Source organism: Meriones unguiculatus, chromosome 3 (genome assembly GCF_030254825.1).
Source record: "Meriones unguiculatus strain TT.TT164.6M chromosome 3, Bangor_MerUng_6.1, whole genome shotgun sequence".
NCBI lineage: Eukaryota > Metazoa > Chordata > Mammalia > Rodentia > Muridae > Meriones > Meriones unguiculatus.
This window is the reverse complement of record NC_083351.1, coordinates 18,217,853-18,338,048: the sequence shown is the minus strand read 5'-3', so window position 1 is coordinate 18,338,048 and position 120,196 is coordinate 18,217,853. Positions and strand designations below refer to the sequence as shown.

The following is a 120,196-nucleotide window of genomic DNA, read 5'->3' as shown; positions in this document are numbered from 1 at the left end:
AGCACTGAACTGGGGCCTTGGTTACCGTTTCAGAGGGTCCGTCTATAATCATCATGGCGCAGGCAGGCAGGCACGGGGCCGGGGCAGTAGCGGAGAGAGTCCATCTTACGGACACGCACACAGCAAACAGAGAGCTGGTGTAGGCCTTTGAACCCTCAGAGACCGTGCACCCCCAGCGGCACACCTCCTGCAACAAAGCCCCTCCTCCCAATCCTTCCCAGACGGTTCAGCCGGGAGCCAGACACTCGACCATCTGAGCCCATCGGTGCCATTTGCATCTGAGCCGCCACAGGGCTCAAAGGTGTGCACACACGGCCTAGGTTCCTTTGCTGTTGCTGTGATGAAACATTCAGACAGGAGCAGCTTGAGGAAGGGAGGGTTTTGCGCTCACCGCTGGGAAATCAAGGCAGATGGTCATAATGTGTTCATAAGAAGCAGAAAGTCACTGTCTTAGGGTTCCACCACTGTGAAGAGACACCACAACCGAGGCAACTCTTAGAAAGAAAATCCAATGGGGTCTGGCTTACAGTTTCAGAGGGTTAGGGTAGGCAGAGGGGTTTTGTTTTTGTTCCTATTTGCCACCCTTCTCCACCCCAATCCCTTCCAACCTCCCAACACTAGGGTGGAGAAAGGAGGTTAGAGAAGAAAGGGGCGTAGATCTCTTTACTTCCTGCTGAATAGGGGTGCCGGGTTCCCGACGGCAAGCTTGACCTTCACCGCCTGGATGCTCAGTCTCTTCTTCTCATCTCTTTGTGTGAAACTACTTGACAAACTGCAACCAGCCAACAGCAGCCACAGCCACAGGAACCACAGAGGGAGCAGCAGTCTCTCCTCTGAGCACCCTGGGCGCCTCTCGGGGCCCTGGCATTTATCCCCTCTGAAAAGTTCCCAGAATTCCAAACATCACACCCTGGAAGAAACTATCTTCCGCTGGCAAAACCACGCCCCTGCCCAAGAGCACCAGGCAGATCACAGCCAGCTGCTGTGAAGCGACCCCACAACCCACACCTGGGATTCAAACAAAAACATGTCCACACAACCCAAAATCCTCACCCCAGTTTAGTCCATCACCATCACGGTGCCCGCTGGGAGGCACGGGGCTGGAGGAGGCGTCCTACATCTTGATCCACAGGCCGCAGAAGGAAACTGTGTGCCACAGTGGGCGTAGCTTGAGAGTAGGAGACCTCCACCCTTCCTCCAACAAGGCCACACACCTCCTAATAGTGCCACTCCTCATGGGCTAAGCATTCAAACGCCTGAGTCTATGGGGGCCCTTCCTAGTCAAACCACCACGGTAATGAATGCATAGACTCAATCCGCTTTCTCTTTTTCCTCCTTTCGTGTGTGTGTCTGGAGAACCAAGGCTGATGTCAACTATCTTCCACCCCATTCATTTTGAGACATTGTGGCTTCTCAATGGTCACCAGCATTGCTAATCTCAGCACCCCCTTCTCATTCAAAGGCTGAAATTACAAGTGAGCCGCCACGTCCTCCTGTCATTTACGTGGGTGCAGGGGATTGAACTCGGCTCCTCTTGCTTTTGTAGCTTTAACCACTGAGCCATCTCCCCAGCCTCTTGCTACCTCCTTTTTATTCAGTCCAGGACCCTAGCACGCAGGAATGGCGCCGCTCACTTTTAGGCTGGTCTCATCTTGTTTAACCTACTCTAGTACCCCCTCACGGGTGTGCCCGGAGGCCTTTCTTCCCGGGGAAGCCTGTGAACCTGGCAATGGAATCCAGCACACCAGCCTAGGAGTTGTTTGCTGACTGGTGGCGGTAAATTTCCGTGTCCGGGACCACAGCAGCAGCTGGAAAATCACCGGACCTCCATCCCACCCGGGGACGGCGGTGGAGTTCTGAGTCACTAGGGATTGTTACCAGGTTGGAGCCAGGAGTTTTCTCTGCGTCAAGGAGACCGTGAGCCCTTCGGGAGGGGCTGGGGGCGGGGCATGAAGGCCTTCCTCCGGGGACTCATCTCCTGAGCTGAGACCCTGGAATTTCTTTAAACCTCCGAACTGTCCCCTCACCCAGGTCAAGCTACACTGAGTTCCAAATCCACACAAGCCCAGGCCCCCAGCAACTAATCTGGCCCTGTTTAACCTCCAGGTTTGTCTTCCTCAGCCCAACACCCCCAGACTCCCGCTCGGGGCTTGGCGGCTTCCACAGGCGGTGGCCACGCCTTGAATGTGCGGGTCCTCTGAGAGCAAGCCTCGCTCCCCTTCCTGGCCTTGCTCCCAGAGCCCCGGGAGACAAAGGCAGGTGAGGTGCCTGCCTCCCGGGAAAACTCAGTGCTCCTGCGGATGCGATTTCGCCACAGAGTCACTGCATGATTTTTAAGCAAGGAAAAGACTCATTTTCTAGAACTCAGGCTGGAACCGCCGCCCTCAGCGGGAAGCTGCGAGGGAATATGCAAAGTCCTAGCCAAACGGCCCCATCTCGTGTCTCTTCCATTCTTCTTTGTTTACTTGGTGTGAGTGTGTGTGTGTGTGTGTGTGTGTGTGCACTTTTGCACATGTGTTCGAGTACCCTAGGGACTAGAAAAGGCCATTGAATTCCTGGAGCTGGGGTTATACAGGGAGCTGTGAGTCTTCCATATGGGTGAGGGGACTTGAACTCTGGGCTCCTGCAAGAACAGTAAGTGCTCTTAACTGCTAAGCCGTCTTTCCAAGTACTCGCAAGTCTGGTGTGGTGGTGCACACCTTGAACCCCAGCACTCGGGAGGCAGAGGCAGGCAGATCTCTGAGTTCGAGGCCAGCCTGGTCCACAGAGTGAGTTCCAGAACAGCCATGGCCACACAGAGAAGCCCTGTCTCAAAACAAAAGTATTTGTCTCCTGTTTGTGTGTGTGTGCGCGCGCACGCATCTGTGTCTACATGTCTGTACGTCTGTGTGTGTTGGTATCTGTATGCCATGTGCAGAGGACAGAAGAGGATATTGGATCCTGGGAGCTGGAGTTATGAGCCACCTGAGGTGGGTGTGGGGAACCAAGGACCATCCCAGATAGCAGCCAGCATTCCTAACCACTGAGCCATTTCTTCAGCCCTCTTCCCCATCACCACTCCTTCTTAGCACTCATCTTTCTCTTAGTGTAAAAAGTTTGGGAGAGGGGAGCTGGAGAGATAACTCATTGGTTAAGAGCACTGCCTGCTCTTCCAGAGGTCCTGAGTTCAATTCCCAGTACCGAGACAGTGGCTCCCAACCATCTAGAATATGATCTGGTGCCCTCTTCTGGCGTGCAGGTGTGCATGCAGATAGAGCACTCATATCCATAAAATAAGTAAATCTTTGAAAAAAAGAAAAAACGAAAGCTTAGCAGAGCTGTGATTCTCACCACCCACTGACACCAGCCCACGGGCACCACCTGCCCTGTGGCCCTACGGCTGACAGCGAAGAATCTCTGAAGCAGGAGCAGCCACGCCCAGTCTTGGGCACTATTCTTATCAGTGTTGTCACCATGGTTACTAAATGCTGCAGCCACTTGATCTGCTGTCATCTTAACCAGTCATCTCATGCCACCTCCAGTCAAACAGTGAGTAATGGCGACGACACAGCATGCCACAGACTGCCACTCTCCATCAGCCCCCTGACAAGGATGTCACCGGAGCACTAGTCAAATTGTTTGAGGAAGAGGTCCCTCCAGACGGAAGAGACAAAGAAAGTGCTAGAACACAGAAGAGCTGTAGGTTTGGGAAAGATCAGCTTCAGGGACTCAGCCCGGCGTGTGAGCCCATTTTACGGACAAGGAAAGTAAAACCGATGCCCCACGGTTTCTGGCCAACAGGCCCAGAGCACCTGCTGTGTGTACAGGTCCATGCCCACGTGTGTGTGTGTGTGTGTGTGTGTGTGTGTGTGTGTGTGTGCATGCATTGGCACTGGAGGTAAGGTCTCTCCTGGAAGATCCAGCAGGCAGCCTCGTTTCCATGCCTACATGCATCCTCACTTGCAACACGGCCAGATGGAAGGATTACACTGGAGCCTGCAGAGATGTCAGCAGAGGCTTCTTCATCAGAGGCCTTGCTGTCCTCCTCACCACTGGGACAGGATCAACGGACAGGACGCTAGAGTCTGCTCTGGAGGTAGCAGGCCTTTCTTGCTCTGCATTGTTAACATAGGACAACAGGGGCTACGACAGTGGCTCAAGGTAGCAGCTCTTGTTGCTCTTGCAGACGACCTAGGTCAGGTTCCCAGCCAAGGTGGTGGCTCAGAGCCATCTGAAACTCCAGTTCCAGGAGATCTGACACCCTCTTCTGGTTCCTGAGGGTATTATAGACACGGTGGATATAAATACACAGACAAATACTCATACATATTTAAAAAATTAAAAAAAAAAAGCACTGCTTTCAGCAGTGAATGGTGGCACAGGCCTGTAATTCCAGCACACAGGAGGCAGAGGCAGACGGATCTCTCAGCCTGATGCTGACCTGGTCTACACAGTTGTAGAGGGTAAGGGGTCCTTGTGCACACAGATAAGCACAGGGAAGCCAGGAAAGTTAAACGCACAGGCTTGTCTCTTCCAGGGAAGGGATGTTACTGTCTTCCGCCTAGATTGCTGGGACAGTAGTTTACAACCCAATGACCTTTTGCTATCTGGAGGACCAGGTTTTATCCAAACCACCAAGAATTATTACATTTATTTAGCCTAGACTCCCTCTCCCCTTAGACCTGAGCATCGCTTCTCTGTCCATAAAACCATTCTTATGAGTAATTTTTTTTCAAGACAGGGTTTTTTTTTGTTTTTGTTTTATTTTTCTGAGACAGGGTTTCTCTGTGTAGCCTTGGCTGTCCTGGAACTCACTTTGTAGACCAGGCTGGCCTCAAACTCACAGCAATCCACCTGCCTCTGCCTCCCCCAGCGTTGGGATTGCAGGCGTGTGTCACCATGCCTGGCTAGTCCTTATGGGTGATGTTACTTGTGCTCTACAACACCCTAAGTGACTCTGTGTCATCATAGAGCCAGGTTGATACTGGCTCCCACAGGCCTCGTGTTTACATCGGGCATTCTCCCTAGACCCTTATCTTGAGCATTGTTTCCAAGTTGACAGAACCATTCTTCGTGAAGAAGCCATATGTAGTTTGTAAAGAGTTTCCCGTAAACATGTATTAAGCTTTGTTGTACACATGGGGCTGAGTTAATTGGCATCAGAAAACTCCTCTCCAGAATCGCGCCATGCTCAAATATGGCCAAAATAAACTGCCTGGCATCAGACTCCATAAACCTGAACCGGTGCTGGATAACTAAGGCGGAGCTGAACTGAAGCTGAGCTGCATTCTTGTCTCTCCTCCGATCATTTTGCTGCCAGCTGTGGTACTGGCCGGAACCCTAGGAACCCTCACACACAGTGAGTTCAAGGCCAGCCAGGGGATACAAAGATACGTATTTTGTATCTCAAAAATACAAAACCAAATTAAAACGAAAAAAATCAAAACACAGGACAACAGGACAGACAAGGTCCCAGCGTTGTCTGCACCTCTTCATTTAGAGTCTGAATCTTCCTGCAGCCAGAAGGGAACCTCCCTGAGGCTGAGCCATCGTTTTCAATTACAACGAGGAAATGATGACAGCGGTACCACAGAGATCTGATTTTTTATAATTTTTTACTTATTTATTTGAGACAAAGTCTTACCACATAGCTTTGGCTGGCGTAGAACTGATATGTAGACCAGGCTGGCCTTGGATTCACAGAGATCCTCTTGCCTCTGCCTCTGCCCTGGCTCTGCCCTCTGCCCCCTCGCTCTGCCTCTGCCCTTGGAGCCCTGAGACTGAAGGTGTGGGCTACCACACCCAGTTTTATTTATTTTTTTGAGCCAGGTTCTCACATAACTTAGGCTTGCTTTTAACTCCCTGCACAGGAGAGAAGGACCTTGGATTTCTGATCCTCCCGCCTCCATCTCCCCAGTACTGGGATTCCTGGAACCCATCACCACACTCAGCTTTACGAAATCCTAAGGATCAAATCCAGTGCTTCCAGACCCCACTAGGCTGGCACTCCACAAGCTGAACAATAGCCCCAGTCCACCCCTAGCTCCCTGGGAACCTCTCGTCCAAGGCTGTGCTTCAGTAAGCAGTCAAGGGAAGCAAGCAAGCCCTCTTTCCTACACAGGAAGCTCTCTTTCCACCCATCTAGAAAAGTGACAGTACCAGCATGGCATTCTCCTCTTTCACTTCCTGCCAGGCACTGCCCTGGGCAAGAGCAGAATGCTGCGGGGCTGCCTGGAGCCCGGCCCAGGCCCCTCTCCCACATGAAACAGCCCCCCACTGCCCTGGCTGTGTCCCTGGAGGCCTCCTTCTCCTCGCTCACACTCGGAGAGACAGGCTGCAGGAGCATAGCAATTGCAGGGCTGCCTGCTTGCGGGGGCCCATCTGTTCACAGGCTGTGGGGAGGCGCAGAGCTGTCTGAGAAACGACCTCGAAGGCTCATCCTGGGTTGCCTGGCAACGAGCAAGCAGAGACAAGCGGTTTCCTGTCCCTCAAGGGGGGCAGCGCCTGAACTCGGCTCTCCTCGGGATGAGGGGGTAAGGGCAGGGGGGATGAAAAGCCCGAGGCCGCCTGTACAGCCGACACTTCAGTGGCTCGGCATCGCACGCGCCTCGCTCCCGTACTCCAGCACGCCGGGTCATTCACCCAAGAGCGCGGGGACACTTTTCCATAGAAGACCTGGCCTCACGCAGAGATCTGAGACCAGTTAGAGCTCCTGCCTCTGAGTTCCGCAAGGCCCGGGGAGGTGGTGCTGGTGCCTGCTGAGCTGTGCGTGTGCGCCTGCGCCAGTTCTCCAGCCTGGGTAAACCGGGCCTGGAGGGCAGGGTCTGCGGTGCCAGGTGGAGGAGGGGCAGCTGGGGCCGCGGGAGGGTCTCCAGCCAGTCCGTCAGCGGCTCCCCTGAGCCTCCCCCCTCATCCCTGCACCTTCTTGCCGCAGAGGCTGCCAAGCACACGTGACTTTGTTCCAGGTCGAACAGCACCCTGTTGTGACACAGTTCCTCCCGGGCCCACAGAGGCTGATGGGTGTGGCGGCACACGCACATCTTTAAGAACTTGGCACACGCACATCTTTAAGAACTTGGGAGGTCAAAGACAGCCAAGTGTAAGGCCAGCCTGAGCTTTATGAGACCCTGTCCCAACCTGTGTCTTTTTTTGAGAAATACTAGTCGAACGTATCAGAGATGAGCAAACCTGGGTCCGAATCCAGGTTCAGCTAGGAATGAGGGCAGCCTGAAGTGACAGAGACCTAAAGGAGATAAAAAAGCACATCTCCACGTAAAGATCTAGGAACGGAGGCTGGGCTTGGTGGCACAAGCCTTTAACTCCAGCATTGGTGAGGCAGAGACGTGATGTGTGTGTGATGCGCGTGGTGTGTTTATGTGGTGTGTGTGCGGTTCCTGGTGTGTTTATGTGGTCTGTGTGTGGTGTGTGTGTGTGACGTGTGTGGTGTGTGTACGGTGTATGCACGGTCGTGTGTGTGTGATGTGCGTGTTACAATTTGCAGATGATGATTTCCAGCACAGAAAGCGTTCAAAGTACTGAAACAGAGAAAGGGAAAAGGTGGGAACCAAAGAAATCTTCTTCCGCATCAGACGCAGAGAGAGGGTGGGGCCCTGAGTTCTGTTCTTCCACGGACCGACTCCACAGGGTGGGACAGGACAGCCGCAAGTTCAAGGCCAGCCTTGGCTACATTGAGAAACCCTGACTCAAAAGAACAGAAGGAGGTAGGGAGATGGCTTAGTCAATAGTATTTACTTGTACAAGCTTGAAGACCTGAGTTAGGATCCCCAGAACCCCCCCCCCCAAATAAAAAGCAGGGCATGCCATAATCCCAATGTAGAGGAGGCAGAGACAGGAGGATGGGGGGGGGTGCTTGGCAGTTAGCTTCTCCAAATCAGTGAGAGGTGAGCTTCCAGCTTGCCTCCTCACCACGTGTCCCCAGTCCAGTGGGTGGGGCTGAAGGAGCAATGAAGGCATGGAAGGATTCCCTCACTCATGTCAGCTATGAGAACTGCAGCTCCCACTGGCTCAGCTCACAGAGTAGACACTGGATGCCAGTGGCCCAGGAAGACTGAACTCCGCTCCTCGTACCGTCAGTCAATGACAAAGGCCGTCATTAAACAGCAAATGCGACAAGGTGACTACAGAAAATGAAAAATTCAGAATAAAAAGGAAAAAAAAATAAGCCAGGCAGTGGTGGCCCACACCTTTAGTTGCAGCCCTCAGGAGGCAGAGACAGGAGGATCTTTCTGAGTTCAAGACCAGCCTGGTCTACAGAGCAAGTTCCGGGTCAGCCAGGGCTACACAGTGAAACCCTGTCTCCAAAACAAAACAAAAGAAAGAGAAAGTGCCCTGCAGGCCAGGCCCAAAGCAGGAACCTCGCCTGGGCAGTCAGGGTTTTCCCATCACCACCAAAACAGCCGTCTTTCCAGTCTCGGTCGGATCCTTGCAGTGACTTGGTGCCGTTTGTTTTTCCCCAGAAGGGACTGGGCTTCGTGGCCGTCCCACTCTGTCAGCATCTGCCCCCGACTCACCTTGGTCCCTGCTGAAGTGAGCGATGCTGAGCGGGCAGGAACAGAGGCAGCAGAGCAGGCCTTCCCAGTGCTCCTGGCCGGCCACTGGGGAGCTGTATACACCAAGCCTGTCAGCACTAACGAAAGCTAAGCCGCCAGCCCTCACCTAAAACCTTTCCTCCCACAGTGCTTAGGAAAAATCCGAGGTCTCCCGGGCGTCCTGCCGTGCTGTCCCCCCCCCCACCTGGGTCCAGGCCTGGCCTCTGTATAGCAGCCGTTTGCTGTCTCTCGGCAAGGAGCTTCAAGTGGACTCCAAGGGAAAGAGCTCTCTCTCTCTCTCTCTCTCTCTCTCTCTCTCTCTCTCTCTCCTGCTTGCTCTCTTTCCTTCTCACTCCTCATGTCTTCATGTCTCCTTTCTTCTCTGTTTTCTCTGTCATTCTGTTCATCACTGAAGTTTTGCTTGTTTGTTTGCTTTGTTTTGTTTTCTTTGAGAGACCCTGTCCACACTTGGGTATGTCTTGTTCCTTTAATCAGTCCTTTGCTTAACATCTATCTGTGCTGGACATGGGTGTCTCATGCCTTTAGGCCCAGCACATGAGAGGCCAAGGCGGGCCAATCTCTGTGAGTCTGAAGCCAGCCTGGTCTATGTAGTGAATTCCAAGACAGCCAGGGCTACACAGTGAGACTCTGTCTCAAAACAAAACAAACACACCAATCTTTGAACAAACGACATCCTGCTTCATCTGGACTTGTCCTGAAATTCTTTTCTTTTGCAAAGCCAAGAGGAACCCAGCTTTATGTGACTGAGGCTCTTAAAAGAGACGGGAATGTCTCTGGCAGCCGTGGAAGGCAGCTCTGTCCATGCGGTGAGCTGTGGTGAAAGCTGAGTGGGGAACTGCAGAGCAGTTTCTAATGAGGTTACCTTTGACCTCCTCGGGTTCTGGGAAAGTAGCTATTCTGTGATACTACCTAGGGGCCGGGCTGAACCTCCCTGGACTTGCTTTGTAGACCAGGCTGGCCTCAAACTCTCAGAGATCCACCTGCCTCTGCCTCCCTGAGTGCTGGGATTAAAGGTATGCATGCACCCCAGTATTTGCAGAGCACTGCAGAGGGGACCTTTGTTAACTAGGACCACAGTTTCCTCCTGAGGGGAGTCCTGCTTCTCAAAGGCCCTTCTGTCCTGAGGCCTTGTTGGTCTTGACAGCCTATCCAGGAAGTATCAGAGGAGAGGGAAGCTGGGTGAGGCTCAGGGCTGGTGTCTCCTGTGAGAGCTGGGCAGGCCTGGGGCTATGGTGGCAGGCAGGACCGCGAAGATGCGAGGCAGGCCTGATGGTCCCTCGGGCTCTGCGTGGATGGAGTGGGATGGCCCGGGCATCCAGGGATGGCCCCTGTGGAACTGTGGGCTGAGCAGCTGTTCCGATTCCTGGGAACCAGGTCCAGTGAGAGTCTGCTCTTCATGGCTTCCTGGAAGAAGAAATGCTACATGGTATAAATGAGTCCATTCCAAGGCCGAGAACCATGGCAACAGCCAAAGAAGCCGGAGTCGGCATCGCAAAGCCTGAGGGACTTCAAAGACTAATGCCAGGCTGTAACTTCAGTGTGCCGTCAGGCAGGCTGCAGCTAACCCTTGGTTCCCCTGGCATCATAAGGGCAGGCGCTTGTCCCTGATGCCTGCCTAAAACAGGGCTGTTTTCTTCAAGTGAGGGGACTACAAGGCACCTACCCCGGGGTCAGACGACCAGTCAAAGGTTATTACTCTTGGTCCGGGGTTACTGTCTAGCAAATGAGACAGAAGCAAGTGGGGGCTCTTGGGAAGGATTCTCGGCCCTAGTGAAAAGAGACTTTTGTTTGTTTGTCATGTTTTTCAAGACAGGGTTTCTCTGTGTAGCCCTGGCTGTCCTGGAACTTGCACTGTAGACAGGCTGGCCTCAAACTCAGAGAGCTGTTGAAAAAAAAAAACATTTTAAGGCGGGAGCCTGGCCCCAGCCTTCCCTTTCTGGGAGACTGCGTGGGAACACAGCTGAGCAGTTCACATTGGAGGCTCCCCAGGCAGACTCGGGGTTAAAGGGCGCCTCTGCCTTTTCTGGCAGTCTTCCTCCTCTGGTTGCTGTGCAGATCCAGTGGGCGAATGCAGATGAAACGGCTGCACAGCTCCGGTGTGGCTTCCTCAGGGTCGCTGTTAGAGTTTGGTCGTTTGGAGAGGTGATGTCAGGAATATAGCTCAGAGGTACAACACTTTTGTCCAAAGACCCCAAGTTCTAGAAGAAAAAAAGAAAAGGACAGGTGGGAGACGGGGACAAGCAAGGGAAGGAGGAGAGAGCATCTGAAGATGGCCTCCTCAAGACCTCTGAAGAGCGTGAAATCCCCTCACTATGCAACCTACAGCCTAAAGGGTCCTAGCTAACTTGTATGTATTTGATTTCCATTATTGTTCTATACTAAGAAATAATGTGACTGAATTCATTTGTCTTAGGGTTTCTTTTTTTTTTTTTATGCATTGGTTTTTTGCCTCATGTGTGTCTGTGTGAGGGTGTCAGATCCTCTGAAACTGGAGATACAGACAGCTGTGAGCTGCCATGTGGGTGCTGGGAACTGAACCTGGGTCCTCTGGAAGAGCAGCCAGTGCTCTTAACCACTAAGCCATCTCTCCAGCCTTAGTTAGGGTTTCTTTCTTTCTTTTTTCTCTTTTGAGACAGGATTTACTCTGCATAACAGCTCTGTAGACCAGGCTGGCCTTGAACTCACAAAGATCGGCCTGCCTCTGTCTCCCGAGTGCTGGGATTAAAGGTGCGAGCTGGCTCTAGTTAGGGTTTCTATTGATGCAGTAAACAGGAGGAAAGGGTTAATTTCACGTACCCTTCCGTATCACAGTCCATCAACGGCACCATCAAAAGATGTCTCAGGCTTTCTACTGCTGAAACAGCACGTCCAAAAGCAAGCTGGGGAAGAAGAAAGGGCTTATTTCATCTCACAAACTTTAAGCGCATCCCTGAGAGGAGCCCAGGCAGGCACTCCAGGCAGGAGGCTGGAGGCAGGAACTGAGGCAGAGGCCGTGGCGGGACACTGTTTCTTGGCTTGCTCCCTGTGGCTTGCTCATCCCCCTACTGTGAGTCACTGTGCTTGGGGGCCACTTTCAATCAAGAAAATGCATGTCAAGTGGGGCCATTTCCCTCTTCCCTCTTCCCACACGACTCCAGCCTGTGTCAGGCAGACACAGCAACTAGCCAGCACTCCATAGGACACTCGTGTTTATTATTGAGAAGCCATACCCCAGAGGTGGCCACCGCCACGGCACTGACGGCTAGTTGTTCTTACATAGTCACCCCTGCCTTCTGGTTCTGTCTGTGTTTCTAAGGCTCTGTGTGTGCCCATGTGAGGGCAACTGTCTTGCTTCTGTGTTCTTTAAGCACATGTGTCAAGCTAGCTGGCCTGGGCACTTCCGGTAATTCTCCTACCTGTGCCTCTCACCTCACCTTAGGGGTACACACGAGACCCTGACTCCAGAAATCCAGATAAAGAAATAAAAATGAAAGTAGAGAATAAATAAAGCAGCAATGAAAAAGAGTCCATCGGTAAATACACTTGCTAAGCAGTAGCTTGGCCCCTGGTACCATTAGCAAGTGTAATGAATGATACAAGCATAATGAATGATACGTGATGGAATGCGCTGTGCTTTCCCATGATGTAGCTCAGTCTTGTTTATGTCCCCGACATGTGAGTCATGCCTTGTGCCACAACATTATAATGGGGATGGCATGACCAGGCAATGGGAACGCTCCGGCTCTGTCATCCAATGATGGGACCACCATTCAAGAGATGGACGCTGGAGGATCAGAAGTTTGAGTTCATCTGAAGCTACGTTAAGAGTTCAAGGCCAGCCTGAATACAAGAGATGCCCCCCCATGCTCTCTCTCTCTCACTCTCTCTCACACACACACAAAACAGGAATGGCAAGGCCTTCCTGGGTCAGGCTCAGGAATGGCAAAACCTTCCTGGGGTCCAAGTCCTGGATTTCTACAGCACAGGCAGAAAGTATCAACGGCAGCTTCCGCCTCCAGGAGGACACTAGGGGCGGCTGCTCCCCACTGAGATTAGCATGTAATGAAGTGGTCAAGCACCGCCTCCCAACACACACACACACACACACACACACACACACACTGCTGATACACCTCCACAGAGCACCTGCCCCACCCATACTGGCATTTCTCCTATGCATGCCTGTAGCTTCCTCATTCCCTGCGGCCCAAATCCAAAGCCAAACAGGTGGCAACAAATTACTTTCCATTTCCTTTGTATTAGTCAGGGTTCTCTAGTGCAACAATGGCTGTCTACCAACAGAAGGTCCAAGAATCCAGTAGTTGTTCCGTCCATGAGGCTGGATGTCTTCAGTATACGCCAGAATCCTGGAGAAACAAGCCCTAATGCCAGTGGACAAACAGGCTTGCCAGGGAGAAAGAGAGCAAGCTTCCTTCTTCCCTGTGCTTTAGACACAGGCTGCCAGCAAAAAGTGTGGCCCGGATCAAAGGTGGATCTTCCCATCTCAAAAGACCCGGCTTACAAGTGGATCTTTCCAGTTCAAATGATTTAATTAAGGAAAAATAATGCTTTAAAATTGTCTACAACAGCATGCCTTTAATCCCAGCACTCAGGCAGAGGCAAGGGGATCTCTGAGTTCCAGGACAGCCTGCTCCACAGAGGGAGTTCCAGGACAGCCAGGGCTATACAGTAAGAAGACCCTGTCTCAAAACAAACAAAAAAAAACAAAGCAAAACAAAATAAAAATTAAAAAAAAGAAAAGAAAGAAACTCCTCACAGGTGTACGCATTGCTTGGGTTTCATTTAAATCCGGATGTAGTCAGATTGAGAGCCACGAACAGCCATCACACCCTTATTTGGTTATTTACTATCTAGCTCCAAAGCACCATTTTCAGGTTGTTTGCAAAAACCCTAGAATGTTAAGTAAAGATAATTTTAAAAAAGAAAATCAAGATGGGAGCATGATTAGGAAAGATGGATGACAGTAGGGTCAGAACAAAAGGTTGGGTGCTGGGAGCATGTTCTTGCCAGGAGAGGAGCACAGAGGTAGATTGGGAGTTCCAAATGAAGCTTGGTGGCGCATGCCTGTGATCCCAGCGCTCAGACAGGCAGAAGCTAGAGGATCTCTGTGAGTTCGAGTCCAGTCTGATCTACAAAGAGAATCCAGGACAGCCGAGGCCTAAGCCAGACTCGTGTATTTTGAGAACATTTATTTATTTATTTATCTATCTATCTATTTATTTATTTATTTCATGCATATTTCAGTCACGTTTTTATCATTGTGGTAATGACTGACCAAAAGCAGCGCGGGGGGGGGGGGGGAGGTCTGTCTTAACTCTCAGGTGACTCTCCGTCACTGAGGCAGGTCCCACAGGCTTACCTACACTCTTACCCACCAGCACATCTGGTTGGGAAGTTTTCTTAGCTGAGGTTCTCTCTATCCAAACGACCGTAGCTTGTATCAGGCCGAAGCTACTCCAGACAATGCACATGGCTGTTTTGTCTGCATATATGTCTGTGCATATATGAGTGTGCCCGGTGACCTCAGAGTCCAGAAGAGGGCATCAGTCATCTATAACTGGAGTTTCAAGCTGTTCTGAGCTGCCATGTGGGTGCCGGGAACTGAACCCAGATCTATCTGGAAGAACAGCCAGTGGCCTTAACCACTGAGCCATCTCTGCAGTCCCAGATCCTTGTACTTTTTAACACAGTTTCAAGGTAACTCTGCAGAGGTTATTCTTTGAACCATTTTTTTTTTGGGGGGGGCAGGTGTTTTGAGACAGGGTTCCTCTGTATGTCCCTGGATGTTCTGGAACTCACTCAGTTTGACCAGGCTGGCCTTGAACTCAGAGAGCCACCTGTCTCTGCTGGGATTAAAGGCCTGTACTGCCACCTCCGCCACCACCTCCAGCTTTTAAGAAACTTTCAGATGCCTAGAAAAATGCCATAACTTTCAGGAAGGCAGAGGTGGGCAGATCTCTGTGAGTTCGAGGCCAGCCTGGTCCACAAAGCGAGTCTATGATAGACAGGGCTACACAGAGAAATCCTGTCTCGGTTGGGGAGGGAGCAGGAAAGAATGCTAGAACTTGAGAAGGATATACACAGGGAGAGACTCGAGAATGACTTGAGTGATTCTCGGGAGCCAGGAAGATAGGAGAAAGGGCGAGTGAGAATCGATGAACGTGTTCTAGGTGCATGCTGATGGCTCGGATGGTTGGTGGCTGCGGAGAGGACGCCCCGCTCTCCACACAGCTGCCTCGGCAGCGGTACCTGTTCCCAGACCTGCCCACCTGTTCGCTAGCTATCAAGGTCATTACGGATTGGTGGACCAATCAGATTCTCTCCACCAGTAAACTGGAGCAGTTGGGGGGGCTGAGTGTGCTCCTGTAGTTCCTGTGTGTGTGTTCACGCGTGTGCAGCTGCACATGTGGGGGCAATGCCTGGACGGGTCTAAGGACATTTTTGAAGAAATTAAATATCTCTGCAAAACACGCACAGACGCTCCTCGTGGGCGTTTGGGGTTGGGCTCAGTGGCAGAACACCTGTTAGTGTGGTTAGCTCCTGGGCTCGATCCCCAGCGCTGGAAACGGAAGCAAACCACCGAGGAGCCAGGTTCTGGGCCAGAGCTGGCCTCCCGCCTCCATCAGGGAGGAAAGCAAGCTCAGGCTGCCCTTTCCTCATGTGCACAGCTGTGGGCCAGCGCCATTCCCTCAGGGAAATGTAGGCGCAGAGAGTCTCACGATCCCTTGTCTCCAGACGGCCTCCTAATCCTCCTCCATAAATCTTTCTGGTTCTGGGATGTGTGTCTGAGATGTGATTGTATGTGTGTGTGTGTGTGTGTGTGTGTGTGTGTGTGTTTAGACAAGGTCTCCATCTATTGCCTGGCCTGGGACTCATTATGTAGGTCAGGTTGACCACAAACTGAGAGCAATTCTCCTGCGCCAGCGCCCTGAGGGCTAGGACTACCAGCACCTGAATGCTCTTCACCCCCTTGGCTGCTGTTTCTCCCAGGTCTTACTTCCTAAGGCCTCTTAGCAACGTCACCTCCCTCCAGCCCAGAGGTTCACTTCCCAGATAACCTCCCTCCTGTTTTCCTCAGGCATTTGTCTTTTGGGAAATTCCTGAGGCCTGGCCACAGGGCTTCGGGGACCACGGCCACGCTGCTGTCACAGTCACGGGCGTGGGACTCACCCTAACTCACTCTGTTCCCATGGTGGGGGGAAGGTTTTCTCTCCCTGTGTCCCAAAGTCCAGTATTTAGGGAAGGGCTAGGAAGCTGAGGGAAACCCTGGCCATAGCTCTCATACTATGATTGTGTGTGTCTGTGTGTGTGTGTGTGTGTGTGTGTGTGTGTGTGGTGTCTCAGAGTCCCTAAGAGCACAGGGAGACACCAAGTTCTCAACACAAAGGAGATTTATCACCCCAAGGGACGAGCAAGGGGGCGCTGCCTCTGGACAGGACAAAGGCCGGGGGCAGGTATGTGTGTGGTTTTTAAGGGGACAAGGGGAAGGTCTGCCAGGAGGAGTCCGCAAGTCCTGATTGGACAGGCTGGCCACTCTAGGCAAATGATGGAGTTTGACAGCTGGACCTTGGCGTTCAGTCTCAAGGATGAGTCGGGGGCCAGATCAGGGAACGGACTCTGAGGGCTGGCTTCAGGGATGTAATCTAACGGTTGAGCGAGGGCGGGGGAAGGGGAAAGCCTACCAGCCAGCGCCATGGGCCTGCTAGAGAGCCCTTCAGCAATGGCTGCCCCCTACCTCTGCAGGTGCCACCGTCCCTGGGTAGGCTGAGACGAAGCTCAGGGACAGGCCAGGGCAGGCAGACGGTGAGACGCAAGGGACGTTGCAGCCATCCTCTGACCACAGATGGTGGTGGCTCCTGCCTGTAATCCCAGCATTCGGGGAGCGAGGCAGGAGGATTGCTGTGAGCTCTGGACCACGTCTGTGAGTTGGAGACCCATACCTGCGGTGGCATCTCTCGCAGTCTGGATGGCCGCGGGGGAACGGAGGAGGAGGCCTCGCGACCCCTGTGGGGTGGGAATCCTAAGGGCTTGAGGGAAGTTCCAGAGGTCAAGTCTGCTGGCCTGGAGAGTGAGGAGAACTGTCCAGAGACACGAGGAGGCAAGCAGGGGAGGAGCGGGTGGCGCCGCTAGATGGCGGGATGTCTTGGAGCGAGCGGGAGGGGCGGCAGGTGGCTCCCTCCGGCTCGGCGGCGCCTTCCCACAGCGCCACCTGCTGGCCGCGCTGACCGTGCCAGAACTTCCCCATCCTCCTTAGTCCGACAACACAAACAGCAAACGAGAGAACTGGGCGCAGCGGGGCATGCCTATAATCACAGCACTTGGGCCAGGAAGTCAGGAAGGGTTTGAGTTCCAGGCCAGTCTGGGCTACACGGTGAGGCTGACCCTAGAGCAAAAATAAAGCAAATATACGTAGCTTTAGGGCAGGCAGAGAGGTTTCTGGGTGCCTGTCCCACTGGAAAGGGCTGGCTACCAGCCTGGTTACCTTCAGTACTTTGATTCTATAGGACAGAGGATGTGTTTTGGGTTGACTGAGTCCACAGCTGGGTAGGGATAGAACATACAGAAAACAAGTCCTGGCATGGAGAAGAGAGACGGCTTAGCTGTTAAGAGCTGCTCTTGCAGAGGGCTAGAATTTGGTTCCCAGCACTCATGCTGGGCGGCTCACAGCACCTGTAGCTCCAGTTTCAGGGGGTCTGCTGCCCTCTCCTGGACTCCACTGACATGTCATACATTCCTGAACACACACACACACACACACACACACACACCAGGTATGGTGGTGCACACCTTTAATCTTAGCACTCAGGAGGCAAAGGCAGGTGGATCTCTGAGTTTGAGGCCAGCCTCATCTAGATAGGGAGTTTCAGGACAGCCAGGGCTACACAGGGAAACCTTATTTCAAAAATTAATTAATTAATTAATTAATTAAAATCCTAATGCAAATGACTCCTTCCCAGGAGAGAGCACACACATATCAGAAAGGTCAAGTTCTCATTTAAAATTAAAATCGTTTTATTATCTTGCTGGCACCTTATTAACTGGGAAGCTCACAGCCGTCTTTGGCGTGAGTTCCCTGTTTTATTTGTATAAGGGCTGTCGCGATTTGACCTCTGCGGAGATCATATTTCTTTTTGAGACAGGTGTGGCGACACACTCTTGTAAGCCCAGCACTTGGAAGGTGAAGGCAGGGGAATCGGGAGCTCAGGATCGTCCTCAGCTACCTGGGGAAGTAGAGGCTAGCCTGGGGTACGCTGTCTCACCAGCTGAAGGGGAAAGAAAAAGGAGGGTGGGGAGACAGCTCAGCAGTTAGGAACACCAGCTGCTCTCGCAGCGTTTGGTTCCCATGCCCACGTGGCGGCTCCCAACCATCTGCAACCCCCGCTCCGGGAACTCCCGCGCCGCCTTCTGACCTCCACGGGCGCCAGGCACACACGTGGTACCCAGGCGTACATGCAGGTGAAACACGCAGACACGCGAGACGGTCTCTAAAAAGATGGAAAGGACGGAGGTTAGGTTCTGCTTACGTTACGTGCTGAGACCCTCGGTCCTGAAGGACTCCGCAGCGTGGCTCTGCGAAACGCCACGTGCTGAACATCCCTCCGGAGGGATGTAACTTCGGCATGCTTGCTAGAGAGGGTCTGCTCAGGAGAAAATGGGCCTCCACACTGGAGGACTGAGGAGAGAGCTGGGGGACTGGATGCCAGGGGACAGACTGGCAGGGGGAGAGAGGCTGCAGTGGCCCCAGAACGACACACCCTAGCAGGAGCACGCTATCTGCTTATTTGGTCCCTTCTTGGGCACTAAAAACTTCCTCCAAGGACATACTGAATCCCACACCAACTGGGATCTTGGTGCCACCTTGTGGCTATTTCTGGAACTGCGCATCCAGATTGTCCCAGGTCAATCCAAGGGCAAGAAAACGCCAGGACAATCCTCCAAGGGTCAGGATACGTACTCTCCTCGCACCCGTTTTCTCTTTTCCTGTTTTCCTTTTCATTTTACTCGCATCCCCGGGCCCAGGCCTCTTCGCTTTCCAGACAAGTGCTCTGCCACTGGGCTACCCTCCCACCCAGCCTTCTTTTCTATTTATTGTGCACGGACTACAGGCTAGGTTCTGTGCACACTTGTTTCCTTCAGAACAGCGATAACGGAAACACAGCCCAGTTTCCTTATAGTCCAGTGATGCTCCCACTTTACAGATATGGAAAATAAGGCACAGAAAGTCGGGGTTTTCCCAAGCACATGCAAAAGAGGGGCAGTGGTCCTGCAGGTCTGAGCTTGGACAGTTTGGCCCAGATCCGAGGGAAAAGGGTGCCATATAAGACCCTGATCTGGACACCAGATCATCCGCCATCTGGCCTCACACCCTGGCAATCACCCCATGATATCTCACTATGCATCTTACTCCCACTCAGGGCCCTGGGCCTCCTGAGAGCTGGAGGTTTATCTGTTTCCTTCCTGTGTCCCCCAAACCCAAACTTTCAGGCTCCATGGTATGTTCTCAATAAACGTTGCGAATAAACAAAATAGCCAGGTGTTTGGGAAGCGGCAACAGTGAACGCCTTTAATCCCAGTACTTGGGAGGCAGGTGGATCTCCGAGGGCCTGGTCTGCAGAGTGAGCTCCAGGACAGCTAAGGCTATACAGAGAAACCTTGCCTCAAAAACCAAAATCCAAAACCCACAAACAAACAAACACCAAAACACACAAGCTAAACAGCGACAGGAAGAAGAGGAGACTGGGCCTTGCCCAGAGGCCTCCAGAGTCTAGAAAAGGACAGACTGCCGAAGGGCACCAAACACCCACATAGCCCAGAGTGCTTTGCAAGAGGGAGGGTCAGGAGTTCTGGGAGCCTGAAGAGACATGATGAGGAGCAGGACCTTTGGAGCAGGCTTGCTGGAGGCCAGCAGAGTGGAGCAGAGGCCTATAAAGAAAGGTAAAGCTTTGGGGAGGCAGCTCCGGTGGTAATGTGTGTGCCTCAAAAGCATGCGCCCGCCCGTAATCCAGTGCTGGGGAGGTTGAGGCAGGAGGAGCCAACCAAAGCTAAGGGTTCAGTGAGAGACTCCGCCTTAAAAAAACAAGGTGGCGCACATTTGGGAAAGGCAAGCCCTGTCGCCCTCCGGCCTGCACACGCATGCACACTGCTCTAGTTACTTTTCCAGTGCTCTGTTTAAACGCCGTGGCCGAAGCAACGGTAGAAGACGGGGTTTATTTAGGCTTAGAGTTCCAGAGGAAACGTGGGAGCCGGTGGCAGACGTGGATACAGGAACGTGAAAGCTCACGGCTGAACCGTAAGCAGGAAGCAGAACACACAGACCCGGGCTGGGTGAGTCTTGAACCTCTCAAAGCTGGCCTCTAGGGTCTCGGCTTCCATCAAGGCCACGCCCCTACGCCTCCCTAGACAGCCGCACCAACTGGGAACCTAGTGTTCAAAAGCCTGAGGCTGTGGGGAACAGCTCTTTCAAACCAACGCGCAAGGGTGTGTGTGTGTGTGTGTGTGTGTGTGTGTGTGTGTGTGTCGTGACACACATCTGCAATCACAGCGCTCCTGCGGCAAAACGGGAGGCCGGGGCAGGAGACTCAGCCAGCAGCTCCTGGTCCAGCAGCACGCTGCACAGCAGCGGAAACAGCAAGGGCCCCTGCCTCAAACACAAGGGGGAGATGGGAACCACCTCCCACAGGCTGGCCTTGAACGCAGAGGAATTCCAGGGAAAGGGAAGACAAAAAGAGACGGTGTGGGACGGATCTAGAGAGCCGAGAAAATCAAATTCTTCCCTTGACAGTGCTGTGACTCCTGTCCTGGGGATGAGCTCCAACAGCATAAAAAAACCTGAGACTTTGGGCACAAAAATTAGATGCACTTCCACAGTATGACCACCAGGGGCCAGTAGAGGGCCCCCAGGAAAGGGATTGAGACCTTTGCTACATTAGTGTGGCTCATTTCTTCCTGCACGCATGGCTTAAGCACCTACTATGCGCCCACAGTCAGAAGCACAGGAGACTCAGCAGATGATAATCCAGCCATGCGTGCGTGGGCACGCACACTCATTGTGTGTGTGTCTGTAACGTGTAAATTCCGGACAGTTCTTTTTTAAAAAATACAACCTGATGGAGGGGTTTTGTGTTTGTTTATTTATTTGTTTGCTTTTCTGAGGCAGAGTTTCTCTCTGTAACAGAGCCACGGCTATCCTGGACTCACTTGGTAGACCAGGCTGGCCTTGAACTCACAGAGATCTGTCTGCCTCTGCCTCCCAAGCGCTGAAACTAAAGGCGTGCCCGAAGTATTTTATTTATTTTTAATTACACTCTTTTGGCTTATTCTGTGCATGCCAAAGAGAGGGTCTCATCGGCAACTGCACTGGCGTGGAGGTCACAGAACAATGTTATGGAGTTGGTTCTCCCCTTCCACTGTGTGGGGAAGGAGCCGAGGAGGGCAGGGGTGACTCCATTTTGTTTCTCAGACTCTATCGAAAGTTGACTGTCCTTGGAGTGGCTCGGCCCCCACCTTCAGGTTCAAGAAGGGCCACCTGGCCCTCCACCTCCAGGGTTGTCCTGGATACCACAGAATGTGTCAATAGATAACTATAACCAGGCCTCCGCTCCACAGGCTGTCATAAATACCACAGAACGTGTTAATGGGTCCTCCACCCAGCAGGCTGTTGTGCAGATATCTTAGATATCTGTCGGCTTGGCCAGGTGGCTTGGAACAATTAGCCTAAAGGTCACCTCGCTTGCTGAACCCACCCGCCCACCTCATCTTATCCTTCCCTGCAAGGCTTGGAATTCCCTGAGGTTTTTCCCTTTAAAATCTCTGCCCCCCTGAGACTCGAGGACTCACTGTCTAACCCGCTAAGTCAGGGAAGATTGGCGGCCCGAGCTTAAGCTCGATTTGCCACTGACTCGACTCCTGGTGGTCTCTTTGGGGTCTCTCAAATTGGGCACAACAGTGAGTGGTGGGACCTGAACTCAGGTTGGCAGGCTCGGAGGCAAGCAGCTTTTATCCAACGAGCCAGCCAGCCTGTCTGTATTTCTGACAGATTCTCACAGACAGGGAGGACCAGCTAGACACGTAAATGCTCGTAGCAGGAAAATTATGAGCTTGAGGCCCTGGGCTTCAACTCAGGAACCTGTGGGAGGGGAGAGAGGAAAGTATAGAAAACAATCTCAGGAAGAAAGCAAGAAGAAGGGAAGGGACGTGGTTTGCAGTTTCCAATAAAGTAGCATGGAGGACACATCGCAAAGATATCTTTGTCCAAGTAGGTGATGCATGCCTTTAATCCCAGCACTTGGGAGGCAGAGGTAGGTGGATCTCTGTGCGCTTTAGGCCAGCCTGGTCTACGTAACAAGTTCCAGGCCAGCCAGGGCTACATGGTGAGACCCTGTCTCCAAAAGAGAAAGAGAGGGGGCCTTAGACTAGATAGCAAAGGGGAGGGGGGCTGGCCACCTTATCTTTGAGAGACGGGTGCCTCAGGTAGGGGGTAGCAAGAACAAAGGCCCTGGGGTAACTCGGTAACGAGTGGGTGGAGGCAGGAGGAGGGTGGGAAGGCCTCTCTGGCCAGCGGGTGCCCAGGAGGAAACTGTGCCCTGTGTGATAAAGTCCCACACTGGAGAGGAGGCGCAGGACCGAGTCTGGCTTTGCCTCCAGGTCCCGTTACCCGACCACACCTCCTGGGGCACAGGGGAACTGATATTTCCTATAAAATCCTGTAATTATCCCGTGAATAGCACAATTACGCTGCCTTACGGTGGATGTCTGTTCCAAGCATTCACCTGTTCCATGCAAACATTTAAAACATGGTGTGTGCGCGTTCATTTAAATAAAATGATGGAAACCTAAAATGAGACCCTAGCGGGGGGGGGGGGGGGGAGGAGGCTGGCGCTCACGCCCACCCCCAACACACAGCTTCTCACCCTAGAGCTCAGCCAGAGCTGAGGGCGGAGACCCAGCCCCCGGCCAGCTCAGGGTGACCTTGGACAAGACACCATCGCCTCTTCCTCTCTTTAACACCACTCACTTTGGCATTCAAGGTCCTTAACTGCAAAACGGGCAGAGATCGGTGTGTCCGTTCCTCAGACAGGTAGACTGAGGTATGTGAGCGATATCTGCTGGGAGCTTAGGTGCTGAGCCGGACCGACAGGATGGGCGTCAGGGAGCAACCGGTCAGATGACTCCAGCGCTTCCATCCTCAGCAGGCCTCAGCAGGGCAAGGAGATGAGATAGAGAAGGGGCAGAAGAGAGTGGACGCCAGCTCTCCTGTGCGCAGGACCTCAGGCCAGCCTGGGTTTGAGTCCTTGTCCCACATTTATTTATCTTGGCCCGGTGACCAAGCCTCCCGGAGCCTGGGCCCAGCAGTCGCAGTGGGAGTGATTGTGCCCTTCGGAGAGGTTGGGGTGAAACCGCTGCTCCTAATACTATTTATTCTTATTCAGGCTTGAGGAGTCTTGTGATCCTGGAGGGGGGAGGCAGGATGGGAGGAGGCCCCTCGGGTCAGATGAACTTGAATTCCTGGTCCGGTTGCCTCCGCCTCCCGGTGTTCCCCCATGCCCAGTCTAGGAGGTGCTGGGCATCGAACCAGGGCTTTGCCAGCACGCTAGGCAGGTGCCCTAGCGACTGAGCCACTGCCACAGCCGCTGTCGCCTCACGTGTTGCTTTTCACTCATCCTCCAGTCCTTTCCTAGAGCCTCCTGAGTGAAGCCCGCAATGGGGGGGGGTGAGGGGTCCCCGCCATCTCCTCTCCAGGAGAGCACAGGCAGGCACCGTCCCCGCTGCCAGAGGGCTGGTAGGCACACAAGCCGCTGGAGAAAATCAGTGGCGGCCGGAGAGAGAGGGTCTCAGAGAGGCCCGTCAGCAGCCCCGCCCCCCCAAGTGAACCTGCTTGGAGTTCTGTGTCCCCTCCATGCTGCCTTTGTGGCTCCTGGCGGGGAGGCTGGGGCGGGGGGATAGGGACAGGGAGGGTGGAAGCTGTCTGTACCCCTCCCACGGGCACATGAGCAACCCCTGCCTACCTTTTGCCCTCTGCCCGTCGCTGCTCTAAACTTAGGCTCGCTCTGGGCTCCAGGCTATGCAGTTTCCGGTGATTGCAAACCTCGCCCAGAGGAGGGCCCCTGCCTCCCGTGTGTTAACGGGCCAGGGCTTGAGAACACAGGAGGTGCCCCGTCTTATACTGTCCTTGGGGAAGAGGGTGTGCCCTTGTCCCTGAGCAAGGGACGCTGAGCTGAAATCTAAAGGATAAGAAAGACCCTTGCAGGTAGAGGGGACATGTGGGGGAGTGAGGGCTGGCGACGACAGGGACAGGCAGGTGGCAGAAACGCGCTAAGAAAGGCAACAGGACTCAGGACCCCTGTTTACCCTCAAATCAATGGGCTTCCTTTGGGGGGAGGGGCATCAGCTTGGCATCCCCATCGAAGAAGGGCTGGCTGCAGAGAGGTACGAAGGATCCAGCACTTTAGTGTGTATACCTGAGGCCTCGAGTTCAGGTCCCCGGACTCCACAGACAGACAGATGCCGAGGCACACATCTGTAATCTCCTTGATCACGTGGTCACATGGGAAAGAGAGGCAGGAGAATTCCTGGAGGGGCCAGGCCCAGGTAGGTCCATGCATTAAATGTGAAAAGCTGTGAGTACATATGCATGAGAGTGACACACTTTTTTTTTTTATTTCATTCCATTTTATTTTTGAGACAGGGTCTTACTGGGTAGTCCCGGCTGGCCTGGGCCTCGCTCTGTAGACCAAGCTGGCCTTGAACGCACAGAGATCTGCCTGCCTCTGTCTTCCATGTGCTGGGATTAAAGACGGGCACCTCTCCCCCTGACCTGTATGCACAGTTTTATTTTCAAGCGGGAGAGACTGGGCTGAGGGGAAAGAGAGCACTGGGAAGCTGGGAAGTTCAGGAGCAGGAGGAAGGGTGTGAGCTGAGGAGGAAGGGGAAGAAGGGGGGAGCTGGAGCCTTGAGGAATCTTCCACCAGGGCCAAGACAGAGCTTCCACCGGCTGCAAAGCAGTGGGAGACCCACGGGGCGTCGGACAGTCCTACAGCGCCCAGGGTCCCTGTGGGGAGGCCTTCAGCCACCGCAGCAGAAGCAGTAAGGCTGGAGTGGCCCTCAGTAGTGACTCCGATAGGGAGGAAGCCAGGCCCGAAAACCTTGAGGAAGACCACCAGAGGTGTCTAATCGTTTACAATCTGACAAGCTGTTGTCTTCTACACATGTGTTAGGACATGGTCATAGCTATCCGGGGACATATGTGGCCTCAGGGCCACCTGCTGGACGCACCTTGCAGTCTTACTGCAAAGTTCTCTCGGCCCCCATGTTTGTGGGGATGTTCGTGGACCTCACCCGCGTCAGGAACTGCCCTGGCCAGCCTTAGCAGGAACGCCACGCAGCCTGGTCCGAGGTGGGCACCCTCTCACTGTCAGAAGTCTGGGACAGAGGGTAAACAGGAAAGAGAGCAGTCTCAGGAGACTCCTGGCTTCCCCTGGCCAAGATGGAGGCCAAGTTAGAGGGAGAAGATGAGGTAGGCTTGGGGCACGCCTGAGCCAGGATGGTCTAGTCGGAGCTCCAGGGGCTCTCCAGGGGCAGGGCAGAGAGGTACCAGAGCAAAGAGAGGGAGGGGTTAGAGAAGACACTTTAGAGAGCCGCCTGTGAGGACAGGGACGTGAGGACAGGAAGGAGAACAGCAGTCCTGTGCTTCATGGGTGGGGCTTGCTGGACGGAGAGAAGGTTCCCTGAGGCCTGAGACTCTGCTGGGTCATCAGGTAGCGGTGAGAAACAAGGCCCTCCGGGAACAGCCAACCACGCGCCATTCCCCCAGCGTCCTCCCCTGTGCCAATGTCCAGAACCCCTTTCTGCTCTTCCTGACAGCCACAGATCCCTGACAGCCTACAACCCAGCCTCCTGAGGCTCCTGAGGAGCTGCCTCCCCGGAAACTGCTGCTTCAGCCGATATTGAAGTCAGACGACAGGAAGGCCTTCCTGACTGGGAGCAATGGGAGGCCTAGGCGAGGTGAGCTGTCCCAAGAAAAGGAACCGGATTAAGGACTGCTGGAGGCTCTCTTCCATACACAGGCCAGGTGGGAAGAGCCACGCTCCGCCTGCGCAGGGCAGGAAGGGCAGACTCACAGGCCTGAGGGGAGGTAGGCACCGGCTGCTAACCATGAAGAGACAGAGCCTCTAACTAGACTCCCCAAGTTAAAATCCCAGTTCTAGCACGAGGCAGCTGTGTCTCCTGGGCCGAGACACTTGCCCTCACTAAGCGTCTCTTCATCTGTTACATGTAATGGAGATGCAGAATTGTTCGGTTCTACACGTTCTCAAGTAACCCAGGCTCACCTTGGGTGAACGCTCTGTGTCGTCAGGATGACACAGAATTGCTGATCCTCCTGTATCCACCTCTAGAGTGCCAGGGGAGTGCTCCCATCCTTAGCTTCCTATGAACTATCAACAGGAGCCAATATCAATCCTGTTTCAAGGGCCCTTACGCCGTTCAGACGTCTGAGGCGAACCGGCAAAGTGCTCAGGACAGTGGCTGCCACAACCTGAACACCATTCATTAAACATTTGACACACAGGGGCTGGCAAGATGGTTCAGTGGGTAAGGCCATGTGCCATGCAAGTCTGACAACATGAGTTCAGTTCCTGGAACCCACAGAAAGGTGGAGGGAGAGAACTGATGTCACAGAGCTGACCTCTGACCTCTATGTGTACACTGTGGCACCTCTCTCTCACACACACAAACACATACACACACATAGTAATTATAGCAAATTTAAAAAAAAAAACAATTTAAAGCCAGGCAGTGGTGATGCATGCCTTTAATTCTAACACTTGGGAGGCAGAGGCAGGCCAGATCTCTGAGTTCAAGACCAGTCTGGTCTGCAAAGCAAGTTCCAGGACAGCCAGGGCTACACAGAGAAACTTTGTCTCAAAAAAAACTCAAATAAATAAGGAAATTTAATTTGTGTGGTGGCATGCTCCTTTAGTCCCAGCATGGGAAGCAGAGACAGGTGGATCTCTGGGTTCCGGGATAGCCTGATCTACGGAGGAGGTTCCAGGCCATCCAGGGCTACATTGTAAGACTTTGCCTCAAAAACAAAACAAGCCCAGGGCTCACGCTTGTAATCCCAGCACTTGGGAGGCAGAGGCAAATGGATCTCTGTGAGTTTGAGGCCAGCCTGGTCTACAAAGTGAGTCCAGGACAGCCAGGGCTACACAGAGAAATCCAGTATCAAACAACAATGCAAAACAACAACAACAAATAAACCATACCAAAAATTTACATTTTTGACAAAAGACGGAAAAGTTATGGGAGCAGAGTCTACCTGAGGGCTTCTTGGTGACAGGCGAGGTTCTTCACTTTTGTCCCCAAGTGGTACCTGCATACGGCTCTTTGAGTCCGATTCTTATGGATGAGCTAATGGAGGCTGCGTTCCTGGTTTCAAGATGGGGTCACCTGCTGGTCTAGAGCAACTCATCCAGTAATCTTTGTTTGTCATTTTGGTTTGGGGTTTTGAAACAGGTCTTACACTATGGGTCAAGCTAGCCTGGAACTCACAGTAATCCTCCTGTCTCAGCCTCACAAGTGCTAGAATTACAGACATGAGTCACCAGAGCTGACGGCTGCTAGCACTCTTTTTGTTTGTTTGTTTGTTTTTTGCTTTTTGGAGACAGGTTTCTCTGTGTAGCCCTGGCTGTCCTGGAACTCACTTTGTAGAGCAGGCTGGCCTTGAACCCATGGAGACCCACCTGCCTCTGCCTCCCTGAGTGCTGGGATTGTAAGTGTGCACCACTGAGCCCAGCATGCTGCTAGCACTCTTAACTGTCCCAGGATGTTGCTTTTCTCTACTTCAAAACCAAAGTGATAGTGAGGCAGGAGGATGAACAGAATGACCTTCCTGGGGGCTCTTGGGATCCTTGAAGTCACAGCCCACTGAGCCAAGAGCCTGTGAGGATTCCCACATTGCTCAGGTAAGTAACATGCTGGGGCACGACCATCTCATTAAGCAATTACCGTGTGTGTGCCAAGGCCAGGAAGTGGCCTCGCTGCCAGCTGGATAGCACCACAGCTGTGAAGGGACATAATGAGGAGCAGTCATGGCAGCAGCAGTAGTGACATCAATGGTGACGCAGGCCAGTGGTGGAAAAGGTGACGGGCTGTTAGAGCTCGGTGTCGGTAGGAGAAGGGACGACCCGGGTAATGAGTTCCGCTGATGGTAAGTGCCGCTGGCACACCCTAGCCTGGATGGACAGGTGACAGTGTGGCAGTGCAGCTCAGGGCTTGATTCTCCTATGATGCCCTTCAGACTGGAGAGTTGGACAGTTGACAATTCCATGTCCTCCGCTGCAAGAGGCAGAGAGGGCTGAATTGGGGCTCTAGCCTTCTGCTATGCTCTCCATTGTAAAACAGGGATAGCTGGGTAGGGGTCCAGACGGCTTGCCTGGGCATGCGTGAAGCCTTGGATTCTATCCCAGGCACCACAGAAAACACGCGTGAAAACCCTACCACTCAGGAGGTGGAGGCAGAAGGGTCCTGAATTCAAGGTCGTCTTCAACTACATAGAATGAGTGAGACAGTGAGAATGGTCCCCAAACATGACCGGCTCCTACAAAGCCACCGCTCCTTGGCTGCTGCCGTCACTGGGATTTTATCTTCCCTCATTTCCTGCCACCCTCTAGCTGTTTTACCAGCCAGCAAGTGCAGTAACGCGAGGAGGCCTTTCTGCAGAGCCACCCAGCGGCTATGAGTGACGTCAGTGGACATTCAGGCGTCCAGCTTCCTGCCTGCTGCCCAGCTCCAGGTGTGGGGGGAAGAGTGGTGGGTGTTTTGGAGAGCCAGTTTTCGGGGCTCTGGAGTGACATTCCGGGGTGCTCATCAGCTTGGAGCTCTGGTATCGCTTGTAATGATCTCTTGGTGGGTCCGTGCTGGGTGGGCTCGTGTTCACTGCCAAGGGATCTGGTTTATTCAGCCTCCCTGGTTAGTGTGTGAGTCCCTACTTCCCTGGCTTAAATACTTGTTGTCTACCAACAGGACCCGGAATCACAGCTCTTCAGAAAGCTGAGGCAGGAGGATCAGAAGCTAGAGGTTAGCCTGAGCTAAAGAGGTAGATCTTGTCTCCAAAACAGCAATAAAGAAACTGGACCAGACCCAGTGACTAAGGATAGCACATGATGTTGAGCCAGCAGTAATGGGGTTACTGAAGATGGTGGGGCGTCCTGTGGAGAGGGCAGGGTTGGACAAGCCTTTCTGAGCTAAGGTTGAAAGAATGAGGAACTAGACAGGTAGGGAACTGGGGGGGAGGGGCAGGTATGTCTCCAAGTCCCCAAAGCAGGAGCAAGCTTGCTGCGTTTGTAGAGCAGAAACTTGGCAGCACAGTGCAGAGCATAAAGAGCTACGAGCAGGGAAGAGAGGAAGAGAAAGCCAACACTAGAATTCTATTCTTGTCCACTGGGAGCCTTTGGGTGTCCTTTGATGAAACGAAGGGCATGTCCTCATGTAAAAGTGGGCAAGAACAAGATAGGAATGGGGAACGTGGATTCTAAGGGGGCGGAGTGAGGTGGGCTCCTGCCACACAGGTCTCCCAAGTGTGGAGTGAGGCCAGGGCATCGTCCTACACAGAGCAGAAAGGGAAGAGGAAATGTCACTAGGTCATATCAGGCCAAGTGTCTTAGCTGGAGACACAATATGGTCCTTAGTGACTTGGCTCCCAGTTGGCCTTTATGCTCCTGGACTTTGTCAGTTGAGTGACAGGGACATTCTCTGTCACTGGGACCAGAAAGGAGAGCCTCAAGAATCAAAACCACAATAGCAACTAAAACCCTAGTGAAGTGGAGATGACTACCTTCCCACCAAAAAGCATGGGATGACCGCACCCTGGCCAGGCAGGTCACCGGGCCCCAACCTCAAAAAATGAATGGCTAGAGCAAGGATGGTCAGCAAACATGATCGGCTCCTAGGATGCACCATTGCTCTTTGGCTGCTGCTGTCAGCCAAAGCAGGGTGCGATGGCAGACATCAGCTATGGTGGCAATTCTCAGTTACCCACCAGCGGTGTTTCAGGATGCATACTCTGTCTCAGCAGAGTACTGCAGACCAAGGCAGAGCTGGGCTTCTGCAGCTGTCCCTAGGCGGAGCTGGAGCGGTGCCTCTGTAGGCAGCCTAACCTTGAGTGGGAAAGTGAATGAAGATGCCAACCACACGCCTAAGTCCTAGCAGGTGTGTTCTGGGGTGGGAGAGGTTCCTAACCCTCCCCTGATGTTGAGCCATCCCTCCCTGACTGCCTGCCAGCCCAGGAGCCTAAGGCTATAGGCTCCAAGCCACTTCCTGACTCAGTCTCCCGGAGCAGGAATCCTGGGCTGGGAAGGACCAAGCAAGGTTGAGCCTCCCTGTTCTGGGAACCTAGGATGAACCCTGGCCCTGGTCACTGAACTGAGTCTAAGTATGTGGACAGGGATCATGTGAGACCCAGACCTAGCTCCTTCTGTTTCAGGCTGGGGCCTGATGAGTCATTCCTCCATCTGAACCTAAAGCAGGCTCCCAACTCTCAATCATGACAACACCAGGCCCATGAGCCCAAACAGGCTCCAGGGGTGGCTGGCTCAGCATCTGTCACCTTCACAGATCAGGCCTGAGTCCCGTGCCTGGGAAACCAAAAATGGGGAAGATAGATAGATAGATAGATAGATAGATAGATAGATAGATCCACATTAAAACCATGCATGGTGGCATAACCTGTACTCCCAGCCCTTTGGAGATGGAGGCAGGGGGATTGGTAGTAGCCTGGGCTACATCGTAAGCCTATGTCTGAAAAAGATCTAGAGGTGGGGCTGGAGCTTAGAGCCTGGGTAAGGCCCTGGGGTTGAACCCCAGCACCACAAAATAAACAGACAAATAAGCGCCAACTAACCCCTCACATTCCTTCTTACTTTGTGATCTTAGAAAATAAAGCCTAAAGCCCAAGTACATCTTCTGAGGCATTAGGCCCCCTTCCCTCCTGGCCTGACTCCTTTTTTGATCTGGAGAACTCTTACCTGTAACCCTCACCACCTGGATCCAACTGCCCCATGGGGTGGGCAGCAGAGAGTCCTGTGACTGTTCTGGGGACTGTCTGAGAGGGAGGGGGGAGGACGGTGTCATCCAGAGCCTTACCTGACCTGAGAGTGAGATTCTCTTTCCCCTCTCCAGCTCTGACAGCCAAACCTAAAGATCTCGTTGGGCCACGATGGTCCCAACTGCAAGGGTAAGGGTTTGACTTCCTAGATAAGGCAGGCCCTGGGGACCCAGGAGACCCAGGAAACTTTTCTTGGCACAGTCCAGCATATAAGGTTCAAATCCTGGACCCATTTCCTCGCTCACATACTTTGTGTTAGTGGCTGGGCCTCTCTGGACCTCAGTCTTGTCATCTGTTGTTGGAAAAGGTTGCAGTTCTCCCAGTCCGGAGAGCCCTTCGGAGCTCAGCATTAAGAGCAGGACTCCCTCTCCCCGGCAGGCCTCCCTCTCTCGGCCTGACTTCATCTGGAGAGCGTCTTTAGACACAGACTCCCCTAAGCACATTTGATATGTGGCCATTGACACAGCTCCCTGCTAGCTCTCCCTTCCCCTCGCCTATATAATAATTAGGAATTGTGTGCCTGGTCACGTGATAGGAGCGTGCTGTTTAAAGCAAAGCAAGCATCCTTGAAGTGCCTGGTTTTAACCAATTATGTATACCTCTCCTTGGAGCCCCCACCCACTCCCCAAGGGGGACACAGCCTTCGTTCTCTGGAGTTAAAGATGAACTAGCTCCCTGAAGCGGTTCTGGGGCTGGAGGTGTGATCCCTGAACAGCGATTGCCAGCCATCCCAGGGAGGCTTCTCATCCTTCCTGACTTTGTGGGCTGGTGGGAGGCAGACTCCAAGCCTGACGAGACCCACCGTCTGTCAAATGGCAATAACAGCAAATCTGTGAATGTGATGGGGGCAAGAGAGCACTTCGGGGCCCGGAAAATGGCTCAGTGGGTAGCGCGTGACACAAGCCTGAGGACCTGAGGTCCACGGCTGAAAGCCAGGTGAAAGGCAGAGATGGAGCGGGACTGTATTTTGGGCATACGGGTGTTCTGCCTGCAAGTATGCATGGGTAGCGCTCATATGCCTGGTGCAGGCAGAGGCCAGCAGAGGGTGCCAGATCGCCTAGAACTGGAGTTACCCGGGTAACTTGTCATAGGGGTGGAACCCAGGTCCTCTGCAAGAGCAGCAAGTGCTCTTAACCGCTGAGCCATCTTTCCAGCCACTTTAAAAACAAAAACAACAACAAAAAAATATTTTAAATTAAAAAAAATTTTAAGAGTTATTTTATTTTCCAAATTGTATGTATTTGTGTGGGTGTTTGCAAGTGTGTACCAGTCCCGTCGAAGGCTTTTTATAATCAAAACAAGCACTTTATAGACTGTAGAGTGCAGTCCTCCCGGCAGGGAAGGACAGCGGCCGGCGTTGTTAGTGTGAGCGAAAGCTTCACCCGCCAGCAGGGCAGGGCGCAGGGCGGGGATCCTCTTCTCCGGGCTCACTCTGGAGAGCTCAGGGCCTCCCCAGACGCATCCGACCCTCACCTAGAACCAACCACCACTAGCCCTCTGCGGTCGCCTCCCGGCAGGGAGATCAGGAGGAGGACAAATAGGTCTCCTCGGACTTCCGAATGCAGGGACCTGGACCCGAGAGGGCAGAGGATGCGCGAGAGAAGGGTGCCAGGGGAATTCACGCCAGCGCGGGGACCAGACTGAAGGTGGGGCGGGTGGGTGGGGCACGGAGACCCCGCCCCTCTGACGTCAATGCCCGGGTCTCCCGCCCTCGCCCGGGGTGCGTTTCCAGGACCCACGAGTCCCGTGGGAACTGCTGCGTCTGCAGCTGGTGCCCAGCCATGTGGGTGCGGGGAGTGAGGCCGAGCGGCAGGGCGGGCCCAGCGCGGCGCTGCCCCTCACTCGGGCCTGGGAGGGGCCGTCTGTGACCCGAGGGCCTTACACAGGGGCCCGAGCGCCGTGGCCGCCCACGGCTCGGGGACTGGGGGGCGGGGGGCTGGTGGGGCAGCGGCTCGGCAGCAGCGGCGAGTGGAAATGTACTCTCCGCTCCCACCGCAGGCTGGTAACTTCAGAAGCTGCAGTAGCCGGTCCCCACGTGACTCTTAGGCACGCACGCGGCAAAAAATCAGCCTGAGTCCATACAGGTCGGGGACAGAGGGGCACTGTGATTACTTTACAGTGTTTGTTTGTTTTACATTTCTCCTCCTCCTTCCCCCCTCTTCTCTCCTCCTCTCCCTCTTTATGGAGCCTGGTGTGGTGATACAAGCCTGAGATCCTAGAAGTTGGGAATTGGAGGCAGAAAATACCACAGTTGTAGGACCACCTGAGACCCTGCCAACTCCCAGCCCACACCCCAAATTGGGGGCGTATCCATAGGCTGTCATGTATGAATTGAGTTCTATTGCAGTTTATTCCGTCAGAGGGGCAGGGGAGCCGGGTGTGGCGGCAAAGGCCTTTAATCCCAGCACTGGGGAAGCAGAGGCAGCCTGGTCTACAAAGCAAGTTCCGGGACACGCGGGGGAGGGGGGAGTAGGGGGACGGCGGGGTCATTGCGCCCTGGCTTCTGCTTTCAGTTAGCTACCCAGGCCCCGCGGTTGGGGGGGGGGGGGCAGAAGTGAGTGCACCCAACCCTTGAGCCTAAAGAGCGTCCATGCTGGGGGTGAGGGGAGGCTGGAGGAGACGGGTGCAAAGTGTCACCCTCAGGAGCCTCAGTTTCCTCACCTTGCTCAACCAGGCTCTCCACCTGCCTCCTCTGATTGGTTGGCCTGAGTAGCGCTCATGGGGAGGCGTGCCTTCACAAGGAGGGAAGTGAGGTCAGGTGACTTCCCGTCCTCCACTGTCTGGTCTTCAGTCCTCCTGTGCGCCCTCAGAGCCCTCGTGCCTCTCCTTCTCCCTACTTTCTCCACCGAAATGAACAGGAACACCACACCTGTCTGAAACTTGCCCCAGATTAGCAAGTTTGCCTTCTCTGGAGAGCGTGGGCCGAACGAGGAAGACACCCCAGTCTGGAAGTTGCCAGCAGTTCGGTGAAGGTGAGAAAACGCAGGCCCAGCGAAGGCAGGCGATCTGCACCCAGCCCGCCGACCCTTGGGAGGTCAAAGTGAGAGATAAGGACTGAAGAATGGGACTCCCACTGCCCCAGGCTCCCTGGGAAAACACCGGTCAGCTAAGGAGAGCCTAGTGCAAAGCCCCACCCAGCTGTCCTTCACCACACCCGGCAAGATCAGGGGCCGGGGATGGTAGAGCGCTTTTGAGGTGCTGGGTTCCAGCCTTGACCCTCAAACCTGTAATCCCAGCACAGAAGGATCAGAAATTCAAGGTTATCTGCAAAGTCGAAGTCAGCCAAAGCTACAGAAGATTGTCCAAAAGGAGGAGAAAAGACAAAAAAAAAAAAAAAAAGAAGAAGTTTCTCAAAAATATTTAGTTGGAGAGATGGCTCAGTAGTTAAGGGCCCTGGCTGCGCTTAAAAGGACACAGGGTCGATTCCAAAAACCCACGAGGCAACTGACCACAGTCTCATTCCAGGGGATCTGGCACCCTCTTCTGGCCTCCACGGGCACCAGATATGAAAGTGCTGCACACACGTACAGGCAGACAAGCACCTATCCACATCAAATAAAAATGAATTTAAAAAATTAAATAGGCTGGTGAGTTGGCTCCGCAGGTCAAGGCTCGTGCTAGCAAGCCTGACAACCTGGGCTCAGTCCACAGCCTCAGGACAAGACCCACGTGGCAGGAGAAAACCAGCTCCCCAAAATTGCCCTCTGACCTCTACAGGAGTATGGCAGTGGTGCCCACATAAATACCTACTGCGGCCACGCACACACACACATAAAAACCACATGTAAATGTAAAAAAAAAAAAAAATCCATAAACGGAACTGCAGTGTGATCCAGCAATCCCAGTACTAGCCGGGTTGGAATTGAAATCAGCACAAGAGACACCTGTAGCCCATGCTTTACTGCAGCACTGTTCAAAGAGCCGTTCAGAGAACGGATAAGGAAAAGCCGGTTAGATGCCCACAGTAAAATATTATAGAAAGGTGAAACCCTGTCTTTGTCACTGTAGGGATAGAAGGACACAATCTCATCATCTCATTCCTAACATGGACCCTAAAGAGCTGTCCTTGGCCTGGAGAGATGCCTGGCAGTTCACAGCCCTGCCTGAGCTTCCGGAAGACCTGAATTCACACAGGGCAGCTCACAACTTCCTGTAACTCCAGCTCCAGGGCATCCAGGGCCCTCTTCTGGCCTCCGTGGGTACCACATGCCTGTGTGCAAACACACACACACACACACCACAATTTTAAAAGTTAAGTAAACCTTATCCAGGTGGTGGCGGCAGTGGTGTTTTAATCCCAGCAGTTGGGATGCAGAGGCAGGCAGATCTCTGTAAGTTCAGAACCAACTTGGTCTAACAGAGTGAGCTCCAGGACAGCCAGGTCTATGCAGAAAACCCAGCCTCAAAAATAAATAAATAAATAAATAAATAAATATTAAATAAACTTTTTTTTTTGAAAGACCAGATCAGTAGTTACTAAAGATTAGAGGAAGTGGAAGGAAGAAGAGATAGGAGGCTAACAGTTACAGGAGTTACAGGAGAATTAAGCTCTGGTATTCTGTTAATGCAGATGTGCACCACAGCTGGCAGAATATGAGATAATTATGTATTAGATTATGGTTTTGTTGTTTTTTTTTTTCCCTGGCTTTTGTTTTTTTAGACAGGGTTTCTCTGTAGCCTTAGCTGTGCTGGAACTCACTCTGTAGACCAGGCTGGCCTCAAATTTAGACATCCTCCTGCCTCTGCCTCTCAGGTACTGGGATCAAAGGTGTGTGCCACCACCACCCACTAGATTAAATTTTCAAATAGGTAAGAGGAGGATTTCAAATGATTTCAGCAAAAAGAAATGAGGAATTTTGCGTGTGACGTATAAACTGATGTTATCATTGTACAGTACATACACATATTAAAGTACAGCCTGTACCCTTTAAATAACGTGCAATTATATGCTGATAAAAATGTTAAAAAAGAGAGCAGGCCTGGAGACACACACCTCCAGTTCCAGCACTCTGGAAGTAGAAACAGGAGGGTCAGAAGCTGAGGGCCAGCATTGGTTACTTAGTGAGTTCAAAGCCAGCCTGGAACATACATCTCAAGAAATGGGGAGGGGGAAAGAGAGGAGGGAGATGACTCATCAGGTTAAGGGTCTGAAGACATTCCTTAAAAAACCGCAGATGACCAATGGGCACTTGAAAAGGCATTACCAGCTACAGGGAAAAAAAAAATTGCAAATCGAAACAATCTCAAAAGGCCAGTGAGATGGCTCAGAGGGGAGAGACATCAAGTCTGAGCACACAAGTCTGATCTGTAGGTTCCGTATAATAGAAGAAGCAAACGGACTCATACAAGTCGTCCTGCGGCCCCCACACACGAAGCCCTCCCCTCGATAAATACATTTACTGAAAAAAAAATTAAAACAATGAGATGCCATCTCACATGGACTAAGATGGCTGTGGTAAAAGAGATCCATGATAACAAGGGCTGGCAAGAGTCGTTCGAGCCTCGGAGACAGGGCTAACGGAAAGGCTAAAGGGCGCAATTGCTTTTGGACAACGGTCTGGCACTTCTCCTGAGGCCTAACAAGAATCGCCGTGGCAGTTCCACCTCTGAGAACACGCCCAAAAGAAATAAGAACATGTAACACAAAAGCACACGGATGCCATCAGGGCGCTCTTCACAATAGGCCGGAAGTGAAATCGACCCAACTGTCCATCAACTGCTGAACGGGCAACTAAAACACAGACTATCCCGTATCTGTCAAATCTATTCCCCAGGAAAGGAAAACCCCGAACTGGGGTGTGGGGGAGGGAAGATGGGGGAGGGGTTCGATCCTCAGCCCTGGGAAACAAGACAAGGACCTGTATGCTATATACTACAGGTGGGTTTTTAAAAATAACATGTTTCTGCTTTATTCTGCAGTTCATGTTTGAATCCAATGTTTGGTTTTGGTCTTACGGCCTTTTCAGAGACTGCTATACCAGCCACAAGGGCAGGTTGACTCTCACGTGTGCCTCACACATGCAGCATCCATGTCTGTTTGTGCCGGGTCCCTGCCCTGCTCCTGTCACTCATAAGGTGTCTGCGGGCCAGGAATGCCAGGATGCACCACACAATGGACCACCTCTGCATACATAGTTTCAAGGTGCTGGGTTGAGGGTTTGTGAAGCTCTCCTGTGCTGGGGTTCCATTTATAAGACCTGTGATCATCTGGGTAGCGGTGGCGCGCGCCTTTAGTCCCAGCTCTCTGGGAGGCAGAGGCAGGCGGATCTCTGTGAGTTCGAGGCCAGCCTGGTCTACAAAGTGAGTCCAGGACAGCCAAGTCTACACAGAGGAAATCTGTCTCAAAAAAAAATAAAAAAAAATTTTAAAGTTCTGACAACAACAACAACAACAACAAAAAACAAAACAAAACAAAAAACAACCAATCAAAACAAAACCAAAAGGAAGAACTGTGCTGATGGAAAGGCTTTGTCAGCCACAGGCTGGGAAAGGGACGGGACCTGTGTATGCTCCATCCTTGCCTTGGGCAGCTGTGTCGCTATCTCATTGCCTGGAGTCTGCCATGTTATCCAGATGATGACAGCTTGCCTGGCCTTGACATATGAGATGCGACTCTAGACTCCACGCACACAGAAATGTCTCTGAGATCCAGAACTTTGCAGTCCAAACTGAAAAGCTTTATGTTCTAGTGCTACCCAGAGCCAAGACTGAGTAAAAGGACAATTTTATTTTGTAGTATTTTCTTTTCTTTCTTCCTTTTGGTTTTTTGAGACAGGGTTTCTCTGTGTAGCGCTTTCTGTTCTGGTACTCAATTTGTAGAGCACACTGGCTTCAAACTCACAGAGCTCTGACTGCCTCTGCTTGCCGAGTTCTGGGATTAAAGGCAGGCACCAAGATGCCTGGAGCAATTTAAAAGAGCACACTCTTAGCAAAAAACACAGGAGCGTGTGTAGAGGAATGTTGCTAGAAAATGCCAAAGGAGCCAAAAGGAGACCCTGACTTTGCCTCCTTCCCTTGCCCCACCAGCTGGAGGTAGGAGGAGCAGTGAAAGCTGATAATCAGGTCTCAAAGATTTAGGATGCAGCATTACTCCTTGAGGGGTCCAGGTGTCTGTTGAAAGTCCCCCAGCCTGCTTGTGGTTTCTGTATTTAGTCAGTGTCCAAGCCCTGCATCCGGAAGGTTGGTTGCCCAGGCTTGTGACGGCGGGTCCAGGAAGCACTTTCTTTTCCTCCTTCATCTTTTTGTTCTTTACCTTACTTTGGGGATGTTGGCTGTAAAAACAAACAAACAAACAAACAAAAACAAAAACAAAAAACAGAAAGTTTAGGTGAAAAGGCAGAATCTCCCTGCTGTGTGTAGGGATCACAGGCATGTGCCACCACACCCGGCTTTTGGGAAGTTATATCTTAATGCAGATTGGAAAGTCGACGGAGGAAAGTCCTGCTGCAGGTGAGAGGAAGGGGCCTGGGAAGCTCAAGGGAGGAGCAAACAGGTGCGTGCTTAGAGCAGGAAGGGAGGCTGAACCCAAGGACAGAGGCTGGAATGGACGCAGGTCTGTTTCCTTCCTTCCTTCCTTCCTTCCTTCCTTCCTTCCTTCCTTCCTTCCCTTTTCTTTTTAAAGATTTATTTATTATCTATACAAAATTCTGCCTGCACACGAAATCTTACTATAAATGGTTATGTGGTTGCTGGGAATTGAAGTCAGGACCTTTGGAAGAACAGAGAGCGTTTTTAACCTCTGAGCCATCTCTCCAGCCCCTGGCCTGGATCTGTTTTCTTATGGCAGCGGTTCTCAACTTGTGGGTCATGAACCCTTTTGAGGGGTCGCCTAAGACCATTGGAAAACACAAATGTTTACATTACGGCTCATAACAGTAGGGAGATTACAGTAATGAAGTAGCAACAAAAATAATTTTATGGTTGGGGATCACGCCCGGCATGAGGAACTGTATTAAAGGGTCGCAGCATTAGGAAGGCTGAGAAGCACTGTTTTAGGGAGAAGCAAGGTCATTCCCCAGGAAAAGGACACAGGAGGATGCTGGAGCTTCGGCGAGAGAAATAAGATGGCTGAGTCACACACAGGTGGTGGGCCCGTGGACAAGTGAGGTCAGCAGGTCTGTGGCCCTCCTGAGCCTCAGTCAGCTGCGGAGGATTAGCCAGGGCGTGGTTTTGCCAGGTGGAGACAATTTAACCAGCAGGGAACACCGGGTTTGAGGGTGTGTGTGAGAAAGAAATTGCAGCGACCATCCTGGACTCTGAGTGGGTTAAGGGGGAAATCAAGGCCATGAGGGGGGTCCAGGAACAGGGAGAGGAAGGAAGGTGGGTGAGTTAAAGGAGCTGTGGGGTGAAGACGCTGACGGCTTGGGGTTGTGAGTGTAAGGAGAACAGAGGAGAGGTGATGCTGATATGAACACGATGCCAGCAGGGGGGTACAATTACCACTAATGACAATGTCCATTACCTTGGCCATGAGCACATGAAGTAGGCTGGCAGCCAAGAGCATCAGAAAGAGGGATTGGACGAACCTCAGTAGGGAAGGGTCACCTCTGTATAATTTGGCTTCCCAAAGTCACCCTCCCAGGTGTGGTCCTCACGAGGACTAGGCCTAGGGGTTCAGCCGGACCTAGTCTCTCTTTTCAACTCCAAGGCCCTACACAAATGACCTCGTTTCCCCAGCCTCCATTTCCTCTCCAGCAAAGCGAGCCATCGCTCCTGTGATGTGACACTGAGTTCTGAAATCTGATGCGTTGTGGCAAGCATACGGCAGAGGGGATGTGGGTTCCTTCAGTAGCCATGCATCATTTCCCAGAATGCTTTCTTCTGGGGTCCCAGAGCTGAGGCGCCAATGCAACAATTAGCCTCTGGCTTCTAGTCCTCAGATCAGATGGTATGAATGGGAGAAATCCCCCCTCCAGTTCTCTCCCGTTTTACAGAAGAAGCTGGGGACCAGACAAGCAAAGAGACTGCCCTCTATGGCCAAGACTCTACCATAGAGAACAAGTTCCCTTTTCAGATCAGCCGGAGTCATGATTAAGGTGGGGAATGGGTTTAGGCTCCTGGTAAAGGCTCATCTTTACCAGGAATCCGAAGCCACCTGGACCCAAGGGGCACCCATGGTGCATTCCCTCTGTTCATTGGATCCTTCAAAGCTGGATTTAACGGAAACAAAATTGCTTCCCGGGCACATCTGTGTTCTCTCTCTTGGCTTCCTACATCCCCACACCAACCTTGTCCCACGGGGCAAACATGGAAGGCATGAGCTTTGCAATGGAAGCGTTGACAGAAGGGTAATTCATAGTAAATATGCTGGCTAATTGCTCTCCCTAGTCCAGAGAGAAGGAAGGAGAGGGAAAACTTGAGATTTGAGTTTCCTTAGAAAAGTTGATCAAGTATGTTAGGGGGGAACTACACTGGCCTGTCTCTGAATGGTTTTCAGCCGAGCTGATCCACCCGTGGCAAATCCCTCCTGCTTTCTATACCGCACTTTCTCTACTTGGGAATTAAGAAGATGAAGATAATAGCCCTCTCGGCTGGAGCTAAAGGGTTTTTGTTTGTTTTTTTTGAGACAAAGCTTCTCTATGTCTCCCTGGCTGTCCTGGACTTGCTTTGTAGACCAGGCTGGCCTCGAACTCACAGAGATCCTCCAGCCTCTGCCTCCCAGAATGCTGGGATTACAGGCGTGCACCACCGAGCCCTGCTGCTGGAGCCTTTAGGCTTCTAGGAGTATGCAGCCTGCTATCTCTCTAGCTGCTTTGGCTATGCAGGGACAAACAGATTCACCAGGCCAAGAAGCTGCCCAGGTCAACATCTAAGGCCTCTCCTTTCCCTTCCGGTTGTTCCTTCCTGTGGTCCCATGTTATTTTCCTCTTAGCATACACCCAAAATGTCTTGTTTACTTCACTATTGTCTGTGTACGGTTGGGAGTTCTGGAAGAACAAGGGCCTTGCCTGTTGGAGCTCAGGTTTCAGCCCCTGGTAACCAGTACATATGTTGACTAAAGAATGATTAAACAGATGGATGGGTATTGTGGGTGGTGGCAGGGCTGTGCCAAGCATGACCCTGTGACCTGTGCCAACTTCTAAGAGGAGAGGTTGAACAGAGAGTCAGGAGACCTGAATTTTCAAGTCCTATACTGCCAATTAGTGGTTGTATGACCCTTGGGCACATCACTTGACCTCTGAAGCCTTGGTTTCTTTATCTGCATATCTAGAAAACTGATCTCACCTGCTGAAGCGTGTTTTCAGGAGTGAATGCTTACATATGTAACATGATTTGGTGCCTACTGGAGGTTTAAGAAATGTTCAGTTTTCTCTCCCCCTTCTGCTGGGGGACGAGAAGAGAGTAGCAGTGCAATGTTGTAGCTTTGGGGTGGTTTGTTTTGGGTTGGGTTTTTGTTTTGTTTTTTGTTTTGTTTTGTTTTGTTTTTGGTACCTGGGAATCAGAGCCAGGCTCTTGCACACACTAGGCAAGCATTCTGTGCTACTGAGCTAAATGAGTACGCAGGAGAGTGTTATGGCTGGACTCAGTAGCTTCAGGGATCTTGGTAGGTCTAGGGTTCAGAGACAACTCATCCAAAGGAGACCTCTTCTTTATCTCTCCCCTTTGTGGCACCAGAGGTTGAAGCACACTGAGCAGGCAATTGGTCACTCACTACATCTCTATTTATTATTATTATTATTATTTAAAGACAGGGTCTCACTTTGTAGCCCTGGTTGACCCTGAAGAACTCAACACGTAGACAAGGACAACCTTGACTTTCTTATCCTCCTTCCCCCACCACTGGGATGCTGAGATTACAGGACTGGTTTATGTAGTTCAGGGATCAAACTCAGGGCTTTATACACGCTAGGCAAGACCTCTACCAGCCACATTCCCATCCCTTCATCTGGTCTATGTCTTTCATAGACATAGACATAGCCAGCCATTATGGTGCACACCTTTAATCTCCCCTCGGGAGGCAGAGGCAGGCAGATCCCTGGGAATTCCAGGTCAGCCTGGTCTACAGGGTGAGTCCAGGACAGCCAGGGCTACACAGAGAAACCTTGTCTCAAAACAAAAAGAAAGAAAAAAGAAAAGAAAACGTGTACATAACAAAATGGCTGTCAAAATTGCTGGGGGAGTAAAGAAACTCATCACCAAGAATGAGAAGCTAAATTTAATCCCTGAACACCCCTGCCCCCCCCACAGTCAATAAATGTAAGGAACAGCCTTTAATTCCAGAACTTGAAAATCAGAGTTGTACAGATCTTCGTGAGTTCAAGGCCAGCCTGATCTGCATAGTGAGTAGGGGTCGGAGATTTAGCTCAGTGGCAGAGCGCTTGCCTAGCAAGCTCAAGGACCTGGGTTCGGTCCTCAGCTCTGGAAACAAAATATATATGTAAACAAATTAATTAATCAGTAAATAAAAAAACAAAGTTAAAACAACAAGCGTGGGGAGATTGCAAACCCACCTGGCTGAGCACATGGCACCTTCTCTTGGGGTTTCCAGCAGAGGAAAACAAGGACTTTCGGCGGCCAAAGCGGTGTCCTGTCAGACACTGGGGTGTGTAGCAGCTGCTCCTAAGTCATGCTTCCTCCTTCATTACCTTTTTACTTTTTAGCCAGGTAATGACAAGAAAAATCACTGCCGTGCTAAACAGGGTGGTTGGATTTTAATTCCCGCTGAGAGAGAGAGAGAGAGAGAGAGAGAGAGAGAGAGAGAGAGAGAGAGAGAGAGAGAGAGAGAGAGAGAGAGAGAGAGAGAGAGAGAGAGAGAGAAAATAGAAATCTCCATCCCAGAAAAAATCCTGGGTCTGCCCAGATGGAGCAGAGAGAGGGCGCCGCATCGATTCTTACACCTCCATCGGGCCCATAACGGGCACCCACACGCTATGCGATGATGGGTGATAACGCCCTCTCTCTCTCTGAGCAGATTTCACCTCACCTAAAATGGAACGTGCGCGCCAGGCGTGCTGCGGTTCGAAGCGCCAAGCCAGGGAACAAACGAGCGAGCAGCCGCCTTCCTCAGACGCTGCAACGCTACGCTAGAGAGCGCCCTCCCTTCTGCCGCTGGAGGGCGCTGTCCCCCTGAGTCCCGGCAGGCTCGGCCAATCACAAGCGGCAGAAGTTCTTTAAAGACCAAAGGAGGGAATCCAGCCCGAGCGAGGGGGCGGGGAAGAGGCGTGCCTTCCAGCCAATTAGAAACCCCCGGGAGCCAGCAAGCCTGTTTGCCAACGGTAGGGGGAGGGATGGGAGGCGGGGCAGCTCCTGTGTGACAGCTGGGCCGGCCAATGGGCGTGCGGCCCGCGGCCTATAAGTGTCAGCTGGTCCCATCCACCTGGCTCGAAGGTTTGCTAGTCCTCGCCACCGCTGCCGCCGTCGGAGGTGTTCCCTGGGTTTGCCTCGCCGCCGCCGCCGCCGGGTCCCCGCAGCCCGCCTTGGCCCGTGCGCAACCACTCTCCCTGCCCTCCTCGCCTCCACCACTCCCGGGTTTTTGCCATCGGGGCGCCGGGGTCGGGCGAATGATGCCGTCGGAGAGTGGCGCTGAGAGCCCGGAGCGGCCAGCGGCGCAGGTGGGGACGCATGAGGACCCGGCAGGGGCCGCAGCCGGGGCGGCCGGCGGCGGCCCGGACCCGGAGGCCTCCTCGGCTTCCCTGGGGCGGCATCAGAGCCGGCTGAGCTGGCCACAGGTGAAGCGGCTGGACGCGCTGCTGAAAGAGCCGATCCCCATTCACGGGCGGGGCAACTTCCCCACGCTGAGCGTGCAGCCCCTACAGATCGTGCAGGTGAGGGGGGCGCCGGGAGGGTCGCGGGGTGGCGCTCTGCCCAGACTGGCCCGGTGGCTGGGGAAACTGAGGGACGGGAACCGGGGCCGTCAGCTCCGCTCTTACTACAGCCTGCTGAGCTTGCCTGTCCAGCGTTCTGGAGAACCCTTAGTCCCTGGGAACCACTCACAGAGACGCTGGCTGGGTGAGGGGGTGGAGACAAGGGAGGCACCAGAGGGGGGATTGCCCTGGCAGCCTCCAATGAGGAAGTGTGTGTGCTGGGTTCCAAAATAGCTTTCTTCCTCTACTCCGCATCCTTGGACCTCCTGCTCCCTGAGGGTTCTAGGCTCACTCCGCCCTTTTGTGTTCCCACAGCCCTTGGCTCAGGAAACCTTGGCTAGGTGAAACAGCCAAATCCTTGGGAAGACTCCCCCGCCTCCCACGTGTTGTGGCCAGACCGGAGACCCCACCCTGATAGCATCAAATTTCCATTTTAGGTGTTCCTCCTCCCTTAAGACTGGAAATGAAGGCCAGGCCAAGGTTTAGACCCCAAAGCACCATCTCCCTCCGAGGATCAGATTCTGGAGTTGCTCCATCCAAACCCCAGTTCTTCCTTTTACCTAACCCTGTACGACCCCACACTTAACTCTTTCCGGTTATAGTCTCAGCACTACGGTGTTCTGAAATACCAGAAGATGCGCCTTCTCGGCCCTCTTCTAGCCGAGGCCCTCATCATCGAGGGGTGATGGAGAGCTACCTAAGGCTACCTGTGGGGGGGGGGGATATCGAGCTCAGGGAACCCTTGAGCGCCCCAGGAGCAGGTGGTACAGGTTCACGAGTTTCCCACCCTTCCCCTGGCTCCCGAGCTCAACATGTAGCTCCTAGGGGAGTCCCCGGATCATGAAAACCAGAAGAGTCTAGTGATGGTTCCTGCTGGGCTTTACACGAATTCCAGGTAGAGTTACCCGTACCACCTGCTACTATAGCCTCCAGCAGGGGGAGGGTGGCTGCTGGGGCCTGGTCATGCCCTCCCTTCCTAGGAACAAGCAGTGAGATGGAGGGGGAGGGGTCAGATTCTCCGGGGCTGACTCACTGGCTGTCCCAGTGGTGCTGGCTGAGGCATCCCTTCCTTTCCCGCCGTACTCTGGATTATTAGTCCAGCTTCAGCTTGTTTTGTTTTTGAGATAGGGTCTTCCTGTGTTTTGTCTGGGCTCCTCTCAAACCCGTAGTCTCAAATGATCCTCCTGCCCCAGCTGCCCAAGGAGCCGGGATTATAGGAGTTTGCTACCACCATGCTGGCTCTTCTCTTGAGGAAATGCCATCACCCCAGGCATGGAGGGAAGGAGAGCGGTGCCCAGCACATACACCTCTCTGCAGGGACAAGTATCTAAACAGACGCCAAGCACAAATGTGGCTGGGTACTAGCCCCTGTCTCCCAGTCAAGTGAGGGAGAGTGAGTCAGTTTCATGGCATGGTCTTTCTAAAGTAGGGGCACAGTCATCCCAGAACAGGAAGCTGTTGGCTGTGGAGTGGAGAGGTGGCAGAGGCCTTGAGGCCGCACTGAAAAGCCGGGCTTCTGGGTTCGTTGTTTATCCCTTTTCTCCCTGCTGGTCTGGTCTTAGTGGCCCCATCTGTTCAATGGGGGTGGCTTTGGCTACTCAGCAATATCCTTTTTGGTTCCAGACTCCCAAGGGAACACTAGCCTTCACCTGCCTAGGCAGCCAGTCTGTCTGTGGGAGGCCGCAGCTAGCAGCTTTAAAAGCTGTTGGGATATGAGGGGTGGTGGAAAGGGAGGAGCCTGTCACAATGTCTCACCAGTGCTAAACTGTCTCACGGTTCAAGAATGGAAGCCCTCTACGTCTACACCCAACAAGGTCTTCCCCACAGCAACAGTCTGAGCAGCTAAACAAACGCATCCTTGCTTGTCGTGCCTGGCTGAAGGGACCCACTTGAGACCCCCCAGCTCTAGCTCTGGAGAGTGGGTTCTAGTTCAACTCAGTTACTGACTTTGTGATCTTGAGCAAGTCATTTGACTTCTCTGAGTCCAGAGAATTGAACTGAATGAGCTGATCTCTCCAGCTGCAGCCAGAGGGCTTACTCTTGCAAGCTTTGCAAGTCTTCAGTCTTTGCAAGGTCTTGGACAGAGCAGTTTGGGGAATTGGGCACCTCAGCACAGGAGAAAGCAAGCTACAGTCACCCCCCCCAACCCCCGTGGCTGGAAAGTCTGATGGGAGGCTGCAAGCTGCCTTGCAGTCCTCGGGTGTGGCAGTATCTGGTGACCGCCTGTCAAACTGGCTGTAGTCAGACCTGGGAAAGAGACAGCAGCCAACGGTTGGCTGACAACACTGGCCCCACAGCCCTGACGCAGGGGATTTAATGAGGGGATTGCTACCTACTTACCAGGCCAGATGCCATGCCCTGGGGTGGGCACCAGCTGGAGGGCAGGAGTTGGCACTAAGGCCCAGTCAGCTCACCTGGAACTCGGGGAAGGGATGGTCTTCTCTCATTGGCCACTTGGGGACAGTGCCAAGGTGTGCAATGAAAGATCCATAGGATGGCTCCAGCTACTTCCCAGCTGCCACCTTCCCACCATCAACTAACTGCTCAGGGCTTCAGTGCTTTGACGTTTATTCTCATCTTGAAAAATAAAAAGTGGTGTTGCACCTGCAATCCCATCACTCAGGAGATGGAGGTAGGGAGATTGGAAGTTCAAAATCCACCTTAATTACTCTGAGGCTAACCTGGGCTACTGAGACTCTGTCTTTTAAAAAAAAATTTTTTTTTAATTAGATAGATCTGTAGACATGCAGAAATTGGTTCAGTTTTGACACGCAGTCTTGCCAGCCCTTGCTGTAATATCCCAGGTTGGTAACCAACTCTCAGTGATCCTCCTGCCTCAGCCTCCCAAGTGCCAGGGTGACAGGCATTCTCCACCAGGCCCTGCTAAAGTTTGGAAAGGGCAGCCAGGGGGACCAGATGATCTGCTGCTTCTGAAGCCTCAGTCTGAGTGGTAGAGAGAGGGTAGGCAGGCAGCAGCTGGAGGGAGGGAGTTTAGCATCCATGACTGGAACCTCTAGGCTCCTCACCCAGCAGTAAAACCGAAGGACAGGTCTGAAATCAGCCATACCTGGGTTTGAGGCGTCTTTACACCTGTGAACCTAAGTTTCCCAGCAGCTGAGCCACACCCCAGTCCCCTCCCCCACTGTAGATTCTGCTGAGGTCCTGCATCTGGTGCTTACTAAATACCTGCCTGTGGGACTCCTCCCTCCCCCACCCTTGCACTGAATGCTCAGATGGCCGGTCCTTTCCTTCCCACCCCCCCCCCCGTTACTATGGCAATTCCTTCCTGGAGGAGCCGCCCGCCCCGGATTGCCCCACCGCAGCTTGCCTCCTCAGCATTTAGATGCATTCTTCGCAGTAATTCCCTGGGAGGCTGAGAACAGCCTGCCCTAGAGCCGGCGCTGACTTGGCAGTGAGGTGGGGTTGCAGAGTCACTGAGGGCAGGAATGCTGCCTGGTCACTTTCAGGACCATGTGTGAAGAAGGGCTTGGGGTTGCCAAGAAACCTAAAGTCTGTATTCACCCCTGGCTTCAATCCTCTCCCACGGTGCCACTGCTCAGGGCTCTAGCTAAGAACCGAGTTCCAGAAGGCTTAGGTGTCCCTGCCATGTTCCCACGCCATCAGTCCTGGGCTCTCCTGGATATGAGGCTCCATATCCTCCTGCCTCAGCCTTCTAAGTGGCTGGGGATTACTGCTCGGAGCCTTAGTCTCCTCATCTGGAAAGCTCGTGTGGTATTTTGCTTCCCTGGTTTCTGGTGAGGGTGGGGGCAGGGGAAGGAGTGTGTGTCAGTCCACGAAAAGAATGGGCTGGGAGAAGGCTCAGCAGGTAAGGGCTCTGGCTGCCCCTCCAGAGGACTGGCTTCTAGTCCCAGCACTCACGTGGTGGCCCGCAACCACCTGTAACTCCTTCCGAGAGATCCGAAGACCTCTTCCGGCCTCCGTGGGTGGTGCATATGTGTGTGTACAGGCCACACACACACACACAATGACATAGAATAAAAACAAATCTTTTAAAAATTGAAAACTTAAAAAAGTTAATGTGGTGGCACTTGCCCTTAATCCCAGCACTCCGCAGGCAGATTTCTTGAGCTCAAGGCCAGCCTGGTCTATGGAGCAAGTTCCGGGACAGCCAGAGCTACTTGTAGAAACCCTGTCTCAAAATTTTTTTTTCCTAATTAAATATTAAAAACAACCAACCAAGATTCTGGGCTTAGCCTGGGTAATCTGTAATCTACGGCCTTGGGCGTGTTTCTTTTACACCTCTGTACCTCTGGCCTTCCATCTGTCAGGGAACTGTAGTGCTCAAAAGGATTCTCACGGAAGTTAATGTGTGAAGCCATGTGGGGTCCTTAGCAGTCCACCTGAGCTAGTTAATCACAGTTTGGCTTGCAGCGTTAGGAAGCTTGGGTAGCACAGTGAGAAGAACCTGGGCTCCGAACTGAAGGCCCAGCTCTGTATTTACCAGCTGTGTAACTCTGGTAGCTCTCAGGCTGCTCTGGGCCTCTATTTCCCAACCTGCGAAGCAGGAATAAACCTTGCCTCATCAGGTTAATTACAAAGATTAAGTGAGGTTGTATTTTAATGCAAAGTGCTCAGTAAGTTCTCTGCTGACCTTTGTTATTTTTATTGCTCTTCTGAGTCATTCCTTTCAACTGGGCCCTTCTCCCGGCTGGGGTTGGCAAATCAATGGAGGCTCTGCCAGTTAAAAGGTCTCACAAAGACAAGCTGGGGTCCAGGCACCTGACACCCTCTCCCCCAACTCCAATCCCCTGCAGGTGGTCCGCAGAAGCCTGGAAGAACAGGGATTGCGTGTGCACAGCGTTCGTCTGCACGGCTCAGCCGCCAGCCACGTGCTGCACCCTGAGAGCGGCCTCGGCTACAAGGACCTGGACCTAGTGTTCCAGATGGACCTGCAGAGCGAGGCCTCCTTCCAGCTCACCAAGGCCGTGGTCCTGGCTTGCCTGCTGGACTTCCTGCCAGCCGGAGTGAGCCGGGCCAAGATCACACCGCTGACGCTCAAGGAAGCCTATGTGCAGAAGCTGGTGAAAGTGTGCACGGACCTGGACCGCTGGAGCCTCATCTCGCTATCCAACAAGAGCGGTAAGAACGTGGAACTCAAGTTCGTGGACTCCGTGAGGCGCCAGTTCGAATTCAGCGTGGACTCCTTCCAGATCGTCCTGGACTCCCTGCTGCTCTTCGGCCAGTGCTCATCCACGCCAATGTCAGAGGCCTTCCACCCCACCGTGACAGGCGAGAGCCTGTACGGCGACTTCGCCGAGGCCTTGGAGCACCTGCAGCACCGCGTCATCGCCACGCGCAGCCCCGAGGAGATCCGCGGCGGCGGCCTGCTCAAGTACTGCCACCTCCTGGTGCGGGGCTTCCGGCCGCGGCCCAGCACGGACGCCCGCGCCCTGCAGCGCTACATGTGCTCGCGCTTCTTCATCGACTTCCCCGACCTGGTGGAGCAGAGGCGCGTCCTGGAGCGCTACCTGGAGGCTCACTTCGGCGGAGCGGAGGTGGCGCGCCGCTACGCTTGCCTCGTGACGCTGCACCAGGTGGTCAACGAGAGCACCGTGTGCCTCATGAGCCACGAGCGCCGCCAGACGCTGGACCTCATCGCCATGCTAGCCCTGCAGGCGCTGGCTGAGCAGGGCCCCGCTGCCACGGCTGCCCTGGCCTGGCGGCGGCTCGGCTCGGAAGGGGTTGTGCCCGCAGCCCCCGTTAATTACTATGTGACCCCCATGCAGCCTCTGCTGCCCCGGGCTCACTCCTACCCCACCTGGCTGCCTTGCAACTGACTCTGAGCCGGGCCAGGAGGGAATGAGCTTCATGGGGGGTGGGGTGGGTCATCAGGTATGTGTGGAGGATGTTACCAGACACAGGCCGCCTGTGCCAGCTGGCCCGGCACTGTAGGGCTGGGCCTTTGAACAGACCTGACTTTCCTGCGCCAGGCATCTATGGGCTTAAAACCAAGTCTGGGTTCTTGACGGAAGGCCCTTTTGGCCTGGTACCACCCTCTTGGACCTGCATGACTGTGGGGACACAGGCTACTTGTCCTGAAAAGACAGACAGCTTTGGCGGTAGCCTCAGAAGCAACACAGTGGGTTGATTCCCATGGCCTAGAAGGGGTCAGCCCATAGAGGCAGAAGTTCCTACACAGGCTAAAATATGATACCATGTAACAGGACTACTCTCTTGGGGTCCAGCTGAGTCCATCAGAGAGCCTGGTGGTCCCACCTCGCTGATCATTAGGAAGAGCAAAACTAAGTCGTGAGGCAGCTTTCTGGGTTTTCTGCAGGGATGGGAATTCGGTCTCCTGAAACCTGTGTCCTTGCCCGAGGCTGTAAGGACTTCCTGTGGGCTGAGGTGATAGTGGACAGATTCCAAACAGCCAGAATAGGCACAACCCATAACCCCCCTCCCCCAGGGTGTCCCCCCCTCTCCCTTCCCTTGTGCCTCCCAGGAGCCCTGCTGTCTGGGCGCTTCTGTTGGAGGCTCCTAAGTTCAAAGCTGCCACAACACAGTCTACTACTCTGACCCCACTTGCTTGGTTATAGGCCTTTCACACCGTGGAGGGAGGCACGGCCCACCTCTTTTCCCATTCCTCTGGATTTGTTGCTATTTTGCACTCTTCCCACCAATAAAGATTGCCTACACTGAGCATAACTATCTTTCTCCCAGGGAAAGGCGCTCTATGGATTAGGGCTGGCACTGCCTCCTCAGGCCGAGTTTGGCTCCTATTGTGGGAGGGGCCAAGGGGTGACTGCAATGCACTGCCCACAGCTTGGCAGCTACGAGCTGGAGTGTTGCCTCCACAAGTCTAGACCTTGTTAGAGAGAATATCCATTGCTCATCTGTCCCTGGAGTCCTAAAGTCCTGGAGTTCAGTCCCCGGAAGCAAGCAGGGTGACTCTGGAATGAAAGAAAGCTGCTGGGGGGGGGGGGGTTGGAGGGTTCCCCAGAGCCCTGGGACGTTCTCCCTGACAAGTGAGCATAGGCTTGCTCTGGCTTATTGTAAACAGGTCCCTTGGAGAGGGCCAAGGTCTCTGAAGCCAGATAGTTGCCAGCCAAGTGGTCAAGGAGAGCAGCTTTTGGGGAGCTGTTCCCTCAGGGCATTGGCCACTCACCTCTGGACGCTGCCCACTGTTTACCCTGCCTCTTTGATCTGGGGATTGCAAAGCCTTCAGCCTCATTAGGCTCCTCTGAAGTGGTGACTGATGGTTTCAGGCAGGGTGGAAAAAATAATGCAGCAAAGGAGACCTCAGGTCGTCAGATGGAGTCCTCACCTGCCCTGTGGGTTTGGCTAGAGGCCTCACCTGAGTCCCTTCATGGCCAGGGAGGCAACTGAAAGGGCTCTCCTATCCCACCCAGCTGCGGCCACCTAACCGAGGTCTTAGCCTACCTCCTGATTGAGCCGCGCGAGCCTGAGCAGGAGCGGGAAACACTGGAAACAGCAGGCTCAATGAGCTGGGCAGAGGGCTCACAGACATGCTCCGAGGTCTGTGCCCACCACGTCATGGTTCTGGGTGGTAGGGTCCCGGGTCCCTCCCCTTGGTTTACCTGATGGGGCAGGCAAACAATGTGGTCTTAGAAGGTCAGCAATGCATAAAAATATACATAACAAGGGCCTAACACATTAAGGTGCCCCTCACTGAAAGATGGTATTCGACTGACCAAAGACTTGAAGGTTCTGGGAAGCGAGCCATTTGGCTGTCTGGAGAAAGTGCTCTGGGCCAAGGGAACTCTTCCCAATGTACCCGTGGCCTGGCAGGCATGTGTGAAGGAGAGCGCCTGTGCCTGAGGATGTCAGGCAGTCCTGTGGGGGTGGGTGCTCTCTGGAGCCGGTACATACATGTGCATGGAAGTGAGGAGCCGGGGGGAGTGAGTGGCAGGAGTTCACAGCAACAGCTGTCAAGCCCGAGTCATCCCAGGCTAGACGCACGCTTAGGTATGCCCCAACATTTCGAGTTTCACCCCCATCACAACTCCAGAGAACAGTATTCAATTCCCATTTTACAGACAAAAACAAGAGGCCAGAGTGGTCCGAGAGGTTGGTCAGACTCAGGACGTGGCGTTCCACCCCTGCAGTGTAATTCCACGTGAGTGGCGCTGACAGCTGTGTCCTGCACCTATGTGGCAAGGCTCGGGCTATTTTCTGAATGACTGGCAGGGTGTAGTGATGTGCCAAGACATACATTTTCTGATGTATCTATGCCAACAGTCATGGCTTGGGGTGACTGTCTGGGACCTGTGGTAACACCCCTGAGAGCCTGTGGGTGTGGTGCGTTGTTTCCTGGTGTGAGAGAAACACTCTGTGCAGGACACTGTTCTCCTGGACCATCATCCCTGGCGCCACCCCCGAATGTGTTTCGAGGCCGTGTAGGCAGTCAGGAATTTGGAATCGGCCAGAGTGCAGCTGAGGGGAGAGCTGTGGTGGTTTTCACCTTCCAACTGTTGTGCCGGTGACAACCCACCTACCCTTCCTACCTACCAGCCTGCAAGTCAGAGTGCCAAGCAAGGCCAGTAGCTGTGAGGAAGAGTAAGCCCAGGCAGGTGCATGGGGGCGGGGAAGCCCCTCCCAGACACGCTGTCCACCTGTACTCAGGGCCCTGGGAGACTGCTGGATGTCATCAATGGCCCCCTTGTTCGCCGGTTTCCTGCTGTTCTCCAGCAGGAGCCTGAAAGAACCCGGTGTTCATTGTCCTTGCCCCCTCCCTCCCAGGTTGCCACGGTCCACACCCCTCCGGCCATGGCAGCAGCCCTTTAACACTTGCCTCCCTGCAACCCAACAGTGGGGAAATTATTCTCCTGAGCTCTGTCTCTAGAACCCAGGGCTTTGCGCATTCTATGCAGACAACCTTATTACTGAAGAAGTTGTTTCTCCAGTTCTGTTTTTTTGGAGACAGGGTGTCCCTGTGTAGCCCAAGCTAGCCTTGAATTCCCCCCTCCCTTCTCACCTCAGTCTCCTGAAGGCCATGTGATTAGCCTGGCTCCCTTTTAGTAGTTTCTTAGGCACACCCCACACCTTTAGAAAGAGTCCTTTAAGAAAAAAACAAAACGAAACAACAACAACAACAACAAAGAAAACCTCATCCCAGTTTCAACACACCAGGCTCCTGAGACCTCCGTGGGCAGATACCCACAACCCCGCACTACAGGCTGCTGCCATCCATCACCACAGCACCCCAGCCTCGCCAGGTGTCACTCTGGGCTTCATCACACCCTTGGTGACAGAGAGACTTCCTGAGGGTCAGCTCTGAGCCAAGTCGAGGGAAAAATCAGTCTGTAAGCCAGTCCCCAGGCGGACTGCCAGCCCAACAGAAGCCCCTCCAGGAGCTGTCAACTGAAAAAGACAGACCCATCCACCCAGAGGCAAGGTGGCAAGGACACTGGCACCGTGAACCTCAAAAACCACACGCGTCATCCTCACGTTACTGAGCTTTATTCTTCCTGCGTTGTATACAATTGGGGACCAAGTCGCTATACAGCCACTGTACAGAAGCCTATGGGTTCTGGGCGGTGTGTGCGTAAATGTGCCTCCTTCCCTCTATCAGGATACATGAAGAAGTGATTTCCTTTGTGCGGTTAGGTTGGCTTTGGATGTTTGATGTTGCCACCACCTCATCCTGAGAAAGAGGTGTCCCCCTAGGAGGCAGCAGCTGATTGTCTGCAAGGAGACCCAGGTATGTCCTCAATCACACGGGGAGGACAAGGGCACTGGGTGGGGGGAAACGGGGGTTTCCTACAGCAGTGATTTGCCTCAAATAGGCTTCCTGGAGCTATTGGACAAAGAAGTGGTGAGGACGGGGACTCCGGCCTCACTGGGACTTAAGAATGAGGAGTCTGTCTTCAATAAGAATTCTCCTCATTGGTCACACCGGCAATGTGTGCTGTGGTCTCGGCTAACTGGATAGCATCTTGGGTCTCTGTATAAGCAAAGTATGGAAAATGCAGTGTACGGAAAGCAATTCAGAGTACAGAAAGTTCCCAGGACCCAGCCCCTTGCCACCGTGAGGGCTCCTGAGAGGAAGGCGCCGAGACGGGTACAGTCAGTCCTGGAAGTCTTCCTGAAGGCGGTATCCAGAGAAGGAGCAGAATGCAGAAGTCCTGACCCATGGAGTGGCGGCTCTGAGGAGCTGGAAGAACAATGCCAGAGCCTTAATTACCCTTTCCAGAAGCTGCTCCACCCCACCCAGAGCCTACCACATCTGTCTCCCCGAGAAGGACCATGGTGGGCAGGCAGGGCAGGAGGGTTTGCTCTGGAAGGGGGCTAGGAGAAGCAGAGGTCCCCTTGGGTCTTTGTCCTTGGCTGGGATCCCCACCAGTCTGAGCAGCTGGAATGGAATGTTCCTGTAATGAAGAGGCCGCCCCTCCTCCACTTCTCCCCTTATGGAGCTCCCCAGGGCTGTTTCAGGGATCCCTGATATGGTCATGCCCCAGAGCTGTGGTTCTCACTCGCCCTAACACTTCGACCCTTTACTTCAGCTCCTCGTGTTATGGTGACCCCCAACCATAAAATGATTTTGCTACGATTTCAAAACTAACTGTGCTACTATTATACATTATAATGTAAATATCTGATAGGCGACCCCAAAGGGCCGGGACCCACAGGTTGAGAACTGCTCCTCTAGAGACACAGAGGCCTACCCTGTTCTCCCGTCCTTTGAAGAGCGGTCCCATCGTGAGGCATTCAGTAGGACTACTTTTCTTTCCGTTTGGTTTTTGAGACATGGTTTTTCTGGTTCAGTAGGACTTCTTATACACACAAGTCAGCTCTTCCCTAGTGTCCCAGCCTCCCTCAAAATTCGAGGGCTCGGGAGATGGCTCAGAGGTCAACAGCTTGCGCTGCTGCTTTTGTTAGGGAGCCACGTTGGGTTCCCAGGACCCATATCAAACAGCTTACAAAAGCCTGTAACTTCACCTGGGGCGGGGGAGGGGTAGGGGAAATCCAACACTGCTACCCTCCAAAGGTACCTGCACACACATACGCATTATTTAAGTAAAAATATATATTTTTTCCCCCAAAGAAGGCCTGGTGCTGGTGGCTCACAGCTTTAGTCCCAGTGCCTTTCCTGCCATCCAGGCTTTTTGCTCCCTTGGTACCAGACATCCCTGCCTGCCCGGGCCTTCAGGGAGGGTAGACAGCCTTGCACATCTCTGGCCCACCCTCGCCATAAGCCAGGTATGTTGAGTCAGCTTGACTCACCCCCAGAACACAGACAACCCGGCAAGGGTGTGTTGTCCAGTCCTGGGGGATGGGCACAAGACATACTCTGCTGCCCCTCCAGCATCTTCTCCCTCCCTCCCCAGAACCGGACCCCTTAAAAGCGAGGACCCGGAAGTGCCCCCCAAATGATGCTGCCATCAGCCCACTGAGCTTGTGTAGCGTGCTTAGCACAGTGCCCAGTGCGAGGAACGAGGTTAACTCAGAGCCCAGAACCAAGGGTTCTCGTCCCTCATCACTTCTGGCCAGGGTGTAGTCAAGGAGTAACAGGGGAAGAAATCGGCTGGGGATTTCCCAGCTTTCCTAAAGGCTTCCTCCCCGCCTGGCGCCTCGCCTGCTGGGACGCCAGGGCACCTGAGTGGCTCTCAACAGCTCGAGCTGTCAGCACAGGACCCTGCCCACTGCACGTCTGCAACACCCTAGCCAGGACTTGTCGCTTCAGCCTAACCTCTGGGAGGCCACCTTGGTCGTTGGGTGGTGGCAGGACCCGGTGCTGTCATTAGCGGAACCAATCTATGAATACCTCCGGTGGAAGCCTCATTCTTTCCTGCTAGGATCTCTCCTGCGCCTCTCCTAGTGGGCTCCGGGAACCGCCACCACCGCTCCCGAGTGCTGGGGATTAAAAACGTTCGCCACCACCGCCCAGTTATTCTGTAGACCCTTACAGCCCAAAGCCAGAAATCCCCCGGGACCACAGAGAAGGGTGACTGAGGTCTGGGGCCACCCGGAACCCAGCATGTCCCCGGCCACGCCCCCAACTCTCGCGAAGCAGCTCTACGCTGCCCTCTGGTGGCACTGCTAAGCCAAGAGAGAAGGGGCTTGTTCCTCTCTCGCTGAGCTCCCAGATTCACGGGGTCACATAGTGTCCTCCGTGCACAGATTCCAAGGGTCCCTGAATGTGCCCCATCTGCAGGCTAGAGGCCACCAAGAAAGTTTTCACCCGCAGCAACACAGTGAGACCTTGTCACACACACAAAAAAAGTGTTCAGGAAGTTGCGTGGGAAGTAGCTCACGGGTGGAGTAATAACAGCCAAAGTCTAAAACATAATTCTCAGGGCTAGGGATACAGCTCAGTCGGTAGGGCAGGGTGCAGCCCAGCATGCACCAGGCCCTGGGTCCAACACCAACACCACATAAACACAGAATGGTGGGGTGTACGCCCGGAACCCCATCACTTGAGAGGTGAAGGCAAGAGATCAGAAGTTCACTGTTGGGACCATACAGGTAGTTCATCAGCTAAAGGTGCCTGCCCCCAGGCTGACCACTTGAACTCAATCTCTGGGACCCCCTTGGTGGAGGAAAGGACAGATTCCTGCAAGTTTTCTTCTGACCTCAACATATCACTGGTGCATGCCTGATCCACAACCCCCCCTCCTCCACACACAAATAAATAATGAATGTTAAAAGCTTTCAAGGTCAGCCTCAGCTAATATATGGCAGTTAAGGCAAGCCTGTCTCAAAAAAAAAATTTAAATTAAAATAAAATAATCTCCTGAGACAGTGCTGTCCAGGGACAGCTGCCTGGAAGAGGTCTGGAAGGCCAGCCCTTAAAAGCAGAGGCTCTCTGGCATGTTTCCTCCTGAAACCCATGGAGGGGAGGGTGAGGCAGACCTGAGAGCTCCACACAGGGTACTAGGAGGGCCAGGCAGGCTGAGAAGGCGGCTTTTGGTTGATTGAGAAGTGCACAACCCACAGCCTGAGGTTCAGGTCGCTGAGCTCTGCAGGGAGAGCAGCCTGGCATCTGGAAGGGGAAGGAGGGGCCAGATCTGCCTGTCCCCTCACCTTCCCACCCACCCTTCTTCCATCGAGTGTCATCTCTGACTCTTCATGTACCCACCCACTCCACCTCTGAGTCACGTCAAAGCTGATTACAATAAATCCCAGAGAAAGTCCTAACTGTGATGACAGAAAGCACTCTATGCCATTAGCTAAAAGCTTCTTCAGATGAAAGGCCCCATTCCTGCAAACCAGAAACTTAGCAGTCCTGGCGGCAGCCCAGCGCTGCAGCAGCCTGAACTCCGGCCATGTCACCTCCAGGAAGTCCTGTGTTCTCTGGCCCTGAGGACTCAAAATGACCTGTCTCTGGGAGATCAGAAAATGCCATAGTCCCCCACGACCCCTGGGCTGTGGCTTTCTCAGAAGCTCTGAGTCTCCAACTAAGAAGGCTTCAGGAAGGCCTTCTGAGAACCCAGCAGTAAGTTGGTTACCTGCGGAGGGGAAGGCCTGATGGGGACAGGGGCAGCTGAGGACTCCTGCCTATCACAGCCATACACCTGACTCTCAGGATTACAGTATACTTGTGGCTCTGACATCTTCCTTCCTCTTCTTTCCCTTCTCAGCCTGACAGGAGGGACAATAGTCAGAGATGTGAGGAGATGGCCCAGAGAGGGGACAATATTGTTCTAGGTCACTGTAGACAGGGTTCAGGGGTCAGCTCTCCCTAACTGGAATAACAATGAAAAGGGGACACACAGAGGCCTAGGACCAGGCTCTTCTCTCCTCTCCCTCTGGCATGTGACCTTGAGAAATCCCTTTTCCAGTCTGTAAAATGAGAACTTTAATTAGCTCCTAGCCCCTGAGCAGAGGTTGCGCCTGTCTCTAGGTGTGATTTAAACATCCTACCAAGACTTACAGTGGGGAAAATGAGTCCTGTGCCCTGACTCAGCCTCCCCACAGCCCTTCTGAGAGGTAGGTATGCCCACTGTCCACTGATGAGTGAGGCTGCAGCCAGGCCCCTCATAGCTGAGTGGGGACAGAGGGTTGAAGGCCTGAAGGGCATCTGGGCAGGAAGAAGCAGGTGGCATTTCTCGTCTGGCCCTTTAAGGGAAGTTGATGCCATGCTTGCCCCCTTGGAGATGGCTCCATCCCCGGCAGAGCCATCTTAGGGCTGCATTGGGGAGGGGCTGATGGTTGAGCAGGTGACAGACACCCCAATTCTGGTTATCTCCATCATGCTCCAAACACAGGTAACAAAAAAATTATTACAAGTATGAGAAAAGCTGTCTCCTAGCAGCAGAGAGGCCTAAGTACGATGGGGACAAACCTTCAACCTCTATGGGATTCTGCCTCCCCCAGTGGGAGACAGGGAGGGGCTCAGAAGAGGAGAACTCAGTTATACAGCCCTGAGCCAGCGTCCTCCCACCCTTCATTCCGGGACCTTATTGTTTTTCCCTCTGAAAGAGATGGAGCTGGGCTGTGTGGAAACCAGCAACTTCAAGGGCAGGGATTTACAGTGCAGGGGACCCAGGAGAGACCACAGCAGCCCAGGGAGGGTGGCGGATGTTGCAATGTTGCAGCAGGCTCCAGCTGGTTAAAGTTCGCCACAAATGCCCCCCGGAAACAAACACTCTCTACTATGTCAGCTCTATAAGGGAACTTGGCGCCGCCATCTAATCCGTTACGAAGAAGCCACAAACAGAGAGCTCCATTAGGGTCCCACAGATGGCAGACGCCCTGACACGGGAGAGCCCGGACACTGCACCCTCGACACACACACCCACTGTACCCCAGAAATCACCAGACAACACCACCGCACCTCAGTCTCACTTTCAGGGGCCCCGGCACCCCGGCGGCCTCCTCCGCGTAGTTGACGCCGTCCATCTACCCAGCACCTGGATCCGTCCGTCCGTCCTTCCTTGCGCACCCGGGGGACCGCCTGTCTCGGGAGGCAAGGGGTCCCGGGGGCTGAGGTCAGCGCTGGGGGGAGGCGGGGCCGCGAGGCGGGCTGCGGCGGAAGGGCGAGTCCGGCTCGGGGCCGTGGCCGCGCCGCAGCCGCCCCGCGCCCCAGGGCACGCAGCTCCCCAGGCCGAGCGCGGACGCCAGCAGCGCGGGGGGACGACCCCGGCGGCCGCGGCGCGCGCCCTTCTTGAGACGCGACCCGTGCGCCGCCAGGTAGAGCTCGGCCTGGGCCACGCCGCCGCTCAGGCGGCTCAGGCTCTCGGCGCGGTGCGCCAGGCGCAGCTCGGCGGCCAGGAAGACTCGGTGCAGCTGCAGCACCCGGCTCTCCAGCTCCGACACCAGGCGCCGGCGGCCCTCCACTTCCAGCAGGCGCCGCCGCGCTTCGGCCAGCTCCAGCGCGCGGCCCCCGGCCCCCGCCGCCGCGCCCGCGCCCCCGATCCCCGCCGGGCCCGCGCCCCCCGCTCCCCCACTAGCACCCTGGCGCCAGCGCTGCAGCTCCTGCCCCTCCGCGGGGGTCTCGGCCGCCTTCGGAGACGGCGGTGACTGAGCGGGGGTCGGGGTCGAGGTCGGAGATGGGGGCGGGGGCTGGAGAGAGGCCAGGGGCTCCCGGGGTGGCGGCGGGGGCGACCCCGGCTCTGCCGTCCCTTCCTGGGCCCCTGGGCCGCAAGCGCTGATGCGGCAGCCCGGCATCCCCCCCAGCCCCGCGGCGGCCCCGGGCTGTCGGTGCGCGGGGAGGAGAGACGCTGGGGACGGGACCGGGGGAGGGGGCCGCAGAGCACACACCCAGGCCGCACGCGCATCCCAGCCTCTTATAGCACATGGGGCGGGGCGATGGGCGGCACAGCCAATCCCAGACCTGTATGTCCTGAATCTGCCCTGCCTCCCACCGTAGAGCGTGTCCCCCAAGAACTTCGGGTTCCCTGTCCTTCTCCCAGAGTAGCCCTGTTTGAGTATCACCCCAAATTCTGGGTGGATAAGCGGCGGCCGCTTTTCTCGCCTGGACTCTTCTCCGTAAACTCCGACGGTAATGCCTAACGGTCGTACATTTCAGTCTCCACCCAGAGGAAGGTTTTGGCTGGGCGTCACCCCCACTCCCCACGCCGGCCGCGTGACTGCCTAGAACTTAGCGCTCCGGATCTCGTAGGTCACAAGGTTGGCTAGGACGCCCTCCTCCCCCATCTCTCTGCATCTGTGGGGTGGGTAAGGCAGGGGGACCACCGGCGTCCACCGGAGGGTGGGCCTGTGACTGGATTACTCGCTCACCAAGAAGGACTTGGCTTGCCAAACAAACGCCGCAGGCGCCGCCGCTGGGTCCACCCACCTTCGTGGGGCCCTCAGAGAAACCCCAAGGTGTGCAAAATTACTTTCCAGCTCCAACCCTGCCTGTGTGTGTGCACCTGCGAGCACGCAAGTCACCTCCCCGATGCCTTCCACTTGGAGGGGGAAAGAAACTCTGAAGACGCGATGGCCCTGATCAAGGTCAGGCTGCCGGCTGGTGGCTGAGTCTGGACGGAAACAACAGGCTCAACCATCCATCAGAAAGCCCTTTGAAAAGCTTGGAACACGCCCATCTCCATATCTAGGATTTTAATCATCCTGGCTCTGCCCACTTTCTCTCCCCACGGCAGAAATAGCCCTGCTGTTTTTCTTCCCGACGTTGGCCAACGCCAACGGCTCTGCCTCCGATTCTATCTATTTGAAAGTACCATCGGAGATGGGAGGGGTCCGTGGTGGGAGGGGGCAAGGTCGTGGAGAGGGGGGTGGGAAAGCAGCTCTGAACCCCATTGAGAAGGACTGCAAGCGGAGCCCCGGGTTTCAGAGGATCTGCCAAAGGTGTGGCCAGCGCCCAAAAGAAGCGTCTAGCTGGGGGTGGGGGAGCCTCAGTCTCTCCCTCCCTCCCCCTCTCCTTCTCTAAGTACCTACAGGTGCCTTTTGATTAAGTGACCCAGACTCTGCTCTCAACAGCGAGTCTCCAGAGAGGCAGCTTCTGGAGAGAGAGAGGAAGGGAGGGAGGGTGAGGGGAGTTAGATTTAGAGAAGGGGGACAACTCACGGGTAGAAAAGAGATGCTCACTGAGCTGGGGTAGCTCCCAGAGAAGGAGAGACACGCTTGGGGAGAGGAAGAGGAAGGGCGGCTCAGCTCAGTGCGTTCAGGGCTGCTGGTTAATCGATGCGGACCTAAGGACATGGCGGTCGCGGGGTGGTATGTGGGGAGGACAGCGCAGAAAGGGAAGCCCAGGCTTGGGAACTCAGAGTCAGAGGGGTTCACTGAGAACTAGGGAGGCTCAGGAACTGTCAGGTTGTCTCCAGCAGGTTGGGACGCCCTCCCTCCCTCATGGTGGCATCCTAAGTGTGGGTCTGTCTTGAGACCAACTCTGGGTCTCTCAGTCAAAAGCGCCCCACCCAGAGAAGCTGGACTGCTGTTTCATGAATCAGAGAAAAACCTGCCCCCAACTCCCCAGTTAATGGAGGTGGGGGACGCCCTCTGTCCCAACCCCTCATTTCTTTAGTGGCACCAGCCAGTAATTCCAGCATTTCTAAGGTGGGGGCAGGAGGATCAGGAGTTCAAGAACAGCCTGAGCTACATAAAACCCAGCTGACGAGAGAAAGACCAGGAATGCTGGCCCATGTCCATCCTTCCAGCACCAGGCAGGCAGAGGCAGGAGAACATCTGTGAGTTCTAAGGCCAGCCTGGTCTACATGGTGAACTCCAGGACAGTCAGGACAAAAATAGAAAAACCCTGTCTTTTGTTTGTTTGTTTGTTTGTTTTCAAGACAGGGTTTCTCTGTGTAGCCTTGGCTGGCCTGGACTCACTTTGTAGACCAGGCTGTCCTGGAACTCACAGAGATCTGCCTGCCTCTGCCTCCCTGAGTGCTGGGATTACTGTGCCACTGTGCCCAACTACACATACATAGTTTAAATGAACATTTCCCAACTTAGTCTGACAATGCTACCCCAAAGGCCCTAGAGTAGCAAAAATCCCAATACCGAGCTTGAGAAGCCACCATTGGTCTGGTAATCAAAGAAACTCCCGAAACATTTTAGCCTGTGGCCATTGCCTTGGTGGTTTCCCAAGGGGCTGAAGGTAAGTCTCTATTGCTGAAGACAGTTTGCACTCTGAACACAGGACCCCAAGTATCCCAAGCTAGATCTGACCTGAAATTCTCTTCTCTAAGGACTAGCTTTTTAAGAAAAAGAATGAGAGTGGGCCAGGCAGTGGTGGCATACATCTTTAATCCCAGCACTAGGGAGGCAAAGGCAGGTGGATCTCTGAGTTCTAGGCCACTCTGGTCTACAGAGTGAGTTCCAGGACAGCCAGAGTTACACAGAGAAACCTTATCTTGGAAAAAAAAAAAGGTGGGGGGAGGGGAGGAGGGAACAGAACAGAACCCCACACATTGGTCAGATCCAGAGAACCTGTCATATCTGGTGTAAAAACCTCCACACACTTCCTTTCAGAGACCTTGGCCATTGGTTTCTCTAAGAGGGGAAGATGATCAGAGCATATTTACTAGGGGCTGCAAGTGTGACTCAAGCTGGGTTCAGTCCCCAGCCTCACATAAACATAATAACAACAGGCCAGCAGTGACTGCTCGCTCCTGTGGTCCATCACGTGACAGGATGAGAGAGCAAGGCCATCCTCAGACACACAGCAAGCGCCAGGCCAGACCGCGCAAGACTCTATCTCAGAATGCAAACAGCGAGCTAGCTAAGTTAATAAGCGTTTGCTGGACGCATCGGTGTCCTCTGGTCTCCTGGAGGCAGCAGGCTTTTCTTCCTAATAGGGAAACTAAAGCCCTCAAAGCCATCTAATTGAGTTGGACACAGTGGCTCACAGCTGAAATCGCAATGTTCAGGAGGTTTAGGTACTAGGAATGCCAGGGGTCAGAGGCCAGTCTAATCGGTCCTGTCTCACAGAGATGAAGAGCTGGGCCAGCCAGATGGCTGGTCAGATGTAAGCACATGCAGCACTCCTGGAAACTGCCTGTGGGCCTCACTCGTACTCACACACACAGACATACACAGACATGCAACAATAATAAATAACAACTTTTTAAAAGTTCAAAACATTTTTTTTTTAAAAGACAGGATCTTACTTTATAACCTTGGCCAGCCTGGAACTGACTATGTAGACCAGGCTGGCCTTGAACTTACAGAGATCTGGCTGCCTCTGCCTCCCAAATGCTTGGGATTAAAGGTGTTTACCATCACATCAGGAATTCAATATTTTATTCCTATCCTATAAGGTATTTTATACATCTGTAATATATATATATATATATATGTATGTATGTATATATATATATATGTACTTTTTTTCATTATTGATGGAGTCTCCCTTCTATACTAGTTTTTCTTATCGCTGGGATCCTTTAACATTTAGTAGAATGTTTGGGTCTTAAAGCACTCACGTGTGTGTGTGTGTGTGTGTGTGTGTGTGTGTGTGTACACTCGTGTGTGTGTGTGTGTGTGTGTGTGCACATGCTGCTGTCCTCATTTGCAGGTCAGAGGTCAACTTGTGGGAGCTGGTACTCTCCTTCCACCTTGTGGATCTCAGAGATTTGGCTCTGGTCCTCAGGCTTGAGTAGCAAGTGCTTTCAACTCTGTGCCACTTTGCTGGACTGTTATTGTCTTACTGATGCGGGGCCTCATGTAGCCCAGGCTGCTTTTAAATATACTGGGCACCTGAGGCTGGCCTTGAACTTCTGACCTGCATGCTTCTACTTTCCTAGTGGTGAAGTGACCATATTTGCCACCATGCCCAGCTGGGAAATGCATTTCGGGGGGCTATTATGATCATTACATTTTCTCTGATCTTTATAAAAATTATACATTTTTCTTATAGAAAAAATATGAACATAGAGAAAATAATAAAATTAAAAAACAAACAAAAAAAAGATTGGCGATATCAGTTGGTGGAATGCTTGCTTGGTATGCCTAAGGCCCTGGTTTCAACCCCCTAGCACCACAAAAACTGGTCATGGGGGCAGGTGGCCCATGCTTGTAATCTAGCACTCAGGAGGCAGGAGGGTCACAAGTTCAAGGTCATCTCGGGCCGCTGAGAGTTGACTCTGACTCAAAACAATATTATCTCACAACAACAACAAAAAATTATTAGAAAGAGAGAGAAAGGGGACATGGGAGCAGGGAGCTTGGGTTTGGATAGAGTCCAGCCCTTCCCTGGGTCCGAGAAGCCGAGAATGGAGCCTATCTGAGGAGAGGAAGTACCTGTGGCACAAACAAAGACGTGAAGATTTGTGCAAGATCTTATAGCTGTCCCCGTCTACCTGCCTCGAAGCCTGCGGTCTGAGTCCAAGACACTGGAAGCAAAGAGGCCACCAGACCAGGCTCCAGAATCCTACCCAGCGTGGACCAGCCCCTCTCAGAAGGACAAAGCTGAGCACGGGGCAGGACAAAGGTCAAGGCCTGAGGAATTGGTTTCTCTCCAGAAGCACCAGCCCTCCCCTCCCCTCTTCGCATCTTCCTGGCAAGCTGGCCTGACACCCTCCAGGATGCGAAGGCACTTTAATAATTTAGCAGATGCAGACAAAGATAGCAGTTCTGAAAATAAGGCAGCCGGGGCCCCAGCCTCCTGCTCCCCTTTCCTGCAGGCTTCAGCGAGGTAGCTCAGGTTGCCCTGCACAACTGTCAGCACCCCCCAGCCTACCCGTGAACACCTCATCCTTCTTCCCCTCTTTCTTCCCAGTCTCATAGGAAGAGCCTTGAAGGCTCAAAGCAGTCCTGCCTTCAGTTTCATTCACAGTGGCTCTAGCATGGCCCTACTCTCTGGGCCTCTGCACTGGTAATATGAGGCCTCAGGTTCCTGAATGTCGGAGGGTGGGGGGTGGTGCTTGGACAGGAGACTGGATGTCTTCTCCAGCAAGCCACAAGTTCACTGCCAATGTCCCCTAGTCCACAGCCTGCAATCCGCCTGCTGAGGCATCCAGAGCGCTCGCTCAGGCTTTCTTTGTTTTTAATGTCTTCTGTGATGAAAATTTTGCCCTACTTATTTTTCCTCAGAATAAAACGCTGTGCCTGTTCAGGATAGAGACAGGGGTGCCACATGCTTTAGATAGCCTGTCACATTGCCACCAGACCAGGTGGAAACCGTGCTCCTTCACAGGCACTTCTCAACCCTGAGATTAGGATCCCAGGGTTCTTCGGGTTTTTGTTTTGTTTTTTCCTTTCTTTCTTTCCAGGGAAGGCATTGTTTTTTGTTTTTGTTTTTCAGTTGCCTTTTTGTTTTGCAGTACTGGGCATCAAACTCAGACCTTCCACCAGCTAGGCAGGCACTCTACCACTGAGCCACGCTCCCTAGGCAGAGCTCCAGTTTTCACATCACTAGAACAGCCTGGTGTGGAAAGATAAACAGGACAAAAGGGGCGGCAAAATGCCTCCTCTCATGTATTCAACAACCCAATTAAGCACACCCCTATGTAAGCAGCCACTGTGTGATGCTAGGAGATCCCTGTCTCAGAAGTAAACAAAAAACAAATCCTAGGAAATGTACCTTAAAAGGAAAATGCAATATCTGGTGCTCTCCTGCTCTGCCAGGATGGCTCCCAGAGACGCTGTTGCTCGTGGCTTTTGATAGGTGAAAAAACAGAAAGCTAGAGGGGGGCTGTCAGTGTTGCACAGTGTTGAAACCAGCCCAGGGTCATCTAGTTCTACTTCTAAGGTGCCTCCCAGGAAATCATGGGCACACTAGTGACTTGATAGAAAAGGGAGTCAGCGAGGGCTTCCTGAGACCTGGGAAGTGATGATGGGCAAATAGACTTGAGGAACTGGGGAGAGAAATTTCTCACCAAAATTAATAGCGAGTGCAAAGACCCTGGGGCAGAAAGGTCAGTGTGCTCCTTTGTCTGTGAGCCTGCAGGAACACAGGGAGCTGAGGGAGAATGGGTCACAGTGGGGGTTGGGGGGAATGGGACTGAGCTCAGAGATGGAGCCTAAGCTTTGGCCTGGAGGAAGATTTTAGGTGTTTCTCTGTTCAGGCAGAGCCTACAGGTTGGGGATCCGTGTGATCTAATTCATTTCCGAAAGATGAGGCTTTTGCTAGGTAGAGTGGAGAGACTGGCCTGGAAGGGGGTGAGGGAGGGCTGTGAGGGCTGAGTTGGGAGATTAAGTTAGTAATCCACGGCAAAGAGGACAGTGCCAGGCCTAATGGCTAGGGGAGGAAGGGGATGTATGAGGGTTCAATTTGAAAAGGAGAGGACTTGAAAATGGATTAGTGGGGGGTGGGGGTGTCCACAAAACAGCAGATGGATTATGGTGTTCCTGGCAGAGAGGAGAACAGGGGGAGAAGCAGGTTTGGTAGAGAAACCAAGGTCAAGGATTTATGTTAGGGCTGAGGAGATGGTTCTACAGGTAAAACGCTTGCTATGAAAGCTTTATGCTCTGAGTTCAGTCCCCGGAACCCATGGGAAGGAAAGAACCAAAGCTGCTGTGCAAATTGACCTCTGACCTCCACACGTAGATTGCAGCACAGAGCTTGCGGGAGGCGTGAGGACGTTGGGGCTCACACTGTCCTTGTTATGGGGAGCCCACCAGAGCCCACCAGAGCCCACCAGAGCCCACCAGAGCCAATCGCTCCGACACAGTGTATAGTCGACTGAAAGCCTTCATTCCAGCTGGCCGGGACTACACCCAAGTGTTCGGGGAACTTCTGGCCCAGAGTGACCGAAGACAGGGCTTTAAAAGGCAGAAACCACATCCCTGGCATCTTGCTGGACAGCGGCAGGGGTGCCTCGCAGAGCAAGCGGTTTGAAGCAAGCAATTTCAGCAGAAGCCGAGATAAGCGGTTAGCTGGACAAGGTCCTCCAAACAGGCAGTGTAACAGCAGCTACGATAGGTTACCACAACCCTTGAGTCCTAGGATAGAGTTGGGTAATTTTTCCATGGGATTCTCCACCAAGGATACCAAATTCTGGTTAAACCTAAAATGGCTTCAGCAAGAATACAAGATGAAAAAACAAAAACAAAAAAAACAAATGTCTACACCGTCTTGCCCATCACTGAGATAGAGGAAGGCAGGAAGATTTCACATCCAGAGAGCCTAGGTTACAGGTCGAGCTCAGGTCAGGCAAAATTGCTTGAGTCACTGGACACCAGAAAATAAGTATCTGACTTCCAAAACTGTTCTCATTATGAATCTTTTTGTTTGTTTGGTTGGTTTGGTTTGGGTTTAGTTTTTCGAGACAGGGTTTTTCTGTGTAGCCTTGGCTGTCCTGGACTCGCTTTGTAGCCCAGGTTGGCCTCGAACTCACAGAGCTTTGCCTGCCTCTGCCTCCCTGAGTGCTGGGGTTACAGGTGTGTGCTACCCAGGCCAGCTTCATTATGGATCATTCTAACCTGGAAAGACAAAACCCAACAAAAGAAATGAGGCAGTGGACTGGAGAGATGGCTCAGTGGTTAAGAGTGCCATCTGTTCTTCCAAAGGACCCAGGTTCAATTCCCAGCACCTACAGGGCAGCTCACAACTGTCTGAAACGGATCTGACACCTTTACCCTAATGCACATAAAATAAAAATTAATTATTCTTTAAAAAAGAACACCAAGAGAGGACTAATAAAGCTGTGCAAAGCTTTAAAAAAAAAAAAAAAAAAAGAAATGAGGCAGTGTGGGCTGGTGAGTGGGCTTCTCCAACACTTGACACAAAAGCCCGACGACTAGAGTTTGACATGCCCCACACATACAAGAAAAAAAAAATGGAAAAAGAGAACTGACTCCACAAATTTGTCCCTTGACCTCTACATAAGTGCCATGGTACTCACTCCAAACACACAATAATAAACATATTTTAACTTGGGTTTTTGAGACAAGGCCTGGCTAACCCTGGCCGTCCTGGAACTTGCTCTGTAGTTCAAGATGGCCTTGAACTGCCTTCCTCTGTGCTGGGATTAAATATGTTTATCTGCCTGGCGAATAGATGGGCAGCCACAGTAGCTCACATCTATAATTCAGACATTTGGGAAGATGAGGCAGAAGTATTGCCATGAGTTTGAAGATTTCCAGCCTACCCTGAGCTGCAGTGTGGGAGTCTGTCTCAAAATAATAATAATAATAATATTAAAGAAAGGAAGGAAGAGAGAGAGAGGGAGTTGGAGAGAGAGTGCAAAGAAGGAAAGTACATTTCCAGCTAGGCTCTGCCCACAGGATAGAGACACCTGTAGGAAGACCCTGGAGCACCCTTGTTAAAATTCTAGATAAGCAGGTGAGCAGGCAGGTGTACGGATTGGGCGAGGCCACTGAGATGGCTCAGTGGACAAAGGCCATTGCCTCCCACCAAGCCTGACTTCCTGAGTTTAATCTCCGGAGCCCACAAAGCAGAAGAAAAGAAGTGAGTCCACACTATGTGCACCATTGTATCTGCGCATCCCCAAGAATAGATAGACAGATAGACAGACAGACAGACAGACAGATAGATGTAACTTAAAGTTTAAAAATATTGTCTGGGATGGAGATCTAAGTTCCATGTGGCATCAGTGTATACATGGTACTTAAAGCCACTGGATGGAATGAATGGCCTCAGGAGAAAGTGAAATGAGATAAAAGGGACTGTGTGTGTGTGTGTGGGGGGGATCCTGAGACAGTATCACAGAGAGGTCAGGTTGCTGTGCAGAAAGCAGCTCAGAGCCTAGGCGGTAGGGGCCAGGGCATGGGGACACACATCTACAATCCCAGCACTGAGAAATGAGGCAGGATGGTTTCAAGTTTGTGGTTAGCCTATACTATATCATGAATTCAAAGCCAGCCTGGGCTACCTGGTGAGATCAATGTCAGCCTGGCTACCAAGTGAGACCGTGTTTCAGAAACCAAAAACACAAACCAAACTTGTATGTAGTGGCAATATTGGAATTTTGGTGTGTTTTTTAAAACACAAAATATTGTAAGAATGTATTTTATTTATTATAAGAATTATTTACATATAAGAATTTATTTATTTAAATAATTTATTTATGGACTGGAGAGATGGCTCAGTAGGTAAGAGCACTGGCTACTTTTCCGAAGGATCCAGGTTCAAGTCCCAGCACCCACATGGAAGTTTACAACTGTCTGTAATTCCAGCTCCAAAGGATCTGACACCCTCACACAGACATGCATGGAAGCAAAACACAAAATGTAAGTGAAATAAAACAATTTTTAAAAAGAATTTATTCATAAAAATGAATACTATAAGAATTATTATTTATTATAAGAATCAGCAGGAAATAGTCTAACAGTTACTTTGCCCCCTTTCCGACCCCAACTTTATTCAGGGATCTCTTTCCTTTCCTCTCTATCCTTTTTTCTCTCTCTTATCTAGTGTTAGGGGGTTAAAAAGGGGTGAAGAAAGGTGGAAGAAAGAAAAACACACAAAGTAGCAAAGATGAGCAGCAAGTGGCTAAGCAGAACAGGAAAGATTTATTTATTTATTATGTGTACAATGCTCTGTCTGCATTACAGCTGCACACCAAAAGAGGGCACCAGATCTCATTATAGATGGTTGTGAGCCACCATGTGGTTGCTGGGAATCAAACTCAGGACCTCTGGAAGAGCAGGCAGTGCTCTTAACCTGTGAACCATCTCTCCAGCCCCAGAATGGGGAATTTTATTTCAAATGCAATAGAGAAAACAACAGGAGATGAAGGGATATTCTTGTTTTTGTTTTTTTCCAAGACTCCAGTAAAAAATTTATTGTGGCTGCTACTGCTGGGATATTCCCCACCTTGCTCCCAGAGGGGATTTTTCTGGTCTTTGTTTGTTTGGTTTTGGTTTTTTGTTTTTCTTCTTTCTATATTCTGCTTCAAAATAAGGTTGGGAGAATGGCTAAGCAACTGGAAAAGTGCCTTGAAAATAGAGGGGCCTGAGAAACAAAAAACAAAAAGAGAAACAAAAAGTGGCTGAAATCGGAAAACAAAGGGGGTCACTCTGCTCCCTCAATTCCGAGAGGACTGCAGAACTGGCAAGGCAACTGGAGAGGCTGAGGTTGGAGGTGGAAGCACTTGGGGGCCACCAGAAAAGAGAACGAAAAGGTGACTGAGCAAGAGAGAGAGAGTTTCCTGCAGGAGGAAAGAGGGAAAGAAACTGAGCTGGAGGGCAGTCAGGTCAGAGAAAAGCCATGAAAATCTGATGAAACAGCCCATGTCAAGAGAAAGGATTAATCTGGAAGTGGGAGGGGGGGTGGCTTGGGGTTAAGAGATCATCACCATCAGCTTTCCCAGGAGTCATACAGCACATGCCTGCTAATGGTGTGGAACCAGATTATGATGAGATAGGAGGGCGTCCTATAAAAATGATAGCTCTAAGGCGTTTTAAAGAGGTCACGATTTCATGTGGGAAGTCTGCGCCTTATATGAAACAAATTCTAAATAACTGGGCTACTCAAGATAGAATTATTCCCCAAGACTGGAAGAGATTGGTGACAGCTGTACTAGAGGCCAGTCCACAGTTGCAATGCTTTTCATGGTGGAGGGAAGAAGCTGAAAATATTGAACAGTGAAATAGAGCGAAGTGAATAATAGTAAAAGATCAGTTGCTTGGTGAGGGGTAGTATTCTGATATACAAGAACAGATTCAATTTGATGAACAATATTGTTCTTAGCAGCTTTAAGATCTTGAGACCCAAAGTTGAGGACCCAAAGTGTCCAGCTTGTTTACAAAGATTATACAAGGCTCTGGAGAAGCCTTCACTTATTTATTTAATGTTTTTTTACAAAGATTAATCTCAGCCAGGTGCGGTGGTGCACGCCTATAGTCCTGGCACTCAGGGTGACATAGGCAGGTGAGTCTCTGTGAGTTCAAGGCCAGCCTTGTCTACAAAGTGAGTCCAGGACAGCCAAGGCTACACAGAGAAACTCTGTCTCGAAAAAAAAAAAGTTACTAGACTATTTAAGGTGTGGGCAGTGCCTAGGGATGGTGGATAAGGGATGTGACCAGTATTGGCTCTAGCACGTGGCATGCTAATATAATACAAAATGCCCAGTGCTTCAGTTGCAAGGGTTACAGTCATTCGCAAAGAGACTGCGGCCAAGCCGCTAAAGGTCTCAGATCTCGAAATGCCTGGTGCTTTAACTGTGGGAAAACATGGTCATTTGCAACAAAATCATGAACAAAGCCTCTCTAAGAGCAATGGCTTGTCTGACTACAGACCGGAAAGAAGGCCTAGGCTTCCAGAGGTGTACAGGCAAGGTAGCAAGGGTTGCCCCTCCAACCAAGAAATGCAGGTCCAAGAGAGATATCCAAGGCAATTTTTTCTTTTTTTAATACTCATTTTTATTTTATGCACATTGGTGTTTTGTCTGCATGTGGGAAGGGGTTGGATCCCCTGGAACAGGAGTTATAAACAGTTGTGAGCTGCCATGTGGGTGCTGGGAGTTGAACCCAGGTCCTCTGGAAGAGCAGAGAGTGTTCTTGACCTCTGAGCCATCTCTCCAGCTCCCAGTTAGTTCAATTCTTTGGACTCAGAAAGTTTAAATAGCAGAGCCCAGAGAGAGAAGGCACAGCAGCTTGGAGGAGAGAGACAGGGAGAACCCTTTGAAGGAAAAAGAAGACTGCTTGCTGCTTTTGCTGGTCACCTGGAAGCTGGGTATCCTTCTGACTGCTACTGGGATTGCCTCAAAAAGGAACCCGATGACTCTGCCCGGCCGGAAGAAGAAAGACCTACATCCCTTTTCCCTTCTAACTTTCTTTCTCTCCTACCTAGGATTGGGAGGAGGTGTTGGGAGGGAGGTAGAGGTTTTAGGAACCCCAAATAGAGTTCAGAAACAGCGCCTACAGGTGTATAAACGCTAGCGTACCGACAGGGGTGGCTGGTTGGTTGACGTTGGTTGTTGTTGGTCAGTTTGTGAAGTAGTCCTTCCTAAAGAAGAAACAAAAAATGAGATACTTGGCATCGAAGATCAAACTTTCCCCAAGGAACTCGACGCCCCGAGCAGTAGCAGCACCCCCTTCCTGACCCCCGACTTTATTCAGGGTGCTCTTTCCTTTCCCCTCGACTCTTTTTTTCTCTCTGATCTAGTGTTAGGGGGTTGGAAGGGAAGAAGAAACGGGGTGAAGAAGGGTGGAAGAAAGAAGCCACGAAGTAGCCAAAGCCGGCTACACTCGCAGAAGACTTCACAGGGCAAGGTGTTGCCATGTTGAGCTCCCAGTGGCTGGCTAGTATTTGGCACAGACCTACCCAGGCCTGAACCCATCACCTCTCCTTCAGGAGGAAGAGAAGGGTTGTGAGGCGCCACCTCTCCTGAGGACATAGAGACATTTCCTTCAGTGCTGCAGTCACTTGGAAGTCTCCCTGTTCCTGCAAATAACCCCTCACAGCTGTTCCCGTGAGCACTCCTAATTAAGCGCATCGGTTTACCAGGCTCATCTGGGATGGAATTGTCTCTTTGGGTCCCTTTGGACACATAGACATTTGTTCACCTCTCCAAGCAAAGTTCACATAGTAGAAACACACACATACACACACACACACACACACACACACCACCACCACCACCACCACCACCACCGTACAGAAAAACACATGAATCAATCTACACAAAGTACTATGTCCCTAAGCCAGCAGAACAACACTGGCTATTGGGCTAGGAGAAAAGCCAGAGCTGGGGAGAGAAACCAGAGTGACGGACGCCACAGTGGCACTGATGGCTGTCCTGTGAGGGACAGTCATGAGTGACCCCCTTGGGTTGACTTTGAACCTGAAGCCTCATCTCATTGGCAAAATGAGAGCCTAGAAAAGTCCATTCACTCAGCTCCAGGCTGCCCAGGAAGACCGTGGGGGGCCTTGTAGGCCCTTCTGAGATCTCAGATTTCACTCTGTCCCCTCTAACCAGCACTGTGCTGCTCAGCCATGTCATACCCACAAATCCTCTGTGCGGCCCCTAACTTCTTTTTGAAACAGGTTTTCTCTGTGTAGCCCTGGCTGTCCTGGAACTCGCTCTGTAGACCAGGCTGACCTTGAACTCAGAGTCTCACCCACCTCTGTCTTCCGAGTGCTGGGATCAAAGACATGCGCCACGATGCCCTCTTACATGTACCCTTCGAGGGCCTGCCAGCAGCAAGATGCAACTGTGACGCTTTGGCCAGTGACTTTGGATCGGCTTCTGCATTCTAGGCCTTGCCATCTGCCCGAAATGATTCGACAGGCAGTTGACAATGGTGCCAGCTCACGGCTCTCCCCCGCCATCTGCTTTAGGTCTGGCATTTTCTGCCTCCTCTGAGATGGGCTGAGCCAGCTTTTCGTGACATCTGATGCTGATTCAGACTCTACCGTGACAGGGGAGCAGAGACCACTCTCCGCTCACTCCAGGCCCTGCATCCTCCTCGCCTGTGTGGCTGCAGGCTCCCAACAGCAGCTACAGGAGGCCCAGGAAAGAACAGTGCAAAGCTGTGAACTGTGCCCAGAGGCTCCTGCTGGCCGGATGAAATTCTGAGTCTAGGTGTACCTTGGTACACCCATGGGACTGGTCAGGCAAAATAACTCAAGGAAATTTCTCTTCTCTTCTCTTCTCTTCTCTTCTCTTCTCTTCTCTTCTCTTCTCTTCTCTTCTCTTCTCTTCTCTTCTCTTCTTCCTCCCTCCCTCCCTCCCTCTCTCTCTCTCTCTCTCTCTCTCTCTCTCTCTCTCTCTCTTCTCTCTTATGAGATAGGGTCTCACTATGTAGCCCTGGTTGCCTGGAACTTGCTCTGTACACCAGGATGGCCTCAGATTCTCAGAGATCTGCCCGCCTCTGCCTCTCGAGTGCCAACCACACTTGGCTAAAAGATTATTAAGAAGGCAAGAGTGAGGCCAGCATGATGGTTCAGTGGATAAAACATTCATCACGCGAGCACAAGGGCCTGAGGCTGAATCTCCAGAAGGCATGTGAAGCTGAGTGTGTTAGAGCGCACCTGTAACCCTAGTGGTCTGTAACGGGGTGCTGGTGGTCATCTAGAGAACCGCAGAGCCCACCCCGTGGGACGGACACACAACTGGGGAAAAACAACAAATAAACAAACAAACAATAACAAAAAAGAAGCCCCAGCCCTGGAGAAAGAGGAAGCTCAGCTTTAGTGTAGACCTCTGGCATGGGAGGGTCCCTTAACTGGAATCTGCTAAATAGAGTCCCGGCTGGTGGCTCTACAGGGACCCTGGGTCCTCCCTTTTCCTGTTTAAATACCAACACACACACACACACACACACACACACACACACGTGCCTTCCTGCCATTACTTCTTGCAAAGTCTTCTGGGACTAAGAGGTCACGATCTTGGGGAGCCCACGATGGCTTTCCTTGGCTACTTATGTCCCTCTCCCTCCGTCACTTTTGCGGTGAGCAGGGAAGCAGAGGCAGGTGTTTTCGTCGGCCAGAGAGCATCAAATCCCCTAGGGCTGGATTTGCAGGTGATTGTGAGCCACCTGATATGGGTGCTGGGAAGCAAACCTGGGTCCCCTAGGGAAAGCGGCAAGTGCTGTTGACCGCCGAGCCATCTCTCCAGCCTGCGAGTTGTCTTTTGACTGCCACCTGCGTGCCATCACGCCCACATACACACATGCACACACTCACACACATACAAAATAAATAAACGTGACTCAAAAAACAGTAGGGCGGAAGGAAAAAAGAGGAGAACTTACCCGCTAACCTAATGAAAAGTTCAGGGGGAGAACAGCGTCAGGGCACAGCTGGCAGGTGACTGCAATTGCAGCAGTCACCAGCTTTCTCTTGGTCTCTGGGCTCTCCTGGCTGGTTGGCTCATCCACAGACACCGTCCCCTCTGCCACAGGTGCAGAGCCTGCAGCCAGTTTATAATCCATCCAGTCACCAGTCACCAGGCAGAGAGTGTCTCTCGGCCATTACTTCCTGTAATGGTCTGCATCTGTGTAGCTTCGTTGGCCAGGATGGCATGATAAGCTCATTCCTGATGATGGACAAGAAAGAAAGAAAGAAAGAAAGAAAGAAAGAAAGAGAGAGAGAGAGAGAGAGAGAGAGAGAGAGAGAGAAGGAAGGAAGGAAGGAAGGAAGGAAGGAAGGAAGGAAGGAAGGAAGAAGGGAGGGAGGGAGGGAGGAAGGAAGGAAGGAAGGAAGGAAAGAAGGAAAGAAGGAAAGAAAGGAAGAAAGAAAGAAAGAGAGAGAAAGAGAGAGAGAGAGAGAGAGAAAGAAAGAAAGAAAGAAAGAAAGAAAGAAAGAAAGAAAGAAAGAAAGAAAGAGGTGCTGAGTCTGTTAGGAGAGATGGACACTCCGAACAGGAAGACACTGGAATCACAGGCAGGACAAATGGGACCAGGGTCTACCTCAACTGCTCAAGGCCCTGAGTTCAAGCCCCAGGAGTCCAGGTGCACACATGCAACCCCAGCACCCAGGAGGTGGAGGTAAGAGGATCAGAAGTTCAAGATCATCCTCAACTACCAATGAGTTGACGGTCAGCCTGGGATACTTGAAACCCTGTGTCTACAGGAGGGGGGGGCTGTATTAGCCACTGTGAGCAAACTCCTGGACCAAAAGCCACCTAGGGAAGAGAGAGTCTATTCTGGAGGAAGGTGTTGGAGGTCGAGTCCACAGTGGCGGGCACGCAGGGCACCAAAGGCAGGCATGGCATCTGGAGCAGGAAGGAGGGCGCTCACATCTTTCTGGAGAGGAGGCACAATGAGAGATTCTCACTCTGGAGCCCTGGCTGACTCAGAACTCACTTTGTAGACCAGGCTGGCCTCCAAGTCACAGAGAGACCCACCAGCTTCGGCCTCCCTGGCGCTGGGATTACAGGTATGCACCGCCAGCTCGGCTTTTCGTTTTTCCAGCAACTCAAGAACTCGCCCTTTCACCTTACAGCTTCTGCGTGCTTGTACCTTGGGGTTGTAAGCCCCACCATAAAGAGACCACGGACCTGTGCCCAGTGACGAAAGAGAGGGTGGCCTACATGAGGGGCCCGCAGCACAAAGCAGAAAGCGGCACATGTTTCATCGTGCCACTCAAAACAGCACCTAAAGGTAAACTTGTGAATTGACGGAGAGACGGCTCAGTGGTTAGGGACTCGGTGGTGCTCTTGCAGAGAACCGGAGTTCAGTTTGCAGCACCCATGTTTGGTTGGCGGCTCACAACCACCTGTAAGTCAGTCACTGGTGCATCCAGCGGTCTCTTCTGGACTCCACGAGCACCTGCACGCACTCCTGCACATGCGCGCACACACACATAATTTAAATTTTTAAAATCTTTAAAAAAATATGTAATTTTTTTTGCCGGGTGGTGGTGGTGGCCTTTAATCCTTGTACTCGGGAGGCAGAGGCAGGTGGATCTCTGAGTTTGAGGCCAGCCTGGTTTACAGAGTGAGCTCCAGGACAGCCGGGCTACACAAAGAGACCCTGTTTCGAAAAACAACACCAACAAACAAACAAAAAAAATACTTTTTAAAATTTCTTAAATTTTATTTAGGTGTATAGTGGTTTGCTTACATGTATGTCTGTATACCATGTGCCCAGAAGAGGTCTTTGAGTTATAGACAGCTGTGGCCAGTCATGTGGGCTCTGTGATGCTGTAATCAACCACAGGTCACTGAGACTGTAGAAAATGAAGCCGCAAGCAGGGACGGGCTAGTGTGCTGCCATCCAGTATTTGACAGATAATTCAGAGGCACAGAGAAATGTGGTGGTTTAAGCCAATTCACAGCTCCAGGCAGTGATAAGAGCCAGGCATAGTGTAGAGCCTTTGGCTTCAGCGTTCACACTGGAAACAGTATGCCCTCTTCACGGGGGCTGAGCCCACCCTCGAGAAGTGTACCGGCCGCTGGATATAGCACACTCGGAATCCCCACTCGGAGCCAGAAGCCTGGGCATTTCCGCCGTCGTGTGCTGCCTTCTAGTGGTCCTATGGGAGAATACAGCAGAGGCCCTCAAGGGAAGGAGACAGGGAGGCTTGCAGCGCCTGAGCCCCAAAGTGGCTGTGTGCCAGCGCAAAACAGCCATCCGTGTGTCCAGCTGTAATATGCTTGACTTCCTCAAGAGCCTCAAAGCCCACAGGTCCAACCCAGGTTAGCATTGTTACACACAAAGCTCGCTTTCCGTCCAGTCGCACAAGCCCAAGATGCAGAGGACCCTGGGTACGTCTTTCTTGGGTCCGGAGGCCGCAGAGCCAGGAGCCTGAGCTAGAGACCAGAGAAGGTGGCTGGAAAGGCGTGATCAAACACAGCAGAGCAACAGCGGTGCTGGACAATGGCCTCACGTCAAGGCCATGAGGCAAAGGGTCAGGAGGCCCTGGTTACAGAGCCAGTGGACTAGGCTGCATGACAGGAGTGACCCCGTGGGTACAGGATGTACCCAGCATGCACAAGGCTCTGGGTTTGAGGATGAAAGAAAAGTGCTGGGGTGTAGAACGTTTGCCCAGCAGGTGCAAGGCCCTGTGTATTTGCCCTAATACTAGAAAAAAAATATATTTTTATTAAAGTAGAAAGACTGCTTTCTGTTACGAATGCAGCTCAGCTGAGAGTGTCGCGTACACTCGTGAAGTCCTACGAACTTCCAACTCAGCACAGCATGAGCCAGGCAGGTGGATCAGAGGGTCAAGGTCATTCTCAGCCAATCAGGGAGTTTGAAGGCAGCCTAGGTAACATGAAATTCTCCTCCCACCCCCACCACCCCAAAAAGAGTTTTCTAAATTCAAATCACTCAGAGAAAGAGGGTGTCCATCCGGAACCTTCACCCCAGAAGCCCCCCTTTCTTTGTCTTGTTGGATTCTAGAACAATGAGACAGTCTGTTATGCTTTCGGAATGTCCTCATTTGTCTTCTTTGCTTTAATGAGAAGTAAAGATTGTGCACATTCTTTTAGTTCTTTGTTTGTTTATCCTCATTTTTTATAGTTTTTGAGGCAGAGTCTCATTGTATAGTCCAGACTGGCCTCGAGCTCACTATGTAGCTGGAGCTGCCCTAAAATTCTCCTTTCCCCAGCCTTCCACACACCTAGCTTAAGTTATTTTTTAGGGGCTGGAGAGATGGCTCAGTGATTAAGAGCACTGTCTGCTTTTCCGAAAGGATCTGGGTTCAATTCCCAGCACCTACATGTCAGCTCAGAACTGTCTGTAACTCCAGTTCCAAGGGATCTGTCACCTTCGCACTAATATACATACAATAAAATCAAACAAATTAAAATTATTTTAAAAATATTTTAGTCATTTTGTGTGTGTGTGTGTGTGTGTGGTGTGAGTGGTGTGTATATGTATATGGTATGTGTATGTATTTGTGGTTTGCACATATATGCACATAAATGTGGTATGTGTATGTGATGTACATGTGTGTGATATGTGGTGTGAGCATGTGTTTGTGTTATGCAGTTGTGGTGTGTGTGTGTGTGTGTGTGTGTATGAATACAGAAGCCAGAGGAGGAGATTTGAACTCAGGCCCTCAGGCTTACACAACAAGTACTCTACTCCACTGGGCCATCACCCCAGACCCCTTAAACCACTTTGAAGCATCACTTTAACTGCAATAACTACATTTATAGTATTACACAACCTCTATTTCAAAAACGTTTTCATCGTTCAAACAAGAACTCTGTACCTAATGAAGCAATAGCTGTCCATGACCTCCTTTCTAGGAGTGAGCAACATCCCCTCTTTCTGCGTCTGTGAATCTGGCTGTTCTTACTGTTTCACTTTTTTTCTTTCTTTCTTTTTTTTTTTTTTTTAAATTTTAGGCAGTCCCGGGGATTGAACACAGAGTCTGATACACTTTGGACACTCTACCACTGAGCTAGATCCCAAACGGCAATATTTCATATTAGGGAAACATACAGTTGTCCTTTATTATTTGCCTTAGCTCACTTAACATAAAATGTCTTTAAGGCTCATCTATGGTGCAACACGAACAGAAATGTATTTCTTTTTATGACTAAATAATATTCATATATACTGCTTACCCAGACACCTGTTGTTGAACACAACAACACTTTGGTTGTTGTGAAAAACGTTGCCATGAATAATGGCAAATACATATCTGCTGAGTCTCAGTCACCTTGAGTTTATCTTAGAAACACTTAATACAACATTTGTGACAGTTAATCTCAATTGTCAGTTTGATGAGATGCAGAACAGCTGGGAAGCAGGCTGGGAGAGGTTATCCTGAGGTTAAGTAAGATGGGAAGACCTGTCCATCACAGGCCACCCCATTCCCTGGGCCGGGGTTCCCTGAACGGTGCAAAAAGGAGAGAGTGAGCCGAGCACAAGCATCCGTTGCTTTCCGCTTCCTGTGGACACGATTTGATCTGACCACCTGTCTCAAGCTTCTGCTTCCATGACTTCAGCCCAGTGGGCCATAACCTGGAACTGTCAGCCAGAATGAACCCTTTCCCCCTTCAGTTGCTTATATTCCAAGACAAGGTTTCTCTGTGTAGCCCTGGCTATCCTGGAACTCATTCTGTAGACCAGGCTGGCCTCTGCCTCTCGAGGGCTGGAATGAAAGGCGTGCGCCACCACCCCTGACGTCACCACCGGGCTGAACAGTTTCTTCCAGCCCCCGGTACACATTTCCTTCTGGCACAGCACTGCAAGAGCTTCTTGTGAACATGCCCTAGAACAGGCCTTGCCGGTCTTAGAGTGTACAGAAGTGCCGCTAGACACCACGGGCCTCATTTTCTGAGCTCCTGATGATTATATGGTGTGCCCTTGCCCCAGAAGGAAATGTGGATGGGCTGTCATCAGGCCTTCGGTGGGAGCACTCTATCTGTGTGTGTCAGCCCCAGTGATCTCTTCCTGAGTGCCTTATTTCTTTATGTGTTCTTCATCCTCCCCAGTTGGCAGAGGTACCTTCTTTTCATTTGTTCTCTTGCTTAACACTTATTTATTTATGTATTTTTGAGACAGGGTTTCTCTACATAGCCCTGCCTGTTCTGGAACTCACTCTGTAGACCAGCCTGGCCTGGAGCTCACTGCCTTTCACTGCCCCTGAGTGCTGGGATTAAAAGTGTGCAGCACCACAGGTGCCTGAGAGGAAACAGAAAGACAGAAAGTGACTTGCTCCCATGTCAGACAGTTCGTGCCAACTGTCTGATCAATGTCTCTTTTCTGCATCAGTTTCTATATCAGCAATAACATGTACGTGTGTGTGTGTGTGTGTCTGATAATCCCTAACTTGATACCATGAACAAGATTTCTCTCCCGGGCTGGAGGGATGGCTCAGAGGTTAAGAGCACTGGCTGTTCTTCCAAAGGCCCTGACTTCAATTCCCAGCAACCACATGGTGGCTCACAACCATCTATAGTAAGATCTGGTGTGCAGGCAGAATGTTGTATAAATAATAAATAAATCTTTTTTTAAAAAAGATTTCTCTCACACAGATTAATGAAAGGTTGAATAATACTATCAAATAAGGGGTTCAGCACAGATCTTAACGCTTCTCCACGACACTCATGTCTATCAGCACTGCTGTCTGGTTATTCAGCTGTTGTTGAGGAAAGCAGGTGGCCGGGTTAGGGTAAGCCCCAGCTTCTGGCCACCCAACACCTCGCCTCTTACCGGGGCCTCCCTAAGGAAAACAGTGATTACGGTGCTTTTTGGTCCCCTCTGCTGATCTTCAGGGCTCAAGCCCTCTATCCCTGAGGTGCCTGTTTCTAGCTGCACATTTGCAAAAACTGATGAGAAGCTGAGTTGACCAGCCAATGGGAGCCCCGAGCGAGCTCTGTCCCAGAGCAAAGAAAGAAACCAGAGTCCATGTTGGGTGTGGCAGTGCACGTCTGTAATCCCCGAACTCCGGAGGTGACAGTAGGGAGAGCAAGAGCAAGTGTTCCAGACCAGCCTTGACTGAACTGTGAGCTGGAGGCCAGCCTGGAATACATAAAACTTTGTCTCAGCAAACCTAACAGTCTATGGTCACACCACTCTGAATACAGCTAATCTCTTTGAAGCTGAGCAGGGCAGGACCTAGTTGAAACCTGGATGGGAAGACCTAAGTAAATGCACCTGAAGAGACAGCTGAGCGGCTGAGAGCACTGGCTGCTCTTCCAAGTTCCAAGGACCCGAGTTCGATTCTCAAGTTCCAGGGAATCCCACGCCCTCCTCTGTTCCCCACCCCTGCAGGTACCAGGCATGCAAGTGGTGCACAGATGTACATGCAGGCCATACATATTAAAAAAAATTTAATATAAAAACAAGAAACCTAAATAAGTGAATATGCAGACAGATCAGCAACAGATCATTGCCTAGCTATTCAGTGAAGAATATTTGCTGAGCCTCTGGTGTGTGCCAGGCCCTGTGCTAGGGAAAAAAGACCAGACCTTATCCCCAAGGTCAGAGGCTAAAAAGAGGAGACAGAAGACAAGAACAGCCTGCTGCGGAGCACAGAGAACGTTCCATATAACAGAGTTAGGGACTCAGGGATCAGGGACAGCTTCCCAGGAGCCATGCTCTTTGAGTCGGAACTTTGAGGCCCGGCAGCTCCATGAGCTCTCGGAGACTTCCAGGACACGGGACTCTAGGGCAGAGGGGGACCTTAGCACTGTGGCCTGGCTGCCCCTCTCTGGGCCTCCCTCTCCAGGCTAGGCCGGGCCTGGGCGGAGCCTCGGCCAGGTGCGCCGCGGCGCTTCGCGGAGCCGGAAAGTGTGTCCCCAGCGGCGACCCGTGGCGAGCTCCCGCGAGACGCTCACCTGCGACCCAGGTGAGTGCAGAGGGGGGCGGGGGAAGGGCTGACCGGAGGCGGCTCACCTGGCGGGGCAGGTAAGTCCGGCGCGGGCCCGCGGGGGCGCGGAGCGGGGCAGCCCCGGGCGGGTGACCCCGGAGGCCGCGCCTGGACGGCGGCGGGGCGCGGGCCCTGCTCTTCGGGGCCCGACGCCCACTTCCGGGTGCGCGGGCCTGGCCGGAGCGGCCCGAATGGGCGCGGGCTGGGCGGGCCGGGAGGCCTGGGGGCTGGGGCCGGGCACCCGGGGGCCGGGGCTGGACCCGTCCGTGGCACGGCGTCGGGGCTCGAGGGCAGTGGCGCTGGCGGAGAGCGAGGCGCTGCGCGCCCCGACGGCAGTGCGGACCCGGCCGCCGGGCCTCGGCGCCTGCAGGGGAGGGCGGCTGAGGCTGCGCCCCGCAGGGTGCACCGTGCCCTGCGCTCGAACTGAGCCGGCAGTGGCTTGGTGACCCGAAGTTTGCCTGGGCAGAGGCTGGTGCAGCCGGCTTGTCCTGTGGACGCAGGGAGGAGGGCCCGTGTGTGTGTGTGTGTTTGTTTGCGGGGACTGGCGGAAAGGCCAAGGCAGTGAAGAGTCAGTCCCGGGGCCACCGTAGCCTGGGGCAGCATCCTTGTGGTGCCCTTCGAATGCCGGTGGGTGAGAGTCTTCCCAGGCTGTCTCTAAACACCCAGCACCGGATAACTCGGTGGAGCGCTAGAAAGACAATCTCTCCCCTTTTGAGAGATGAGGCTTAAAATTTTTATTTGTATTTTTCATTCAAAAATAATGTTTATTCTTATGTATTTATTTTTAAACTGTTTAATTAAACAAATACATGTTTAGTTTAGGTTTTTTTGTTTTGTTTTGTTTTTTTAGAAAGGATCTCATATGGCCCAGGCTGGACTAGAACCCAATATGCAGCTAAAGATGACTTTGAATTTCTAAACACCCTGTCTTGTGCTGGGATTACAGACATGGCTAAGATGATCCTATTTAAACATGAGGAAACTGGGAGAAGAGTCATGTCCCGGGCTAAAATAGAGTCGAGAATTGGCCCCAGTGTTACTAGATCGGCAGGAGGGAAGGACCAGCGATAGTAGGAGGAAAGGAGGGTGTAGCCTGGGCTTCCTGAGGGACACCAAGGCCAGGCACTATCCGTACCACAGTAGGAAAGCTGGCAGTGTGTTTGGGGTTGAGACAGGGTCTTTCTTGGGTAGCCCAGGCTGGTCTTGTCACAGAGTCTGCCTGCCTCGGAATTACCCAAGTGAGCCACCACTCCTGGTTTATCCGAGGCCTTGCTCTCTTTCTCTCTTTTCTTCTCTGACTGGTTGTGTAGCCCAGAGCAAAGGGCCAGGGCTGAAGAGCCTAGCCTACCACACAACACATCCTGGCCCTTCCCGGCTTGCTGTCTTGCTCTATCCCCTCCCTTCCCTGAGCTTCAGATTCCTGGGCTGTGGGGTGAAGGCAAATGATTCACGCGGCGGTTGTATGGACTAAATAATGTGAAAGCTTTCTGGCCCCTTCACTGTTTCCTTGGTAGGAAGGACGGCGCTGGCCCATGCCAAATGTGTTGGATATGCATGTAAACCGTAGTGAGCCCCAGAACCCGTGGTAGTGGGGGACAGTGACCTAGCCCAGCATCATAACCATGATGCTCCCACGGACTCACAGAGTGAACGAGCGGGTGATGGGCTCTTCCGGCAGGCCCTTGAAAATCCACAGATGGGATGGGGTAGTGGAGGGGTCCTCTGGAGAACTCGGGTGAAGAGAGTGGATGGTGCCTGAGTCCATGCCGACTGAGCACAAGCAGAAGTGTGTCTGTGGGAGCTGCCTGGGATACAGCTCTGTGAGTAGAGCCCTCAGCAAGCATGGGAGTTAGACCACAAGTTAGATCCCTAGCACCTGTGAAGACAGGAGAATCAGTAGGTCAGTCTTATGCCCCGCTACACTGTGAGTTTGAAGCCAGCCTTCAATATGTAAGAGCCTGTCTGAAGAAACAAGCATGGCTTTGGACAGCTTCTTTAGCCTTCGTGCTTCAGTGTGGTGGAATAGGACTAAGAAGGCCTTGAGAATGAATAGATTTATCACAGGCAACCTGCTTAAAGGAATGAAAGCCGTCCACGGTCACCTTCCTTGAGTGTAAGCTCCTGGGGTGAGGAGTTAGGCTGTTTTGCTGCTGTTCCGTACAGTGTCCGATGCACAGTAGGTCTTCAGTATTTGTTAAAGGACTGAATGAATTCATGCCCGACTTCACATCCATCCAGTCAGAGCAAACATTTAGTTATGTCCTTCTGGATCTCACAGAAATGTGTGTGTGTGTACACATGTATGTATGTATATAATGTGATTTTGTATATGTATATATATATATGGGGCTAAATAGATTGTTCAGCTGGCATACTTTTAATTCCAGTACTCAGGAGGTAAATTGAGGTAGATCTCCATAAGTTCGAGTCCAGCCCAGTCAACCTAGCAAGTTCCAGGACAGCTACATAGTGAGACCCTGTGTCAAATTTTATATAGGCATATATATATATATATGGAGAGAGGGAGACAGAAATTCTAGCACTCGGGAGGCAGAGACAGGTGGATCTCTGAGTTTGAGGCCAGCCTGGTCTGCAGAGTGAGTTCATTCCAGAACAGCCAGGGCTACCCAGAGAAACCCTGTCTTGAAAAACTAAACTAAATATAAAATTATATGATGTTTTCCATTGGTTACTTCCATTGGTTATTCACAATATCCAGGTTCCCACTGTTCCTCTTGATCCCTGGCCCTGTGTGGACTGTGCTGGGTGTAGTTGACAGGTCTCTGAAGCGGAACTATCTGCCCTCTCCTCAGGGTCACATCCCAGGATGTGTTTGAGGCAGAAATACTTCACAACATGTCCTTCCTGTATTTAATGTCATTTTGTCTCGCTGTTGGTGGCTTTGCCTTTGATCATTTACTTAAAGCAACACCTGGGAGAATTCTCTAGCATTGTGGGGTTTAAAATGGACACTGGCTGCAGCAAATAGAAAAGGCCAGAACAGGAGTGTGTTTGGGGAAGTGGCACTGTTTTGCCCAAGGCATGCAATATTTTGCTTGTTTGTTTTGAGACAGGGTGTCTCTGTGTAGTTCTAGCTGTCTTAGAATTCAGTCTGTAGACCAGGCTGTCCTTGAACTCAGAGAACTGCCTGCCCCTGCCTGTGCAGTAGTGCACACCTTTAATCCCAGCATTCAGTGAAGCAGGTGTAGGAGGATCTCTGTGAGTTCAAGGCCAACCTGGCGCACAGAGCGAGCCCAGGGTGTGTGTCACTGCTGCCCTGAATGCACATTTTATGAGGGCCAGAGTGGGAACTAGAAGACAGATCCTGGTGTCCACGGCTTCTTTCCTTTCACATCACGAGCTCTTAGGACTCCAAGTGATTAGATCAGGGTACAAGAAGAAAGGGTAAGGGACGGCTCAGCGGCTAAGAGCACTGGCTGCTCTTCCAGAGGACCCTAGTTCCATTCCTAGCACCTATAGCAGCTCAAAATGCAGGCTAAGGACAACTACTGCCCAGCAAAGCCGTGCCTGTGGCTAAGGCCCTCCTGGTATGGCACTGTTACTTCAGATTCACTCAGGCCCCTCATGCTCCATCCTAGGAGGCTTTTGGTTGGTTTGAGACAGACTGCCAGTGGCTGGACCTCCACCCTTTACATAGACCAAGCTGTCCTCAAACTCACAGAGATTTGGCTTCCCCCCATCCTGGCATTAAAATAGTAAGTCACTGTGCCTACGTAGTTTTCGTTTTTGTTTTTTTTTAATAGGATCTCTTATAGGCTGGCTAGCCTGGAACTCACTTTGTAATGCAAGATGACCCAAAACTCCTAATCCTGCCTTGTCACCCAAGAGCTAGATTTTCAGACAGGTCTTTTGTCTTGAGAGCTTTAATAGAAAACTGAACCATTAAGTACAGTTCATTTATCATTGGTTCTGCCTTGCCTGACACATGGCCAGGCTGCTGTTCATCAGTGAAAAAAAGTAGTTCTGAGATTCCTAGCAAACAAATCAAAAGAGGAATGAAGATTAGTATTACTACTTTAAGACAAAGTTGTTTTCTTTTTTGTTGCTTTTTGTTTGTGTCTGTGTCCGCACTTGAAGGTACACACTTGTGGAAGTCAGAGGACACTGCTGAGAACTGTTGTTACCTCCCTCCTTGTTGGAGCAGGGTCTCCTGATTCTGCTGCTGTGCTGGCCGCCCTGCAAGCCTCCAGTCAGTTCTGTCCCTGTCTCCTACCTCAGCGCAGGAGTGCCAGGATTACAGGCGCTCGTCTCTGTATCCAGCCTCCGTGGGTTCTTTCCTGAGGAGTGCTCTCACCGCTGAGCCATCTTCCTGGCCCGTTAGGATTCTTTTTGTGTCGAGGAACCAAACTGCTGAGTTTTGCTAGGCAAGGTAGTACACACCCCTTTAATGCCAGTACTTGAGAAGGAAGAGCCAGGAGTTTAAAAAGCAGTTTTGTCTGGGAGGCCAAACTGGCTACACAAGACCCTCTTGTCCTAACAGAACCAACCCTTCCCTCTCCAGAAAGAAAAAGAGATGTCTGTTTGATGGTAAATGTTTCTATGAAGGCAAATCTGAATAAGATGAGACACCTGTTCATTCCCATGTCTGGGATGAAGGGTCTGAAGGAAGGATTGCAGTGATGATCTTGGCCAGTCAGACAGAAAGACATCTGCCGAGTAGAAGCCGTAGGCTTAGTGATGCAGAAGGTGGGACCAGTTCTCAGAGGTAAGGTGCCAGGGGCGCTTTCCTTGTTTGAGGTAAAATATACATTAAATCACCATTGTTAATCTTCTTCATGTCATTCTTTAGCACACCGTCTTGTGGCATTAAGTACATGTATGTTCTTTCCAGAGCTAGGACAGCTCTCCCACTCTCCTGTGCCTCAGCCCCTGGCGTCCAGCACACAGCTTCCACATCTGCTAAGTTCAGATGTGGCAACTCCATGTAAACCAAACAATAGAGCACTGTTCTTCCTGTGTAGCTTATTTCATTTAGAATGTCTTCTGTGTTCGCCCATGTTGGGGTTAGTGTTTTGTTGTTTTGTCTTTGTTTTATTTGAGAAAAGGTTCCTCCGTGTAACCCTGCACTCACAGAGATCTGCCTGCTTCTGCCTCCTGAGTGCTGAGATGAAAGGTGAGGGTGCGCCCAGCTAAGTTCCTCCGTGTTGAAGCACAAAGAAATCTCTTTTTCTTTTCTTTTCTTTCTTTTTTTTTTTTTTTTTTCGTCTTTCAAGTCAAGGTTTCTCTGTATAGCCCTGGCTGTCCTGGAACTCACTCTGTAGACCAAGTTCCCTTCAAACTCAGAGATCCTCCTGCCTCTGCCTCCTAAGTGCAAGAATTAGAATTTCATTCTTTTTGAGGGCTAAATGATATCCCATTATGTAATATTCCATTTTTATGAATCCATTCATCCATTGATGTACTTTTAAAATTTTAACCTTTCCTCTTTTTCTTATTTCAACATAATATTTTTAGTAATTATTTGGGAGTTCACAAACTGCACCTCCTCACACTCATTTCCCAGTCCTCCTACATCCGCATCTCTACCCTTGTCACCCCCCTCCCCCCAAAAGAGGAAAATAACAAAAAGGCATCGTGGTACACACCTTTAATCCCAGCAGTCAGAGCAGGCAGATCTGTGTGAGGCCAGCCTGGTCTACAAAGCAAGTCTGGGATAGCCATGACTGCACAGAGAAACCTGCCTCAAAAAACCAAACCAAACCACCACCAACAAAAAAACCACAAGTCCAATTTGTATTGCCTATATACTTAGTGGTGCATGGGCGAACTCCCATTGGCCAGCCCCTGAACAATCGGAATCCTTTCCCTGCAGCATCCCTGCCAGAAGCCATCAATCATGGAGACCTACACTTCAGCATGCTTATCACAATTTTTACGAGTTCTCTTGGATTTAACCTTTATTTTATGTTCATGAGTGTTTTGCCTGCACGCCATGTGCATGTGGCCCTTGTGGTAACCAAGAGAGGGCATCAGATCCCCTTGGGCTGCAGTTGCACGTGGTCCTTAGTGGCCATGTGGGTGGTGGTAATCAAACCCAGGCCCTGTGGAAGGGCAGAGAGTGCCCTTAACTGCTGAGCCATCTCTCTAGCCCCCCACTGATGAACTTTGGGTTGGTCTAACTTTATGGTTATTGTAAATAATGCTACCATGAACACTGACAGACAAATGTCTATTTCAAATTTCAATTTTCAGTTCTTTTGGGTATTTACCAGGGAGTGAGTTTGCTGGTAAATTTGAGGAGTTGAGGGGGTTAAAACTATTTTAGTTTATATAGATATAGGTATATTTGAGATTTTATTTGTTTTGAGAGTGGTTCTCTCTATCTCTGGCTGTTCTGGAACTCACTGTGTAGACCAAGCTGGCCTTGAGCTCGCAGAGATTCTCCTACCTCTGTGTATACCTATTCCCAGAAGAGATTACATATATATATATATATATATATATATACACACACACACACACTCTCATACATACATACATATACATATATGTACCTCGTGTGCAGTGACCACAGAAGCCAGAAGAGGGCATTGGATCCCCTGGGACTGGAGTTAAAGAAGGTTGGGAGCTGCTGCAGGGGTGTTAGGGATTGCCAGGTCCTCTGGAGGAGCAGCCAGTGCTCCTAACTGTGAGCCATCTCTCCAGCCCCATAGACACATAATTTTTAAAAATAATAAGGGCTGGAAAGATGGCTCAGCTGTTAAGATCACTGGTTGTTCTTCTGGAGGACCCAGAGTCTATACCCAGCACCCACAGCTAGCTAGCTCATAACTGCCTGTAGCTCTAGTTCCAGGAGCTCCTTTAATCCTCTTCTGACCTTGGGCACCAGGCACACATGTGATACATATACATATAGGCAGGCAAAATGTTCATATACATAGAACATAAAACAAATGTATAATTGTTAAAAATTATTTGTGTATACTTGTGGAGTGGGGAGAGGCGTTGCCTTTGAGTGAGCAAAGATAGAGGGTGTCCAATCCCTGGAGTGCCAGGTACAGGGGGCTCTGCCTGTCCAGCAGTGGTAGGTACACATTCCTAACTGCTGAGCCATCCGTCCAGCTGGTTTTTAGTTTTTGGGATGAACTTAGGGCTTCGTTTATGCTGTGTAGGCCGTCCATGCTGCATTCCCAACCCTATGTTTCAATTTTGAAGAACTGTTCCATTTCCCACCTCATTTCATATCCTCACTGGCAAAGCACAAACGGTCCGGTTTCTTTGCATCCCCACTGACACTTGTAATTTTCTGTTTTGTTTTCAATACTAGCCATTCATTGAGAAGTCCAGGAGATTTTAAAGCCTAAGTTAGACCCTTCTCTTTGAGGCAAGAAGAGCTCAACGTTTGCAAGGGTTTACAGGATGCTCCGTCAGACTTCATCACAGGCTTCCCAGAAATCTAAAGCTCTTCAGATCAGCCCAGGAGCTTGTCGCTGACCTCTGCTGAGCTTGTCTGACCTCCTCCTGGCTTCTCCCCTGCAGGTGCTTGGCTACAGCAAGCCATGCTCTGAGCCATGCCCAGGCCGGGACAGCCCCGCCCATCATCTGGGCCTCCACGCTTGGGGCCTTGGGAGCGGCCAACAGAGCTATGCCTGGAAACGAATGATGAGCGCTCCCAGCCCCCACCAGGCCGCCGCACCCGCAGGCCAGACCCCAAGGACCCTGGCCATCACGGACCTGAGAGTATCACCTTCATTTCAGTTTCTGTGGAACCAGCCACCGAGCCCCCAACCTGCTGTCTCCTCTGGCGCCCCTGGGGGTGGGACTGGTGCAGGGCTGCCTTCTGCTTCCGACGCTGCAGGGATTGCCTGCAGCGCTGTGGGGCTTGTGTGCGGGGCTGCAGCCCCTGCTTATCTGCCGGGGACGCCACCGCAGGGTCTCCCGAAGCTGCCTGGGCCAAGGAGCACAATGGTGTGCCGCCCAGCCCGGACCGTGCGCCCCCCAGCCGCCGGGATGGCCAGCGGCTCAAGTCCAGCGTGGGCAGTAGCTTCAGCTACCCAGACGTTAAGCTCAAGGGCATCCCGGTCTACCCCTACCGCCATGCCACCTCCCCAGTCCCTGACGCGGACTCCTGCTGCAAGGAGCCCCTGGCAGAGCCTCCTCCCACACGGCACAGCCTGCCTAGCACCCTCACCAGCAGCCCCCGCGGCTCTGAGGAGTACTATTCCTTCCATGAATCGGACCTGGACCTGCCCGAGATGGGCAGTGGCTCCATGTCGAGCCGGGAGATTGACGTGCTTATTTTCAAGAAGCTGACAGAGCTGTTCAGCGTCCACCAGATTGACGAGCTGGCCAAGTGCACGTCGGACACCGTGTTCCTGGAGAAGACCAGCAAGATCTCAGATCTCATCAGCAGCATCACACAGGACTATCACCTGGATGAGCAAGACGCCGAGGGCCGCCTGGTGCGTGGCATCATCCGCATCAGTACCCGCAAAAGCCGCTCCCGCCCACAGACCTCCGAGGGGCGCTCAGCCCGCTCTACCGCCCCTGCTGCTGCCCCCGACAGTGGCCATGAGACCATGGTGGGCTCTGGCCTCAGCCAGGACGGTAGGTTGGCCCGGGAGGAAAGCTCTAGCCACAGGAGGGTTGGGCTGGGTTGCGGGGTTTCCCTTAGCCAGCAGCACTTCTCTAAACTCCTGGGCACAGTGAAGCCAACAGCTGTAAGGAGCATGCAGAGAGCTTTGGCCATTGCACTGTCCCCAGCAGTTTCCTTTTACATCTGTCAGGCGTCTCTCCCCTATTACCAACTGGCAGAATAGCTCTCAGGCCTGACCTGAAAGTCCAGAGCCCAAGAATTTGGACCTCTGCAGAAACAAGGAAGGCTTGGTCGGCACTTGTATCCCAGAATTTCAGAGACTGAAAAAAGGTCTGGCAAGAGTTCCAGGCCAGCCTTGTCTCAAAACAAAACAAACAAAAAACAAGAATTTGCATCAGACTTGGCCCAGCCAAACACCTACCTGCCTACTACACACACACACACACACACACACACACCCTTGTTTTAATCATAATTCTTTAGCCTTTTGTACTGTAAGCACCCTTCCTCACTGAGCTGCAATAGGGGCAGAGACTGAGCTTTATAAAGAATGTGATAATAACCACTGCTTATTCATACTCCCTAGAACTGACAGTGCAGATCTCCCAGGAGACAACCGCAGACGCCATGGCCAGGAAGCTGAGGCCATATGGAGCCCCAGGTGTGGTCCTGACCTGACCAGAGGGTGGGAAACTACACTAGGTGCCCTTCAGATGACCTTCCAGCTTCCTTTGGGGTGGGTGAGGATGGGATCAGAAACGGAAAAAGGCCTGAGCAACCACATACCCGTTGCAACCTTGGAAGCTGGCTTGAAGCAAAAAGGTTCCCAGGATAGAGCTAGAAGTGACCTGGGGAGTAAGGTGGACAGGCCTTCCAGCCTGCAGTACAGAAGCTCCCTATATGATTTCTCCTGCTGGCCTCTGGGCCTCGCAACCCTTTGACAGACAACAGCTGGGGTTTAAACATCAAGAATGGGTTGCCCAGGCTGTTATTGCTGCCCAGGCTCAAGCCCTGCTGTCTCATCTCAGCAGGCTTCTCCCTGGCTGAGCTTCTTCCCCTCTCTGAGCCTCTGCTTCCTCCTCCAACCAGGGTACCCAGCCAGCCAAGACTCCTCCTTCCAGGGCACGGACACAGACTCTTCAGGGGCACCCCTGCTGCAGGTGTACTGCTAGCCCCACCGGCCCAGCCGTCACAGCCCCTCTTGGAAGAAGCACAGCCAGAGGAGAGGAGCCAGGACCTGTGTGGGCCAGATCCTGAGCCCAGACGCGGTGACCTCTCTGGCTTCTGCTTTTATTGAATGATCTTAGACCATGTACATTCCACAGGGCCACGGTGCCCACGTCCTCTGCTTCTCCAGCTGCACTGCCTGCTGCCCAGGCCTGTCTGTTCCTGTGGCCTGAAAACAAAGCCTTGGGAAGTAGCTTCCCAGTTCCATTCCCATGTCACCCTAAGCAATTACGGAAACTTAAGTAGGTTGGGTTGGGGAGAGCATGGCCTCTATTGATTCCGTGGGCAGTGCCCACTTGTTATATTGCTGAGCAGTTTGTATTGGTTCTTGGCTATTCTATGTTCTTAACATGACCATAGTTACAAGTACATACACCTGCCTGGTCATCGGAGTTACATAGTCCACCCTGTGCTGTTTGTCCTGACAGCTGCTTTGCAGAGGACAAAGGCATCTGGTCTGGCTCAGGATTGTGGGCAAGGTGGAATCCAGACTAGCTTTGGCTTCAGAACCTAAGGAACCAGTACAGGGTTTGCCTGGACTGCCCTGTGCCCCCACTGCTCCCGGCCACCCCTCGGTCTAAGTCCCTCATCACTAGTCAGTGACCCCTCTCACCTCTCCCTGGTGCTAAGACAGCTCTCTATTTTCACCTTAGCCAACTCTTGCTGGCAACTTGAGGGAGCTTGGTGCCTAAAGGCTTCCCTTCAGCTAGCAACTGGTACCAAACCTGAGAGCTGGGCTCCCTGAGGCAAAGCAGGCTCTCCTTGTTTGAGCATGGGGGCTAGCTCTGTCCAGGGACCTTAGCTGTTCTTTAAAGGTGCTTGGTCTGGTACAAACATACAATCACACAACTTGAGAGGGTGATGTACAGAGCCCGCTCGGTTATTAAGTTTGAAGTCAGCCTGGGTAGTTCTTTAGCTGGTTAGCACAAGGTAAGGCCCCATCTTAAAAGTTTCAGCAAGCCTGGGCAGGCCAGCTAGCCCAGTGACCACAGGCTAGCGAAGGGGCTGTGCCTTTACAGCCCAGTTTACTGTGTCTGGGCAGTCTTTGGAAAGTGGTAACTACCGTTATCTAGTTCTGAGTGGATACAGCATTCTCCTGGGGCTGTGACCACAGAACCCAAGTAGAATTCTAGCAATCAAACTGGCCTCACCTTGGATCTCCTGCATCACCAGGTGAACGCCACCTAGCATGTGTGTGGGGTCCTGGTTTATTCACTTCTTCCCACTGCAAGCAGAAAAGGGGAGCGATGCTGCTCACCTAGAATCCCACTTGCGAATGCCAACAAATAGATTGTTGCATTCAAGGCCAGCCTGGGCTATGTCCTGAGTTCAGAGCTAACCAGGGGTATATGCCAAGACTCTGCCTCAAAAGGCGGGGGTCAGGGCCTGGCTTACAGAGGACAGTCTCAGTTCTCAGCACCCCACGATGGCTCACCCCTAACTACAGTTCCAGATAATCCAACACCCTCTTCTGACCACTGTGAGCACCAGGCACATATATGGTACCTGTATACATATATACAGACAAAACAGCCATTCACTTTCAATAAATGTATATTTTTTTTAAAGGAAAAGATTACAGGAGAGGGGAAACCAGAGTAAGACTTAACAGTCCCTAAACTCAGCCCTGGCCTAGAAACCAATTTTCCAACAGCTCTGTGTGAAGTAGTTTGCCTTCCCAGAAAAGGGTCTATCGAGACAGGTACTTTTTTAATCGCACAACCCCTGCAGTCAGTGGCCTCCACCCTTTGGTGAATACAGATTCCCCAAAGGCCAGATCTGAGCAGAAGTGCCTCTGGGCCCTTTACTGCATAGGTACTGGCTGTGAGGAGGAGCAGGGAAAGACAGTGCGGCTCCTCTGGACTGTACCCTGTCCTCCCATCTCCCACACCTAGGCAATGTCACCTAGGCTTTCTAGCAGACAGTCCAGTTGGAATGCTGGGACTGGGCTCCGGATAACATCTAATGGGAATCAGTGGCCAGAAAGACACCTTTGCTCAGAACCACGTGGCAGGTGAGGGGCTCAGAGGGAAGGCACCTGCACAAGCCTGCCAATCTGAGGTCCATCCCTGGAACCTACACAAGCATGAAGAGAGCTGACCCAGAAAGCTGTCCTCTGAACTTCATATATGTGCACATACACAATAAAAATCAAACCCTAAAAACCTTGCCATAGTCCCCTCTAAAGGGAGAAGCCGAGATCCAGAGAGTCAAAAACCTGCCCTAGCAGACTGAATGCCAAAACCCCAGTTCCCAGCCGCAGCCAGGGAGGGTGTAGAGGGAGAACACAGGTGGAGCAGGGTAAATAGTTTTAATGTGTAACAGGCCAAATGGGGAGGACAAGATCCCCAACACCCAGCCCTTCCCCAGTGAAACCCTGGAGCTCTCATGCCTGGAAGTCCTCTGCCTGCCCCAGCCCTAAGGTTCCCTGGTCCCAGGAAAAGGGAAAGGAGGTTGAGTGGCTAGGGGCTCAATCACAAGAGTTCAGGAAGGCAAACAAGCTAGTTGAATTTGGCCTTGGAGAAATCCATCTCTGGGTGCTGATCCATGAACCTAGAAAGCAAAAGTAGAAAAGTGAAGTGAGCTGTCATCCTATTCATGCTCCTCCCTGCGTCCCCCACCCCCAGCCTATTTCCTGACATTGAGCTTGACCAGTTCAGAACCATGAATAACCTGGAGCCAGGCCAGGTGGGGCCTCAGCCAGCTCTGGGCTGGAAGGGGAAGAGGCAGCAGCGGCACCGGTTTCCAGTAGGTGGCGATGGCCGCCTGTTACCTATCGCTTGTCCTGAAGTGACCCTACCAAGTGGTCAGGTAGGCAAGCCAAGGCCACAGAACCATGAACTCAGCTGGTCTGTGCTGGAGGGGGCAGGGCAGTCTGGACAGAGTCCCACCCAGTGGCACCCCACCAGGCCCAAGTACCCCAGCAACCCGCCCCAACCCCAAGCTGCTTACTTCTTCAGGATCTCTTGTTTCTTCTGCTCATCAGAGGTGGGCAAGCCCATGGACTTCTGCCTCTGGTCATACATCATTTTTTCCACCATGCTGCGAGTCTCGCTGTCCAGATCTGACAGCTAGGGCCGGGCAGGGAGAAGAAGGAGTGAGACACTGCAGCTCCTCTCCACCTCCACACAAAAGCTTCCCCAGCCAGGACCCACCTTGGAGTTCTCAGGGTTAATCTTCTTGGTATTGATTTCGGGGTCACTGGTAACCAAGCGGTTCCACCATTCCATCTTATTGATCTGAGAGGAGGGGGAGGAAGAGATCCATGGGGCAGGAGAACTCACTCTATGACCCAAGAATTATAGCTCAACCCTTTTAAACTAAACTCTCTCCCATCCATAAATTGTATCCACGGCCCATGCAGGCCTGTGCTGGGACCAGGGGTACAGGAGGACCAGAGCTCTGCCCATTCAGCAGCTGGGGAAGATACACAGAGGCCAACAGTTACATCAGTTACATTGATGAACTGCGCTAAGAAAACATGCGGGGTGCTCAACAGCTGGACTAGACCTTAAGGCATTAGCAGAAGCCACGAAGGAAGGAGAAAGAAAAAAAAAAAAAAAAAAGCAAAGAACAAAAAATGAGGTTCTGGATGGGAGGAAAGTCAAATACAAGGGCACAGGGGCTGCAGCCAGGTAAGCAGGGCCCTGTCTGTGCCGGGGAAGCTGCCCTTGGACTCTTACCCTTTCCAAACACCGCCTTTATTTACCTCAGTAAATTCCCTACCTCTAGAAAGGCAGCTCGGGAGATAACGTGGGCTTTATGAGGGCAGATTTTCCTACATTTCGTTCACTGTTCTTTCTCTAGTCCTTAGAACAGTGCCTGGCACACAGTAGGTGTGCAAGTTTGTGTGGAACGGAACCCATGTGCAAGCATAATGGAAAGGGAGAGGCTTGCAATCGACTGTTCAAGCCCAACTTGCCCACTCAACTGCCCCAAGCGAAGCAGTTTCCTGACTACAAAGCAAGGGAAGAGTGAGGAGTAAGTCCCCGGGCCAACAGCCCAGGCAGCAGGCAGCAGTCTGCAGGCTAGGAGGGCCCAGCATACCTTCTCCAGATGCACCGTCACCACCTTGCCATCCTCGATGAGCCAGGAGCTCTCCTCCACCTTCACCTCATTGTAGAGCTGCCCGTCGATCACCGGGGGCTGCCCTTTGAGGCCCACCTGGAGGTGCCGCCGCTGGATGTCCACCACCACGTCCTTCCCCTTCAGCCGGAAGCTGACTCGGAAGGGCACTGCCAGATCCAGTTCCGAAAGGGTCTGGGTCCAGCGGTAGTTGGGCAGGTCAGCCCCATTGCCTAGGTTGGGCTTCAGCTTTCCTTTGTCCTTCTCATCTTCCTCCTCTTCCTCCTCCTCAGCATCCTGCTCACAGTCAAGGGTGCTCAATGACTTACCTGACAGACCAGGCCCAGAACTGTCGCTGGACATAGCAGCCACAAGAAAGCAGACCTAAGCATGGCAGACCTCCACACCCTGGGCCACTGCTGTGTGAAAACAGGTCCTGACCTCTGCTAGAAGGGCTCAAACTACTGCGTGACAGAGGACTGTGGCTGAGCCACTGCCCCTCAGACCACCCTTCATGGTGCCCTCCGACTCCTGAGCAGTCTACGAACTGTTTTCTTTTAAGTATATGAGTATTTGCTTATATGCATAGTCAGCATGTGAATGCCTGGTACCTGTAAGAGTGCAGAAGAGGGCATCAGATCACCTACAACTCAAGTTAGAGATGGCTGCAAGCCACCACATGGGTTCCGAGAACCAAATCTGGGTCCTTTGCAAAAGCAACAAGTACTTCTAACCACCAAGCCATATTTTCAGCCTACTTGTGGGCTTTCCTGTCCCAGGATTAAGGCCAGAAGGGTTATCAAAAATTCATTATTTTTTTAAATTAAAGACAGAGTCTCTCTACATAGCCCTAGCTGGCCTGAAACTCAGATCTGTCTGCCTCTTCCTCCTGAATGCTGAGATTAAAGGTGTTGGCCACTATTCCAGGCTTCAGCCTCCCAAGTGCTGAGATTACCGGTGTGGGCCACCACACTAGCTCTGTTCTAGTTTTTTCCATGTCTTTGGGGTGGGACCTTGAAGTATAGAAGGGTGCCCAAGGCTGGGTTCAGGAGAGGATGAAGAGGGAATTGTGCTGAAGGGACGAAGCTGGTGCTCAGGGGCCCTGCTAGTCTATCTTACCTGCTTCCCTGGTGAGTCAAGGCTGCCATTCTTGAGCTGGACCTCATGATTCTCTGCATCCTTTTTCTGTGGCAAAGAGCACACAGTTGGAACAAAATGCCTTACTCCCCAGGGCCAATGCAATCAGGACTGGGGTGGAGGCAGAGGAGAGAAGCCCAGTCTCACCTGGTCAATCTCCAGCTGCAGTCTCTCTGCCTCCTCATCAGTCAGCTCCTTGATCTGTGGCCCAGGGGTCTCTGCCTTGGCCTCCTTGGCCAGCCTCGCCGCCCGCTCTGCCTTCTCCCGGCGCTCAGTCTCCTGCCGAGCTCGCTTCTCTCTCCGGGCCTTCTGTGCCAGCTGGTTGTGGTGGTTAAAAGTCTGTGTGATAAGCTAAGAAGGACAGTAAAACATCAGAGCAGGGGACTGTGTTCTTTTTTTAAGTGTGGTTTTCTTTTTCTTTTAAAGATTTATTTATTTAATTATGTATACAGTGTTCTGTCTACATGTACACCTGAACACCAGAAGGGGGCAGCAGATCTCACTATAGATGATTGTGAGCCACCATGTGGTTACTGGGAATTGAACTCAGGACCTCTGGAAGAGCAGCCAGTGCTCTTAACCGCTGAGCCATCTCTCCAGCCCCAGGGGTTTGTGTCTTGCGGCCTAGAAACAAAGCACTTCCTACCTCTGCCTTACAACTACTGTCGGGTTCGACAGCTGCACATTGGTGAGGAGAGTGCTGGCAGCAGCTTCTGTTATAAGCCAAACTCAATCTCAGCAACTCTAAGCCTTCCCTAATACCCAGGAGCACACTTTCTGTTCCCCAATGGTCTCTTCCTGCCTCTAACCATTTTGGGCATATAGTCCCAGATGGCAGCACTCAAGGCCACTCCCAGAATCAACAGGTTAGACGCCTCCCAAAGGAAGAAGCTAGCTGCTTCCCTAACCAGAGAGCTTCCGATTTCATGTCCTTTCACGTCCACTGAGCAAGCATCCTCTGACATGCTAGATGGCCACCCAAGGCTAACCCACAGCACCTGTCCCAGGTCTGGACCTGCCTCACACGCATCTCTCTAAACAGCCTCAGCATATGCTACTCTCGCCTACAATGAGGTCTTTGCCTTACTCAGGACCAGCTCAAATGTCTCTTGAGTTTTACCTTCAGCTAGCTCTGAACAGACTTAGAAAATGCAACTCCATGACCATCCACACTCAATACAAAGTACACACCCAAAGTCTCCCAGGACAGCCACGGGTGACCAGTGTACAATCAACATCTTCCAAGCACCTCTCCACTTAGCTGGAGGGAGGGTGCAGTCACGGAAGTCACCCCAGTTTCTGCTAAATGCCCCAGACTTTCACTCATCTGTCACTCCCAGCCCCAGACCCATGCGTGCCATGCCAAGGTAGCTTTAGGCTGCAAGGGTAAAGGACACAAACGTGGCAGCAATAAGATGACGGGAGTGAGAGAAATGAGGTGCTTGGAGGCTGTGCTGCTGTGAAGAGGCAGAAGGCCATGAAGCAACTGCACCAGAGGCTGCTCCACCACAGGGCCTTGTCCCCAGTTTCTAATCATGGGGACCTTGAACTCAAGCCATTTGACAATCAGTAGCCAAGGAGGGGCAGGAACAGGGCCTCCCCTCTTCCAGTTCCATAAATCATGTCACAATACATTGGTCCTATTACTTCCTAGCCACTGGAGGTTAAAAGAGGGCAGAGATGAGCTACCGGGCAAAGTCTAGGCCAACCGGAGCCACCTCTGAACCTTCTTCCCAATGCCCTCCCGCTGAAGAACACGCTAGAGGTGGCTCCACAGAAGCTTGGAGTCAAGCCTGAGTCACGGACACACTGTTAGAAGCCACAGCTGGCAGGAGGGAAAGAGGGAAGCATTCTGGTGGGGGAAGGCAGGTGCTTTCTTTACTGACCTGGCAGGGACAAGAATGGTCCCACCAGTCTGCCAGGAGACAGCGGCAAACAGATCTCTGAGTTCAAGGCCAGCCTGGTACAGAGCAAGTTTCAGATAAAGAAAAGCTTTAATACCAGCACTCAGAAGACATGCAGACCTCTGAGTTCTTGTCAGTTCTCTTCAGACAGTGTGAGTGGAGAGGCAGTAGTCGAGCTGAGTTTGTAGCAGATCAGTTTGTGGAATGGAGAGGCAGTTTCAGAGAAAGCTTAAAGAGAACAATCTAGACACACAGCTAAATGCAATATAATTTTAAGAAACACTAAGCTGCTAATTGGAAAGTATGTCTGTCCAAATGTTTATAGAATTTAAAGAACTTTTATTAAAAAAAAAAATCAATGACACAGCCAGGCATGGTGGCTCACCATGTAATCCCAGCACTCAGAAGACAGAAAGGCAGGGAGATCTCAAGGTTAATTGTGCCCTACATATCAAGACCAAGCCTGGCACAGAGCAAGTCTCAGGTAAAGAAAAGCTTAGATCTAGGCGTGGTGGTGGTACACGCCTTTCATCCCAAACAAAGAAGGTAAAGTTAGTCTGTAGAAGGAAGCACCTATGTTTGAAAGGGATGTCTAATTGAGTGGCAGAAAAGGTGACAAATCAGAGAGAGATTTGACAGGACAGAATACACCCTACTCTAAGGAGAAGAGAGAGAAAAGGGAAGCTACTTAATTGGCAATGCAAAGAGAGAGGAGGCAGTTTTACCAGGAGAGTTTTACAGAGGTTGAATCAGAGAACTTGACTCAGATGAAGACAGAACGAGCCAGAAAATGAGAAAGAGCCAAGAGCAGTTTGCTGGAGAGAGCTTGGGGCCAAGAAAAGCAATTTAGGGGCTGAGAGAAAAGCCAGATTGAGTAAGTCAGCTGGGAGAGGAGTTTGAGCCAGCCCAGAGCTCAGTAAGAACAAGAAAGGGTGAGTTTATTGAGGAGGAAGTCTCAGAGGCTGAAGACATTCTAGGCCTGGGGAAAGAAAATTACTTTCACAGGGGTGAGAGTGAGGATACACCTCATCAGCAAGGCCCTAAGGGTTACCCCCAGTACCACACAAAAATGAAAAAAGACAAAGAACTGAGTATCTTCTACTGACAGTCAAATACAAACAAAAAAAAGAAGTCCTGTCTCACCCACGCTAGGCAGAGGGAAATCAGGGAAGCCAGATTTAGCATGACAAAGTCCTGTGGTGGAAGCTGACAACTGTGTTTACCTGAAGCCTGGCACTGTTGCTGATATGAAGTCTCACGCAAGCATCAAACGCCACACTGGCCTTTGACACAGCTTTACCTCTTGATTAGCTTGGTAACAACCCTGGCACATGCTTACTCAAGCCCGTGAGTTTTGAAAGTGGAGGAAAAACCCACCTCATGGGTCACCTTGGAAATACACTAGTAATTACCCTGAAAGCAGAGTGTTGGGCTCTTCCTGCATAGCCTCTCGAAAGAATCAAATGGCTCGTGAGGGAATGTGGCTACAAATAAAGGAAAGGATGACAGAATATCATAAGTACAGGCATGACCAGTACTGACAGAGTTACAGAGAAGCCACTGAATATTTTCACTTCCTGACTACGCGACATAGTTCCAGGGAGAAAAATAAACGAAAAGCCTGGAAGCCTGCCTGTCAGCACCCCATGAATCTACAGGGCAAAAAACCTCTACAGGCCCCAGGAGGATGTGAGCTGCAGTAAGAAACCAAGTCTTTGTCCCGGGTTCTTGACACAAAGCTCTTGGTAATTCCAGACTGGGGTACCTCTTATGCTGGACTAAAATCATGGCTGTCAAAACCCTGTTATCATGGCTCAGGACAGGCTGGTTGCTAAGAGACTCAGCTGGGGACTGATCTGACAAACCCACTCCCCAGCACAAGAAGGCAGGGGGAAGAACCTGCAGAAGGAGGCGATCAACAGCCAATGATTCAGTCATGCCTACAATGAAACCTCCATTAAATCCACTAAACTATGGAGTCTGGGCCACTCCCAGTAGCTGAACATGAAGATCCTGAGAAGAAAGCACAAGCCCAGAGAGGGCATGGAAATACCACATTCTCATACCCTCTGCTTCTGTACCAGCATTCTTGTGTGTGTGTGAGTGTGTGTGTGTGTGTGTGTGTAACTCACTACATAAACCAGGTTGGTCTCAAACTCAGATCCTCCTCCTTCTGCCTCCTAAGTCCCTCTGAGTACCCTTACAATAAAACTGAAAGTAGAGAGTACAAGAAGCACTCCCCACAAGCGAATGAGCTCTTGGCAAGCCCCTGAGCTGGGGTATGTACTGGACTTGAGCAGTGTTTGTCAAAGGAATTTATTTTAAGATTTCATGAAAACTCAGGAGGCAGTCTGTGAGTTGGAGGCCAGCGTGGTCTCTGTGGTGAGTTCCGGGATGGCCAGGACTACATAGACGGATTCTCTGAAAAACCAAACAAATCGAACAAACCGACAAATACCTTTAATCCTAGCACTGGGGAGGCAGAGGCAGGTGGATCTGAGTGAGTTTCAGCCAAAGCTACAAAGAGAAGCCCTGTCTCAGAAAGAGAGAGACAGAGATGGAAAGAGAGGAGAGAGATAAAGGAGAGAAGAAGAAGAAAAAAAAAAAAAGAACACGATACAAAAACAAACAAAAAGTTATGTGTGCATCTTTGTGCTAGTGTGCACACCTGAGTGTAAGTGGCCAAGAAGGCTAGAAGAGGGCTTGGGAACCTATAAAGCTGGTTACAGGCAGTTGTGAGCGTCCTGAGGTGGGTGTCAGGAGAGTCCTCTGCAGCCCTACCTCTTACACTGAGGGTTCTCTCTAGGCCCCTTCCACCTTTTGTCCATTCTGAGTAACACAGCAGGAACACAAGTGTGTGCAAGCAAGTCTTCCCAGTCTTGCCCAGAAACAGAATTGCTGGCCATGGTGGTTCTATTTTTTACACTTGAGGAGCCCCCAGGCTGTTTTCCATACAGGCCACCTGACGTTCCCTCCCACTGTGCCCAGAGATTCCAGCTTCTGCGCATCTTAGTTCCTGTGGTTACTGTCTTTTTCTCTCTCTTTTAAAGGTTTATTTATTTACTGTGTATACAATGTGTTTGCATGTACAGCTGCACACCAGAAGTGGGCACCAGATTTCATTTTAGCACCAGATTTTAGATGGTTGTGAGCTACCATGTGGAACTCATGACCTCTGGAAGAGCAGCCAATGCTCTTAACCTCTGAGCCATCTCTCCAGTCCCCCCCCCCCTTAAGTGTACTGGGCCGGTCTCAAACATGCAGGTTTGAGACACAGTCCTGCCTCAGCCTCTACAGTAACTGTGTGTAGCAGCACACACAGCTTTTCCTGTTGTTTTTGATGGGAACCATTTTAATGAGTCTGAGGTGGGAGCTCATGAAGAAAGGGACAGCAGCGTTGTCTGGCACAGGATCCAGTGAGGAAGCCCAGGGTGACTACCTAGCCAAGGACGACACTGCACCTCTAATCCCCGTGCTCCTAAGTGCTGAGAATACGTGCCTGAGCCACTGCACCTGCAGTTCAGGGTGGCCTCGAACTCAATGCTAGATTACAGGCATGTACCACCACGCCTGGTTTTAAGCTTCAACTGGTAATGTCTGTCCACTCCTCCCAGCCAGACAGCTGGCAGAAACCTTGGGGAGTGCAGGGTGGGTCAGGACAGAAGGCAAGCTACAGCAGACTGCTTTCCATGCTGCTCCTCCTCCGACTCTGCAGAGTGAAAGCACCCCTGAGCCAGTCTACTCAGCCATAAGAGGAGGGTGGCTAACACCACAGAACTATGGTTCCTCAAGAACTGAGCCAGAAGTGGGCCTCAGGGACAAGTCTCTTCCCAGCCCCATTCGGCCCTAGGGTGGGAAGGCCAGGTGAGCTCCCCAGACCAGCTCAATGAAAAGGGGTCCCCGGCACTCACCTTCTCTGCCATCCCTTCTTCTCCTCCAATGAAAAAGTCTGTTTTGCGCCGAAGGAAGCTGAAGAAAGTGTTCACAAGCTGAAAGAAAGAGGAGGAAGATGAGGCCCTTGGCTCATTGCAGACAACTTCCTAGTTTAGGAGAGAATTTGACCTTGAGCATTTTTTTTTTTGGACTTCTCATTACAGATGGTTGTGAGCCACCATGTGGTTGCTGGGAATCAAACTCAAGACCTTTGCAAGAACAGCCAATGTTCTTAACCTCTAAGCCATCTCTCCAGCCCAAAGGTTAGCATTTTACCTCTGAACCTCCCACCTGAACCTGAAAGAAAAATATCACTTCTTATGTATTGTGTCCAGTCACCTTCACAGTGGTGTTGGGCTCCCAGACACGCTTCCTCTGCATCTGGAATTTTAAAGGCCTGAACCAAGCCTTCATCACCAGACAGGAAGGCCACCAAAAGGTCCAGGGTGATGGCTCAGTGGGAAGGGCCTTTGTATAAGTCTGACAGCCTGAGTTTGACTGCCCAGAACCCAGTGTAAACAAACATCTCACTTCTACACACATGCTGTGGCACACACACCTGTTATGGCATTGTGGTCTGGTGCTCTGCATTTGATTATTTTTCTCCCTGAGGTCTGCTTGCTATCTTTTATGAGCAGACTATCTCGTATCCAATACAGTGTAATCTTGCCTCCAAAATATCCCTGATTGGCTGAATAAATGCCTACACCAGCACAGGGGAGAAGTGAGGTAGGTGGAGCTAAGGTTCTCCAGCTTGGAGGACAAGAGGATCATGGGAGGAGAGACAGAAGTCAGGCCGATAACCACGAGGCCGGGAGGAACGGTGCGGCTGGAGAGAAGCAGCCCAAATGAGAGACATGTGCTAGTATTTATATTATTTTGGATGGAAGCAGCCCAGATAAGAATGATTAGAGCAAATGGCATGGGATGTGGGACTGGGAGATAAAGAGGTAGTTTAGGGGGTTAACATCTTCCCAGCCCCAGAGAAAAGAAAGCTTATTAATTAATTAATCTATCAGATGGCTCAGTGGTTAAGAGTACTGTCTACTCTTCCAAAGGAGCCAGGTTCAATTCCCAGCACCCACATGACAGCTCACAACTATCTGTAACTCCAGTTCCAAGGGATCTGACACCTTCATATTAATGCACATAAAATAAAAATAAATTATTTTTTAAAAATCTATCAGGTGTCTTGTGTCCTTTATTGAGGCAGAGGCAGGCAGATCTCTGTGTCAAGGCCATCCCAATCTACAGGACCAGGACAGCCAAGGTTACACAGAGACCCCGTATGGAGGTGAAGGGGGAGGCTGGGCATGGTGTCCTTCATTGCAGGTACACAGGAGAGGCATGACTCCAATAGCCTGAAATATCAAGAGTGCAGCACAACAAAGCCCTTTAATCCCAGCATTTGGAAGGCAGGTGGCATCTCTGAGTTCAAGGACAGCCTAATCTTGAATTTGAATACATTAGAGTTCTAGGTGACAAAGGATAGTTAAGCCTTATAGAGATAATACAATGTATTCTGCATGGATACACTGCTTGTCAATAAAAGCCTATGGCTACAGTAAAGGGCAGAATAGAAGGCACCAGGGAGAAGGATGCTGATGCTGCCAGGTGCAGGAGGGATGCTCCCAGGAGAGGCAAGGACAGATGCATGGTACCTGAGCAGAGGTAACCAGCCACGTGGCAGAATGTAGATTAGTATAAATGGGTTATTTTAAGTTAAAAGCCAGTCAGAGAAGAGCCTGGCTATAACCTGGCCTAGGCATCTGTAAATATATTTTGAGTTTCATGAGTCATTATCCTGGGAGCTTGGGGCTGGGAGGAAAAACAGGTGCTATACTACAAGACTTTGTCTCAAACAAACAGACAAACAACAAAAAAACTGTGGCAGATGTCTACAATCCCACCATAAAGAAGCTAAGGCAGGCGACCTTATGTTCAAGGCCAACCTTAGCTAGATGGCAAATTTCAGGCATCCTGAGTTAAATGAGATCATCCTGTCCCAACCCCCCCCCCCCCCAAAAAAAAAGAGCAGCTGGGCCGGCTCAGTGGTGCCTACCAACGTTCTATCCCCAGAATACACATGGCAGAAGAACTCCTTTTAGGCTGTTCTCTGCCCACCAAATGTGCATAATACATGTGCACACATATCGTATATAAAACAAATACCCACAGCCACCCCTGAGAATGTAGTTGAGAATGTAGTTCCGTTGGTAGAGTGCTTACCTAGCATGCTTGAAGCTGTGGTCTCCTAGCAACTCATAAAGCTAAGCACATCGGCGAAGGCCTAGAATCCCAGCACTTGAAGGCAAGGGAAGTGGGAGGCCAGCTTGGGATCCGCGAGACCCCATCTCAGCAGCAGTAACCAACAATCCTAGGTAAGTAACCAGCACAGTCACAAGGACTGAAAGACCAAAGGTTAAGCTGGGTGACCCTGTCTTCAAGAAAGGAAGGCCGAGGGGACAGAAGAGATGGCTCAGCTGTTAAGAGCACTGGTTTTTCTTCCAGAGGTCCTGAGTTCAATTCCCAGCAACCACATGGTGGCTCACAACCATCTGTAATGGAATCTGTTTCCAGTTTCTGGTGTGCATGGAAACAAAGCATTTATAGACATTAAATAAACCTGGGGGAGGGGGAAGGCTGAGGTGGACAAGGCTGAGCAGGAGATGTGCTCTGCTAGGGATTTGGCAACAGATGTTCCTAACTTGTAACATGGCAGGGCTTAATCCTCAGACCTTGTATGGCTCAAATGAAGCAGCAAAAGCCAGGCCTTAGGTTGGGAGAACCTGGATTTGGTTCGGAGCACTTGAGATGGTCACTCAGAACCATTTGTAACTCCAGATCTACCAACCTCTTCTAGCCTCCAGCCTCCATGGTACCGGGAACACAGGCAAACTCACATGAAAGGTAAAAACAAATATTAAAAAAAAGGGGGGGGGCAAGCTCTTAGGAGCGTCTGGCACAGACAGATGGCCACAGAGGCCAGAGCAAGAGTTCCCTAAAGCTGGCTTTACAGGCAGGAAGTTTGACTCCCAGCCCCTGGGAATCAAGAAGAGCAGTTCAAGAAGAGGTTAAAGGCAGTTCTCTTAACCTCTAACCCCTGTTGCTTTTCAAACAGGGTCTGACTATGTAGTTTTTGCTGGCCTCAAACTCTCAGAGTCCCACCTGCCTCCGACTCCCAAGTATTGGGATTAAAAGTAAGAATCACCACACCCAGCTAAAGAAATAATTTTTTCAAATGAGAATAACTGAACGGGTTGGCACATACCTATAACCCCAATATTCAGGAGGCTGAGACAGGAGGATCATGGGATTATGCTCAGCCTCATCTATTGAGGAAGACCCTGTCTCATTTTCCCCCAAAGAGTTTAGTTCTTTTCCCCCTTGTTGTGATTTAAAAACAAGCAAGAGCTGGGCAGTGGTGGCACACACCTTTAATCAGGAGGCAAAAGCAGGCCGATCTCTGTGAGTTCGAGGCCAGCCTGGTCTACAGAGCTAGTTCCAGGACAGCCAAGGCTACACAGTGAACTCCTGTCTCAAAAAAATCAAAAGACAAGGACTGGAGAGACAGCTCAGCAGTTAAGAGTGCTTCCCGCTCTTCCAGAGGACACAGGTTCAATTCCCAGCCCCTGCCTGGCCGCTTAGGACCATCTGTAAACTTCAGTTCTGAGGGATCTGACACCTTTACACTAATGTGAACAAAATAAGTATTTTTTAAAAATCAAAAGACAAAACAAAACAAACACAGAAGACTTGAGAAAAGCAATTTAAGGGAGAAAGGGTTTATTCTGGCCGACAGTTCCAGGGTTTAGCCCATCACACTGGGAAGATAAGCAGCAGAAGCTTGAGACGGATGGTCACACTGCACGCTGGAAGCAGAGAACAATGAATGCTTGTACTCAGCTTACTTTCTCCTTTTTTTTAATCACAGTAAACTCTCAGGAGTGTCTGGACAGGAGAGATGGGCTGGTGGAAGGTGCTTCCCACGTGAGGTTCAGGAGCTGTGGTTTAGAGTAGTCACGAGGCACCTTGGGCCTCACGGACTGCACCTTGGCACAACAGCAGTATGCAATGGGTAGAAACAGAATCCACCCCAGTCCTTCCTGGGCCGTGTGTGCTGATGTCATATAGCAATCCTAGGCAGCCGGAGTCAGGTCCCAGCCAGCCACTCCACAAGAGCAAACACACTACCCTGCACCATACTGGTCAGCTATAATGTTTCAAGTTCCAGGTTATCATCAGATTTTCCCCTGACATTTTCAACTTTCTACAAAGGGGCCATGCTCAGTGAATTCCTGCTGAACAGCAAAAGCTGGCACTGGATGTGGGTAACACAAAAAGTCTCTCTGCCCAAGTGAAGGAGTTCTAAATCTAACACAGGAACTTATCCAATGGATGCAATTCCTACTTCTAGACATTTTAATTCACTAAAACAAAGTGAACTCAAATCCTTTTGTATTGATTTAGGGAAATGCAGACAAGGAGACTTCACACTTGCAGATCAGACATTCCTACTTGAAGGGATTTAGAAGTCCTTGGTCAACACAGGCACCTAGAGAAAAAGACTTGGAATGTGTAGTGACTAGTTTCATGTCAACTTGACAGAAACTGACGTCATGAGAGGAGAATACCTGAATTGGGAAAATGCCTCGTAAGACTGGAAGCCTGCAAGGCATTTTTTTACCTAGTGATTAACGATGGAGGGTCAAGCCCAATCTTGGGTGTCATCCCCGGGCTGGTGGTCCTGGCTCCAAAAGCAAAGCAGGTTGAGGAAGCAAGGAATGTTGTAGAATATTTGATCCCACTGTGAACCCTGAGATTGTGGAAAAACCTGTTTCTAGTTGTGGTGTGGCTCAGCCGTAGCGCACACCCTTAATGCAGGGGCTTTCTGCTTGAATACTGTAAATAGGATTAAGTAAAGTCAACCACAGGTCAAGATGTGGAGCAAGCAACCAGTTGGCAGGAAATGAACATAGGATTATTAAGAAAAAACACAGCAAGAGGAGTGAAGAGGACAGAAAGATGCACAGGAAGTAGAAGGGAGGGACACTGAGTTTAAAGGAGGTTGCTTGAGGTGGTGTGAGAGAGGGGGCATTCCTTCCGAGACTTCAGCTGAGGAGAAAGGTCAGGCGGGTGCTTTCTCTGCCACAGCATCTGGCTCCCAAGTCTTTATTGGTAAAATTGAACAATTGCGATTTTGTTAACAAGGCAGTAAACAGCACTCCATGCCTCTGCATCAGCTCCTGGCCTTCACTGCTTCTGATGAACTGTGATACGGAACCATGAGTGAAATAAACCCTTTCCTCACCAAGTTGCTTTTGGCCATGATATTTCATCACAGCAAATAGTCACCCTAACTAACACAGAATAGAAAGCTAAATGAAAACCCATCCCCAGTGGCAGAAACCGGTCCAGGTCAGGGGCTTGGAGTCTAGTATTGAGTCAACCTGTCACTCTGACCCTCAGGTGCTTATAGAATGAAAGTCTGCGAGGGCTGCCATGGGTATTTCCACCTCTACCAGTATTTCTGTTTGAAAGAAATTAACACCCTGCACCAGCTGGGGTTTGTGGCTCAAACCACTGTACGAATTAGGTCTGGGTTATTTGGGGGTTATTATATTTAGGGGTCTCACTATATACCCAAGTGGCTCATATTTGGCTCTGTAGATCAGACCAACACACAGCAATCCTCCTAGCTCTTCCTCCCCAGTGCCAGAATTAGTCAGGAACCATCGTATCCAACACTGAGTTATACTTTTGAAATGCTCACTGTGGACCAGCAAGGCGGCTCACTGGGTAAAAGTGACGGCTCCAAAAGCTGGGCAACCCAACCCTTAGAACCCATATACAGGTGGCAGAACTGGCCCCACAAAATTGTCATTCCCCCCCCCCACAATAATAATAATAATAATGTCTTTGCTTTTCTTTTTTCAAGACAGGGTTTCTCTGTGTAGCCCCGGCTGTCCTGGAAACTGTGTCTATAGACCAGGCTGGCCTCCCACTCAAGAGATCCGCCTGCCTCTGCCTACCTGAGTGCTGGGATTATAGTCATGCGCCACCGCACCCAGCTATATATTTTTAAAGCACGAAATTCTCTGTGTACATTGTAAGTAAGCCTAAGAAGGCAAGGCCTGCTCTCTGTCCACGTCTGCACCCCCAGAATCCAGTCTTATTATGTGGCTGGCAAACTATGGTGACAAACACTTGAACAAGCCGCATTATTATGAACTTGAAGGTGGTGACCCTCTCCAGACAGGGTGGCCCGCATCTGAACCCCAGCACTCCGAAGACAGAGGCAGGAGGGCGACCCTGAATTGTAAGTCACCTTGGTCTACATGAGTTCTGAGCACGCCAGCGATACCCAGCAAGACCCTGACTCATAAAACAGAAGCAAAAACCAAGTACTGGTATTCTTAAATTTCACCTCACAGACTAGGCAACCGAGGCTAGTCCAGGCGGGTAGCTTAACCTAGTCGAAGGCAGCTGTGTCTACTGGTCTCCAGTTCAATTCCCCAGTATACTTTCAAGGGTGGAGAGGCCACGTGCTAACCTCAACCCGGCCCTCACTACCCTACACAGTACTGATATGGAAGCTCCGCTCGGGGCGAGTTGCAAATCACGTCTGGGAGGGTCGGTCCAGCGACGCTCTAGGGAGCAGCCATTGAGGATGCTCTAGAAAGTAACTATTGGAAGACAAGCAGAGGCAGCCGCGCAGCGCAGAGCGGATGCGGAAGCTCTGGGGTCCCCGGACGGTGAAACTGCTCTTGGGGGGCTAGGTGCTGGGCGCTGACGGCGTCGAGGCGAGAGAGTGGCCGGAAGCCGGGGCGCGGGGCCGACGTGCGGGGCCCGGGGATCCGCGCGGCCCGGGTGGGGGAGTCCCGGCCGCCCGGGGCGGAGAAGGGCCGGGCGCGGGCCACCACGCTTACCTCCTGCACGCCGCCCTCGTGCTGCTGCGCCATGGCCAGCAGCATGCCGTCGAAGCGCTCCTCCTCCTGCTCCCCTCCCATCGCGCCGCGCTCCGGGCTCCGCACTCGCGCTCGGCGACGCCCGCGCTCCGCACGGTTCGCGTCCGGCCCAACGGCTCCCCTCGCCGGCCTTCCGCAGCGGAGCCGGAAACACGCACGGGCCCGCCCCTCCCCGGCCCTCTTCCCGCCTCCCCGCCCGGCGGCAGCCATTGAGCTCCCGGGACACGGCCCGCCTCCCCGGCCATTGGCTAGCCCGAGGAGCAAATCAGCAGGCGCCGCCGTGGAGCGGCGGGCGGGCCTCGCGGCCGGCGGAGTTTGGCTGGGGTTGCCATGGTCACCGGGTACCCGGGAGCCTTCTAGAAAGCTCCGCGCTCACCTCTCGGTAGGGCCGCGAGTATCAGTGTTAGCTGCCTCTTCCCACCAGCGGCCCTCGAAGCTCAGGAAGAGAGCACGCACCGAAGGGACAGCCGACTCCGTGCCTGTCATGCTGGCCCAGGCTTTAAGGAGAGAGCACCCAAAGCGTAGCTTGCATCCACCGGCTTTAGAAACTGCCTGCACTTGGGTTGATGCTCTTCCCTTAACTGTCAGGAAATTCTTAATTTTTCTGGGTTTCTGTTTTGTTGTTTTGTTGGTTTGGGCCGTGCTGGTAACGGTGATGGCTGGCTTTGTTTTGCTGCCAGGACGTAGTCAAGGCAAGGAGGAACTTGTACTCCACTGCCTTCGGGGCAGGCGTGTATCATCTGAAGATTCCCACCTACCCCGCCCCCGAATTTATTTATTACTCTGTAAACCTGGAAGCGCTATCCTGTTAGAAGAGTATTACCACAAACTTCCGGAGAACCTGCCTGTCTCTCAGTCCTGGGAATAAGGACTCTTGGGGGTTGAGCCTCAAATGAACATTCCCAAACAGCAGAACTCATCTCTTCCATCAGACTCTGGTTTCTGAGGGCTGGTCTGTGTCATCTCCACGTCAGAAGCTGTACTGGTTAATTTTATGTCAACTTGACATAAGCCAGAGCCCTCGGAGAGGAGGAAGCCTTATTTGCAAAAATGCCTCCCTGAGATCCAGCCGTAGGCCAGGCTGAAGAGCATTTTCTCGATCCGTGATTGATGTGGGAGGGCCCAGCCCTTTGTAAGTGCTCCCACCCCTGGACTTGGGTTGATGAGAAAGCAGACTGAGAGGGGCAAGCCGCGGTTCCTGCATCGGCCCCTGCCCAGTTTGAATCGCTGTCCTAACCTCCTTCAATGATGGACTGAAAGAAGTGTGAGCCTAATAAACCTTTTCCTCCCCAGTTTGTTTTTGCTCATGGTGTTTTGTTGCAGCAATAATTTCTATTGCTAAGAAATAAATATTTCTATTTCCCTAAGAAATCCAAGCAAGGGGGTGGGGGGGCTGGAGAGCTGGCTCAGAGGTTAAGAGCACTGGCTGCTCTTCCAGAGGTCCTGAGTTCAATTCCCAGCAACCACAGGGTGACTCACACCCACCTATAATGAGATCTGGTGCCCTCTTTGGGCCTGAAAACATACGTGCAGACAGAACACTGTATATATAATAAATAAATAAGTCTTTAAAAAAAAAAGATTTGGTGGTACATGCCTATAATCCCAGTTCTTGGGAGGCAGAGGCAGGCAGATCTCTAAGAAAAGGGCCAGCCTGGTCTACAAAGTGAGTCCAGGACAGCCAAAGCTATTCAGAGAAACCCTATCTCTCAAAAATAAATAAATATATATATAGATAGATAGATAGATAGATAGATAGATAGATAGATAGATAGATATAGGGTGACAGCAGCAATGGGGATGAAAGGCAGCCCTCAGGACTCGCCTGAGTGTGCCCAAGGCTTTACATCCTCATACACCACTTTGAGCCCCACAGACGACAAGGAAAGGCACTGTCAACGTCAAAGCAGAGTTTCCGTGAAGCTTAAAAAAACAAGAAAACTCGGAGCTGGAGAGTTGGCTCAGCGGTTAAGAGCACTGACTGCTCTTCCAGAGGTCCTGAGTTTGATTCCCAGCAACCACATGGTGGCTCATGACCATCTGTAATGGAATCTGATTTTCTCTTCTGCTGTGTCTGAAACAGAGCATTCATATACATAAAATAAATAAAAATTAAAAAAAATAAGAAAACTAGAGCTGGAGAAATGGCTCAGCTGATAACAGCACTATCTGCTCACAGCACTGTCTGCTCTTCCACAGGTCCTGAGTTCAAATCCCACATGGTGGTTTACAACCATCTATACTGGAATCTGATGCCCTCTTCTGGCACGCCTGCAAATATGCAGATGGAGCACTCATGCATAAGATAAATAAGATCTTCTTTAAAAATAAGAAAATTAGCTGGGCAGTAGTGGTGCATGCCTTTAATCCCAGCACACGGGAGGCAGGTCTACAGAATAGCCAAGATAGCCAAGGCTACACAGAGAAACCCCGTCTCAATAAACAAAAACAAAAAAAAAAAAGAAAGAAAATTTTTGATTCATTTTTTAATAATGTTTTTAAGATTTACTTTACGTGTTTTGCTTGCATGGATGCCTGTGCACCACAACTGTGCAGTGCCTACAGAGGCCGGGAGAGGGCGCTGGGTCCCCTGGAAGTGGAGTTACAGGGGGTTGATTGTGAGTTGCTATGTGGCTGCTGAGAATGGAACCCTGGTCCTCTCCAAGTGCGGTACCTGCCATCTCTTCAGGCCCCTACATTCGTCTCTTATATAGAAACAGGAGCCTGATCCCCTTTCCCACCCAGTGCGATAGGGTTTGTATGGGTTTTGTCTGTTGCTTACACCGCCCATCTCCCAAGCTGAGAAATGTGGTTTTCACTACTGTTTCTAACCCCTCACTTGGGTTGAGCAGAGAGCTCAGGACCGTGCACGTGATAGGCAAGCTCGCTGCATTAACTACACTCCCACCCCAGAATCAGACTGGAGTACTGGCTCGTTCCAGAAACTGGAAAGATAACAGAAAAGCACATTCACAGAATGAAGAAGCAGCAGCGCGAAAGCACACAGACACCAGCTTGACCCGGCTCCGACTTGCCAGCTGGTAACAACGTGGTCATCTGATCACTAGTAAAAATAATGAGAGCAACGCTTTATAAGCTGCCCCATAGGAGGCCGTGAATTCAGACCCATCTGAATGCAGACACTGGGACCTGTCACCAAGCCTGATGATGTGAGTTCAGTCCCCAGGCGGAAAGAGAGAATCAACTCCCAGAAGTTTCTCCACTGCAGTAAATGTTTATTTGTACGTTTGTTTAATCTGGCGAGGTGGCACACACTTTTAATCACAGCACTTAGGAGGCAGACGTAGGCAGAGTCTGTGAATTCAAGGCCGTCTTGATCTACAGAGTTCTAGGACAGACAAGATGTCATTTTCTGATCTTTTGGTTTTTGAGACAGGGTTTTTCTGTGTAGCCTTGGCTGTCCTGGAGTCACTTTGGAGACCAGGCTGGCCTCAAAGTCACAAGGACCCACCTGCCTCTGCCTCCCTGAGTGCTGGGATTACAGGTGAGGGCCCCCACACCCGGCTCAGACAGAGTGTCTTATTTAGGGTTACTGTTAGTATGAAGAAGCACCATGACCAAAAGCAAGTTGGGGAGGAAAGGGTTAATTTGGCTTCCATATTGATGTTCACCCTCAGAGGCAGGCAGGACAGGACAAGGACTCAAACAGAACAGGTACCTGCAGGCAGGAGCTGATCCACAGGCCATGGAGGAGCGCGGCTTCCTGGCTTGTTCATCATGGCTTGCTCAGCCTGCTTTCTTATAGAAACAAGGCCAGAGACAGGTCCACCAGCTATGGGCTGGGCCGTCCCCCATCAATCACTGCAGCCCTCCTTATCAATCACTAATTAAGAAAATGCCCTGCCAACGTAACTTGCCTATAGCCTGATCTTACATGGGTATTTTCTTAATTGAGGTTCCCTCCTCTCAAATGACTTTACTTTGTGTCCAGTTAACATAAAACTGGCCAGCACACAAAGCTACACAGTAAAACCCCGTCTCAGAAAAGAAAAAATGAGAAACAACCCACCACCACCAAGCAGCTAGGGGCTACAGTCCTATTCCTGATGCAACTTAGAGACTGGGGGAGGAGGATGCCAGCTTCAAATCCTGCCTAGCATAGGAGAGTGAGATGAAGACCGGCCTGAGTACCTGCACTTGTTCTCTTGCAAAGAACCCAGATTGGTTCTCAGAACACATGGGATAGCTCACAATCATTTGTAGCTCCAGTTCCATGGCATCTGATGCCCTCTTCTGACCTCTGTGGGCCTTAGGCAGGACAGCCAATGCTACACAGAGAAACCTTGCCTCAAAAAAAAAAAAAGTTTAGCCTTGGCTACATAATGCTTTTTTTTTTACTCTTTTTTTTTTAAACTAAGATTTATTTATTTAATATTTATAGAGTATTCTGACTGCATGTATGCCTGAACATCAGGGCACTAGATCTCATTATAATAGTTGTGAGCCACCACGTGGTTGCTAGGAATTGAACTCAGCACCTTTGGAAGAGCAGCCAGTGCTCTTAACCTCTGAGCCATCTCTCCAGCCCCACATAATGCATTTTCAAGGATAGACTGGAATACATGAAACCCTGTCTAAAAACCCAAAAGAAAATAAATTTATTAAAAAAAAATCAAAAGCAAAAATGGGTAGGAGAGAGATGGACCAGCAGATAAAGGCCATTCCCCTGGACAAGCCTGACCACCTGATTTTGATCCCTGGAACCACATAAAGGTGGAAGGTGGAACTAACTCCACTTCATACACACAAAAAAATAATTTATTTGCTTTATAGCGATCAGTCATCATATCCAATAAACTAACTAAGAGCAGTAGAAGCCTTCTAACAAGGAGGTATGGTAACTCAGACTTGTAATCCTAGCACCTGAGAGGCTGAGGCAACACGGTGCAAATTCAAGGCTAGCCTGGGCTACAGTGAGACCTCAGAACACAAGCAACAGTAAATGGAAGAAGGAAGCACCATCCTTCCTGCGACAGAGGTGACACCTGAATAGAATCCCTAGGATTGCGGCAAGGACCACCTCTCCCAGCTCTGCCAGTTTATCTGCCTTTGTGTTTGTTTTCTCACTGTGAATGTTCCTTTTCCTGCCTGCTTGTCTGTCCTTTTCCTAACAGAGGCCTGAGCTGAAGGTATACACCACCACAGTGAAAGCAGCGTGCTTGCTTGTCTACAGGGATAAAGAGGGTAGGGTGTCAGCCTTACAGTCAATACAGGACCTTGCTCTGTCCTCAGATCAGCACCACAGGGAGACCTTATCGTCTCGGCCCTGTGGTGGTGGCACACGCCTTTAACCCTAGCACTATGGAGGCAGAGGCAGGTGGAGCGCTGTGAGTTCAAGGCCAGTCTGGTCTACAGAGCAATTCTAGGACAGCCAGGGCTAAACAGAGAAACGCTGTCTGGAAAAAGAGCTAGAGTGAGAGAGACAGACAGACTCACAGAACACTGGAGAGCAGCTGCCAGGCTGCCAGACTCTCTCCTCATCCAGAGCACCAGATTGTCCAAAACTGTGGTGACAGCAAGCCTGCTAGGTAAGGCTAGCCGAGGTCAGGAACCTGACATAACTGAGGCCCTCCCATTCTCCTTATCCCTCCTCTGGACAAGCAGAGATGTGTTTCCACCCACACCAGAGGTGGGCCACACCTGCAGACCCGGCAAGGGCCGGCGGGGGGAGGGGGGGCGCGTTACTAGCCACCAGTGCTAACGCATCATTCAGCTGCACGATTGACCCAAAGATGACTTTGAGGCCAGCCATATCTGTGCTCCGTCTCTTCCTGTTGGAGTGACTTTGAGCAGGTGGCTTTACTCTTTGAGGGTCACAGAGTTAAGAATCTAGTCTCACCGGAAAGGCCTCGATGTTACAGCGGAAAGGGATGCACAGAACGGGTCCTCGGTAAATGGCAGCCATGTGTTCTCATGGTTTTGCAAGGGCAGAGCAGCCTCTCTGGAGCTATAGGAATGCAGGCTGGGAACAGGGGCTCTGAACCAGCTTCCTCCCAATGGGGCAGGGTATGGGAGTCACTGGAGGGCAGCCTCCTAGACGGTAGAGTGAGCAAAGTCCCCCAGAGACCTGGCTCTCTTCCCTGCAGCCTGTTCTTTACCGACAAAGGAGCAGAGCCCCAAGGTTAGGCAAACACAGCTGTGATAAGGCACTTCCAGGCTGGGCCATGCCCTCAAGGCTTTAGCCAGCTCTCTGGCTGGCTCCTGAGCTCGGTGAGAACCCTGGTCTGGTGTGCATGAGAGTGGGCACCAATGGAAACAGCAGTCGCAGCCACAGGCCGGTTGAGGGCCTGAGACCTCGGTGCCCTGGTACAGCCTGGGTTAATGACCCTGTTTATATACTTGAGTCATCCGATAAAGGGCACCCAGGCAGCGGGCAGATGGCCATATGCCCTGCAATGGCCATTTCATTGACTAAAGTGATAGCAAGGCCACGTGGAGCACCCGGTGCCCCTCCCCCACCGCTTCCTCACCAGTCCTGCCAGGGTCAGTGTGTTCATTGTGTGTGTGTGTGTGTGTGTGTGTGTGTGTGTGTCTGTTTTTTCATTGAACTTCTGGAGTCAAGGTTGTGTGGCCATTCCCCCTCCCGCCCATCAAGGATATAAATAGCACCCACAGCACAGAGGCCCAGACAGCTGGGGAGAAACAGGAGCAAGACAACCAACCATGAGCACCAGCCAGTCAGGGGTCTGCCCATGCCAGGGCTCTGCAGCCCGCTCCACTATCCTATACGCACTTCTGAGCCCCAGCCTCAGGACCAGGCCCGCTGCGCCCACCTCCGGCAGCCACTGCCTGTGCCAGCAGCACCGGCCCGTCCGTCTGTGTGCTCCGCACCGCACCTGCCGGGAGGCCTTGGATGTCCTAGCCAAGACAGTAGCCTTCCTCAGGAACCTGCCATCCTTCTGCCTCCTGCCGCTTGACGATCAGCGGCGGCTCCTAGAGAGCTGCTGGGGCCCGCTCTTCCTGCTTGGGTTGGCCCAGGACACTGTGACCTTTGAAGTAGCCGAAGCTCCGGTGCCCAGCATACTTAAAAAGATCCTGCTGGAGGAACCGAACAGTGGTGCCGAGGGTACCCAGGCTCCAGAGCCGCCACAGCCGTCACTGGCTGCTGTGCAGTGGCTGCAGCGCTGCCTGGGGTCTTTCTGGAGCCTTGAGCTGGGTCCCAAGGAATATGCCTACCTGAAAGGAACCATGCTCTTCAACCCGGGTGAGCTCGCAGACACTCCTGGATGGGCGCCAAGGCGGGAGGGGGCAGGGAAAGAACATTCTTGGGGCTGAACATCCATCGTCTCTTCGGGTCCTTGTTAGCTTCAAATAAATAGCCACGGGAGGGGCACAGAGAGGTTAAGCGACTACCTGAAGCCACACAGCAAGGCGGGGGCGGAGCAGGGCTGGGAACGCAGGCTAAGCTAAAGCAGAGGGAGGCGGGCCTTTGCCACTGGGCCTGAGAAAGCTGGCCCAAATCTCAGGAGGTGTGGGAGGGGAGAGGGGGTGGACACAGGTGTGTGGCAGCCTCTTCTTCAAGGGCAGGGCGCAGAGTGAGGTTCTGAGGGTCAGGGTGCCCCGTGGGTTCAGAAAGGCCACACAGAGAAAAAGAATGAAAGGGCGGGAGAGTGGAGCCCTCCTCGGGAAATCCAGCCAGATGGGGGTGAGGGAGAGCACTGAGACAGGGTGTCACCTTGGAACTCTGGCTGGCCTAGAACTCACTAGGTAGACCAAGCTGGCCTCAAGCCGAGACCGTGGGAGAATATTCCTCGGAGCTTTGAGGAAGACAGACCTTGAAAGTTAAAGTATAATAGCAGTGACAACACGACCAGATAGTGGCATTGTATTTGCCATATGTTAGGACTTAGCCTAAGGGCTTTACAAACATTGCTTTGATTAAACCTCATAACAGCATGGGCGACAGATAATGTCATTATCCCCACTTGACAGATGGAGAAACTGAGGCACAGAGATTGAACTATCCATCTAAGGTCACTCAGAAAAATTAAATCACTTGTCCAAGATCACTCAGCTAGTCAGTGACAGCCCTGGGATTCGCAACCTGGCAGCCTGGTTCTGGTTTTGTTGTTTATTTGTTTCAAGATCTATTTAGCCTTTAATCCCAGCACTCAAGAGGCAGAGGCAGGAAGCGTTCTGAGTTCGAGGCCAGCCTGGTCTACAGGGCTAATTCCAGGACAGCCAGCTATACAGAGAATCCCTGTCTCAAAAAAAATTGTATACGATTTTATGTCTGTGAGCTCCAATATATGTACACGTTTTTACATGCGTCCATCTGTGTGGGAGCTCACAGAAATCAGAAGAGGGTGTCAGATCCGCTGGGACTGGAATTATTATAGGCAGTCGTAAGCCACAGTGTGGATACTGGGGACTGAACCCAGGTCCTCAGCAAGAACAGTAAGTGCCCTTAACCACGGAGCCATCTCTTTAGCCTGTATGTCCTAGTCATGTCCAAGTCATCTGCTTCCTCTCTCTAAGTGGATGGATGAAGAGAGTGGTAGGTGATGAAGGAGATGGTGGAAGGGACCTCCAAAGTGGCAGAAGGGGCCGAGGTGCCTAACTCATTAGTAAGGTATTGCCTCACATGCTACGGGCCCCAGATATGGCTCCCAGTATCACAAAACAGCTCGCTTCTCTGTCTTTAAGGGCTGAGAATGGGGTTCACTGGGACAACTCTTGTCTGGCACGTTAAAGGAGCCACCAACGCATGGCCCGATTGTAGGAGGCCTGCCCAGTGTGCACTAGCATTCCCAGGTCCTGTGGTTGTACCCCAGCGTATGAGGGGAAGGAACGGCTAACATTTTCTCACAGCCTGGGCTAGCCTCTGCGAACTTGAACTTAGCTGCTCACCAGCCCTCTTCACCCTGTCTGCCACAGATGTGCCAGGCCTCCAGGCCTCCTGTCACATTGCACACCTGCAACAGGAGGCCCACTGGGCACTGTGTGAAGCCCTGGAGCCCTGGTACCCAGCCAGCCAGGGCCGCCTGGCCCGAATCCTCCTCATGGCCTCCACTCTCAAGAACATCCCCTGCAGCCTCCTGGTAGACCTCTTCTTCCGCCCTATCATCGGAGATGTTGACATCGCTGAACTGCTCGAAGACATGCTTTTGCTGAGGTGACCTGCAGAATGGTGGGCTCCGGTTCCTCCAGAGGGGAGCCTGAAAGGCAGCGCTCAGCTACCCAGGAGCAGACCTGAGCTCAGCCACAACCCCAGCGTGGACTTCCTTGGTTTGGACACAGTGGACTGTCTAGCAGGCCCTTGCTGGCTCCCAACACCTCTGGGCCAAAATGCCTTTCCCTGCCTAGGACAGGGATGGGAATATGAGGCTGTACAGGCAAGAATTCCTCCTGATTTTGTATAGAACAAAATTAAGTTATTGATTTTTGTAATAAAAGGTATGACACGCTGACACCTCAGTTACCTCTGGAAGGGACCAACCAACCTCCAGGGCTCACCCTACTCTTGGCAGAGGGAATTCATGGAAAGGAACCGGGGGCCAGCTCCCTAATGGTTTAGGGAGGGACAGTGACATCTGGGAATAAGGTTTATTTTGCAACTGTTGGTGAGCCAGCAGAAAGCATCCTCTCACTAACTGCCACCCTCCTGCCTTTCTCCCTGAGCAGATGTGCTCGCTGTCTTTGTCTCGGGAGCCTCCATTGCAACCTCCCAGGTTGCTGCTCCAGGCTGTCGGTCACCTCAGAGAACTGGGTTTACGGCTAAGCACAGAAATGACCCATTTCCCAAATAGACAAGGCCACTTCCCTTCCCTCCCCTCACTCCCCAAGCCCCCTTCCTGCAATGGACAGAAGAGACTGGCCCATGACTCTCCAGGGCCAGGGAACAAAGCAGCCTGAGCTGCACGGAAGCAGCTTGGAAGCAGAGGCAGCCAGAGGTTTAGCGCCCAGCATTGGTCACCCTGGCTAGTTGTTAAAGCCTGAAACGGCTGTGTCTGGAGCCTCCCAGTCCCCTTCTATTGCCCTGTCCCAGTTCTGGAACCCTCTTCTCAAAGAGTCATTCCCATTGTCCTAGGCACCAGAGAGGCCAGGCCTCAGCCTCCAGCCCGGGCTCCATTCAGAGCCTGGCTAGGGTTTGTTTTGATTGGTTAATGTCTGTGCCTCACTGTTTGTTAAATATTCTGACCCGGTCACCCTGGGTCGGGGTGACTGACCTCCAGGGTGGACAGGAGGAAATGATAACAGCCCAGTTGCCTATAGGACTTCCAGACCTCCTCCGGCCCCCGTCAGGCTCTGCCCCTTCACCTCCACAGTGTGGATCCTTCTCACGGGGCCAAGTTAATCATTGCTCAGAAAAGGTCATTCTTTCAGGGGCCAACAGCCCAGGAGTCACCACTCGGGCCTATCTCTAAATCTTCTAGCCTAGGACCAGGCCTTCTCCCCATTATGGACACCCAGTGCCAGCGCCAAGAACACCCCTGTCATACTGGGTCACGGCCACCAAGAGCACCTCTGCGCCTCTTCATTACAGAACAACACAACTCAAGGATACACAGCTCAAGGATACACAGGGATGTACACCCCAGGGTCACCCCACATAGGCACCTCTCTCTTTGTCTCTGTCTCCCTCTCTCCCGCCCTCTCTCTGTCACACACACACACACACACACACACACACACACACACACCCGGCCCTCTGCTGACACCCACGTAGTACTGGAAAGCATATTGCAGCAGATCTCTGCCAGTGAAGCACACAGGTGTACCCAAGCCACACAGTCACAATATGATGCACCCGTGCACCCAAGAATGGACACATTGCCTGGGGACGCCTTGCTTCTGCACATCTTCTCCTGCTTATTTGGTCCTGTATATGGGTGTTTTGCCTGCAGATATGTCTGGGCATCATGAGCTTGCCTGGTGTCCTCAGAAGCCGGAAAAGGGCACAGGATCCGGCAGTACAGGAGATGCCGGTGGCCATGACTCGTTCTATGGGAGCTGGAATTGAACCTGGGTCTTCTGGAAGAGCCGTCAGGGCTCTGAACTGCTGAAAATATTATGGTTTCAATAAGCATGGCCCCGATGGGCTCACGTTTGAACACATGTTCCCCCTCTGTCACTGGGAGTGGGCGTTTGGGCTTTCTCTCTCTCTCTCTCTCTCTCTCTTTCAACTTATTTATTTTCATCTCGTGTGCGTTGGTGTTTTGCCTGCATGTGAGTCTGTGTGAGAGTGTCAGATCCTCTGGAACTGGAGTTACAGACAGTTGTGGGTCGCCATGTGGGCCCTCTGGAAGAACAGCCAGTGTTCCTAACTGCTGAGCCATCTCTCCAGCCCCGGGGTTGAGGGTTCAAAAGACCCACCCCATTCCCAGTGAGCTCTCTGCCTGCTGCTAGCAGATCAAGATGTGAGCCCAGCTGCTGCTCCAGCGCCTACCTGTCTGCAGTCACAAACTCTAAAC

General features: G+C 51.8%; 5 protein-coding genes and 1 long non-coding RNA gene across 9 annotated transcripts; 3 read left to right on the top strand and 3 right to left on the bottom strand.

Annotated features, from left to right (window-relative positions):
- The first annotated feature begins 42,975 nt into the window (after positions 1 to 42,975).
- Tent5b (terminal nucleotidyltransferase 5B) lies at positions 42,976 to 50,114 on the top strand. Its single transcript, XM_021644111.2, has 2 exons — positions 42,976 to 43,415; positions 48,230 to 50,114. The coding sequence occupies exons 1-2, from the start codon at positions 43,152 to 43,154 to the stop codon at positions 49,250 to 49,252; spliced, it is 1,287 nt and encodes a 428-aa protein (XP_021499786.1). The 5' UTR covers positions 42,976 to 43,151; the 3' UTR covers positions 49,253 to 50,114.
- A 2,765-nt stretch (positions 50,115 to 52,879) lies between these two features.
- Trnp1 (TMF1 regulated nuclear protein 1) lies at positions 52,880 to 59,168 on the bottom strand. Its single transcript, XM_021643772.2, has 2 exons — positions 58,213 to 59,168; positions 52,880 to 53,589 (listed from the first exon to the last, which is right to left on the bottom strand). The coding sequence occupies exon 1, from the start codon at positions 59,043 to 59,045 to the stop codon at positions 58,368 to 58,370; it is 678 nt and encodes a 225-aa protein (XP_021499447.1). The 5' UTR covers positions 59,046 to 59,168; the 3' UTR covers positions 52,880 to 53,589; positions 58,213 to 58,367.
- An 11,472-nt stretch (positions 59,169 to 70,640) lies between these two features.
- LOC132652729 (uncharacterized) lies at positions 70,641 to 74,259 on the bottom strand. Its single transcript, XR_009590300.1, has 3 exons — positions 73,950 to 74,259; positions 71,135 to 71,196; positions 70,641 to 70,869 (listed from the first exon to the last, which is right to left on the bottom strand). It is a non-coding gene; the product is annotated as an uncharacterized LOC132652729 (long non-coding RNA).
- Positions 74,260 to 80,836: 6,577 nt separating this feature from the next.
- Positions 80,837 to 91,125, top strand: Kdf1 (keratinocyte differentiation factor 1). 4 transcript variants are annotated; one of them, XM_021643759.2, is made up of 4 exons: positions 80,837 to 80,949; positions 88,471 to 89,538; positions 90,114 to 90,188; positions 90,617 to 91,125. In XM_021643759.2, exons 2-4 carry the CDS (start codon positions 88,503 to 88,505, stop codon positions 90,697 to 90,699), a joined length of 1,194 nt encoding a protein of 397 aa, XP_021499434.1. In that variant the 5' UTR covers positions 80,837 to 80,949; positions 88,471 to 88,502; the 3' UTR covers positions 90,700 to 91,125. The 4 variants fall into 4 exon arrangements, with proteins under 4 accessions (XP_021499434.1, XP_021499417.1, XP_021499425.1 ...); XM_021643742.1 differs by having other exon boundaries at positions 80,862 to 80,949; positions 88,259 to 89,538; XM_021643750.2 differs by lacking the exon at positions 80,837 to 80,949 and adding an exon at positions 80,964 to 81,008.
- A 1,165-nt stretch (positions 91,126 to 92,290) lies between these two features.
- On the bottom strand, positions 92,291 to 108,929 carry Nudc (nuclear distribution C, dynein complex regulator). The gene is made up of 8 exons (XM_021643723.2): positions 108,723 to 108,929; positions 101,772 to 101,849; positions 96,104 to 96,307; positions 95,939 to 96,004; positions 94,802 to 95,116; positions 93,910 to 93,993; positions 93,707 to 93,825; positions 92,291 to 93,307 (listed from the first exon to the last, which is right to left on the bottom strand). The coding sequence occupies exons 1-8, from the start codon at positions 108,801 to 108,803 to the stop codon at positions 93,256 to 93,258; spliced, it is 999 nt and encodes a 332-aa protein (XP_021499398.1). The 5' UTR covers positions 108,804 to 108,929; the 3' UTR covers positions 92,291 to 93,255.
- Positions 108,930 to 115,394: 6,465 nt separating this feature from the next.
- Nr0b2 (nuclear receptor subfamily 0 group B member 2) lies at positions 115,395 to 118,192 on the top strand. Its single transcript, XM_021644253.2, has 2 exons — positions 115,395 to 115,986; positions 117,660 to 118,192. The coding sequence occupies exons 1-2, from the start codon at positions 115,446 to 115,448 to the stop codon at positions 117,899 to 117,901; spliced, it is 783 nt and encodes a 260-aa protein (XP_021499928.1). The 5' UTR covers positions 115,395 to 115,445; the 3' UTR covers positions 117,902 to 118,192.
- The last annotated feature ends 2,004 nt before the right edge of the window (positions 118,193 to 120,196 follow it).

Excerpts from the sequence above, each read along its gene's own strand:
- Tent5b (XM_021644111.2), top strand. The coding sequence starts at position 43,152 with ATGATGCCGTCGGAGAGTGGCGCTGAGAGCCCGGAGCGGCCAGCGGCG. Across the intron at positions 43,416-48,229 it reads AGCCCCTACAGATCGTGCAG|GTGGTCCGCAGAAGCCTGGA; the intron begins GTGAGGGGGGCG and ends AATCCCCTGCAG.
- Trnp1 (XM_021643772.2), bottom strand. The coding sequence starts at position 59,045 with ATGCCGGGCTGCCGCATCAGCGCTTGCGGCCCAGGGGCCCAGGAAGGG.
- Kdf1 (XM_021643759.2), top strand. The coding sequence starts at position 88,503 with ATGCCCAGGCCGGGACAGCCCCGCCCATCATCTGGGCCTCCACGCTTG. Across the intron at positions 89,539-90,113 it reads CTCTGGCCTCAGCCAGGACG|AACTGACAGTGCAGATCTCC; the intron begins GTAGGTTGGCCC and ends CATACTCCCTAG. Across the intron at positions 90,189-90,616 it reads GAGGCCATATGGAGCCCCAG|GGTACCCAGCCAGCCAAGAC; the intron begins GTGTGGTCCTGA and ends TCCTCCAACCAG.
- Nudc (XM_021643723.2), bottom strand. The coding sequence starts at position 108,803 with ATGGGAGGGGAGCAGGAGGAGGAGCGCTTCGACGGCATGCTGCTGGCC. Across the intron at positions 101,850-108,722 it reads ACGAGGGCGGCGTGCAGGAG|CTTGTGAACACTTTCTTCAG; the intron begins GTAAGCGTGGTG and ends TCTTTCTTTCAG. Across the intron at positions 93,826-93,909 it reads TTAACCCTGAGAACTCCAAG|CTGTCAGATCTGGACAGCGA; the intron begins GTGGGTCCTGGC and ends GCCCGGCCCTAG.
- Nr0b2 (XM_021644253.2), top strand. The coding sequence starts at position 115,446 with ATGAGCACCAGCCAGTCAGGGGTCTGCCCATGCCAGGGCTCTGCAGCC. Across the intron at positions 115,987-117,659 it reads AACCATGCTCTTCAACCCGG|ATGTGCCAGGCCTCCAGGCC; the intron begins GTGAGCTCGCAG and ends TGTCTGCCACAG.